The following is a 144,179-nucleotide window of genomic DNA, read 5'->3' as shown; positions in this document are numbered from 1 at the left end:
ATTTAACTTTCTATATTTAAGAAAGTATTTAATTTACAGGGGTCCACATCCTCCTGCCCCCAACAGGAGGTGGCAGCTGCCTCAGCAGAGCAGAGCATGGAGCCCATCTCCACCCCTGCTGCCTGCCTGCTGCCAGCTCAGGCAGTGGGGTCAGCTCCACACTGCAGCACGCACTCCCAGGGGGGGAAGGGGTACCTACATCCCCCAGATCTGTGCATGGGGCAGGGGCAGGTGCATACTGTGGGCTTGGGCTCCCACCCTGCTATCCTCCCCAGGAGCCTCTGCAGCTGTTAATTTTAGGGCTAGAATATGTAAGATACAAAGGACCACAAAAGTAATACAAGTTTATTAAGCAGACCAAAGTATAACCTGGTTATTCTTTATATCTTTAGTGTATGAGAGGTAAAGATAGTTTTAGCTAATATTTTACTTGTTATAGCTGGTGATGTGACACAGTTTCTTGCACTGTTTGTAAAGCTTTTTCTAATAGAGAGGAATTTTATTCAGAAAACAAAAAGAATAAAAACAAGACAAACTGGTAAACTGTGGAGGAAAGGCTCAGCCAGTAAAAGTTATTTTCTTTTTTCCTGTCAGTTTCCTGTTCCAGCTCTTTTTGATTTCCATCTCCCTTATACTGTTGTTCAGTCCTGCTCATATCCTCTTGAATACCATTGGTTTTGTGACTTTGCCCATTGTTCTTGTCCTTGTTCTTTGATATTTTATCTCTTCTGGGCTTAACAGTTTGCCATTTGATATTATGGTGTTCCTTGTTGATGTCTATCAAACAACCTAAATTTCCAGGCTGTTTTCTACTAAGTTCAGTTTCTCAAGGATGTTAAGGCCTTCCTTCTCTCTTTTAAAAGGTACTACTGTTCTTGAGGTGTGAAGAGAAGTTTAAAAGGAAAGTCCCATCTGTATCTTATATTTTTTTGTTCAGAGAGGCACTGTAATCTCTCTTGGTTCCTTCCTTTCTCTTAACATAGCCTGTGACAAGTCTTGAAACACTTGTACTCTACAGGTTTCCCTTGATTTATGTGGATTCTGTATATGCAAATTTGCTCTTATGCGATGACCCTTTTTATACCCCAAATTCATTATATGTGAGGTAAATTCACTCTTACGCTATTGACATAGGCGTCCCCCCAAGCAGGTAAGTCTGTGGGGGGACAGGAAAGGCCCGTGGCACCGGGGCCCCGCTCGCCCCAGCCCCTGCTGCAGCTGCTCTGGGAGCAGCCGACACCAGCTGCCTGCAGCGGTGGGCTGCACCGTGAATGCCCTGGTGCACCACTTGCCCCATTCACCACAGCTCCTGCCTCCTATGAGTTATGTGATGCCATCGTTCCTTCCCACCCTGCTGCCTAAGTCAAGGGACAAGGCATGGGTGATTTGGGACAGTTTGCCCAAGGGTGGAAGCGCCGTTCTGTCTGTGGACTGGAGCATTCAGAAACTATTGGACTACTCTGAGGATGTGTGACAATGATAGTCATCCTGCCCAGAGCCTTCCCCTTCCAGATCTTTTAGGAGGATCACCGCTCTGGGGACAAGAGTGTTGAGGGCTGAGATGCATCATTTGCAGGGGCCTCACCTGTCCATATTAGGGGCAGTGAAGGGGGCAATGGTTGCTGAAAACTATAGCGGTAGCCTCAGGATCATGCTCCTCAGACCTGGAGTGGAGAGCTGTACAATGAAAAGAAATACTTGTTAACTCCCCAGGCTCCTGGGCTGGACCTTCCAACAGACTGCACCCTGACTGCCAACTGCTACTTATGTGTATCTCCTTTTGGGACTGCTGGATGTGTATCCTACTACTCTTCTGGGAATGGAGATGGGGAAGGAAAGAAAGGGGCTCTGGGATCAGTGATGGATCATCTGGGACAGGGGTGGGCTGGTGGTATGTAGGAATGTGTCTGTGACTATGTGAAGCTCCAAGGCCTTGCTGCCCCAATTGCACCCTGTTCCTGTGCCCCATGCCCATGTAGGAAACCAAGGCAGAAGGCCATCTCCAGATCCTTACTATACCTACTTTGCCTCCTGGCTTTCCTCCTCAAGGCCCTGCCTAGCCAGCTGGCCTTCATCTTGGTTACTATAGAAGCTGCCAGATGCAGGTGGAGAGCCATATATCTGATGCAAACCTCTCAGCTGATACTCGTTGTTGGCCCCCTGAACATTGTGCAGGAGTTGGGTTTCTCTGCTTCTTTTAGATGGATTCACTTCATCTTGTGTGGCCCCCATAGCACTCATTTAATGGCTCTAAGCTCCTAAAAGGGCAATGCTGGAGTAGTGAGCAGGGATGCATGCCATGTATAGGTGCTGGTGTTTTCAGGCATGAATGTGTAACCACCCTCTTATACTTAATGCGGGGTTGGGGGGGGACCGCGTTAAAGAGGAGAATAGAATGCCTCTGACACTTTGGTCATCTACATGGCTTTTCTGGTACCTTTCTTTTTACAGGAAGACAGGGAGAATTGGAATTCCACCCTAAAGACTGAAATTATTGGCTGAGTGATTTGCTGTAGGAATCCTGTTGATCTGATATCCATCCTTTCTGTGGATTTGCTCTGCTCTCTTTGTGGGTGTTGGGTGAAAAAAACCTGAAAAAGAATATACCATCTTTTGGTAATATAGCAAGTAATAGAAAGGCTGATAATTTCTGTTCCAAGAAAAATGATTTCAAAAAGAAAAGTTGTTTAATTAAAGTTTCAGTGAAAAGTGGTCACAAGTAGTGATGACTACCTTCTATTTACATTTAGAAGGACCACTCCAAACAAACATTTCAGGATCTGCACATCATTCTGAATCCACAGTAGGCTACCTAAGGACTCTGTCATCCAAAGAGCCTTACAATATCATCAACCACAATGAAGTCCAAAACCCCTTCACATTCTTGTATCAAAATACATTTGTGTTGGAAATCATTAATAATTTACAAAGGGGGCTTGAATGGACAAACTCGTCCAAGCCACTCATGTTTAACTGTGGGAATTTATTTATTGAAATCAATTCAATCTGTCCTTTCATTGCTAATATCCCTTTAAAGAGTTTTGTTAATTCCCATTTACAGAACCAAATATCCAAATTTATATTTAATATTTGCTCTTAGCCTCAGTCAGAAAAATATGAAAAGTAAGGGCATAAACTTTGTAGGTCAAATCTTGTTTATTCCAATAATGACTAGATGAACACGGAGATTCCAATTGTAACCTGTAAACTGAAAATGGGAAGATGAAATAATCCTTGTCCACTCTTCTCAATTCTAAATATTCTTACAAAAGAACTTTCTCTGAATCATGATGAATTTTACACCCCATGTGAAATACATGGCACATCTGAAGGGATCTGTTTTCCATAGGCAGAAATAGCTTTGAGGCTACTCAACTAAAGCCAGTGCAAACCTATTGAATTCAATGAGAGAAAGATCAGACTACCAAGTTGGAAAGAAAGTATGGAGTTGACAAAAATTAGCACTGTATTAAGACAAAGCACTTGCTCCAGGTAAAATGCATGTATAGATTTTAAAAGTGACCAAGTAAGAAATATTAGTTTAAATTAAAGGAATCCAAAATATAAACTAAATGAATTTAGTCCCATATTGGGAATAGTGTTAAAAACACCTCATCTTAAATGTTTATTGATACCTTATGATAAACTACCAGTCCTGACAATCTGTATCATAGAATCATAGAAGTAGGGTCAGAAGGGACCTTGTAGATCTTCAAGTCTGACCCCCTGCATGGGCAGGAGGAAAACTGGGCTCAAATGGCCAGCCAGGTAGGCATCAAGCTACTTCTTAAAGACCCCCAGGGTAGGAGCCAGCACCACTTCCCTTGGAAGTTGGTTCCAGATCCTAGCCGCCCTGACTGTGAAGTAGTTCTTACGGATGTCTAATCTAAACCTACTCTCCAACAACTTGTGGCCATTATTCCTTGTTATCCTGGGGGGCGCTAGGGGAAACAAGGTCTCCTCCAAGCCCTTCTGGTCCACCCTAGTGAGTTTATAGATGATCACCAGGTCCCCCCTCAGCCTTCTCTTGTGAGGACTGAACAGGTTCAGGTCCCGTAACCTCTCATTGTAGGGTCTGCCCTGCTGTCCCCAGATCATGCGGGTGGCCCTCCTCTAGACCCTCTCAATGTTGTCCACATCCCTCTTGAAGTGGGGTGCCCAGAACTGAGCACAGTACTCCAGCTGTGGCCTGACCAGTGTCGTGTAGAGGGGGAGGATCACCTCCTTGGCCCTACTTGAGATGCACCTGTGGATGCATGATAAGGTCCGGTTAGCCCTGCCAACCATGACCTTGCATTGTCGGCCCATGTTCATCTTGGAGTCAATAATCTTGGAGTGTGCCCACCTCACCCCAAATTTTGGTATCATCAGCAAATTTAAACAGGTTGCTTTTCACCCCATCGTCCAAATCGCTGTTAAAGAAATTGAACAGTGTGGGCCCAAGGACCGAGCCCTGGGGGACTCCGCTGCCCACTTCCCCCCAGGTCAAATATGACCCGTCCACCACCACCCTCTGAGTATGACCCTTCAGCCAGTTTGCAGTCCATCTGACTGAGTAAGCATCGATGCCACAGTCGCCTAGTTTTTTAATGAGGATGGGGTGGTCGACAGTGTCAAAGGCCTTGCTGAAGTCCAGAAAGACTACATCCATGGCGACACCTGCATCCAATGCTTTTGTGACCTGATCGTAAAAGGCAATAAGGTTGGTCTGACATGACCTGCCTCTAATGAAACCATGCTGGTTGCCCTTGAGCATCATCCCTGATGCTGGCCCATCACAGATATGCTCTTTGATGATCTTCTCAAAGAGTTTCCCCAGGACTGAGGTAAGACTGACAGGCCTATAGTTGCCTGGGTCCTCCCTCCTCCCTTTTTTAAAGATGGGACCATATTGGCTATCTTCCAATCATCTGGCACCTGGCCTGAGCACCACGAGCGAAATGTTGGGACATTTTAAAACTGCTTTTTCAGTGTGTAAAGCATTACAAGTACAACAAAAAAAACCCCTATAGTTCTTGTCCTAACCCCTTTGCACAACTGTGCTGGCTGTCTGGCTAAAGGTTTCTTGGCACATGTACACAGCCATCAAAGTGGGGATTGCTCCTCTTCTGTGGAAAACAGCTGTAAGAAGGAATCAAATATACTTCTGCCTCTAAAGTATGAACATAAGCACAACCCCAGCAACAGAAAGAATGCTGTCTGTGAATTTGCCTTGTGATGTGGGGTTTTGAGTCATTTGTACCTGCTGTCTCTTTCCAATGGTTATTCTGGTTTATACAAGTCCATCAATTAATTGATTGTGAGGCTGCATATGCAAGTCCATCAATTAATTGATTGTGTATGCTGGGTCTGTTAATCTAAAAGTAAAAGTCACTCTAAGCGCTTTACTTTCTTTTGACCTTTCACTTCATGGGAATTAGTCTAAGTAACAGTACTGGAATGTGAGATATATTCCTGTTGCCCCGGGGGTATTGATTTTTAAAAAAGGGTATTTCCTTCACAAGCCAGACACCTGGAGGGAAGTCATGACTATTAACACTGTAACACTGTATTTGCTGTAATACTTGAATCCTATATTAAAGCAGCAAATTCACATTGATCTTAGACTCAAAATTTAACATCAAGATTTCCAAGAGCAAAAGAAACTGTCCTATAATTTCTTTAGAATTTTCAAGGAAACAGGTTTTTTTATAATTAAATGTTAATATCCCCTTGGGATATGGTAGTGACTACATTTAATGCACAGTATATTTAAACCATGAAGGTGTTGGTAGAACATATATACAAATTCAGTACTAGAAAATAAATGGAAGGCAACAGGTAAAACTGACTCGTAACAAACATAAAACTGTTTTACTTATTTATGTTGTCTGAGCCTCCTTCCGTCAAAAAAATGAAGTAGCATTAACAATTAAAAGTGACTTGGATTTAATTTTCTTCAGGTTGAATTAGAAATGCACTAAAACTGGATCCTCAAAGCTTAATGTGAAGGAGGCTGGTCCTACTTAACTATAACCAACCCCCTTTGTGGCAGTCTGAGCTGAGAAGCTAAGAACGGTTTGAGTATGGACTCTGTGGAGTCTTAATAACCCTCTAATAATACGTGGTGATGTCCTTTCCTACTCATCCCTGAAGAAGACTGGAAGGATTATATAGGAACAAGCTGATCTGTGAGTAGAGCCCTTTGCTCTCCAGTGCTTTCAATCTGCCATTGTACATATTTGTTAACACAAAATTTAAATGTTTTCTTTATAAGAAAACTAAGAGGCTAAAATTAGAGGCTAAAATTGTGTGTTTGACATCATTGATCTGCACCTGGGCCCACTGGAGTGTCATAATGGGGCTTAGGTCCATTATAGACTCAAGGCACCTATGTCCTGTTTTCAGTGCCTCAGGCCAAATGTATGACCCCCAAAACTCCTGGTCAGCTGCTGCCTAGCTCTGGAGGTGGATAAATCTTGAAGGCACTTTCCTATTTGACTGTAAAGTTCCCAGGTACCTTGAGTTCTGCTTCTGTACATGACCATGACTAGCCTAGACTGACCAGCTCTCTATGTAGCCCACACCCAAGCCTAATCTGTCTTTGTCTCTTGAGGGGTCTGTCTGGTACATGTTCTCAAACACATCTAACCCATGACATTATGGGGTCCCTCACAAAATGCCACTTATGGCCACTTTGTTTTAAAATGTTGGGGATGGGAAGGAATGCAATAGTGATGTGAAAGCAAAAGTGGTGCCAGTGCATCCTTTCTATGTGGTAGGCTACTAGTTGGACATCCAAGAAGTGGAAGAACTGGTTTATATTCCTTCCCACCCTGCAGCTGCCAACAACAGCACCCCAGCTCTGGCCCTGGCCTTGGCCCTGGCCAGTATGCACAGCTTCCCAGCAAGACTGATCTCACTGCTGCTGCAGCTGTCCAGGTACTGATTGGCTCCCCCCGCCTCCAGTGACTCCTCCTCTTCCTGACCCTACTGCTCCACCCTGGGCAGCAGGTAGTGTGGAAATCCTTGCTGGGCACCACATGCCCAGCCAGGTGGGGAGGAAGCTGCAACCAGGTGGCAGCATGTTGGGGATTCAGCTTCCACCCACTCGGCCACCTGCAGGTGACTGTTCATTGTACAAAGCAGGTGGAATGGGTGGAAGTTAGCTGGGAGCTGAAGCTAGAGCAAGTACAGGCAGGAGCACAGTGCAGGCTGCCCTGGGTGGGAGTGGGCAGGGCTCAGACCCATGTGGAGCACTGTGAAGGCAGCCATGGGCCAGATACAATCAATTGGAGGGCTGCATCCAGCCTGTGGGCTGCTTTTTCCCCACCCTTGCCCCAAAGTGTCTACAGTTCCACCCAGTTTGGTGTCATCTGCAAATGCAAGCAAGGCAAGTTTAAATGTCATAATGCTAGGGGGCAAGAGAGGTTAGGGATGCACCATGGAGGGTTGGTATACTGGCAAAATGAAGTTGGTTCAAATACATATGACCCAGATCCTATTCCACCTCTTAGATGGACTTAGATACCCAAGTGGGATCCTGTTCCATATGATTTGAGTCCCTGAAGAACAGTTAATGCAAAAAGTGTTTAAGTCCTCTTCTTCCTCATTGTATTTTTGTTATTTGAGGCTTGGATGATAGCATGTAACACAGTAGGTGTGATAATTTTTTTCAGGGACCTGAGCAGACTGGAATGAGATTGCACTCAGGTGCCTAAGTACACTTAGGTACCTAATAGGTAGAATGGAATCTCACTCTATGGACTCTAATTTGAATAAGTATGCTTCCCACCCTCCACTGTTTGAATGAGGGATATTTTGTCCCTAAAGAAATGGTCTGAAGAAAACCAAAGGAGAACGAGCTGCACTGACAATCAGAAGGTAGTAGAAAATGAATGTTAGGTTGTGATTATTTTACAGAGAATTTAATATTTTAGTGCTGGAAATGGTGAATGTCCTTTAAGAGGAATTAACTCCAATCACAACCTCTCTGGATGCTATGTAAATAAGTATCTGGAATGAGGTACATTTGTCAGATTCAAATATGGCTTGGTGCCTCACTGCAGAGATCAGAAACACAAGAGAAGCATCCAGTTTAAGTTCTGAATGAATCATTTCACTGATTAATAAATGGTGAATTGCTTGAGGTATTTGAACTGTGCCTTGAATAAAAATGAGGTTAGACTCCTACAGGGTGTATATCTACATGGGTACATGCCCTTCTGAAGATATAACCTCACTACTTTATTAATGCCTTAACATGAGGCTAAGGACAGCCAATGTGAGTCACTCTGACAGATCCATTCTTCACTGAATGTAGACCAAGTGTGACAGAGAGGTCAAACTGTAGGAGGTACAGAAGGTGTGATAATCAGTTGCTGACATTTTCTACCAATTTAAAATGTGAGCATTTCTTTTCTCAAAGACACTCAACTGAGTGAAAAAAAAAAATCTGGTATGTTTTATCACTCTGAAACAGCACAGCACGCTCCCCTACTGTGGAGATATCAAATTACTACACTATATGTCCAAACTACCTCAGTGCATGCAGTCTGAAGTATCTGACAGGTGTGTGGAGTATATGACAGGAGTGTGGAGAAACTTCTAATACATAGGCTGACTTCATAAGCTGGTGCACATGAGGCACTGGAAGGCTCAAGGGAACAGTGATGGGTAGCACACAGCTCATTCTTTTGCCATCCTGGGCACATCCAGATGTGCATGGACGCTTGGTTCCCTGGGGGTTTAGATTAGAGATCAGAAGGCAATATTTTACAGTTAGGGTGGCCAAAATCTGGAACCAACTTCCCAGGGAAAGTAGGGAAAAAATTTGCCCTACCTTGGGCAAATTCAAAAGGAGGTTGGATGATCACCTGTCTGGGGTCTTGTGAACCCAGCATTCATTCCTGCCTGTGGCAGGGGGTTGGGCTGGATGATCTGTTCAGGTCCCTCCTGACCCTAGCTACTATGAAACTATGATTTATCGAACTTCTGTCTCACATCCCCTCCAGATTCAAGTTAACTCACAGTCCCTCAGCATCTCAGGATGGTCTGCACCAAACCACCCCTCACAGGGTAGGTGAGCTAGCCTTGGCCCAGCCTGTCTGTTCCAGGTGAGCAGGGAGGTGATTCTGACATGCGGCTGCATTTCCAGAACCAAAAGAGAATGTCTGCTCACTTGCTTATCAGTTCAATCTACACAGTTGAGACTAACCTGCAGAAATTGAATTGATTCAGCCTCAGGCTTTTTCCCAGGGCCCCTCTGCTGTGATTGTAAGAATGTTGGCTGAATTCAGTCCTTTTTACCCTGTTCAGTTCTGGCTGCTCAGTTACCTGCCCACAAGACCACAACTAACATTTTCATGATGCTTTCTCCCCAGCACTGCATGCACCTCATGCTGGAGGCTATCTCCACCATATCCCTGCAGACCACCATCCTGTAGTCTGCACAGGGTCAGGTGGGGTAGGGGCAGCTGGGGCACCTAGGCGCCTCTTCCTGCAGGTCTGGGTGGGGGGAGGGAATCCACTTTGGGAGTGAGGGGCACCAGCAGGGCTAAGGGCATTGAGGGCTGTTGGCTAGGAATGAGGGGCACTGGCAGGGCCAGGGGGCTGCAGGTTGGGAAGGGCATCAGCAAGGATGGTGAGGCTACAGGTTGGGAGTGAGGGGCACCAGCATGGCCCAAGAGGGTAGGGGATTGTGGGTCACGAGTAGGGGGCACCAGCAGATATGGGGGAGGGGTGGCTGTGGCTGGGGAGTCAAGGGCACCAGCAGGGTCAACGGCTATGAGTCAGGAGTGAGGAGTACCAGTGGGGACAGTGGGGTGCAGATTGGGAGTGAAGGGGAACCAGCATGGCTGGGTGGGGCACAGCAGACTGTGTATCAGGAGTGAGGGGCACTGGAAGGGCTGGGGGAGCTGTGGCTTGGGAGTGAAGAGCAACAATATGTGCAGGGGCAGGGCACCAACATATAAGGGCTGCTCAGAGCCACAAAGCAGCAGGGGAGACAGCTGCAGCTGGACCTGCATCCTGGTGAGCACAGGGGGCAGCGGGAGCTCTGATTTTCTATGATAAAACAGCCCAAAATCAAAGGAGAAAATATATAGGTATTTAGAATTTATTTTATTACAATGACTGAGGCACTGATAGGCTTCCAAATCCCTTTAAAATGGTAAATATATCAACAAAACATTGTGCTCAACTGATACCAATATATATAGTGCCATTTCATTTTAATTGCAAAAAAATGCAAATATGAGGTGTTTTAATCAGAAAATTGGGGGGGGGGGGGCGTTAATCAGAGAATTTCCTATTTTTAAACAGAGAATTCCAGGACCCCTGGTGATTTGTCAAAGCTCACATGAGCAGACAGGAAATGAACTCAGATCTTAGGAGTAACAGCCCTTGGCCTTCACCTCAAGATCATTTCTGAATTCTGCTTAGTGTATTTATGAATCTTCAGAGATCACATTGTTGCCCTGTGGAGTCAGGCCAACTCTCAGGATCTCCATATTGTGCTGATAGACAGGAGGGTGTGACACAATTGCACACATACAAACACACAAATCAATTAGGTGTGTACACACACACACACTACCAACTCAGGCACATACACATCCAAACTAGCCTAGGCACATGCATACCTATCATCAATTCAAGCACATACACTATATAACCCAAAAGTTAGACAACAATCAATTGTCCATACCCGCACACTCAGTATACATACACAGATCACTAATTCATATATCATACATACACTGACATATATATACACACACACACACACTCACCAGTTCACACACACACAACCCACCTACACATAGGTAAGTTCCTAACTTGGATGGCACGGTATGTATGTGTGTGCTTGGGATACCTGGGATACTTGGGGGAAGGTTAAGGTGAGAGAGAGAGTTAAAGTATAGGGAGTGAAAATTGCCAGAACTGAGATTAGAACCGGTAGACAAAAGAGAAGCTGGCTGAGGAACTGAGGCTTGGGCTTACTTAAGGTAGACTGGGGCTGGAAACTGAGGCAAACAGCTGAGATTGGGGGGGTGGGGGCGCCAATAAGTGGTGGCAAGGAGGAAACAGTCAGGAAACAGACAAAAACCAAACTCAGGGTTTCAAAATAACAGGTTTATTAAAAAGACAATACACTACACAGCCCCATGAAGTTATTGTTTCACACACACACAGACACACAAACAAGCACTCACAATGGCAGCAGGAGAAAGAGACTCAGTGGAAGGGCTGGAGTCCAGGGGGGGAAGAGAAGCAGAGTCCAAGTCCTTGGTTGAAGAGGGGGTAGCAGGTGATGGTTACCTATCCAGGCTGGAAAGGGATCCTTGTCCAATAGGTGTTGTCCAGAGGGGGGTCGCCAGCAGGGACTCTGGGTGGATAGGTGGTGTGGCATGGTGCTGGTCCAGATGGAGAGGGCGTCCCAAGGAGTCAGTCTTCACTACCCCTTTTTAAGGGGCAGACTACCTCTAATCTCCTCTGGGGAGGGCCTGTCTAGGCAACGTCAGTCCTGTCCAAGAGCGTTCCAGGTATTCTTACTGAGCATGTGCAGCCTTGGCACAATGGTGGGTTGCCTCATCTTTTGTTTCTTGAATGCTGAGGGTGGTTCCAAGGGCAGGGTCATTGGTCCAGGTATTGGTGTTGATGGTTTGGTCATTCAGAGGGAGCTATTTTTAGACCTACTGTCATTGTCTCTCAAGCACCCTCATTCATCCCCATTCATTCAGGAACCAAGTTACATAGGAGGGGTAGGTGAGAGTCATGGGTTATACAACTGGGCCTGGGGACAGGATGGAGACTTGACAAACAAAATGGAAACTTGACATGACTTATGCTAACTTACATATGTAGGCCTAAATCATATAGTACAAGTAAAAAAGTAGTATAGAATAGCAAAAATCAATATAAACATAATAATTATACAATATAAAGAAGGAGAAAAAACAAAACAAATAGAACTTGCTACCAAAATAAAATGCTGAAGCTTATCCTATGTCTTAGCTCACTTATACTTATCTATAGGGAATAGAGAGGGAAAGAAAAAGTCAGAAATGGTTGGGAAAGGGGGGGAATGCACTTTAAAAGAAAAAAAAAAGAAAAACTGGGGGTTTTGCTACAAAATTGGTCTGAAATTCAGGTACTGCCTAGGTTCAAATGAAGACCTGCTACTTAGCAAAATGGCAGCTTTCTTATTTTTTATTTTTTTGTCCAGAAAATAGCATAAAAATTGTTTATATTTTGTGCTCATCTAGTTTTGAATATGAAATAAGCTTATATAGAGTAATTCTCTGACTGAAGTCCTGTCATTACTAAACTGATTAGAAATCCAAGAGCAACACAGCTGAGCTCTATTATAAGCTATCAGTAACAATCACTACTGGGAATTACTGTGCACTCCTGAAAGAGCAAAATCCATTTTAAATCAGAAAGAGAGATGTAGGGGAGTCAAAGAAGCTTGGAAGGCGACTCTGTAATTTTATCAACTAAATGGATTTTAAAAACATGAATTTCTCCAAGTTGTATTTATCAGCATGTTGTCAGACGTGGCCCTATGGGATTCCCATCTCCTTAGGGCCACCCTATGCAGGAAAGGAGAAAGTAATGATGTAAATCTATTCCTCTCTCAGTCCTGATGGATTTGACTTTCCAAAAAGCCAAACTCATGAAATGGCCTGACTTTTCAGTGCACTTGATCATGTAGTTGACAATCCCAAAAAGGGATCTTATAAGACTCCAAAGACATGCATTATAGATCATTGTGAAAAAGTGCTAGAAGTACAAAACCTCCACCATGAATCAAGGCTGCAAAGGTTATGTTCAGCTGACAAAGATGTCATTGAAGATGAAGGATATTATCTTCTCTCTTCCCACTGGTGTCTGACAACATCATTGCAATTCCCACTGCATTAGTATGCAAGCTAACAACGTACAGCATGCCAGCTTTAATACAAAAGAAGTTACAGGAATCTTAGCTGATTCCTGTATTTCCTGATGTGATGCTGTACAACACTACCGCAGGTCATTATGATCCAATGTGATGATGAAAGATGCAGGGGTGGCCAACCTGTGGCACAAGTGCCACAAATGGCATGGGCAGCCTCTGTGCATGGCCTGTGGCACATCAGGGAGAGGACAAGCAGCACAGTGACAGATGGGGCAGGAAGCAGAAAGCAAAGCACCAGATGGGAGGGAGCATATGAAAGTAGAAAGCAGAGTAGCAGATTGGGCAGGGGAAGGGAGTTAGAGTGATACTTGGTGAGGATGCAGGGCTAATTTGTGGGGCTATAAAAGGTTGGTCCCACCGATTTAGGAAGTGACATCAAAATACAGTCTTCAAACTTAATGTGAGGTGTGAACTTGACCAGTATCTGAAGAACAACAAAAATGACAATAAGGAAACTAATGCTTATGAAAGCAGAGGCAGTGCAGCTTCCCCAAACTGTCTCCTGCTCCCCCCACCTCCTATGTACTTCACTTCCTAACTTGAAGAAATCATTTATACTGCAGGAGAGAATACTAATTCAGTGTTGGTATTGTTCACGTGGACAATAAGGGCACTTTTAAACACGCTCTGTAGGTTGGGGGGTAGCGCTTTAATTAGAGCGCTCTGAGAGCTGCTCTAATTAAAGCGCTGCTGCATCTCCTGTATCAGCATCCCTGCACTAAAAAATGGTGGCAGGGACACTTGGCCCCCACAACTATTTTCAAGTGTAGGGATACTGATACACTTGCTATTGCCATTCTCCAGCGATGAATTAATCGAGTCTGCTCAGATGCACTGGATTTCCAGCGCATTAGAGCAGCCTCTGTGCTTGTGCATAGGTGCCCTAAGCCTACAATTAATGTGGAGTGTTTTGTGCTAAGATTATTTATGCAGTAGGACAGCAGTGAAAGTATGTTAATACTGCTCCTGCAGAATTCCTAAAAGCATCTCCAAGAAGCATGCCACACCCAGCCAATCCAATTCCATACACATCAGGCCTGGCAAGGAGTTGATGAAGCCACCATGAAGGCACCCACCACTGCCCCTCTCTTGATCTCTGTCTCTAGTATGTTTGAGAACAACAGCCAGCATATCAGCTTCACTGCCTTATTTCCAGATCTGGACATACAGAATAGGAACAGGTGAGTAGACCATGCTTCTTGGTGTATCTCTCAGGAGTGCTGTAAGAGCAGAGTAAACATATCCTGAGAAAACTCATTTATATTACAGAGACTATCAAAAAGCCTTCAAACTGAAACAATTTTTAGTCACTGGCAACACTGGCTAGTTTCTACATGTGACCAGGGATGGAATTTTCAACAGTAGCTAAGTGACTTAGGAACAGGAGTCCAGATCCCCAAAATATTTAGGCATCTTATTTTCATTAATTTCAATCACTTTCAGTGGGAGTTAAGTGCCTCCTAAATTAAGGATCTGGCCTATTAGTACTACTCCCATTATTTATAGGCCACTAATAAGCCTGTGCCCAGGAGCAGGATTTTTAATTTACTGGACATGTCTACACATGCAATTAGTGAGCATAAATAAACTTCAAAACTTATTTCTCTGGAGTTTTCTGCTCCCAGGTGTACTGTTTGAATGTGTGTCTAGGAGCAATTAACTCCAGACCAATCAGCTCCAGAATTTTTTCATGTGCAGTATGTGGAGCAGCCCTAGTTGGCAAGGGATCCCAGGGGTCAGCCTGCCAGCCTGGAGCTGCTCTAACTGGGCTCAATGTGCTGCAGAGGGGTGGGATGGGGCACAAGAGTGCTTTAGTGTGCGGTTATCTGGCAGGCAGCCTCTGCAGTGAAGCACCCTTGTGCCCCAGCCAGCTGGGTTAGCATCTACATGTGCACTGCTGCACACAAAAAAACTCTGCAGCAAGGTAGTACTTGTAAAAACAATACAATTACTACCCTGCTGCAGAGTTTATTAATTTCCTGCACCCTAATAGGGCCGCATATGTAAATGCCGATACATTCACCGCAGAGCTAATTAGCAGGGATCCTGGTTTTCTCTGACTGAAAAAAATCTCCAATTTTTGGTTAATAATAAGTAACCCCAAATACACATTTTTCCATGATTAAAACAAAACACCACTAATTTCTCTTTCTCTTTCCCTCTCAATCTCTCTCTCTCTCTCCCTCTCTAACTAAAACCAAACACCACTAATATATATCTATCTATATATTAGTGGTATTTCATTTAAATCATGGAAAGTGTGGATTTGGGGTTACTTTTTTTTAACCAAAAATTGGAGATTTTTTCAATCAGAGAAAACCAGGACCCCTACTAATTCATTAGCTCCACAGTAAACTTCTCATATTAGATGCACCCATTATCTCCTAAACTTATTTCAGGATCTGTGCAATGTTTTCTTTTGAAGGCAGAAACCCAAAACAAACATTGGCAATAGAATTATTATATTTTTGCACATATAATACACCCCAGAATATAATATACACCTTGTTTTTGAAAGGCAAAATGAAGGAAAGAAAGATTGTTACTTGTACTAACTGAGTAGCAGCAGCTAGGGGGCCAAGCCTGCCAACTGTTCCACTCTGTGGATATGCAGATTTTGTTTTTGGTTTCACCCAGTAAGCAACAAAACAGCTCTTACTGTATTTCTCCCATATAATGCATGCTCCAATTTCTAGCAGCTGCGTTTTTTGGGGGGAAAAAAGGCTCATGTTGTTTGTGAGACAATACATTCATTATTAAACAGCTTCTGAAACAAACTCTTGGTAAATTAAGTACTTTCCAAAATGATCTGCCTATTTATAATTTTAAAGAGACACTTTTCCTTTTAGGAATCCTTTTAGGCTTAGCAATCAAAAGACTTTAGATACTTGCAGTGGATTACTTCTTTGCTGCAAGAGAAATGAGCTGACACAGACGGATGTCACTGCATTCCTTGTCTAATACACTGAAAAGTATGTGCACTCTTAAACTGAGATAGTGGTGGAAAGATCAAAACTGAGCTTATGACCCATAATGGCAGCTCCACGTTCAGAATTCAGGCACAGAACTGTTTTTCTGGTACTCCACCCAATCAGTTTCTCTATCTCTGATGCTTCTGCCATATGCTATTCTGGTGGCCTTGTCTACAGTAGAGATTTCTCTGAAAATTCCCCCCATTGTTAGCACCAGTTCAGCAATGAAGGTAAGTACTAGGATAGACCAACCTACCTACGGCTGCCAATACTGTTTATGGAACAATGGCTATAGCTACAAGGTGCATTAATGCATATTAGCCTAATTATGTGTATTACAGGTGCATGTCCACATGTGCATGCCTTTAATGCACATTAAAAATGGTGAAATTAGGCTAATTTCACCTAAATTTGATACCTGAAAATGCAGGTATCAAATTTAGGCATGATTAATTGAAGTGCATTAATGCATGTGCAGATATGACTTAGCACTAACTTTAGTGCTGAGTCTGCCCAGCCACTAGAGGCACACAGCAGGGCTGCAGGGACTTGGCACTAACCGTAATGCCAATTGCACTAACTTTTGAGTCAAGTCCCTGCACATGTAGACACCTGCCAAAAATCGCTTAATGCGCATTAGCTTAATGCTCGTTAAATTTAATTGTGCTTAAATGCACGTGTAGACATGCCCTACGTGAACTAGCATAGGGTCATAAATGTAAAAGGCTTAATGATGGGTGCTAATTATCCACCTGTATCAGCCTACATGCTTTCAGTAGCTGCATATAGCAGGCTGATGGCACCAGAGGCTACAGCCTGGCTGCAGGCTGTGAGAAACATATTGCAGGCTGCCTAGGAGGACTGGTACAGTTTATACAGATAATTGGCTGACCAGAGAAAGTTAAAGCTCCAAGGAGAGGGAGCTAGCGGGAGACCTAGGAGCTAGGGGAACTGAGTGAGAGAGCACTACCAAACTAGTGGCTGCACCCAGAGATGACCTGAGCAAGATGCAGGTCCCAGGGCAAATCAGCTTGTGCGGGGCCCTGCCCCACCCTGATCCCATGCGCCCTGGATGCAAAGAAGCCACCACCACCATCACTGCCAGTGGGGGGGGGGGGGTAGCGAGTGGCCGGATGCAAAGCTGGTGGCACAGAGTCACCACGGCCACTCCGCCCAGCTCCACGGGGCCTCCCAAAGCGCAGGACCCAGGGCAGTCACTCCAATTCCCCCCCTTCCCCTCATGGGGATGGCCCTGGCTGCACTCTCAGGGCCTGGGAAAAGACCCAAGGACTGCAAGGCTGGAAGCGGCAGCACCAAGACAAGGGACTCACTCTAGAAAGGGAGCAGGAAGACTGCAGGGCTGAAAAAACAGCATGCAGCTGCAGTCTCCTTCTCTTCTCGTTGTCTGGGAAAAGACCCTAAAGTGTGACTTAACCCCTTATGAACTATGTTTATGTTTGTTTGCTGATTTGTGTGTATGGTGTTTCCTGTGAGGCAAGTGTGTCCATGGAAAATAAATTGTACTGAACTTTAAAGATTGTTTGAGCTGAACGGTCTGCTACACTACCTTCAATTGTTTTTATTTAAGTCCTTTCAAGCACTGGAGTGCCTGCCTGTCAGTGACCTGGTATATCTGCAGTAGCTGTTTGCAGAAAAGACAGACAAAGGATGTGCATGTCAAAAAGTAGTATGTATCTAGCTGCAGGCCTTTCATCTGCTAGAAGCAGGATTTATTTAGCAACTTTTTTTATTGGATCATTTTTATTTACATAATAGGGTTAAACAGAAGTAATTGTTCTACCTGGCATTCATCTGCTTCTATCCCAGACCTAAAGAAGGTCATTCAGTGCCCAAAAGTTTTTCTAACATATCTCCCAACTATATAGTAATCCTACTTGTCTCATATTCCTCGGATTATCATGGCTATGACCTAGGGCAAAGCAGTTTGTCTGCTATTCAGGAATCTGTAGTATAGTTACAAATGAGTCTTGAGCATTCATATAGAAGCCCCAGAAAAAACTATAAAGGAAGATGGGCTAAATGACCTAATAGTATAAGCAAATTCAGTATTGTTGTTTGTATTCATCTCATGTTTATTTAGCCCTAAGCCCCTCTGAATCAGTCCTTCAGTGAAAGGGCCAAGTTCTTTGACTTCAGCAGTCACACCCACAGAAAAATTGTGTGTTTTAATTGTTAGTTTATTTTGGAAGCCAGAAGGAGCAGATGGCAACGGTTCCAGAAACAACTGTATCCTTGTATTTCAACAAAACTTGAAATATTACAAATAAGTTTTTTCCACAAATAATTTTATTTATCAAATGAGCTTCAGAAGGACAGGCAGGGGGCTGGGGAGCTGGGTGCTGAAAACCAAACAATTTTTAAATCGCATTCACTTAGGGCTCAAGAAGCATCTGCAATACACTTTCATAGACTGAGTTTCAGGCTGACCAGTACATTAACTGTTTCCCTGTTACTCCTCTACTCCAATTTCTGACATATAAATAATGGTTCTCAAATATTCTACAACTACTGTTATGATTTCAATAACACATTTATTCTTAAAATGAGTCATTTTTTATGATTTATACAGCATAATTCTGTGATTAGTTCTTTAAAGCTATTTCTCTCAGAAGCCTGTTGTACATGAGGAATTGGACCTGATGACATTGGTTCTCCCCAAATTGGTCTAACAAGAGGCTCAATCAACTACAACTGAGGATGAAACATGATCATTCCTAACACCTTTACAGGTAGGTTTGTTGAAACTTATTTGGGACCTTCGTGGGGACACATGCTGATTACAATCTCAATGGAAACAAATCCATTTCCTGAGGTAGATGAAGTCTCTGAGGCAAGGACAGCACTATTAATGTCTGTAAAGAGGTCCTATCAGTGGTGCAGTTAACCACCAGCATCTCCTCTGCAAGACCATGGAAATGAAAAAAGACCTACAAGTTACAGAGCTGATACAACTCTGCCAACCCAGCAAAAACACAAGTATGTCCTTTCCACCTGAAAAACATGAGGCCAACCACCAGCTCAACATTACATGGCCTGGGACCCCAGTATCCCACTGTCCAAATCCAGTTTACTTTGGAGTCACCCTTGATCGAACCCTGTCATACGAGTAACACATAATAACGACAAAAGCAAAGGTGAGCACTCAGAACAACATACCACATAAGCTCATCAATTGAAAATGGGGAGCTAGCCCCTCAACCATCTGAACCACTGTTCTGGCTCTCAGCTTCTCTGCTGAGTATGCATGCCCTGTATGAGAGAGTTCTCTATATGCTAAGTGCCTTAACCCCATTCTGAAAGATAACTGAAGATGCATCACAGGATGCCTAAAGCTTACCAGCCTAAACAATGTTTACCTGCAGGCTGGCATTGCTCCACCTGACACAAGAAGAGCAGTGACCAGCAAGATAGAACAATTGAGACAAACTGAAGATGTGAGACACCCACTGTATGACCATCCCATAGAACAGAACACAAATGTCTGAAGTCACAGAGGAACTTCTTCACCAGCACCCAACCTCTTGATGCCACACCCAAGGAGACATGGCTACAGATGTGGAATGAGAGGCTGAAGAAAATACCTGATAGCAAAAAAATGTACATTCCAGCAGCCAAGTCCTACCACTAGGGGCTGATGAACCATGGCAAAGGCAGCAATGTCTCAACTGCCTACATACTGAAGTTGGACATTCCAAGGAACTAATGAAGTGGAGCTATTCCACTTCTGTTCAACCACCTGTGACTATTGCACAGAGCCTCAAACTATGCAACACGTGATGCTACTTTAAGGTGCACGTACAGTGAAAAATCTTGCAAAGTGCCATAAACAAGCACAAGCATGTGTAACAAAGTGGTCAAATGTGATGTAAAGACATGAGAAGAAGAAGAAGCAATCCTTTGTCAATAAAGAATTAATGCTTAGTCATAGATGTTATTAATGAGACTATTCCTTGAACTGCATTTGCTTGACCCAGAGAGAAGAATTCTGATTCATGTAGTAGATGACCAAAGTGTGGCTTGACACTAACCCTGAGTTGCCCAATTAAAGTGTAGGAGCAATGCACTGCTCTCTCTCAAGGGTGCAAGTGCCCCCATTATAGGAATTAGGGGATGTCTATGTGTCTCTGGAGAGAAATTCCATTGCTATAATGGAAGCACTTATGCCTCCAGAAGAAGGAATAAATTGCTTCTGTACGTTAGTTAAATCACTCGGCCACAAGCTACACTTTAGTCATCCCCCTGGCAAAATTGAATTCTACCCTGCTAACTGTTTTGCTGTTACTCTGCTAGGTTTGCATATTAGGCAGAAATAAGGCAGTTGGCTACACTATTTCTATGGTTCAGACTGCAATAAAACACAGTGAACTCTAAGGAATTGCTTTCATGATTAAAATGATTATACTTTTATTAACCTCAAGCTTTTCTTGTATATAAGTATAGTTCATTGCTTTCTCACATTTCAAAGGCCATGATCAGAGTGGCACTTCATAATTTGCCATGCTAGAAGGAGACCTATAGCTTGAGTTCATGGTTCTTAGCTGGGGATGGATCCCTAAGGAGCTTTTAATGACATGGCATGAAAACCGTGACACATGATGCAACCACTTTCTACCACTGGGAACTACTAGCTTAGAAGAATGATCCTTCAGCAATCAGAATTTTTTCATTTGGGAGAAAATACTTTGAATCAGCCAGGCTGCAATTTAATTACCAAGATCAAGCATGATCTCATTTTGATACAGTAAAAGGCTTTTGAATACTAACATCAATCCACTAGCTCAATGTTCTGCATACAGATTTGGTTGGAGTCAACACAAACACACACCACCATTAGGGAGGGCAAGCAGCAATGAACAGGAAGATATTTTTAAGAGATTCTACAACTTGGGCATGTAATTAGGTTTTGGATTTTGAGACCTGGCAAACAGAATTTTAAGCAGGAAAATTAATGTCAAATAACGGAGGAGTTAAATGAGATTGCACAGTACGTTACAGAGCTTTTGAGAGGCTCGAAAATTACAGAGTGATTGTTATTTGATGGGATTTTCTTACAAGTTCAGGGAGGGGCATTTTATGATAAGGTTGCCCTGTGCTGACAACAATAAATGAAAGAAAGTGGCCAAGGGAGATATAAATTATTTATAACTAGTGGTGGGTAAGCCTTAATATTTTCAGTAGGTGGTTCAAGTTGATTTAGTAAAGTATCAAGAAATCTGGATACTTCATCTAAAACTTAACTGAATTTTTCAGACCTTTAGATCCTGTTTACACAAGATATCAGAAATAGTGGTAGGTGAACTAGTAAGTTAGCAAACATGCAAGTAGTAATGGTAATGTTTGTTCACACTAGCCCTTTTGTTTCAAGTTTAGGCCCTGGATCCACTCTGTACTATTATACCCCTTTTGGGAGACTAAAAAGGGTTTATGTACTATACGTTGGAGAGATCCAGTGGAATGGTGTGAAAAAGGTTAAATGGCCATAACCCCCTGAAAAACTACCAACATCCACCAGTGGAAATCCTATAAAGCTCTTGGTCCCAAGACTAGCCTCTAGTGTCCTCCAAATAGAGACCTGTAGACTAAGATTTCACTCCTTGTACAACTAAAGATATCTGCCAGAGTTCTCAAAAGGAGTCATGAGGCATCTGAAGTGGCAGAGGAAGAAGAGTGATGGTTGTTGTATGGCCCTTGAAAGAACTAGAAATCAAATTGAGATGCTTATAAAGCTCATTGCCTTAAGTAGATGGCTGAATGCTATATACTGGATGATTTTTCTGTGGGTGGATTTTCTCCTGGGTGCTGTCTGTGCCCACAGACAGAGTTGTACTCAAGATACTGAATAAACAATTAGAGCTGCAGAGCTGTTAGTTGGGAATGGAAATTCTTCATTTCTTTCAGTAAGCCACCCCCAACTCTGCAACTACAAATTGCAAGAACTTTCCTCACCATGGCAAAGGAGGTAACACTCTGGGGCTAGTCACTCATTAATGGACTCCAGTTTGGAGATGGGAAGTATCTGATGGGTGCTTTTGCAGTGAAGGTTTTCAAGGCAATATATGGTGTGCTGCTGGAACATGAGATCAATGTGAACAAAGTTTTTAGGGTTCACTGTGAGATTTAACTAGTTGGGATCCTTGAATCGTTCAGGATTCATGAAAATAGTCCATGTACTCATCTTGTAGTCTCTCCTCTAATAATTACAGAAGTACAGTAACAGAAAGAGGTCTATCAACAGTGGGTCATTGTTGAAAACTCATAAATGTGCCCACTGGATGGGCAGGTAGGCTGCAAATCAGTAGACTTTAAAAGAAAAGCCTAATAAGACCTGGGCTCCCACTGAACCCTGTTGACCTCAAAGAAGTTTCTGCTGTAATTTTGCTTGTTACCAGGGCTCATTCCCTGAGGCCACAAACTCTCAGCAGGAACAGGTGATGACTTGCCTATTCTCTACATTCCCTTCTTTTTCTTACTTGGTGTCCTCCTGCGTTGCTTTTCTCTGAGACACATGTAAAAATATTTAATGATATCTTTTAACCTTCATCTGTTCTCATGAAACTGTAACTGTTGTTCTCATGGGGTAACTTGTTACCCCACACACATGAACAAAATGGAACCAGTAACAACAGTATAAATATACCAAAAACTATTTATTAAACATACAGATTGCTTGAAAGAGTATTTATGATGATTTGAACCCAAAATATTATTTAACTAGAACTGTGAACTTTAAACTTTTTTTTTTTACAGTTTCAACACATGAATGAACAATTTGCTAATTCTGCAGTTCATACTGTTTTCAAACTAACAATTACTTCCAAAAACATTTCCTAACTGTTTTAACTAAATATTGCATTCCTCACAAAGCAGCAGTGATGTACTGTGGTGCACACAAGCAAATTGCTTACAATCTTCTCATAGTGGCTGGGTTTTGCAGTCATCTGTCCTTGAACAAAAAGCACAACATCCACTCATGCTTGCAGAAGGTTCTACTGGGGTGCGTTGTGGCAATTTGTAATTTAGGGCAGTCATACCAGACTTTATGGACTTAAACAGATTACATGCATCCATCATTCTTCATTTTATTTGTCCATCAATCAACTGTTCTCCAAACTCCTGCAAAAAAAGCGCCATCTTCTTAAATCTGATCTTTGCTTCCAGTTTGTGTTGTGGTCTAGTCAAATGATGAGGTTGGCAATGGCAGCCGCATCCACCATATTGAAAAATAGCGTCATTGGTCAACTGTTGATTTTCCATATGTGGGTGGTCATACGGATTAAGTGGTCAAGGTTATACACCCCACCCTTGTTTTTATTGTAGTCATGGATGATGTTCGGCTTTCTTTGCTCTCCACCCACTGACAGGTCATGGTGCATGCTTGACAGCAACAGCACAAATTTGGACTTCTTTGGAACATAGGAAACTAGGATGAGTTCCCCATCAAAAGCAAAATTGGATGAAAAAGTTTCCCTTCTTCAATTTGCTTACATTTAGTTTGGGATATCGGCCTTGTTTTTCCAAATCGTACCCACATGGGTCAGGTCCTGCTGTAGCAGTCTTTCTGTCAGGTCAGTACTTGTGAAAAAATTGTCACCCACAATATTCCTTCCCATCTTGTACCAGGGATGAACCAGTTTTTCAATGACCTGGGTATCAAGATTACCTTGGCATGGAGCTTCTGGTTGCTTGCCCAGGTAGATGTCTCCAGACAGGAGGAATGATGTTCCTGCATAACAGCTCCACCAAATTTTCAAGCCATATTTGGCAGGCTTGGTGGGCATATACTGTCTGAAAGGACAGCAATCCCTAAATGAAATGAGCTGCTCATCAACCATCAGGTGTACTCCTGAAATATACCATTTCCTGAGTTGCTCCACAAATTGTGTCCAAATATCTCTGAAGGCAGCAAGCTTGTCCACAGCTCTCCTTTCCTCATGTGCCAGTTTGTTGTCAAATCTCAGGTAGTTGGTGATTTGACGGAATTATTTTAAACTCATGGTGGCATGCAAGCAAGGACGCCTGCTCCCACAACTCTTCCAGTGCCTCATGACCACCATGGTATAGACCACTCAGCAGTAAGAGGCCAATGTAGGTTTTCAGCTCTGTTTCATCCAGCTTTTTCCACTCCTTTCTATTTTCAGGATGCCTGTCATTCCACTCCCTGAATCTTCTTTCTGTCTCAGTTTGTATCTCTTATGATAACAGTCAGATTATCTTGTGAGAGAAACAGGAGGAATGTTTCCAGCGCTGGGTCTTTATTACTTTCTTTTGTTGGCCCAGCACTTTCATGGACTATGTTCTTAGCTGTTCTTCAATAATGTATTAGCTGTGGACTTTTTTCCCACACTCTGCCATTCCTTCCTGTAAAGGTATCATCATCTGCAATGTTTTCTGCATGGGGATCATAAGTAACTGGTGCCACCTTAGTCGGCGGGGCACATGCCACCCCTGCAACCAGTCTCACCAACTGGAGGGGGCGTCTCCCGTGAGCGATTCTGCAGTCCAGGGGTGGGACATCTCCTGCAGTCCCGGGGGGGGAGGGGGGGGCCACTGCGGGTGATCCTGCAACAGCCGATCGCCACAGGTGATCATTGCGCTCACAGCAGCTGCTTCCAAGAGTGGCTGCGGCCACTTCTGGGAGCAAGCACCGGCCAATTGCTGCAGTTGCTCCCAGAAGCGGCCACAGCCACTCCCAAAAGCTGCTGCAGCCAGTGCAGAGATCGGCTGGCGCTTGCAGGAGGGACACCGGCGTTCCCACCTGCACCCCCGCTCATCACTTAAGTGGCGAGTGTGGCCGTCAGGGGGTGCACTGGCATTCTCAGGGGGTGCACGTGCACCCCCGTGCACTCCCTGTGCGTTGCCACTGCTAGGGATGGTGGCAGTGGTTCTGATCCACATCCTGCTATAGCTCTCCTTGGTCTTGCACTGCAGCCTCGGGCTGGGCCTCTTCTCTTTCCCACTGGAAGTGTTGGCATCACTTCTGCTTGTGGCACTAACTCCTCCTCATCTGACCTGGATGAAGCTTCCATAGACACATAGTCTTCTTGCTCTGAACAATCTTCCATGTCTGGAATAAAGTCAGCATCCTCACTGGCTTGGGATAGATTTCATCAGTGGATGTGTCACTGTCATCCCTGGTTACCTGTGCAACACAGGCTTCAGCACTGAATATACACTGCCTTCTCATCCTGGACTGCAGAAAAAGGGAAAAAAATTATTACTTACTGCTTAATACATATGAATAACAGCCAAAGACAAGCCTGCCCACCTGTGCTGTCACAGAAGCAATTCTGCCCTGCCCTATGGCAGCGTAGGTAGCACCCTCTCCTCCTGGGCACAGAATCCAGAGACCAGCATCCACCCTTTGCAGGCAAGCCAAATGTGGGTGGATGCTGTTTGGAAACCACACATGCAGGGGCTTATTGAAAGCAGGTAAAAGGGGCATGGGGGGTGTCAAGCCCTTACCGTTGATGGGGGCTCCATAGTGTCTGCTGTATTGCAGTATGATGTTGTTCTATTTCTTTGCTGTTGTCCCTTTGCTCCTTGTCCTCACTTCCAACAAAGGCAGGGCAAACTAGCTTGCATGTTATGAAAGGGGCAGGTGAGGCAGAGTTTTGCCATGAGAAAAAAGAGCAAAGGTGGATTTGGGTGTGACAAAGGCGGTTATTTTTTGGCAAAGGGCAGGGTGTTTTCATGCCCTTGCATCCTGCAAACCAAGTGGTTAGCAATAAGGATTGCCACATCTTCTGCAAAAGCAGAGTGGAGGATGGCCATCCATTAGTTACCATAGATACCTGAAGTGGACATGAATGAGGTGTAAATGAATGCCAACCTTTCAGATGCATCCACGCAAAGTGGCCAAACAGGTCTAGGTCTGTAATTTATACAGAAATTGTATTGGGTAACAAGTTACCCCAATGCGTTAACATGGGCTTGGTGGAAGTTGTTACCCCATATGGAAAAACACATTCACGCCTGAGGTAACATGTTACCCTGGGCAGTTTTTCATCTACAAAGAGCAAATCATTCATGTACGCTAGCTGTTCTTTGGGGATATTGTGCACTGCAGTGCCAGTGACAATGTCCTAAAAAGAACAAGTTTTAGAATTCATTAACTTTAACATACTGTACAAAATATGTGTCTGGGGTAGGAAATTACCCCATGAGAATGTATGAAGGTTAAAATGCTTTAGCTTATTTTTTCTTATTATTCGGGTACCTAAGAATACCAATCAAGGATCAGGGTAACGTATGACACAGACAAATAATAAAAGAGGATAGTTCCTGTCCAAGGAAAAATTACAGTGTAGGTATTATACATGATATAACTGGTAGACAAACATACGAATAGTGTTTAGCAAAAAAACAGGAACGTTTTCTCCTCTTAACTTTTTATCCTCTATTTTCCCCTTCTCTGTCTAATTTAAGGGAATTTTTCTCCCTCTCTCTCTTGTCATTATCCCCCATCATTCTTTCTGCATCGCTATTATCTTCATTCCCAGTCTTTTAATGCAGGTCCTTTCTCTTCAATATTTCTCCTCTCCTGGAGCCTTTTGTTATGAAGCATAGATGGTGTCTCTTGCTTTGGAGGAGCATTTTGAGGATGAGAGGATAAGAGGTATTTGCAACTGTTGTTTTCCAGCCTGCTGACCTAAAGACTCCCAATATATGTTAGTGGGCTTTCCATAAGGCCACGAATACAGGTGAGTTGACAGCCTTGCTCTGTAGAGTCCTGCCTAGTCTTCCTAGGCTGGAATAAGCAAAGTAGGTCATTAAGAGTGAAAGCAGATCTTGAAGAACAGAAAACAAAGAAGCCTTAGGGCATTCAGGGGGTCATAGAAAGACTCTTCAGCAATAATCACAAGGAACATTAGGTCAAATAATTCAAGCCCTAAACCATTTTACAGCAGTATTTCTATTTATTAACACTAACGTTCTTATGGGGAAATGTCTATAGCCTGGCAGATTGCACTTGGCTTTAATCACCAACTTTGTACATTAGCTGGAATGACATTTACTCTGAAAGATAGGTAGACTCAAAGTTAAATTAATCCTTGGGAAATGTAGTTGATAAAACCTTTTTAAGGAAAACTGAAAGGGTAGGGTGTATAGTGCTATCCTGTTTTACGTAATGCTACTCAATATTGTACAGTGTTGAAAAACATCCTTTAAAAATTCTTCTTATGGAATTGTTCAATGGTATTTGAAAGCTTTTTGTATAATATGTTCTGAAAAAACCCCCGCATTGTGTTCCTCTTGCCATGGACAAGAGCTTTGGCAGAAGGCGAGGAAGATCTGTTTCCTAACTAAATTGAATATAGCATTTTGGTGACACATATTACAGTATTTGAAAGTGGCATATCTCTAAGGCAATTGGTTTTGCTCTAATAAGTGAGACTCCTCTTTGATGAATACTTGATGTCTAATTTAAAGTGTAGCAATGGTGTTGTTGTAAGCATTATGATAAAGGGATAAGAAAGAAGCAAGGTTTGGTTAGCGCAGTACTGTTTTATTGGAGCAACTTGTATAATTGGGAAAGAGAAGTGGTCCTACAAAAGTTACTATCTCGCCTCACATCTTGCATGTCTAATGGGTGTCACAGATAAAAGTGTGTGTACAATAAGTCAAATCAGGGGGGATTTTCAAACCGATAGTGATTATTGTATAAAGTCATGAACATATCTCGGCAGTACAATGGAAAAATCAGTGCCAGATAGGTAATGAGATCCTTAGCTGAGGAGGGTTTACAGTCAAACACATCGAAAAAGAAAAACATTACAAGCAAGACAAAGAACATAGGAACACAAAGCAAAGCCATTAGAGCTTGAATGCTTCATGGAAAAGGATAACACTTCAAAACTATCATCTAAAGAATTAATGGATTTAAACATGACTACTGATATGCCAGTTAGCAGGACTGCTTCACTGCTGCAGAAATAAGACTTACACCCCCAGAATGCCATTTATTTCAGCTGGGAGCCACACAATAGAAAGTTAAAGAGCTGTGGGTGAAAAGGACAAAGCTAAAAGCAGAGCAATGAATGTTGGAAGAAAGAAAAAGCATAAGCAATAACAAGGAAAGCTCCAGGACTAGAGAGCTGGGAGGGAGAGAGGTGTTCAATCAGCATAAGTATAAGCCTAAGCAATGGGCCTGTGCGAAGTGCCTAGTTTTAGCTTTGCATTTGGATTCAGCCAATTTGGGGGACAGTGATTCAACTCAGTGATTCTAATCACTGTCCCAAATCGATTCAGCTGAATGTGATTCAGAGACTCAGCCGCTGATGAATCAGCCAGATCTCCGAATCTAACAGGCCCCATCCCCCGCCCGCTCTCCCAGCCCTGTAAATGGCTGCCCCGTCTGGCCCCAGCATCCCAGCTCTTAAAAAAAAAAAACAACAAAAAAACCCTGCACTCACCTACCAGGTTGGGGGGGGGGGGCGGGTCCCTGCTGCTTCCCACTGCTCCGTACTGCGTGGGGGACTCTGTCATGAGCTCCCAGCCCCAGCCCGCTCTCCCAGCCCCAGCGTCCCAGCTCTTTAAAAAAAAAAAAAGCAGCACACTCACTGGATACTGCCAGGTGGGGGGGGAATGATCCCCACTGCCCCCCACTGTGTAGGGAGGCTCTGCCAGGAACCCCCAGAAGCCCTGATGGCTGCTGCAGCATCTGGTGAGTATGGGGCTTTTTTTTTTTAAGAACTGGGAGCTGGGACTGGGTGGAGCAGCTATCAATGGGGTTGAGAGAGCAGGCAGGGGATTGCAGCAGGAATCACAGCGCAGGGCAGTGGGAGGCAGCAGGAATCACCCCCCTGCCTGGCAGGAACCAGTGAGTGTGGGCCTTTTTCTTTTTTAAAGCACCGGGATGCTGGGGTTGGGTGGGGCAGTCATTGACATTGCTGAGAGAGCAGGCAGGGGTTGGGGGACACTCAGAACGGCTGGGGGAGCAGACAGGCGATGGGGCCTGGTAGGGATCCCCCCATGGTACCCTCTCCTCTCCTCCAGCTTCCCCCACCTCCTGCCCCCTACTTACTGGCACGAAGTCCGGGTCCAGCTCCCTGTGGCGGCTAGTGGGGACTGCCCAAATCTCTGAAGCTCTCCGCATCTTTTCCAAATTGATTCAAAGAGCCTGAAATTGATTTGGACCTTATTATTGCTCTCCTGATTCAATTCAGATTCAGAGGGTCAGCCGCTGAATCGGGCCGAATCTCCTCTGAATCTGATCAGCACTCAGAGCTTTGCACAGCCCTAACAAGCAACCAGGAAGAGAACGTGGGTTCAGCTTCTGCTTGTATTATTTGTGGAAAAACAGGTACTGTATGTTCGTGGCCACAACTCCCTCTGTTATCTAACTTTGGAACACATTCACTTTCTTCTACCCCATTCATCTCTCTGAAATGAATACAAAACTCAGTGACAGAGGGTGCATCTACACAAGACATACATTAATGCACATGAACCTAATTTAATGCACATTATGGGTGTGTATCTACATGTGCGCACCCTTAATGCACATTAACTTAGGCTAATCGCACCTAAATTTGATACCTGCAAATGCAGGTATCAAATATAGTCATGATTAGTTAATGCACAGTAATGCACATGTAGACATAACCCAGTGCTAACTGTAGTGCCAGATCTGCCCAGCCATTAGGGGTCAGCCTGAGCCCAGCCCCAGGGCTCCTGGCTGCCTCCCCCAGCTCTGGGCTGCTCTCTGGCAGCCCCTACCAGTCATTTTGTGCCCTGGGGCACACACACCAGGAGCCTGAACAAGACTGTTGTTCTGTGCAAGACCCCAGCAGGCCCCATGTGCCCCCCTGGATAGGCAACAGGTTGTCTCTGCCTGGCCTGTCCCCCTCCAGAACTTCTGCTTGGCCACAGGTGAGTAAGATCCCCCCCCCCCCGGGCTGCTGCCTGGCTGTTTCTGCTAGCAGAGCCAGCACCTGCTCTCTGCTGCTGCTCGCCCCAAGCTGTCTCCTACACTTGCAGGTACTGTGGTGAAGTGTCTGTCATGGCTTCCATTCCCTGGCCATGCCCCTGCACTGAGTGTTGCTGGCAGCGTCTAGGGATGACCATACAGGGACAGTTGCACAGGGGCCCAGAAAGCACTATTACAGCCAGAGGGGATTTCACTCCATGGTGCTCCAGGCCATCATGGACTGCCATGGGGCCTTCACACCTGCCCACAGTGCCCATGTCTTCTGGAACTCCAGTCTGCCAGGCCTGGTGGAGAGCAGCCACAACAGAGGCCTATAACCACCCAACCCACCCACCAACAATTAAAAACCTTCTTCCCCATGACAACTATTTACAATGTCCTTTGTGGGCCATCATGGAGTGGGGAGACATGGGGTGGGGTGGGGGGCAGAGCCCAGGGCGGGCAGCCAGCACCCTGGCCTCTGGCTGTTCCCCCACATATGTGGATGCCATGTCAAGTGCAGCAGGTAGGGGTCTCTCCCAGGGACAACAACGGCTGCTGGTCCCCTGGCATGGGCGGCTCCCTCTCTGGCAGCCAGTGGCCAGAGCCAGCATGTGGTCCTGGCACTACTGCAGCCACCTCTGGCCCTGTAACTTCATGAAGCTGGGGTGAGTGGCAGCACAGGGCCCAGATAGAGGCCTGGATGGTGCTGGACCCAGGGGAGGGTCCAGGGCAGGGGCCCTGGCTGCTGGAGCTGACACAGGGTCATCTCCCAGGCCCCAGCAGGGGCCTATTGCTGGGTGGTGGGCAGATGCCAGGGGGCAGGCCAGTGTCAGGGGCTGGGCAGCAGGTGACATGAAGGCAACTGCCAGGGCCAGAACAGTGTCCAGCACCTGGCGGTCATTGTGCTTGGCCTGCGCTGCCTGGGCCAGGATGGCATTCTGCTCCCATAGCAGGTTTAGCCACTTGTACTCCAGGGCCAGGAGCTGTACCCAGAACTCCCAGTCTTCTCAGTCTCATGCGTCCACACAGATGACATCCTCTGTGCGCCAGATCCATGAGTCCTTCAGCTGGTCCTCCAACGATACCACGCACTGCAGGAGGCCTTTCCCCCACATGCAGGTACAGGACCAGCAGAGTCGTGAAACAGAAGCTGTTTGTGAGAGTTTGGAATATTTCTCAGATAAGATGTTCTGTACCAGGGACTATATGCTGCCCGGCTTGTAAGAGGGAAACCGGGGCCAGGGGAGTGCAGCCTGGCCAGGCGGGGAAGGGGGACCATGGCCTGAGGCACAGGTGGGGAGGGTCCTTCTCCCAGTTTGGGCCTTACCACGTGGCCAGGGCTGCCATGGCTGGCAGCTCTGCTTGGCGCTGGCTGTTGGTAGCAGCATGCAGTTTCAGCCAGTGTCCTCAGATGGTGGGGTGTGGTGTGCAGGTGCCTAGCTGGGAACCTCCCCACTGGAGAGGAACAGGTGTTGCTGGTGGTGTCATGGTCACCCACATCTCATAGCTGACCCTGGGGCTGTGGAGCTGGTGAGACAGGCACTCGCCTAGGCTCCCTATGCTACTGGTGGAGACTGCTGCCGGGGGGCTCAGTGGGACAGGCTACTGGACACCCAGGGGCCCTCCTCCAGTGACATGTCACCAGGGGGGCCAGGTTGGGGCAGGGGCTCAGGCAGGCCACCTGTGCTATTGTAAACAGCACGGCTGCAGCCTGGGTCCCAGGGCACAAGGGTGGCACAGGGCACAGTTGCTGCATAAAGGGCATGGACTTATGGGCACTGTTGGACTGATGACTGTGGTTGGTCACAGTGACCCCCCTGTGCCCACAAGTCCTTGACCTTCATGCAGTACTGCTGCACTGACAGGTTGTGCCCATGCTCCCGCAGCCAACCTGACAGCACCTCAAAGATATGGGTGTTGGAGTACTCGCCCTGTTCAAACTAGTGCTGTACCTCTGCCTTGCCCCACAGTGCCATGAGGTCACCAATCTACACCTTGGATCAGTTGGGGCCCCAGACAGAGGGCATTGTCATGGGCATGGGTGTGAGTATGGGGGTGGGCAAGGAGGACACCACTGGGGATCCTGCGTTGGCTCTCTGGACCCCTGTGTGGTTGTTTCTGTGCTGCTGGGTCTGGGCAGCTGCCTGCAGTACCCAGGGCAGGGGCACAACATGGGACTGACACCTGGGCAACAGAGGCAATGCCCTGCAGCACCTGCAGGTTCTGGGCAGGCTGCTGGGGATGTACTGAGGACAAATGGAGCTGATCCTGCCAGCCAGAAGCTGCCTGCAGCTGGGCCTGGAGGCTGACAGGCCTGGCCAGAGGCTGCAGCAGACGAAGCACCCTACAGGCCTTGACAGTGCGGTCCTGGCAGCTGCATAGCAGTGCAGTTCCAGGCAGCAGCGCTGGGGTGCAGTCAGTCTGACACAGCTAGACTGCAGCCTGCCCAGGGGGACACAGAGCCTGGAGTGCTCTCAGACTCCCTGCATGTGTGCCCCAGGGCTCAAAATGCCTGCAGGCTTTTAAAGCCTAAGGCAGGGGCTGCCGTAGACGCAGCCCAGCCCTGAGACAGGAGAAGCTTCCAGCCCAGAGCTCTGAGGTAAGCCTCAGGCTGGCCCCCTAGTGGTAGGGCTGACCCAGGAACAAACTTGCTCCTGGGTCATGTCTACACGTATGTAACTGTGCAGTAACTAATCCCACGTAAATTTGCTACCTGCATTCATAGGTAACAAATTTACTTGGAATTAAAGGTTTTTACTGCACAGTAAGCATATGCACATGTAGCTGCACATGCTTACTGCACAGTTAGGTGTCTTGCGTAGATGCACCCACATTGTTGTAGGTTTAACCTCCCCAGATGAGAAGTGCACTGAAAATGAGGCAGCATAAGCAAATGCAATGAGTCCTCTCCTGCTTCTAGTTAGACAGAGAAGAGTATGGTTGTAGCCCATAGTACAGTTAGATAGTTGACTATCCATGACCACATTTACAGTCCCTTCATTGTGCTGCAGAAGAGTATGTGAGATGGCAGTAACTAGGGAAATTACTGCTACAAACTAAAATGTCCTTATTTGCTGTTTAATAAGGGAACTACATAGCTTTTAGCTTGTAGAGAACAGAGTCAGCTGCACAGATGCAGAGTAACCCTATATTGCTCCTCAGACCCTCTTCCCCAAGCATGTGCCCTGTGGCCATTTCTGCCCAAATCCATCTTGTAAAAGCATCACAATGCAGAGGAAGACATAATAGCTAATTGCAAGTAAGCCAGCATTCACCTGTTTAAGGAAGTCCTGGAATGTGAACATACTGAGTAATGCCTGGGGGGCCTTCCCATAATCTTGCCTCCTCCACAGTCCTAGAGCCCTGACTACTTTTCCCATCCTCCTCTCCACTGCTTTGGAGAATCTTTGGAGACTAGAGACAAAGGGGGAAACAGTCTGCAGAGGCAGTTTGCACCACATTTAACTACCCCACCTCATGTGAATGGAAAAGATTACAGGGCAGAGCTCTTTCCCCTTATAAAGCATCTAAGCAGTACTTAGGCATTCATAGATTCATAGATTGTAAGACCAGAAGGGACCTCAGCAGATCATTGTCTCCAGCCCCTGGCACCAAGCAGGAAAGATAACTGGGGGTCAGGTGACCCCAGCAAGGTGACTGGCTAGTCTCCTCTTGAAGATTTCCAGGGTAGGTGTTTGCACCACCTCTGAAAGGAACTTATTCCACAGTCTGGACACCCTGACTGTGAAGAAATTGTTCCTAATGTTGAGCCTGAATAGATCTTCCAGGCAGTGTTCCCTCTAAGGAGTAGTGGTCCATGAGGGCGCTGCTTTGGTCTATGAGCACACAGCTTCAGTCCATGAGCACGCCGCTTCGATCTATGAGCACGCCGCTTCGGTCCTGCCTCCCCCTTTCGGTGTGGCATAGGACACTTACTGAAGGTAAGCTACTCACTCCTCACCAAGGGCAGGCAGCGGGGGCTGGGGACTGGGAGGCTGGAGCCTGGGGGCTTGGGCAAGCTCCGGGAAACTGCTCCACTCCCCCACATCACATTGGGGAGCAAGGAGGCATGTGGCATCAGGGCTAGGGAGTGGAGCACTTCCTCAGACCCGGAAGAGCCTGCAGAGCAGTTCCCCGGAGCCAGCGGAGCCTGCGCCAGCCCCTGCCAGCCCCCATCCCTGCCTTGCCTCACCTCAGGGAGGAGCCGCTGCCTGCCCCAAGTGAGGCTCTGCCGGCTCTGAGGAACTGCTCCACAGGCTCTGGAGAAATGCTCCACTCCCCAGCCCTGACGCCACATGCCTCCTCGCTCCCTGAGGCGATGCAGGAGAGTGGAGCAGTTCCCCAGAGCCAGCACAGCCCATGCCAGGCCCCCACCTCTGCCTCACCTCAGGGAGGAGCTTACTTTTAGTAAGTGTCCCATGCTGCAGCCCAGCTCCTCTCCCGGTGGGTGTGCAGCCTGAAAAAGTTGGTGTGCGGCCAGACTTTTACTCGTGCGCGGCCACACACATGCACACCTTAGAGGGAACCTTGCTTCCAGGAGTCTGTGACCATTACCCTGGTTTTCTCCTCAGGTGTCCTGGTGAACAGTTGCTCACCGAGCCCTTGTTGTACTCCCTTAGTGTAGCAGTAAGCTGCTACCAAGTCCCCTCTCAGCCTTCTTTTCCTCAGGCTGAAGTGTCTCAGATCCCTTTCCTCATATGGCTTGCCATGTAAGATTCTGATAATAGGGGTGGCTCTTCTTTGGACTTTCTCAAGCTTGTCCATGTCCTTGTTAAAGTGTGGTGCCCAGAACTGGATGCAGTACTCCAGCTGCTGTCTCACCAGTGCTGAGTAGAGTGGAAGAATCACCTCCTTGGCTTTGCTGGAGATGCATCGATTGTTGCATGCCAGAGTATTATTTGCCCTACTGACTACAGCATTGCACTGCCAGCTCATATTCATATTGTGGTCTATTATTACCCCCAGGTCCTTTTTTTTCCATGGCATCTAAGCAGTACTTACCTAAAGAACTTTGCTTGCCTAAGCAGTACTTAGGCATCTAAAGGCGCAAATAGAAGTGGCAAGTTTTGCCTTATCTGGCCCCTGAAAAAGCACTACAGCCATAACCAAACACAAGCGCATAGCTGCAAAGTGCCTTAAAAGGGCCCGATCCCATGAAAATCTGAACCCTCATTACATGATGGTTCACATGAAGGAGTGCCCTTAGCAACTTCTGTCTGTGCTTGCCAGCAGCAGGGCTCCACTGACACAGCCCAGCACTGCTCCCAGCGCTGTCTTTAGAATGGAGGGGGAAGAGCAGAGGCAGCTCATTCTGTGGGGGTTGCTCAGCCAGTGTTGGAGGGTGGGGTGTGTGGATTGGAGCCCCCACAATGTGGGGGTGGTGGGGACTCCAGTCTACCCACTCACCGCACTCCAGTGCGGTTGGGGAAATCCCAGAATGGACCTCCCTCCCCTGCCTTCTCCCACTCCCATCCTAAGTCAGCATGGGAGCTGGGAGAGAAGGGGCAGAGCTAGGGGAAGAGGCTACAGGGATGCAGTTATTTCTCATTGACAGCTGCTTTTCAAGATCTGTAAAATAGCAAGTTCTTAATCTGCTTACCACCTGCTTTTGTATTACTGTACAGTACAAATATTCTAATCAGAATGCTATGCAGTATGAAACAATAGGCCTAATAAAAATCCAAGCATACTGTGTCTATAGTTCCTTCATCAACCAAATCTGTAATCTCATGAAAAACAAAATCAGATTTATTTGACTAGACGTATGCTCTCTAAAACCAGATTGATGGCATTCAATTGTATTCTTATTCTTTAATTCTTTATCAGTTGAATCCCATGTCTTCTTTCCCATGCCTCGGATTGCTATCTATCTGACTGCCCAATACTTATCTAGGTCATTCTCTTGCCCTTTTTGAAAACCAGAAGAGCAAAAACATTTCTTTAGCCTTTGGTATTTCCCTAGTTTTCCAAGATTAATTAATAAAATTAATATCAGTGGTTTAAAGCTCTCCTCAGACAACTACTTTAAGAGTTTCAGGTGTAAGTTATCCAGGTCTGCTGCTTTAAAAGTGTTTATCCATAATAGATGTTGTTTAACATCCTCTTTAGTTACTAATAAACTGGAAAATGCTTCAGTATCCTCATTTGATTTGAGTATATCATCCAACTTCTTTACAAATACAGAAAATAACTATTTTTTAACACTCTTCTGAGGCATTATTAATTATGTTAGCATCTCCATCCAGTCATGGCTTTTTACTAAAGCTAGGATTTCTTTGTATATTATAGTATATTGTTATATTATAGTATCTTATATTTAAGACCAGAAAGGACCACCTGGGTCACAATCCAGTCCACAAGAACATCCACACCAGCCTCTCTAGCATACTACAGCCCATAATGATCTAAAACACATTTAGGATCTTAACTTCAGCAAGAATCCTCAGGAACTTCAGCGGAGCACAGGAAGAAAGCAGGAGAAACCCAGAGTACCACCATTTCCTGGAACCGCTTCCATGGCAGAGAATTTGTTAAGTACGAACAGATCCTGACCAGATGGCCAAGCAGTCAAGCCTCCTTATATAACCAGACACTCTCCTTCATATACAAGCAGCCAACACCAGGTTCCAGTCTTCTTTTACATCCATCTTGTAAATACTAGCAATTAAAACACCCAAAACCTCATATCACAAACTTTATTACTAACCTCAAGCCCACCTCTTATCCTATCCATTCCATGAATCTGTCAGCTTGAAACAATTTAGCTTCCCTGCCCCAAATGCCTCAGTCAAACTTTTGATGGCCAAAAATATTCTTCTAATTTCTAGTCTAAATGTTTTCATAACCAATTTTAAGGATATAATCATTTCCAAAATATCTTTTAATTTAAATAGTTCTTCTCCCACCCTGATAATACTCCCCAACAATGTATTTGTACAGAGTAATCATATACCCTCTCCACCTTCATTTGACTAGGTTACACAAGCTAAGATCTTTATCTCCTTTCAGAAGATAAAGGCTAACATTGCCCTAACCAGTTTTATAGCCTTTCTTTACACTCTTCCACTTTAAATTCTTATTTAACATAGCTGACCGAAAACAACACTCTGAGGCCCTTCCAGTGCTTCGTACTGTGTTATTAATTGTCCCATGTTTTAACTAGAAGTACCTGCCTAATACACCCTAGCCCTTTTCACAGCTGCATTGGATTGCTTATCCTATAATTAACTAACACAAAGACTCCCCACCTCCTCTGTCACCTTCCTCTAACAAGCCCATTGCAGTGGTCCACCTTAAATTCAGTATTAATCTGCTTTTCTCCTTAGATAATCATTTCCTATGAGGCACAGCATCAAATATGTTGGTTAAATCTAGATGGATTAGCACCATTTCATTGCCGTTATCTGAATCAGTAATCCTGTCATAGAAATATATTAGATTAGTCTGATATGATTTACCTTAGATAAAACCATGTTACATTTTATCTCATTTACTGTTCAGATCCATGTCCTTGATTATTCTTCCCTTCCAAATCTGTTCTAAGACTTTCCATGGCATTGAGGCCAAATTAATGGGGTTGCCACTGCCTGGATCTCTTTTTTCCCCTTTTCAGAATACAGCCCCTACTTTTGCCATTTACCTGTACCATCCCCAAATTGACAGATTTCTTGGAAATCCTTACTGCCAGAGTTGCAGTTTTATATGCCTTTTTCTTTTCAATTATCAGCCTGCTCCTCAGTTTTGTCACAGCAAAACATCTAATTTTTGCTTCTACTGTGGCTATAGTTATTCTGTGTCCTTATTCCAATTCCTATTAGGTACCTTACCATTACCCTCACATACGTCTCATTCCCATCCTTCTTAAAGGCTAATGGAAAGTATTATCCTAGTACTTAGGCTATACTTGATTATTCTTAATTTATAGTGCATCCTCATTCTATATTGTTCCCACTTTTTCCCTTCTTTTCTTTTTATGTAGCTAAAGAACCTTGAAATATTTGTTTTAATTTTCTTTGCAAGTTCCAGTTCAACCAGGCCTGTCATCCTTCTCACCTTATTTCTTCAGTTCCTGATTTCTAAGAAATATCTCTCTTTGCTGATCAATCCATTTGCCATCCCTTGCAGGTTGTCTTAAATTCTTTTTTAGCTTTCTTTATCAATTTTCTATACTTCATAATGTCTAACATTTATATTAAATGTTATTTACTTCATTTCTGCCCACTCTCATCATGTTTTATATGTTGCCTTCTTATTCCTAAATGCTGCCTATCTGCCCATCTTGAATGTAAACAGGTTATGATACCTAATTCTTGGAAACCACCAACTTCCAATTTACTGGTGAATTCATTTTTACCCACACTGAAAAAGAGTCAAAATAGGATTACCTCAAGTTAGGTACAGTATCTTTTTATGTTTGAGAATTATCATATATAACTTTTAGAAACTTTAATTATGGTTCACTACTGGCTGCATGAGACCTCAACATATATCTCCATGGTCTTACTTCTTCCATGATGCCAGGATGAGTTATGTGTTATTGTACAGAAGTTAAAAGATCAAAAGCTATATGGACTTGCCCCAGTGGGCCATGCCTGAAAGATTATTATTTTAAGTATAATGAATTAATATAAATAATGTGGGAATGAGGAATCAGAAAAATTAGTAAGACTTGAAGATGGTTAAAATGCATCTACATTACTATATATCCCCAGCTGACTGCCAGCAACAAACTAAAGACATTGCATGCAGAGCAAGAATCTAAAGGCATTGTACACAAAGTCAAAACTGTGCTCCCAGCTGAAATAGGTCAAACACAGCATAATTGGTCATGTCAGTGAAGGTATCTGACATAGTTAGCCTTATCAGCAAGAGATGCATATTGTGGGAAAACTGGATGACCTTAATAGAATGGAATTAATTACTAACCTTTGGGGATGACACGGATGTAGAGTAGTTCCTGCTGCTGTTCTGTTTTTTCTAGAAGGATCTGTCAGACATTGTATGAATACTAAAGGCATCATGATCTTCTTTGACATAACTGCTTGATTCATTAATATGTGATGATTTTCCTCCCACAAATTTTCACCATATATAGACCCTTAGGATCAAACATTACCCTTATCAGATATCTGCACAACTACATTGAATCCAGTGAGGTGAGCTGCATCTCACTGACTTCTGCTTGACTACTCAGTATCTAATCCAGAGAAGAATTACTTGATTTGAGTGCATTTCTTCACATTTTATAGAAAATACCTGTATCTATATATAACCCAATCTGAAATCTTTATAGACAATATTTGTTAAATGAAAGATATTGCAGGAAGTAGTTGTAACAATTCACAAGTAGATTAATATGATTTCACACTAGAACGTATTAAAATAATGGATGCAATACTGGATCGGACATGCTACTTTGCTCAAAAATATATTTTCTCACAAAAGCTGGAGCACAGTGAACTAAACTCTCACTTGGTTGTTGTTTTGACTTTCTAGAATTCAGCATTTGTACTTTTCCTTCAGCACAACAAATCCCAAATCCACACCATATGTGCTATCTAGTTTCACCTGTTACTCAGTTAATATCCCATTAGGCTGCTCACTGGCAATAGCTTTATGCAGTGAACAATACACTGCTGCTTTTAACCCTCAACTACCCTCAACATATAAACACTAAGTGCTTTATACAAAATATTTAGATCCTTTTTCTGCTACCCCATGCAGTGCTACCTTGCAAAAAAGGGTACTGCTCAGAATAAAGGCTGGGTGCATAAGCAAAAGGGACAGCAAGGTATTGTGTAAATTGTGAGCTTTCAGGTTTTTAGATAATATTCTGCTATCTCATAATGGTTTCAGAGAAGCTGAGTGAAACTGGTGTTTATGAGCTAGCTACTAATTAGCGTTAATCAAATTTAGACTGTTAGTTGGATTACCAGAGGCTACATTTCAGTTCACGTAACAGCAGTGGTTTGTAAATGGGGAAACAAAGGGATCAATGCTAGAGTAGTGTGTTCTTCATACACAGTTGTTTGGGAAAGCGTTGTAATCTGATGAAGCATAGTAAAACTGGAGATATTTTCAAGAAAACTTGGGGAATAAACTGCCCTGAGTACCTCAACAACACTTCTGTGGGGAATAAAGCGGAGTTGCTGCTGTTTTCAGTGTGTTCAAGCTGGTCTTAAAATGCTTCCTCTCTGTGTTTTAAACAATTTAAAGCCAAAGGTTTCTCCACCATTCTGCACCTGTGTTGGTATGAAATCAGAGACTGAAAAAGAAAACAACCTTAGCAACATGCTGTCTCTTCTTCCCAATAACCCCACAACAGAAATGCACGTTTCAAATTGAAAGGATTTTAACTGTACTCAAGCTTGCTGTGTGGCTGCTTGCAAAATAAAGCAGAGAGCATGTGGAATGCAAACATTTTAATTAAGTTGCATGATTTCATAAATACATAGCTAGTAGGAGAGGGGTAGCCAAGTGGTTAAGATGCTGGCTTATCAAGCTATTGAAGCTTTTCACTGTTGAATTTGAATTCTGCTACAAAGCCTAAAGGGTAACTTTTGTCAAAGTTGGAGGTTCTTAAGAAGAGGATTGGAAAGCATCTGGTTGGAATGATTTAGGAATGGTAAATCCTCTATCTGTGCAGGGTTTAGCATAAATAATTGATTTCTGAGGTCCCTTCCAACCTTACACCTCTATGGCTAGGGGCAGACATTCAAAAAGCCTGAGTCTGAATTGATTCAATCTTTGCAGGTTAGTCTAACCTGCCTAGGTTGAATCAGTTTGCAACTTCACAGACATTCCTTCTGGACTGAAGAAATGCAGGCACATGCCTGCAGTGGCTCAGGTTAGAAGCCAGGGGTCACTAGAGCAGCCCTCCCTTCCCTTCCACAGTGATGAGCTGGTGGGGGGGAGGGCATAGCCAGGCCCCAGCAAGATGCTCTGATTAGGGAGTGGTGTAAACCCCCACCCTGCCTGCACCATCCCAGGCTTTTCCTTGCTCACTGCTCAAGGGGCAGGAGTGTTACCAGCCCCCAGCCCCTGGCTAGCACTTTGAGGCAGAGGAGGGTGTGCAGTGCATGCATCTGTTGATGATACTGAGCTTTTCAATCTCCCTCTCCCTGCTTCTTCATACTGTCTGCAAGCCTGACAGGTGAGGGAGCCAGCAAGAGGCTAATAACTGTTTATCAGCCCATCAATAAAAAAAAAGCCTCTCTCATTAGTTCAAGTTCTTTTTAAACAGCTTTTTCCAAGGAAGGTTCCAAGGAAGGAGGGATATTACCATCCGACTTGGTGATTAGCTCAAAAAACCCTAAGCAGGTGTAGCAGGCTCACCTTTCAGAACTTGGGTTGAGACCCAGGCTTGAGATCCTGCTGCTTTGATTGGTGGAGCCCATCCACCAATCAGGAGGCAGCAGGAGAAATAAAGTCACGCCCCGTTCCTGAGGGAAGGGGAGGGGGAGAAGAGCTCTCTTGGATTTGATTGAAGACTGGAAACTGTGAGGTCCGGAAGACTTTGGGGGGTGGAGCTCTGGAGCATATAAAATGAGCTGCGTGCCCAGCACAAGAGGAGATGAAATGAGGGACTCAAGAAGAGCGGAGCCAAGGAAAGCGGGGGAGCTCTCCTTCAGCAGGGAATAGGCCTAAGGCTCCTAAAGCTGCTACTGGAGGACCAGCCTTGGCAGCGGTGCGAGACTGCTCAGGCTGTTGATGGTGTGTGGAGACCCGGCCCTGGGAGCAGTGTGAGACTGCTTGGGCCCATCAAAGTGCATGGTTCGGTGCATGGAGCCCAGGCTTTGAGAGCTGCAAGCGGCAGCTTGAGCCTGCAACCCCGGCAGGGCCTTGGGGCCCACAGTGAGGCGGCTCAGGCCCCATCTTCCAGCAAGTGGCCAGGTCCCACGGTGTGCAGGGTGGTGCATAGGCCCAAGCCCTGGGAGCCAGGAAGCAGCGGAGGCTGCTGGGGTTAGCCACCCAGTGTGAGGACGGCTGGCCGGAGCCTGAAGGGCCTGGCCTGTACTAAGAGAGTCCTCAGTGCTGAGCCAGGGCATGGGGAAATGGTACTGCTGCAGCATGAGGCCCAGCACCCAGGAGCCAGCAGCGGTGGTGCAGCAGCTGAGAGGAGCTGAGCCCTTGGTGCCCAGAGCGGGGCACAGGGTGGGGAGGAACCCAGCAGTGGAAGAGAGGCCTAGAGAGGTGCTCCAGCAGAGGAGACCCCATCGAGCTGCACCCTGACCACCGCCACCTGAGGGATCATGAGTCATTGGGCCCATGTGTCCCACAGGGGAAAAACACTTGGGGCGGGCAAACCCAGAGAAGGGGCTAGGTAAGCGGCCCCCCGCCTAGTCAAGGCCCTAAGGAGAGGGACCCCTGGTGCTTCCTGGACACTCCCCAGGGGACCCCATTGGAAGGAGGACTATGTCTTGCCATGGGTCAGGGATTGTATTAAGGAATAGATGTTATTAAGATTATTCATGTTTACACCTTACATTTTGTAATTCAAATATTGTATTGTGATGTTGTAAATAGTGTTATTTAGGGTTTGACCTTGGTTAGTGTTCACTGTAAATATATGTATATGATATTTAGTTTTATGTTCATGTATATTGTAACTTAATAAATTGTATATAGTTAAGAACTTTGGGCTTGGGCTAACTCTATAGAGGAAAGAGGGATCTGTTTGAAATTCTGGCATCCCTCTCACAGCACCCCCTCCTGCCTACCCATCCCATCCTATTGAGGCTAGGGCACACCCTTGCGTGTACCTGGGTTACACAGACACTGCTCTCTCTGCCTGTCCCAGTGCAATTGGAGACACACAGAGACACCTCTCAGCATTAGCTAGCATAGTGCATGCCTAGGGCCTGTTGGGCAGGGGTCTGTGCTGTGGGAGATGGGAGGGCGGATCCCTGCTTGAGCAGCAAGGAGAGAGTGGGGTGGGGCAGGGGTAAGCCAGGCAGACCCTGCTGTGTCTGCAGTTTCTGCTGGAGCTCTGGCTAGGGAACAAAGGAGCAGAACCAGCCCTGCTCCCTGGAGCAGACAGCCCAGCCCAGGGCTGGAAAGCATCTGGGATGCTGTGGGACTCTGGTTTAACTTTAACCAGGAAGGGGTCTGAGATAGACATTGCATAAACTGGTTTGACCCAAATTAGTTAAGTCTCAACCAGGTTTATCTTAAAACAGTTTCAGCCATTTTAAAACAGATTTCTGTGCACTGATCTTATGTTCTGTTACAGGTTTAAACCTGTTTCTGATCACTTTAACCAGTTTTATGTGTGATGTCTGTCCCTAACTTATGGGAAAAACACACGCATAGATAGTAGAACAATAGTATACACCCTGCAGCATGGGTAACTGGTGCCTCCTGAGCCAGGGGGGCACTTGGTCTCCCCGTGGCCAATTGTGCCAACCTGGAAGTGCCAGTGGCACCCCCAGAAGTGCCAGGGGTGCACCTGGAAGTGCCAGCAGCACTTCTCCTAGTGCCCCCACTTCCCGGCTGGTGCACCAGCACTCCCGCCTGCCCCCCCGCCTGTTGCCTAAGTGGGGAACCTGGATCCAGCTTCAGTGATGATGGAGTTTCTTGCTATTTGCCTGTATTGAGCCTGTAAATCAGCTGTGCAGAAACACTCACTTCCAGGCTCATTAGTTTTGTACAGGGAGCAGCAGGCCACAGTAACATCCAAATCGTTTTGTAGACAGCGCCATCTTGCCTTCAGCCTGGCAAACACACACTGCAACACCCTTCTGCAAAGTGGAACCTTCTTTTGCCCGGCCCTCTGACATCAGGGTACAGTTCCAAGAGCCATGACAGAAATGAAGAAAAGGTCCTACAGAACAGCAGTATGCATTGATATCCCATTCACAGCACTGTCATCCCCAGGAGGGAACTTCTTCCAGCTGGTATAAAGCAGATCTTCTTATAACCCTGGTATCCTACATCTTCCTCACACCTTCTACATTGGTTTTCATGAGTCTGTCTCTATTATCATACTAAGGCTTGGTATAAGAGGGAATTATACCTTTTGGAGTTAACATACTCTCTTGCTCCTTTTGGCAGGCAATCTGCATGCACATAATGTGCCATTTGCAACCCCCCCCCCCCTTCCCTCCCACTCTCTGAAAGCCTCAGATTGTATTTAGTGTATACAAGTCAAGGTACATCACTGAAGAGTAAGTCAAAGCAGTAATTGCCTGTCTAACCACAACTGAAACAACCAAAGATTTGATGTGCTGGCGCCAAACTGGCTTGCAAAGGACTTGTACCTATCTGAGAAAGCCAGCTTCCAAAAGCCATTCCTGTACCAGTGTGGCCTCCCTCAGTCAATTATTTTGGCCCTAGAAGTAAGGGTGAGCTCCTCAAACAGCTCTGCTTGCTCCTTCAGAAATCTTGCACTTGCTTCTAGTCTTCCCAGGCCTGGGTGACAGTGCTTCTACAGCACTATGTTAGTTATATTATGATCAGGGGCTGCAACAAGCAGCCCAGTTGACTAAATCAATTGCCCAGTTGGTTAAACCTGCCAAAGGCTCCAACTGGCATGCCCACCATGGCTGATGAACCAACTGGCCATTGTTAGGGCCTCCTGACAATTGGCTGCTGGGGATAGCAACCTCCCCATTTAACTCTACCAGTGGCAGCAAACTGCAGGCCAGTCAGCAGTTCTTTTTAAAGGTTTACTACTATAAGTCTCTTTGGAGCCTATGCCCCTGCCTCTGGAGTTCCTCTGAATTTGGTAATTTGGTCTCTGACTAAAACCCTGTAACTTGGACTCTACTCCTGGAACTCCACTGCTGCATCCAGATGAGCATGGATGTTTGGATCCCTGGTGGTTTCCCTCCCTGGTAGTTCCCCTTGTGCTGCCATTAGTTGTCCCCGGGAAATGCCCATGCCACCTGCGCTCTGGTCAGCGGCAGGCTGCCCCTGTATATGCCACTCTGGTGTTTTCTTTTTCTTTGGATGGGTTTTTTTGACCCCTGGATATCCAGGGGCAACCCCCACCCGCTCTGCTCCCTTGCAGTGCAGAGAACAGCTGAACATGTGGTATGTGACGCCACAGATGTGCCTGCAGTGCCACAAAGCGCATGGCTGTGCTTGTCTGGACACAGCCCACCTCCGGCTCCTGCTCTCCCTTGTTAGGCTAACCAGTATGCCAGACTGTTTATAACCTTGTTCTTATACTTGCATTAAAAGTCCTGCTCAACACAAAAGGAATCAGTGGCAATAACCGTGTTCATCATAACTGTCAAGCCTGCCATGAATGAAGTGTCCTCTGAGTTGTGCCATTCTGTACATTAGCAGCTGCTGATGAAATGGCATCTAGAACCTCAATGAACTTAGCCTCATAAGACATTCACCCACAAGCAGGAGCAGCTCATCCAGTAGATCCATGGATTATCTTGCTGACTGGAATGGCCAGAAATGGGGAGGAAAAACCACCAAAAGTTCCTCTACTTAAAAGACTGCCATGTGGGAGAGGACAGGAAAGTTCTCACACAATACACTAAGAATTGCTTCCTAGAGTAGTGTAGCAGGCTTACCTTTTCGGGGCTCAGGTTGAGTCCCAGGCTCAAGGGTCTGCTGTTTGATTGGTGGAGCCCACCCACCAATCTGGAGCCAGCAAAAGGAAAGCAATGCCCCGCTCTTTTCCAAAGGGAGGGGGCAAGCAGCAGCTGGACCTGAATCGGAACTGCGCCAGCCAGGTCTGGAGAACTTTGGGGGTGGAGCCCCTGAAGAGTATAAAAGGGGAGTGTGCATAGCACGCTGGAGAGAGATGATGAGGGACAGCAAGGAGAGAGGAGCTCCAGAGATGGCCATCCTCGGGACCCTGCTTGAGCTTCAGTGGCACTCAAATCGGCACACGGGGATCAGGCTCTAGGAGTTGCTCAAGGCAGCTTGAACCTGTGAACCTGGCAAGTGGCTGGGTAGTTGGTTTGCAGATCGGCACACAGAGAGCTGGCCCTGGGAGCAGCTCGAGGCTGCTTGGGCCCCACACAGTGTGCAGATCAGCACACGGAGAATCCACCCTGGGAGCAGCTTGAGGCTGCTTGGGCCTCACCCGGTGTGCGGGCTGGCACACGGAGGACCCGCCTGGAAGCAGCTCGCAGCTGCTCAAGTTAGCCCCAGCCCTAGGCTGCGTGACCAGAGCCCCGCAGTGCGGCTCCACCTTTAACTAAAAGAGCCCTGGTGTCCAGAGCAGGGCCCAGGAAAGGGAGGACCCCCAGTGTGAGACAGGGGCACTGGAGCCTGTAAGGCTTCGGCTCCATGAGAGAGAGAAAGCCCTGGGCCGCCCATTGCGGGGCGCCAGGCCATTGAGGAGAGCCAAAGGTGCTGCTGGGGAAAGGCTCTCGCGGGATCAACCTCCAGGGGATGAGCCTTGGCTGCTTCAGAGAGGAAGCATGAGTTGCTGGGGAAGCAGGCCCCGCAGGGAAGGCAGTCATGGAACAGGAGGGTCTGCCGCTTCCACCCTCCATAGTGGGAGGGGCATGTCCACACCTCAGGACCCTAAAGGGGAGGGGCTCCAAGGACACCCCTCAGGGAGGTGCTGAGTGCACTTCCTATTTCGGGTGATTGTTGTTGTGTCAAGGTCTATATAGCTATGGGTATTCTTTAAGGGAGTTTATATGGTTTATATGTTCTTAATGTGTTAATATGTATATTTGTATTGTTAGTAGGTCTAGGAAATATTATTAACTTATTTGGGTTATATAAGTTGATTCCCCATATGTGTTTATCATGTTGTAACCTTAAGTATCTTGTTCAATGTATTAATTATTATATATGTTGTAAGTTATAGAGTTTCTGTGAATTATGGGATATTATATGTAGTGTCATATGCTAAGCTTTATTGTAAATATTTCATGTTTTATCTTAAGTATTTATTATAGTAATAAATTGTATATAGTTAAGCTCTCTGTCTTGGCCTGGTTCCACAGAGAGGAGAGGGAACTGATCTAGTAGCCGGCCCCTCCATCAGCACCCTGCCTGATCCCCACCAGTGTCATTGGAGGATAGGGCACACCCCCAATAGATGTACCCGGGCTACATGAGCTATAGTAAAATGAAAGAACACTGGGATATGCCACCAGAATTTCTTGCAGATATATAGCTACTACAGAAGAGTGGAAAGTGTCATAAAGGATATGAGGTATGTATGACACAGCAATGTGGAGTCTTAAGGTAGACTTTACTAGTATGTGCATGAGCCAAGACACAGGCACGTTATAGTGTAGACATACTCACGGGTGCCAAGATGGAAGACAGAGTAAGGAATAATACATATTGATATGAGTCTGTTTCTCCTTGAATATGTAATTCCTACTCATTTTGAAAGAAAATACAAGTCATGTAGCATCAGCCTAAGAAAAGTGTTGAGGCAGGGGACTGTTTGCAGCAGTTTTATCAACCAATGTTACATTCTAAGAAGCAAATAGTGATTCAGTTCTGTGAACAGTGTAACTCCTTCCCTCTCCCTTGCTGTTCTTCCCCTTCTGTGATACTCTGAACTTGATCCCTTGAAGTCAATTTTCAGCATTCACATCATGGGAGCAGAAGTAGGATCCTGAACAGCTTGCAATAAAGAATGTTTGAAAGCCTGGTTTCTGTTCCTTTTCCTTGGTCTCTCACACAGAAGAGCAACTGGCTAGCAAAACAGATTAATGAAAGACTTATAAATCTTAGTGAAAGCAATGGAATATCAATAAGGGTCTGCATAAATCAATGAGTCTCATCTTTCAGATATTGGCAGCCCCTTTTTTTCATACCAAGATCACCTCCCTCCCCCACCCCCAACAGGCTGCTTTCCATCTACCTGGAATCTGTCTAGGAACCCTTGCCCATATAATGATATGGAAAGAATGATGTGGCAGTGATCCCCTGTTTCATTCATGATCATTAATTTAAACAAATTAATTTAAAGTTTCCTATATAAAAAAAAATAACTGAAATTTAGGTACCTGCATATAAGAATTTGGTAAAGTCTTATTTCATCACTTGCACAAGACAGTAGAAAGATATGAAGCAATGTAACTCCAGTCCAAGAAAAAAAGTCTGTACATTGCTTGGACCAATCTACACCCACAAAGGCAAATCTTCAGTACTAACAAAAACATCTGTGAAAAATCTGACCCTTTTTGAGGAAAAAACCTGCATGTGTGAAATGCTTAGGCAAGGCAAGACAGCAGAGAAAATACAGTTGCTGAGATAAACCAGGAAGCAGAAATAAATTAAAAAAAATTTTTTTTTAAAGTAATTGTGTGGGCCTCTCAATAGTGCTGGTTACAAGGTGCTAATCTACTCTGCCTTCTGCCTGGTATATGACAGTCATAGATATTAGAAATGGAAAGATCTACCGGACAACACAGGCCATCCTCTTCCTACCAGTACAGGATTGCTTTCTTATTGTTCTCTAAATGCCAATCCAAGAAACTGTAATAATCAAAATCAGTGGACAGTGACCTTTGGCACAGCTGCACAACATGTATGGAAACAGCACAATGGTATCATAACCAAACAAAAAAAAAGACATTTCAGAGAAACCAAGGATAGCACCTGTTGAGGACAATCAGAACGCTGCCAACAAGGCTCATCTGCTTAAAGAAATAGCAAATGAGTAATAGCAAGCAGCTTTATTAATGACAATAAAATAAATGCCAGGAGCAAGAAAGGTGGACTTCAGGTATCAGAAGTTGGACTTCAGGCAAATTCTGTCTCACTGTTGTGAGTGCTGCAGTAAAATGAGCAATAGGATTAAAGGACAAGAAGACCTTTCTCTGGCAGCAACATTTTAATGTTTCAAAAAGAAGTGTTGGTAAGAGACGTGATTAAGTGTTGTTAAAAAGATGAGAATAGTTCAGTTTCACCTGGCAGACTGTTTCCTTGTATCTCTCAAGTATCTTTCAAGGCTCTGTTTTAAGATCCCAAACATTCTTTGACTTGACCTTTTCCTTTGATAATGTTGTAATAAGTTTACAAGTTAATTTGCATTTAGATTGTTTTGTCTCATCTCACATGTTGGATGAATGAACTTCATATTTTTACTTTCCACTGAAGTTCTTAATGTGGCATGAGATACGCACATCAAGATAAGAGAGAAAAGCAAACAGACTTTTGTGCATAATATGCATAGAAGGCAACAAACAAGCAGACCTGACATCTGTCTTTCTGTCTTAATAAACAGATGCAGAAATAACCTCCATGGTTTGAAAATTCTCATGTACATAGGTGCCATTCTACTCAATAACTACCCCCACTCAAGTTCCTTTTTTGTCTGTTTTTTTTTTTGTGGGGGAGGGGAGTTAAGTTTAATAACAATCCAAATTTACTTGCCAAAGTCAATTAGATGCCAAATTCAAATACCTAAATCTCAGTGCACACAGTCAGCAGTATCCATTTCTTACCAGTTTAATTCAGCTGGGATCTATACAGATGCCCCCACAAGCTTTCCGGTGCTCAGGGTATCAAGTGCCCCAGTGATTGCATATGGACAGCTGAAGATACGTTTTCTGAACCTTAGTGTACACCCACAGGCGGCGGACGGCAGGGGCTAATGGGGCTTAGGCCCCCCCTCCAAACTTGGGGTAGCAGCGGCAGTGCAAAGGGCTGCAGAAGGCCCAGGTGCAGGCTTTAGGCAGCTGCAGGAGGGGACGTGTACAGACACAGACATGCCTCCACATCCTGCATGCAGCCAGGATTGCAGCCCAGCGGCATGTGGAGCACTACCCACCATAGCAGGCAAGTCTGTGAAGGGGAAGGGGGTGGGGGGGAAGATTGAGGCCACCACAGTGAGGGAGGGAGGGAGTGAGGCAGAGGCAGGGGTAGGGGCTGGAGTGAATGGGGCTCTGCACCCCACTGCTGCTGCCTCAGGAATCGCACGATGCTATGTGCCTGCCATCACCAGGCTGCGCTGCATCTCCGGCCTGCCCGGCGGCAGCAGACACATGGCATCTTGCAGCTCCCAAGGCAGTGGCAGTTGGGCACAGAGCCCCAGACCACAGCAGCAGCCCACCTCTGCCCCAGCACAAATCCGAGGGGCTTCCTGTGCCTCCCCCAGGGTGTGTGCAGCGACAGGAGTCTTCCCTGGATGAGCTGCCCGGGCTCTGAGCATCCCACAACCCACCCTGAGGGCCCATTCACCCCAACCCATTCCTGCCTCTGCCCTACTCCTTCCCTCACTGTTGGTGCCTCAATCTGCCCCCTCCCACACCCCTTCCCCTCCACAGACTTACCTGCTGGGCGGTGTGTGCATGTGTGCATGCATGAGTGTGTCTGTGTGTCTGTGTACTCGGCCCCCCCCCAATAAAATTTTCTTCCTCTGTGTGTACATCCGTCTGTCAATATATTACTAGTTGATTCCAGTCAGGACTGGCTACCCTGGATTTTATTTATCAGGACCGTCTCAAATTCTGTTTCTGATTACTGCTTTTTTAATGCATACATCTTCCCTGGATAGAGGACTAGACATTAAAATTGGATTGGCACAGAAACTCTAGTATATCAAAATGATCCACTCCATAAGCATGAATGATGCAGATAGCAGAAAAAAGTGCAGCCTATTCAAGGAGTAGTCACCCTGAGCACAGATGAATAACTAAGCTTTAAGTATGCTATGTTTAGCTTCTGCTTGCTGTTAGATGCACTGCGGAAAAGGGCAAGTGCTGGTGTTCTCAGCTGAGTAGCTAAAAGGTCAAAAATTACTTACTCCCTGAAAGCGAGGCTGACACATATCAGAGTTGGAGGGAGAGGGGGTTAGCTTTTTTCCCCCTAGGCTATCCAGAGGCAGAACCAGGATTTGGCAACAAGTGGTGCAGGAGCAGCCGCACGTATTGTAGAGGTGGTTGCACTCAACTCCCAGCTTCCTTCCCCTCAATGCTGGAGCTTCTGGCTACTTTTAAAGTCCCCAAAGCAGGTAAGAATTTCCCCCTTCCCTTTCATGCTCAGAGCCAGGTTCCCTTCTCTCTCCTTTCCTTTGCCTCCCCACCTTGTGTGCTCCTACTGCTTTCCCAGCTGTCTCTGGCTGAGGATGCTTCAAAGCCCCTCTGGCTCACTCCCTCTGGGCTATGAGGGGGCCGGACACAACTGGAACAGGGACAGAGGTTAGAGGTTGCAGCAGAGATCAGTGGGGATGCATTCCCCCACCCTGCCTGGTCCCCCCAGGAGCAGGCATGGGAATGGGGAACCCCCTGCCCTCACCTCTGCTGCTTCCACTATTCCCAGCTGAGCGCCCCCCTGCACAGCCTGGCTGGAGGAGGCAGGACTATCTTTGAAGCTTCCCCAGTCCCAGAAAGCTGGAAAAGCAGTAGCAGGTGAGGGAGGGGGAAAAGGGGTAGGGAGGATGTTGCCTAAAGTTTTGTTTTAGGTAGTGGGTGAAGGAGATTCATGATACAGGCACAGACACTCAGTCTGCTCAGGGCATTGACTTTAATGAATACATAAGCAAGCAGCACAGTCTACTAAAAGAAAAAATTGTGCTTATGTAGCTTTGGTGCCAGAGGAGGTCCCAACAGTCGATCCGGCTCTGAGGATGTTCTGGGATTCACACACACTGAACTGTTGTCTTGGCAGCAAGTCTGGCCGGTGTCTCATCTTCATACTTTGTTGGCGTGTCTACACAAGATGCTGACTGCCCTGAAGCCTGATACTACTGCGGAGTAGCGTTGCGTAGCAAAAACTGTACTACTGCACAGTAGTGTCAGGCTACTGTACAGTAGTCTTGTTTAAAAGGCATTCACCGGTGCTACTGCACAGTAATTCCAGTTACTGTGCATGTATTTAGTATTTGTATAAGGAAGTATTTGTATAAGCAAGTACTAAATAAATGCGCAGTAATCGTTGCACAGTAGCATGTCATGTAGCTGTGCCCTGTCTTTCCATATTGTAACAGGGTGGCCTGTGGCCTTAAGGATAGGCAGCTAGTTAGTCTGAAGGGCTGCAGCTGTGGGTGACCCACTGGGAACCAAAAACCTCAGCAGGTAAAACCAGTAGGGGGAGATGGAGACCTCTGGACTTCGAAGAGGGCAAGCCTGGGACAGGAGGACTGAGGCCACAGCAGACCACCCCAGGGTCCAGTGCAGTCAGGTGGTTCTTTGCTTGTGTGATGAACAACTGTGTAGGACTGGGGCAGGCTGGAAGGTGCTCCAGACAACAGACCAGCAGGTTTTAAGCAAAGACTAGCAGCAGCATACTACTGAGGCACCCTGAAGCTGCTCAGAGAAGGAGCAAAAGCCTGGCTGAAAAGGCTGAGGCAGCCACCTGCTACACTCACTCTCTCCCCGTTCTTTGCTGTTTGTGTTTCTGCAGTACTTTTCCACTTCTTTTCTTCTCAACCTCACTCGGGACTTTTCCTCTTCATTTTGTCACACTCGTGCTCACAGCTCACGAGTGGCTAAAGATGGGTCTCCGCACAGATGATATTTTCCAATGTGGTATTCAGCTTGGCCCACGCAGCGGTCACCGTGACCTGACATGCAGTCGCCACACGCTTCATACAGCTGTTGGGCCATGAGGGGACCTGCCTCTGAGCATGGAGAGGAATTATCAAGTCCTTTAGGGGCTTTAAAAAAACCCTTAGGGGCACCTGGTGCGCGAACCCACCTGGAAAGGGAGCAGACCCAGCTACACCACTGCACCCCCTGGATCCATCCCTGGGCGTGTCAAGGCGGGGGGTGAATGCTGTTTGATTGCAAGTTTTATCCCATAATATTCCGCTGAGTTCATAAGAGGGGGGGGTCACTGGGATCAGCATGGCTTGGTAACTGGGACCAGTACGGGTGGATTGGTGACAGGAGGGAAGAACGCAAGCCAGGCACCACCCCTGCTTCCCCAGCCCCACGTGACCACCTCGGCACCCACACAGCAAGACTACGCCCATTGCCTCGCCTAGGCTGCGCCTGCGCAGTATATCGCTCGGCCGCCGCCGCGCTCTCGCAGTCGCTCCTTGCCCCTCCCCTCCCAGACGCTAGGGCGCATGCTCCCTCGGGAGCCTCTCCGCATGCGCACCGAAGCCCCTCGCCCCGCCAGCGGAGCGCGTCTGCGCGTGGAGGCGCAGCACGGACTGGGCGCTGTGGCGGCGCGGCCTGCAGCGCCCCTAAGAGCCGGGACGGAGGCGCGAGGCGGCGGCCGCGGCCCGCGGGCCAGTCCCGCCGCCGCCCCCCCCCCCTCCTCCTCCTCCTCCTCGCCGCCCCAGCTGACGCTGCTGGTGATGCAGCCGTGCGGCGGGGGGGAGGAGGTGGCTGCGGCTGGCAGGGTCTTGCCGCAAGCGGCGGAGCCCCCGGGCGGCGGCCTCATGTTCCTCTACGAGGTGGCGCCGGGCGAGGCGGAGGAGGGCGAGGCCGAGGGCGAGGCGGCGGGCGAGGGTGCGGCCAGCCCGGAGGAGCTGGAGGACGAGGAGGCGGCGGGCGGCAGCTGCAAGAGCTGCACGTGGGCGGGCTGCAGCGAGACCACGACGCAGGTGGCGAAGCAGCGCAAGCCCTGGATGTGCAAGCGGCACCGCAACAAGATGTACAAGGACAAGTACAAGCGCAAGAAGAGCGACCAGGCGCTGGGCGGCAGCGGGGCGGGCGCCGCGCAGGGCGGGGCGGCCACGCCGGGGGGCAGCGCCCGGGCCGAGGTGAGCGACGGCGGCGGGGCTTCGGCCCTCTAGCCCCTCTCCCCTCATGGGGGTCGGCTCTGCTTCCTGCAGCCGGGCTTGTTCCCGGGGGAGCCCAGCTCAGTTGCGGCAGGTCGAGGGAAGTGAGTCTTCCCTTCTCTTCTGCACTGGTGAGGCCACATCTGCAGTACTGTGTCCAGTTCTGGGCTCTGTGCTTCAGCAAGGATGTGGACAAATTGGAGAGAGTCCAGCGGAGGGCAACAAAAATAGCAAGGGGGGTGGGGGGATGTGACTTCTGATGGGTGAACTAGGCTTATTTAGCCTAGAGGAGAGAAGACTGACGGGGGGGAGGTGGTACAGTAACATCTGTTAACTATCTGAAGCGGGGTGTGAAAGAGGATGGAGCTGGACTGTCCTCCGAGGCAGCGGATGACAGAACGAGGAGCAACAGTCTCAAGTTGCTGCAAGGGAAGTTTAGGTTACTATTAAGAAAAACTTTCTCACGAGGAGGGTGAGCAGGTCACCCAGAGAGGTTGTGGATTCACCAGCCTTGGAGGTTTTTAACACCCAGCTTCTGTACCAATCCAGTTTTAATGTCTAGTTCTCAGTAACTAACCAGGGGAGATGTATGCATGAGAAAAGCAGGGAGTGTGCTTCCCTGCCTCTGCCATCCAAGCTTACATTCACTTAAAAACAAAAACAAACAATCCCCTCCGCCCTTCCCAGCTCTCTGGCCTGCATGCTCCAGGGGGCCCTGGCAGCCCAGCCTCTGCACTGCAAGCTCTTTGCTCCTCTATCTGAACTTCTGTGCAGGTCATTTTTTTTCTCTTGGGAGAGCAAAGTTGAACATGTATATGCAGTCATAGTGACTTTGCAGAGCTTGTTGCCCTGGGTGAAGAGAGAGGCAGAGCTGGACACAGATCCTCCCTAGACCTTGTTGGGGCGGATAGATCTGTTAATGACAGTTGGACAAAACAGGCAAAGATGCCTCCCTTGGTATTTGTAAGTAAGCAGTAGATGCTGGGGAGGAGGACAGTGGGCATAGATCAGTCTAGAGGTATATGGTTCAGTGCTGTCCTTCTAAAGCGGTGATTCTCAACCAGGCAGCTGGGACACCCTGGGGGGTTACTGGAACTTTTGAGGGGTGCCATGAGATGTGAGGAGACAAGTTAAGCAGAAAATCCAGGCTCAGGGTATTGGGCAGTGCAGCCTGTGGTAGTTGCTCACAATTCTTGAGAGGTATTTTTGGGTAGCTTTTGAATATTGTGCGGGCACTACATTTGAAAAGAAATTGAGAAAGGGGAAGCAGGTTTTCTTCTACTGATGAAGGATGGTGCTGGTAAAAACTTATGCTGTGAGGAGGATGGATGTAAAGAGGATTATCAGGACAAAAGTAAGTGATTAATCTGTTGGAAAGGACAGGGCTTTGCTTCTCCATCTGCACAGCTATGTAATGCATTTACTCTAGTGGCTGGTATGCTCTTTAGGACTGGTGCCTCTGAAAGGCCTGGCTATTTGATACTAAAATGTAGACTGATTTCTAGGACAGTAGACACTTCTCATTGTTTGGGGGCTTGAGCTAGGTTTCTTAGACTGTTTCTTTTAGTTTCATAAATAACCAATTGGCAGATGTTAGGCTAGCTATTTACTAGATCCTTTTCAAGGTGCGATATGGGAGGGAGTACTGCTTAACAAACTTAGCAAGGTGGAAAGTCTTGGGCTCCCAAAGTACCAGCGTGAGAAACTCGCAGCATGTGGAGAAGGTGGCATGGGTAAGGTGCAGAAATGTCACTAGAACTACCCCAATTCTGAATGTGGCCTGACTGGTCTGCTTTTGTCAGAGACTCTGACCACATTATAAGGAAATGCATTTGATAACTGTAGAGGGGGATGAAGCTTATAACTGTAAAGCAGGGAGTTTTGTAGTTGTTACTTGTCCTTGGCTGTGGTGCTGAAATAAATTGAGATGTGGTAGCTTGGTATCAGTGTGTCTTGCTATTTTCATTTGACTCCCTGTACACTTCTGCCCCCAACTTTATTATTTATACAAAAAGTAATTCCTTCCTGCAAATTTAAAAATTGAGCTATTGAATGGATTCAACTTGGTTATCTAACTGGTAAATTGGTTAATTTCTGCAATTTTAAGACTAATTCACTTGTTTCTGCAGTTATACTCATTATGGTTGGTAAAGCCAGAAACTACAGGCAAACCCCACTTAGCGCTCTTAATTGGTTCCAGAAAAACTGAGCGTTAAGCGGAACTGCATTAAGCAAAATCCATTTCCCCAAAGAAATGAATGTAAATAGAGATTAATTGGTTATTGCCTGCCCCTCCACTGCCTTTCCCCACTCCACTGCCTACCTGCCAGCGCTCCAGTGCCACGTGCTAGCCCGGGCCTGTGCTCCTGCTGTCCTGCTCGGGGCCCCCACTGGTCCTGACCCTGAGCACTGGCGTGGGTCCTGCGCTCATGCCCGCCTGCACCCCACCCCACCGCTTCTCACTGCCACTGCCTCTCCCCACCCCCCTTGCCTGCCTGTCAGCCTCTCTAGCCCCATTGCCAGCTTGGGCACTGGTGCTCCTGCCACCCTGCTCTGGGTATCGGCCCCTGTTGCCTCAGGCACCAGTGCAGGACCTGCACTCCTGTCACCCCACTCTGGGCACAGGCCCCCACTGGCCCTGGGCACCAATGTGGGCCCCATGTTCCTTGCATCTGTTGCCGCCACTTCTCCCCACCCCCTGCCCACTCCGGCACCAGCCTGGGCACCAGTGCTCCTGCCACCCTGCTCTGGATGTGGGCTCCCACTGGTCCTGGTCCTAGGCCTCAGCAGGGGCCCCACACAGCAGCGCACACCCCACACTCCTGCCCCATGCCCTGGGTGTGTGCCCCTGCCGGCCCTGGCCCTGGGCACCAGCTTGGGCCCTGTGCTCCTCCCCTCTGTTGCTGTTGCTTCTCCCCACCCCACTGCCCGCTCTGGAACCACATGCCAGCTTGGGCCCACTCTCCTGCCACCCTGACCTGGTGTTACTTTAAAATACCAATTGCCAAATTAAGAGCAAGACCTTATAAAGGGGGAGAAGGCAAAATGCCACATTTATTAATTACATGAATTAGACATAGGGGTTTGGAGACACCACTCATATAGACACGCACACAAACACAAAACAACCATTCTATTCAGACATTATAGTTACCAGCAGCAGTTGTTCAATAATGGCACTGGGTGGCTGGCCCCGGCCTTATTGAGAGAGAGAGAGAGAGAGAGAGATTCTGTAGATAGCAGCTTTAGAGCAGGGTCAAACAGATGCGTCTGTTCTCTGACAAAACAGCAGTAGAGAGAGAGACTCGCCCAACTTGGCATTTTTGAAGTTGGCTTTTATATATCCTTTGTTTCAGCACTTCAGGGTTTTTCCATACCCAACTTCTGTTTTTTGCGGTTGTTCTTCATTCGTCTTCAGCTTATCTCAGCCTGAGGTCAGTTTGGTGGTCAAAGTTGGTATTTCAGCCTTGGAGTGTTCTTGCTGCCCACCTGGCAGGATGTTTGCTTCTCTCCTTCTCATTATCTCTCTCATGCTTGGACTCAAAGAGATTCTTCAGCCATTCATTAATTAGTTTACTGACTGGTAACTTACATTTGCTGCCTTGTTGCTTACATAAACAGTTAAATCTTCTCTGGTTTCTATGCCGGTCTCTCACCATTCACCCTTTTACACACACTCCTACATAAGGGCTATGCAGAGTTCATTCACTTATGTCAAGCAGAAGGATACAAAATGGAATTTTCAAGTTGCTTACAGGACAAGACTAACATGGTTACATTTCATTATTATTACACTCTGTTAACATCAGCTATGTTAGTTCAGTTCCTGCTACACTGGACCCTCATGCCTGCCTCCCCCACACTCACTGCCAGTCACACCCCTCACTTGCTGCTACTGCTGCTTCTGCCCGCCTGCCCGCCTGCCAAAACTCTTTGATTCTGCTGAGCACTATAGTGAAACTGGCTGAGCACCTGGTGAAACTGGGTATCAATTTTAAACGAGTGCTATAGCAAAAAAGCACTAAGCACTAACGTGAAACCACGTTAAGTGGGGGGTGCCTGTATTATGGAAACCAAGAGCAAAAACTGGTCCAGAACAGGGGGAGACACTTTTAAAAACATTGGTGCTATGGTGGGCCAGACCAATAGTCCACCTAGCCCAGTGTCCTATCTCTGACAGTGGCAGGAGTGGCTGCTCTAGAGTAGGGTAGGGTGGCAACCTTTTCTGGCTGAGAGCTGGTATGACCTGCCCCAGGTCAGAAGTGGGTGGGTGCTAGGACCCAGCTGCTATAGGCCCTTGTCCCTGTGGCAACACTGGAAGAGCACCTGCAGCTGGCACTCATCCCCACTGCTGAATGCCAGCAATGCTTCATCCAGGTCTACGGGCTGGATCCAGTGATGACACGAGCCAACCCGTGTTTTAGCAAGAGAACATTCCCCTCTGGCACTCCTTATTTCCTTCTATGAGTAGGAAGAGGAAACATGTCCATTTATTCTGAGTGTTTTCCCTTTCATGGTGCTAAATGAATTTTAATGCTAGGATTTATAACACCCGTCCTTATTCTTATATAGTCTCTCTTCTACCTAGGATTGTGTGGAAGGCTCAGTTTCTGTTACCAAACGAACAGGATCTATTGGAGATCGTCCAGCCAGACCTACTCTTCTAGAACAAGTGCTAAATCAAAAGAGGCTGGTAAGTTCTATTGCTTGGCAGATTTTAAATTCCAGCCAATGCAAAATGTGTGCACTTGAATGCTAGCTCATGATTCCCTGGAAGTAGAAAGTCAGATTGTTGTTGTACATTGTAACCTTACATAAGCAAGCGTTCAAAGCTAGAATGTATGACCACAAATTTATAAATAGTAGTTATGTTAACTACATTGGGCTATTCCTCTGCTATTAAGAAGAAGTGTATCCCCCTTTCTTTTGAGCAGACATCATCCAAAACTTAACTTGGATGGATGCTTTAAACTTGTTAACCCAACTTTTCGGTAAAGTCTGCAGTCCAACGTAAATGGGGCCCAATTTTGTAGCCCCATGAAGTGACCTGTAAGAAGTACAGCTATTTGCAGAGAGAGAATGCACCTGCCTATTTGAAAGTGTTTTAGTTGTGACTATTCACCTAATACCTTCATTAATTATGACTAACCAGTGCTCTACCTTGTGATGCTACAGGTCTCATTAATCAGCTGTATATGTTATTTATATCAAGGACTCCTAGAAATTTTGAAAATGAAATTCTATCTAAATGTAGGATTTCTGTGTCTTTTAAGTTTTAATTATAGATTATTTTTTCTCCTGGTAATATGTGGCATTTAGTGTGCCCCTCTGCAAAGTGTAGATCTAAAGTGTGTGTGTGTGTGTGTGTGTGTGTGTGTGTGTTCCCTTTCTTGCCTGTCTACCCATAGAGCTCTTAATTGGCCTTGGAAAGTTTGGATTGTTTGTTTGTTTCAGTTTTGAGTGACGCGGTGTTTCCTGGGAAACAGCAACTGGGAGCTTTTAAAGTAAATAGCCCTTTAAGGGCCTGGGCACAAGAACATGCCCCTCTGGAGATGAGGCTTTTGCCCATGAGTCAGGAACCATGGGATACAGGTTTTCGGGAGAACTGCAGGTAGGAGAAAGATGGAGACTCATTTATTTATAAAGGACAGGCAATCTAGTATTTTTTTTATATATCATTTAATCCAGGAATGTCAGAGGACTTTATGAAATACTCATCCTATGAAATAATTATTCCCATAGTATATATGGGAAGACTCAGATGCATAGACTGTGATTTGACCAAGATACATAGCAAGACATCAGTACTGTGAGGATCAGAATGCATACCTCCTGACTTCTCTTCCCCACCTCCCATCCCCTTTATATCACAGAACAGCACCTTGTTTCACACTTTCTTATAATTTTTGGTCTGTTTGTCTGGTTTGAACTTTTTTTTTTAAAAGTAGATGTTTAAATTACCTGTTCATCAGCAACTTAGTGTTAAATATCTAGTATATGATAGTAAGGAGTGTTGTGTGCCTTTTCATCCTAATTCAGTTATCTGGACCTAGCATTAAGACTTAGCACTAGCGTTGATTCCATCCATCTACCTAGAGGTCATGCAGTGATGAAGGGTCTTCCCGTCTGATCTATGATTGTTTTATAACATTTTATAATGTTTTAGAGTTTTAATGAGCTCCCAATTATAAGGTATTTTTAAATGCTGCTGTAATGCTTTGTCTAGAACTTGTGGGATTTCTGTGTTTAAAATTCTGGTGTTTTAATTTAAAATCTACTTTTTTTTTTCTTTAAGTCATTATTAAGAAGTCCGGAAGTGGTACAGTTTCTGCAGAAACAGCAGCAAATGCTAAGTCAACAAGCTTTGGAACAAAGACAACAACAGTTTCAAGGAGCACCTATTTGATTTGTCCCAGTCATATATCTACAGTTAAATCTCATCTTGAAATGGGAAGTGGGACATGGATACATCCTTAACATTCTTAAAAAGGAATACTAGTGGTGTTAAGAAGGAAAATTTAAATTGTTGCTACTACTGCTTTGCTATACTTGTTTTGTGGTTGCACTTTTGGATTTCTGAGCTGTTCAGAAATCCACAAACTTGTGAGTAAATCTGGAGGAATCTGGTTCCCTATGTCAGCATCGTTGTTTACCTTTCATATTTTGTATAGAAATGTATTGATATTGTTAATATTTACATATACATCCCCTTCCCACCAAATTCTTCCATTAAATTAACTAAACATTTTGCTGTATGAGATGTTTAATATCTTAAATGAAGCCACTCTTTAATGACAGTCATTTGAAGAAGAAAAGGCAATTACTTTCTGTGGAAGTTGAGAAATAAAAGTATTGACTTGGAGCTAACCTAGTGGTATGACATAATGACCTAATGCTCAGGGATATATACAGGACTTGAGTCGATTAGATTCTGTTGCACTAATGTTTAAAGACAAAATGTCATGTAATAGATGCAGTAGTGACTGACAGAAGTGGAAACATCCTGTTGCTACTTGTCCATATCTGCATTGAAATGTATTATTATTCTATGTAAAAACTTGTAGAAGATAACCACCAAAATCAAGGGCAAACTTGAAGAAGTTGAAATGCAGAAAAGCCCTAGAGCGTAGAGAAGAAAGAAGAGCTATGGGAAAGAGTTTAAAGCTGAAACAAAGTTAATCTAAGCTTGTTCATTGTTTACATAAACTTTTACTATAACAGGTTTTTATTATTATTACTAAATGTTACTCCTTACAGAACTGGTGTCAACAGCTTGCTTAAGTGATAGTAGAATAATTTGTTGTCTTTGGGGTGAACTAATATAAGGGTAGAAATAGATGATGTCTGATTTCTTATTTGTGCTGCCTTAAAAATGTTAAGGCAGCACAAATGCAGAGCAAAGAGATGTCCTTACCCTATGTTATGCCACATGATAGGAAAATCAGTGTAGCAGCAATGGCTAATAATAGACTCTATTGCTATTATACTCTGTTTATTGTGTGCCCTGTGGGGCTGGTTGGGTGGGGGAAATCCCAGCTTTCTCCACTGCTCTGGATCTGTGCCGTAGGTCTGGGGTAATGGAGGAAAAGTGCTTTCCCACTTAGCCCTGTGCAGCTAGCTGGGCAGGGGAACGCCTGGCATTCTCCACTGCCCCAGACCCGTGCTGGGCTGGGGAATGCCAGTTGTTCCTGCACCTAGCCAGTGGGGCTGGCTGAGCAGGGAAGCACTTTTCCCTGCTGTCCTAGACCCATAGCCCAGGTCTGGGTAAGTGAGATCACGTCGCACCTTGTCTTACCCCATCAAAAGTGGGACAAAGGGTGGTGTGTGTGTTTTATACAGTGAAGTGAATCAGCTGTGTGATAACATGTCATAGTACAGCTGAATTGCTCGGTTTGGTGATGTTTCTAGCCGAGAATATCATTTATTTGTCATTGTGTTAAAACCCATGAGTAACATTTTTATTCCTAAACAAAAAATGATTAAAGCTTTCAATTTTAGAATAGCAGTTGTGTCCAAAGAATTAAAATTTAATTTCCTTTTTGCTCCTTAACGGTAGTCTGTCTTCTCAAGAAAGATACCTTTTTCATGAACTTCCTACAAGACAGCTAGCATTTAATTCACTCAAAACAATATTGGACACTTGATTTATAGTAAGTGTTACATTTTAGGTTACTTGCCTAGGAATCCATATGTTGCATCACGTGAGGATGCAGCCCAAGTTTCGATTCGTATTAAAAATTGTTCCTAAGAAAAGGGTGTTGTAGTAGTGAAGATTCCTGTTAAAAGTGTGAGTGGTACATACTCCATTGATCTGATCATTGATGAGTATCTGTTCAAGAATGTGTGTGACACGCACGTAGGTGTTTCTATATGTAATGTATTTATGTGTAGAAACTGTTCATTAGGAATTTGTTAATTGTGTGTCTAGAATGATGCAGCTCTCTCTCTCTCGCTTGTACTCGTGCTCACTCGCTCTCTGCCATTTAAGATCCTTTGTATCAACAATATTGGACCAGTATTTTGAGCAAACCCTTTTGTAAAAATCAGCTATATTTTTAAATTTCCATTGCAATCGTGTGTTAATCTTATGTTCTTTTTTATATTAAAATAGCCCTGATTAAATGGCCTGAAACTTGGTTGCATTCCCTGATTGTTTTGTTCTTTGGGGGTAAAGTATAACTGCTGCTTTAAAGTCGGTCATCATTTGCTGCATGTAAATAGTAGTTAAATGAGAGTTTTATAAGTGGATACTAATTTTCTAAATAATTACACTTTGATTTAAATATAAAAGAAAGTAGTATTTCCTCTTTGTCTTTAATTTCATCAAGATTGTTTGTAGTGATATTTACCCCAGTGGTTCCCAAGGGGTGCTGCAACATTGGCATCGCAACTGCCATGAGGTGAAACTTCCATGTGCCTTTGTTCATTTGAGCTGTGTTGGGAGCCAAAACTGAGAAGCTGTGCACCTGCCCACATAATGTAGTGCAAGTAAGCATGGCTTTCTTTTGTAGCCGCTTCTCAGTTTGGCTCTGGCATGCCTCCTAAAAACAGGTGCACAAAACTGTTCCACCTGTCCCATGCACCTCTATTTCCAAGAGGCACTTTGTGGAATTGAACCAGGAAGGGCTGCAGCGAGACTGCCCGCTCCTGCCACAGCCACTTCCTGATCAGTCTCTGGAGGAGGCGAGTGGTACAGTTCCACCTGTCTCTGGCAGTGGGGTGAATATAATCAGTTAATTATGTGTTAATTAGCAATATAGTATGAAGGTTATATGAACATTATACTAGTTTTTTTTAACTAGTGAGGTGGCCAGGTTTGCAGATTGGAAAAAAATATTCAGTGATAAAGACCAGGTGAGAGAGCTACAGAAAAATTGTGTAAAATTGAGTGAATTGATGACAAAAGAGTAAATGAAATTCAATGTTAAGTGCAAAGTGATGCACATAGGGGAGGTGGGGAAACAACGCAAAGTATGCACACGCAACAAAAGGGTCTACGTTTCCTGTTACTACACAGAAAGGAGATCTTGGGAGTCGTCATGGACAGTTTGCTAAGAAAACAACAAATACGCATCTATAGTGCATCCATATGAATACTATGTAACTTTAGTCCCCCCAACTCAAAAAGGATATAGACGAAGTAGCAAAGGTACAAAAGGAACAAGGATGATCACAGTTATGGAAAGGCTTCCATAGGCAGAAGCTAAATTGCCTCAGACTTTTCAGTGTAGAAAATAAATGCTTGAGCGGGTATATGATAGTGGTTTACAAAGTGGTGTCGAGAAAGTAAATGGTGATTTATTGACTGGTCTTGCACAATACAAGGACTATTGGGTAATAGGTTTAAACAAAAGGTTCCTTTTTGCACTGTAAATAACTTGTGGAATTCATTGTACAGACATTCAAGAAGCCTGTGGTAGAATCAATCTAAGTTGCACAGTTTTCTGTAAGTGGAGAAGGTTATGTAGGTAGCAAACAGAACACACATTCACCCTTTTTTTTGGGTGGGGGCAGGGAGCAAATCTTATACTAGGTTCTGCCATTTTTAAACCAGTGTATGTATGCCAAACTTCTGTTACAGCTATAGACCGGTTTTGTGCGCTGAACTTCTGTTACTGGTATAGACTGGTTTCCAATCACTTATACCAGTAAAAGTATAATATCTGGCCAAGAAGTTGTGGAAGCTGGTAGCTTAACCCAGTTCAGAAGGGGATTGAATCAATTCTTGGATGAAAAGTCCATCACTAGGTATTGAATGTGGTCGAGTGGGCCCAAGGCTCAGAATCAGAATTTCCTAAACCTCTGAATGCAAGAAGCTTTAATGGGAGCAGAGCAGGGAGTGGCAAGTTCTGGATAAGCCCTGTTTACATGGCAGTTCTTGTGTACCTGATTGAGGATTTCTATACAACGTTTTGTGTCCAACTTTTCTAGTTTAATCCTTTTTGCTGGCATACTCACTATTTGCCAGGATTACACAAACAAGGAAAACCAACTAGAAGAAGTAAAGAACGAAATGAGCTACACTAAGTACTTCAAATGGAAAAATAAACTATAAAGTGATTTCCCCCTTAATCTTTTAGTAATACTGAAAAAATAGAACGCTATTCTCTCCCTCTCCTACATAGTAGCTATAAATTCATTGTTCAAGGACTGTAGGTTGCCTGAGCTCACCAAATATGTTCTACTATTGTGCTTATTTTACTGAGTCAATCTTTTACCAACAGTTTCACTGAGAACATTTTTCAAATCAAATTATTCAGTGTAGTGCTTCCCCTTTCACTGGAACTGAGGCAGGAAAGGGTGGTCACAGCATGTGTAAGTGGTAATTATCCCAAGCATAATAAGAAAGATCAGACCTGGTTCTTCAGCTCATGATGGTGCAGATGGCCAACCTGTATGTGCAAGAATTAATTAGCTCTTTTTTGTTCCTGTCTTATAAAGTGACAGGAAGGGTAGGTGTGCCTAAAAGTAAATCTGAATATCTTTAGTAACAGGAAAATAAAGGCACAAGAATTAATTTTTGCTGTGAGTAAGGCATAGACCTGAAAAAAGACTTGGGCATTCCAATATCTAACCTAAGGGCACCTATATTTTGATGTCTGCCCCCCAAGTTGAAATCCAGAGGACACTCAACTGGGAGATGGGAGGTATGCATTTTAATCCCTACTCTGCTGGAAGGTATCTTTGCCTCTTAGCTATTAAAGTAATCACTCTCTCTGGCCCAGTAAATACTCACATAGATGAAATAGCTTCAATAAGAAGCTTCACCTACTGCAAAACTTATTCTTCCTTGTTTGTTGTGTGGGGCTTCATTTAGTAGGCATAACCTGCAAATGCTTATGGGACAGTTTGGCAGCTGGGGGAGTGCCAGGGACTGAGAAATCAGGGGGTGACACCTAGTTTAAGGATCTTTCTGGGGTTTGGGGTATGAATTAGGGCTTCAAGCTGCTCAGTAGTGTCTTGGCTTGCAGTTCAGTGAATGCCCAGTGGCAGAAATATTGGGGTCTGTAGGGTTAGGTATCAATAGAGGAGAACTCAGAACTTCACTGGCACCCAAATGTTGGATTTAGGCACCTAAAGTACCAGAAAAAAATATAAGGGCCTTTGTGCGTTTGGCCTTGAACTCACTTGAATGATTTGGATACTCTGAAGCGGAATCATTTATATTGAGCAGGAGGTTCTTGCTCTTCCTCCCTAACTGATTTTAATAGACTAAAATGAGCTAGAAGTAAAGAAGTGGTTTATTTTTTGTATAATTTGCAAATTGCTATGTTTGTAAATCCTGTTAGGAGGCTCTGGGATGAAAGATGCCACAGAAATGTCACATACAGTCTCAGAAGGGCTATGGTCCTGCTTGGAACATAACAACAAAAGCACATAGGAGGAAAATAAAATGAGAGAAAGCAGAAACAACAGTCATGTTGGGACTAGTAGTTTTTTGGTGAGATTTGTTATCTTCAGATTAATACCTTGTTATTCTGTTGTCCACCCAGGCACATTGCAACCACAGCTGGTGTTAATGAGATTTCACATGGCTTGCCTTTGACTGTCTACTATAGAAACTCTGTTTTCACAGGTCTGCCTTAAACGGTGTGAGAGAGAGAGAGAAGAGCATGTGACAATTACACTTTCAATTCAGTGTCTGAACAAGCTACTTTTTGTACATATTAAGTTATCAGTTACATAGGCCCATTTTTGTGAACACTTTATACAACTCATTATCTACTATACTCAGATGTTTTGAGGTTAGAACATATCTATCCTGTTTTAGTAGTACTCTTTAGCTTTGTTTTCTCAAGTAGGAAGCAACCCACACAGTGTCTTGCCACTTCTGTCTTTCGGGGTGTGGACAAGACTTTGTAGTGCCACAAAAATAGAGTCAATGAGAGGCAAACCAGTATTCCAGCTGGCTGGCTGGAAAGCTTTGAAAGCAAGCTCTCCAACTGGGGGTGAGACACAAGAGGGGCTGCTTCTTGGGACCCTCCCTATCCCCAGAGGAACTGCTGTCCTCACCCCTGCTGTCCCTGATCGGAAGGAAACTTTCTGAAAACTCTAGTCAAACACCAGTTGTGCTTAACTTAAGAGTAGCTGGATGAAAGTTTTGTGTTTTGGGGGGTTGGGTTTTTTTTTTAAACTTCACAGGAAGCTAGACTAAATGAGTTATCTATTCCTTCTAGCCCAAAGTACTTGGGATAAGTTCTCTAAAAGTAACCTGTACAGAAACCATCTTTGCTATAACATTTGGGTACTGTGGAATAAGAAAAAAAAAAAGATAGCTTTCTAATTTTGGTTATGCAATCATATGAAAATCATATGAAAAACCAACAGCTCTGTCTAAAATTATTAATTTGTGCTTCTTTGCCAGAACACACATTCTGGGTTATTTCATAGGGAAAGGAATTAGACACGATAAAATTGTTTAAAGAATCAGTGGAATTGAATAGCTTGGTGACACTTCTCAAAAGTATCTTGTCCAAGATGACCACATTTGTTTTGTTTTCTGTGTTGGAGATTCAGAGTTGATTCCCGCAGCTGTTATTTTTATGTGGATTGGGACTTGCAAAATGTACTTCATGTGTGTTGGTGTCCTGCTCATTGTCATAGTCTCTTACCATGGGTAGACAAGGAGTATTTATTTGCCCTCTCCACTTCAAGGACTGCCCATGGACCCGGAGGATCATCGAGTCCAGCCCCCTGCCCCAGGGGCAGGAAGTCAGCAGGGGTCATAGGATCCCAGCAAGATAAGCATCCAAATGTGTCTTGAAGGCGTTCTAAGTGGGTTCTTGAACCGCCTCCAGCAGCAGTCTATTCCAAACCTTGGGGGCTCGGACAGCAAAGAAGTTGTTATGTCCATCCTGAATCAGTCATGGCGGAGTTTGTGACCGTTTGATCTGGTCATCCCTTGGGGTACTCTGGTGAACAAACGGTCCCCCAAATACTGGTGGTCACCCCTGATAAACTTATAGGTGGCCATCAGATCACCCCTGAGCCTGCGCTTTTCCAGGCTGAAGAGTCCCATGGCTCTCAGCCTCTCATTTAAAAACTTCCAGTGACAAAGATCCCTGCACCTAAGTAATTTGTTCCAGTATTTAACCATTTTATAATTAGAATATCCAGCCTAAATCTCCCTTGTTGCAATTTAAACTCAACTCTTCTTGCCCTGTCACCTATACACAAACACACACAGAACAAATGATTGCCTGCCTTGTTATAACCTTTTTGTATTTGAAGATGTATCACATCATATACCTAGTCTTTTCCAGATTAAGTAGTCTCAGTTCTTCCAACCTTCCTCATATGTCATGTTTTCTAGACCTGTAATCATTTATTTGTTGCTCTTCTCTGGACTCACTCCAGTTTTGTTTGTGTGATGCCAAAACAGGACATACTACTCCAGATGAGCCTCACCAGTCCAGTGCTGAGTGGAAGAGTAGCTTCCTGTGACCTGCATATGATGTGTCTGTTAATACCCAATAGCCTATTAGTTTTTTTACAACAGTATTACACTGTTATTTGCAAGTCAAGTTGCCCCCCCCCCCATTTCTTTAACAGGCCAAGGTGGACAGGGTGATTGAGGTGGCTTGCTCTGTTTTGACAGGTATGAATTCAAGCCCTACTCTTGACTCATACTGATGGTTGCCTCCAGTGGTGAATTAATACATGGCCATTCAAGCTGGGCAGTCAAAGATCCAGCCAGACATGATGCTGGCTGTATCACTTCTTTGTGGGCTGTTGACTAAAACTGGAGTGCCTTAACCTAATGGGACATTAGGCTTAGATTGACCCTCCAGGTTTTTTTCTACAGTACTTCAGTTGTTGCCTATTGTGTATTTATGCCTTTCCCTACTCTGGGCTGATTATCTGTCTTGTCCTTTTGCGAACTGTTTGTCATGTGATAGTGACTTCCAGTGGACACTGAAGTAAAAAAAGGCATTAAACACTTCAGACTTCTCTGCATCATCCCTTATTAGCTTCCTCTCCCCATTCAGTAAAAAACCTATACATCCCTTGGTCTTCCTCTTACCTCTAATGTATTTCTAGCATACTTTCTTGTTGGCCTGTATGCCCTGCGGCAATTCCTGAGACCTTGTTTCTCCTAGCGCCCCTAGGATAACAAGGAATAATGGCCACAAGTTGTTGGAGAGTAGGTTCAGATTAGACATCCGTAAGAACTACTTCACAGTCAGGGCGGCTAGGATCTGGAACCAACTTCCAAGGGAAGTGGTGCTGGCTCCTACTCTGGGGGTCTTTAAGAAGCAGCTTGATGCCTACCTGGTTGGGGTTATTTGAGCCCAGTTTCCCTCCTGCCCAGGCAGGGGGTCGGACTTGAAGATCTACAAGGTCCCTTCCAACCCTACTTCTATGATTCTATCTCTATTTGGGGTCTGGCCTTCTCATTTTTGTCCTGCATGCTTGTTCTCTTAGACTCATCCTTAGTAACCTGGTAAAGTTTCCACATTTTGTAAGATTCTTTTTTAAGTTTTAAGTCACTGAAGGTCTTGTTGTTTAGCCCAAGGGTGGCCAGCCTGCAGCACATGTGCTGCAAGTGGCACAGGCAGCCTCTCTTTGTGGCACATGGCAAATCAGGAAGGGGAGAGACAGTACAGTGGCGGATAGGGTAGGGCAGCAAATTAGGTAGGGAGCACAGGGAAGAGAGTAGAAAGCAAAGCAACATATCAGGCAGAGGAAGGGGATCAGAGGGGCACATAAGGATTGTGCAGGGGCTGATTTGTGGTACAACTGTCAAAAAGGGTCCAAGTTTCTTGCTATATACTTCCTATTTTTTCCTTTATATTGGGATAGCCTGCTCTTGTTCTATACTTGCATTACACAGCTTCTCAGGATACTTCATTTAATGGTATCCCTTCTGACTGGAACAGTATTGGATCCTATAACCCTTTGCTTCCTGGGTAAAACCATCAATTCCCACTTGTATAAGAACTACTTAGGTGAGTATTTTCTGGGAAAAGGGGTGTGTGCCTGCAAGAATGAGTCAGCCCTAGCTTTTTCAAGAAGGTTTAATTTGTGATCTCTTCCATATAGGAAAGGAGGAAATAAAGTAATAAAAACCCCAACCAAACAAAATGCTCTCAATTGGTAAGTGACTTTATTAGTGGTAAGCACAAGACATGAATCGCTTTTACAGTAGGATAATTCCAGCCAAAGAAAGTAAGAGTTTGATAGAGTTCATTAAAAAGTGTATTATTCAAATGTGAGACTAAATACTCAGGGAGCCTCAGCAGGCCCAACAAGACAAATACTTTGGAAAATGTCTACTTGACTGCATACAAGCTTAACATGTTTCCTGATGAGATGGCAAGCCCGAATTGACATGTTGTAGTGCTCTGTGTTGCTGGTTGGAGGATGTAGAGCTGCTCTGGGCTCTCAGACTCATAAGAGGGTGTCTAAGATGTTTTAGTCTCAAGAGGCAAGAGTACACGTGGCACTATGAAATGCCAATAGTGTCTGCCTAAGAACAACACTTAATCCTTTTTCCTGGATGAAGCAGCAATTTAGCCTTGGCTGTACCAGGCTGTGATGGTGGAAGAAAACACAGAAGTTGACATGGAAAGCAATGGTGTATTTTACTATTGTACACTTTTATATCTATTCCATTTGGTACCTGTTTTTCCCCTCAGCTGGAACAAGGGACATGGTAGCTTATAGGTGAACAAACAAACAGAATTCGAACCTTTGCAATCTGCACCTGGGCCTCTGAGGAACCTAAATCTTTGCAAGATCAGGCCTTCATTCATATGCATGCTTTACAACCCACACGATATATGTCTTCCCCAACTTTGGCCCAATTTAAATGGTGGAGATGGTGCTGTTATGAGGTCTTGAATGGCTATCCTTGAGTTATCCTTATAATATAGCACGGTGTACTTCCATGGTCTTTAGAAAATCTTGTAAGTAATTAAAACTGAACAATTGCTAAGAGAAACAAAGAAAGAGCTTTGTTGAGTGATGTTTTATCCTTGCTCTTCATTATGTTTGTTCCCTTGCTTGCTAATTTGCAATGTGTCTTGATGAGATTCTACCACACACTCTAACATCGAAACATCTTGATATCAATAACACGATAATTTCTTTGCAAGGGTCAGGCTCAATAAAACTTCTATGAGTTTCAAGTTATGCGAGTTGAATATGTAAAGCTATTTAACTGATGGGTTTATTTTTCTTGTGCTATTCTTATGTCTCATTGTTTCAGGACTAACTCAGAATATAAAACAGCAGCAGACTGAAAACTAAGACTGCTCATCAGAAAACTGTTCACAATTAGCTACAAGTATTCAGTTTGGCTACAATGGAAGCACAATGATTCCAAGGGAGACAGTGTGATTAAAAAAAAAACACACAACCAACCACTGGAGAAAGAACTGGACCTTACTTACATAGATGATTAGTTCTAAAATAAAAGTTGTATTTTATTCTGTTCAGAAGCAAGGCGAGGGAGGAAACAGTACGTCTCTATCAGTGGTGCTGGGGCTGAGCTGATCCCTAGTGAACAGGGAGTTATTGCTACTCAGGCTTTTCTCCTTATAGTGGGACTCAGAGGGAAGGGCTAGGACAGTGATTCTCAACCAGAGGGCCCACAGCACCCTGGGGTGCCTGGAGATCCTTTCAAGGGTATTGGAGGGGGCCACAAAGTTAGCACTGTTGGTGTGCAAACATGATTCACAGGATAAACCCAGAGATTTCAAAAGGAAATTCATAGTGTTAAAGACATTTTGACCTATTGTGGTCCAAGTCCTTTACAACAGCAAACTGCTCTATTATTTTTCTGTAGTCAGAAAGTGAAAACTAAGAGCTACCATTTTCTGAGGGGTACCTCAAGTATAATAATTAGGACCCTACCAAATTCATGGCAGAAGTGGACTGCGCTGCAGATCCTTTAATCATGCAGATTCCCTCACGTGCCCTCCCTGCTGCTGATTGGTGGGGGCAGCCCTGTTTGTGGCTCACTCCTGATTGGCAGGGAAGTGAAAACCATGGTTTTAAACATGGCACTGTTTTTGCCTTCCCACCGCTGACTGGCCACTGGGCCCCGGTGGCTCTTCTGCTTGCTGCTGGCCAGCAGGGAGGCAAAAATGATTAAAACCATGGAGATGGCTGCCTTTTATGTGGTCCTGCCCCTCACCACTGATTGGCGGAGATGACCTACCTTCATGTGTCCTCGCCCCTCACCGCTGATTGGTGGAGAGGGGCAGAGCCACACAAAAGGCAACCCTCTTGGCCAATCAGCAGTAGAGGGAGGAGGGGCGGTCACCATCTTTACTATTCTTCTTTGTGCCTGTGGCTTTCCCCCCAACCCTTGGTGGCTGCATGGCTGGGCTGCAACGGCTCCTGGCTTCCACTGGGGACCAGCATTTTATTTTTAGGAAGTTTTTTTTGGTGATTCCATGCACAATCACTAGTTTTCACAGTGCTCATAGAAACTGCTTTTCACGGTTTCTGTGAAAATTGTGAAATTACAAACTGAGTAGATTCCTAGCTATGATGCTTTTTGAAGCTCAGGCTGGGGAGGACATATGTTCATGTTAACATTTTTATTTCTTGCTATGAATGTGAACCCTCTAGAGCAGTGGTGTCCAGCCTTATGTCCCCAGAGCTGGATGAGTGCCACAGAGTTGATTCATGGACTGGATCCTGCATGAGGTCAGTCTGCAAGTGTGATCCTGCACACCGGCCCTGCCCTGCACATGTTGGATCCAGCCTTGAAGCAACCCTGTGCACTGGCCCAGGACCGGCATGGTCTGGAATACAAAGCCTCAATATCCAGTCTGTCGGGCTCCCCACAGGTGAGGAAATTTGGCAGCAGGGGAGTGGAAATTAACACTGCTGCTGCTCTCCTGCTGCCGTATTTTCACACTTATGGGGAACCCCATGCACCAGGTGACAACTTCACAGGCCAGATCTGGCTTGTGGGCCAGAGATTGAACCTGCTGGTCTAGAGAAGCCCTTGCTAATTTTGCCAATTTACTAGATTAAAGGCAGTGCAGGGATGTCCCATGATACCCCATAAGGAAGGAATTGGGCTGTACGCTGCCTGACACAACTCCCAAAAAGCAAGGGGTTTGCTCCAGTACAGGCTATAGGTCATGATTTTGTAGTGGTCAGCCAGATTGGCCAGAATACATGAAGAATCCTGCCCAGCATGTATGCCACCCTTGGTGCCCCTGGAGTTGTCCTTGAAATGCCTCTGTTCCTCGACTACAGCTCTACTCTCTGTACCTCTTAGCAGACTTCTGGCCACAGAAGCCAACTATGAATTTGAGAAAGCTGTGGCTCTCCATGGACCCCTGTCATGTCCCTCACATCACCTCCCAGAATGGTCTACTTGAAGTGAAGTCTGTCTCAGAACCTCCCCTGCCCAGAGGACATGGGAGATGTTATCTTGGATGGACTCCCAGGCAATGGCAACAGTATACATTTCTCAACTTTGAAAATGACACTATAATGACAGCTCTATTATGAATTTACCCTAGGACTCCACAATTTTTATTCTACTTCTGCTTTTACCAGGATGGATAATGGGAGACAGAAATAAGTAGGACAAAAAGATGCAACACGTAAGCATTCCTGAAGGCCACTGCTACCTAATCATGAGTCAAGAGCATGACTTATACTCATAAGAGCTACTCAAAGTTCAGTAAATATGGCCAGGTTTCAGCCAAGAAACAAACACTGAGCATGTCTACATGTTCATTAATGCACTACAGGTAAACTTCCATTGTGAGGTACTAGAAAAAGGCACATTAGCCTATTTTAATGCACATTAGCTAAAGACCACAGTTTTTGTGACCTTTTAACAAGCATTAAAAACAGGATAATACACATTAAAGTGCACATGAAGATGTGCCCACATTGTCGTCACTATAAATCCAAGGGGTTCTCCATCCCTCCAGGCTGTAAATAGTGGTGCTTCCTGATGATCATAGCTTTAGAAACAGAAGGTGACTGCTGTAAACCAGGATGAGCAGGGTCACAGTAGACAAAGGTACAATCGCAAATACCTCCCTTGCCATCCAGAAGTAGTGGCAGCCCACTGATGCTAATGTGGTGTTTATGCTCTAGTGCCAAATGCTGTAGAAAACAAACTACCTCATATTAAAAGAAAGAGATGTCTCTGATAATGTATCAGCTGTCATTTTAATCATCACCAGGGGAGTGAAACTGCAGAGCTAAATGCACAAATCCTTACAGCTGGGGAATATGGTGAAAAATCTCATTGATGACAGTGGGTAGTCGGCTGTTAATCCCCTGTCTGTTGCAGACACATATCTTATGTGATCCAGGCACAGAAGGGGACACATAGCAACTTGTGAACATGGAGATCTCCCCTTTTATAGCAGCCCTCCCTTCCCTTTCTATTTAAAATGAAACGTCTTAGCTTCCTCAACAAACATACATGATGTACTATAGATGCTCCTCTAATGTGACATGAGACTGGGCTAAGGGATATTAAGAATCAAAGGAAGTTATACAATGGAACTTTAGCCTTGCAGCTGGGAGGAAAGAGACAACTGAAGTGGTCTCATGGTGTCAGCCAGGTTTGCCACAATAAGCTCTGAATGGAGATGACATATTAATACTGGCAGTGCTGATGTACTGGTAGCAATTAAACAATCATAAAACTATAACAATCTTCTTACCCAGATGTCTTAATAGGAAAATAAGTGGTCTGAGCACCATGATGAATGTTCTTTATGCTACAGGCTAATAAAACTCTCATAACTCTCTTCTAATACATGGTGCTACTTCTCTATGGCAACCTTTAAGCATAGTTTGATGGAGAGGCTTAAAAAGCATCAGAAAAATCTGTCTTCACTAAGTAGTAGCCTCATAAGTGGCTTTTAAATCTCTTGGGCAGGCCATCTCGAAAGCTGGAGTATTTATGAATACATTTAAAGGCACTAAATTGAATACTGGCTGATAGCTTTGAGCAGAAAATGCCACCTTTTAAAATGGATATACAATACAGTGAGATACAGAATTATCTTGTCCTAAATTATGTAAAACCTGTAAATCCTTAAATGAGGCTGAGTCACATAGTAATAAGACCTGCAGCAGAGGCATTATTCTAAATGGTTTATTCATCTTTCATACCTGTCATCCTATTTAAGCACTGATGAGCCTATGATTTGTTTGTTTCCCTCAGCCACCTGTTGCTACTTTTTACATTGTAAGCATTTGGGAGGAAGGGCCTATCATCCTCTGTATGCTTGATCTGTTGTGGTCTTTTTGAGCTCTCTGCAACAGAAGAATTTCTATAGTATGTTTCTGTAGTAAAAAAAACAAGTATAAAGGGTAAGTGTACATGTGTTTGTTATCCCAGCAGAAACTCTACCAAACTGTTAGGGCTTCTACTGTGAGAACTGCAGGATTCTCCCAATAGAAATGTAACACTTGTACACACCTGAAGAGCGGGCATTTTTCAAGGGGTGCCTTAAGTCTAACATGGATACCTTGAGTCTTTAAAAGGTTGAGGGTCACTGATCTAGACTCACAGCAAATGTTAACCCAGCTGTAAGTGAGGACTTGGCCATTCAGGTTTGGAAGTCAAAGATGGCTGAGAGTCGCATGGCTCATTTGTGTGCCACTGGCTACATAAAATGGTGCATCTGAGCCAATGTCTTCCTTTCGGGCTGTTAGGGTCAGTAGGACTTTTGGCCTTGCTTAATAGACGTTCCACACAAAACCCCTACAGAACAGGACATGCTTTAGAAAAGGACTGGGCAGCCCTGTTGTCTTTCTGTTGTACCATCATCAGAAGACTGGGCACTGGAGCTGACCAAGACCAAGCATACATTGGAAGAGACATGTTTGATCTCTGAGTAAAAGAGGAAGCAGCTGAGGACATTCATAAGCAGTCCCTGCTGTTTACTTATGCAAGCATGGAGAAGGGTAGGAAGAAGTCAAAATGCCTGTCTCCTTATCTGGAGGGTGCAAAAAGATCTAGTATTAAAAAATGCTACTTGCAAGGAATGAAAGAGTCCTGATACAGAGTGTAAGAAACTACCTAGATCCTGGGAAGATGGGCTTGGCAACCTCAGTTCTCAACTGCCAGGAAGACAGAGACAAGTGCCATCAGAAAAACACAGAAAAACTGGAATAGAATCTGAGCAATAAGCATGTTAAAAGCCACATCTCAACTGCCCTGGTAAAGTGACGTTGATGACACAGGGAATAGTATGCATGGAGGAAGATTAGAGAACTGAGGAAAATGTCTTTTCAAACCAAATTCCCTCAAGCCTGAAGAACAGTGGGTGCATACATGAATCCCTACACTGCCATAGCGATGAGCTACAGCAATGTAGCTCATTGCTACGGCGAGGTTGCATCGGCGGGCATGAACCATGATGCTGCCACTACAGCACAGTAACAAAGAGCTACTGTGCAGTAGCATCGGAAACGACCTGTGCTGTGCCAGGACCGTGCACTAACGATTGCACAGTCAGGCACACATGTAGACGCGCCCAGTAAATAGCAGTTTAGAGTTTTGGTGTAACAATATTTCCTGATTTCATTGCTGTGTAAAACTGTAAAGCCTTTCCTATCTGATGACATTGCTGATGCTAAGTGGTAACAGAATAAGGATCAGAATATATGGGAATAACTTCCCCTATACACATCTCCCATAAAACTTGCCAACCTTGTTATGATTTAATGATTGTTTATCATTCTGTGCACTAACAACGTTGGAAACTGTTGAAGCTATATTCAGAGGAAGTCACCCTGCTGGTTTACTGACATTTTTTTCTGGTACATCCATAATTATCACTTTGTAATAGGTACTGCACTTTTAGAAGGTGTACACACAGTTTAATGGTTGTTGTGTTTGGCTTTTATATGTAAGGTACCCAAAGGCTTCAGAAATCTTCTCTTTTTTATAATTAGACATTGAAGTGCTTAACTCTAGATACTGTGTCACAAGACAGGGATAGTGATCTGTTTAAAAGTTTCCGTTCTGTCAGAATAAATACCAGGAGCTATGAAGTTATTGCTCTTTTGTCCCATTAAGCAGTACGGTTCAAGGTAGCTTGCAGTTCTTATAGCCAAACATACACATATATCCACAGTCCTTTAAGTATGCTGTGGAGAATAATGAAAATGTGATGCTGTCTTACTTGTTCATTAGAAAAAGTTAATCACCCTAGGGTAGTTCCATATATATATATATCTGAATGTTGGCTTTGGTTTGTCCCATCTGCATAGACAGCATGTGGACAGGAAGCTTATAAAAAGAGCTTGCCCAGTGCTTCATTCTTAGAAGTGTGGGCTACAGGTAAGATCAATTCCATCTAATCCATCCCTGACAAATATTTGTCTAAACTCTACTAGAGGTCTTCTAATCTAAGTAATACATTCTAGAGAATAACACCCCTCCTAGGGGTCTTCCTCTTATCAGCTGAAATTCCATAACTTCAAAGTAGGGCTTTGGTTGCAAATGTATCAGCAAGAAAGTACCATTTCACCCCAGATGGGACCTCAAATCCATACTCCCTGGTTTAGGAAGCTAGGGTGCTGACAGAAGTGACATTTTGTCATGCTATCGCCCCCCTGAAAGTGCTCTGTAGCTGTGCCCTTACAGAGGTGCATGGCTGCAGAGCACTTTTAAAGTACTCCTTCTGAGCACTAGTTGAATAATGTTTACTGGTCCCAATTTTGCTATGTACCTACACTCCCAAGGTGAATGGTAAGCTAGTTATGCAATTCTTCAATTTATATTTCATTTCCCTTCTCTGAATCACAGTTCAAGTCCTTTTAAGTTGTACCATTGATACCAGCACAGTACTCTTACTACAGATAGTTCTAACTTAAAAACAAAAATACATCAATCCTGTATAATGGATAGGATTCAGTTTACATGCCGGATATGCACTTATTTATTTTGTAAAAAGTACTGGAAGCTAGCTCCTTTTTAAATATATATGCATAGATTCTGATTTTCTTTTTTAAATGAGTTGTTTTTTGTTTCTCAGTGCATCAGTACCATATGCTACTGTGTCACCAGCATCAGAATACTTGGATTAGTTTAGAATACTATGATAGGGCTCCAGTGCTGAATGCATCAACTGAAAACATCAACTCCCACTGAAATCAAAGGGCGATGGAGACAAATCAGCTGCTGTCTAGGGAGACAGACTGGATTGGTGTTTATTCTTTAATTCACTGGATGAAACATCCATGTGCATGAGTCCTGGGTACCATTTTGGGTACCATTTTAAGGTCCCCCTTAAGCCTTTGGAACTGCAGTTACAATGGACTTAAGCAGTGCAGAAATCTGGTTTTGGTCCTGTGCACAGGGGTGAATTTCACCTGCTATGAACAGCTAAAGTCAGGTGTTTTATCCATTTTAAAAGAATTCTCACCCCTCAGTGATTTGTGTGGATCGTCAAGAGGCTCACCAGGAAATGTATGACACTTTGCAGGGATTTGGCTTATTTTGTACTAAAGAACTGACATGCTAAGGCTGAAGTTCTAACCATGTCATACTGACATCATACAACTAGAAACCACAAAACATCTCATGAAAAAAATAGGGGTGGTAGACTTAAGTGTGTGTGTGTGTGTGTGTGTATATATATATTTACATCTAGGTATAGAAACTTCTCTTCATTGCAAACTGGAAATTCTATAAGCCACTGCCTGCAATAGCATCCATCCTAAAGGTAACTCGAGAGATGACTCTTAAGAGACTGAGGAGATAGGGTTATGAGGTGAGCCCATCTGTGTTAGCACCTTATCCAGCCATTGCAATGGTCCATGCAGATGGATCTCAATCCAGCAGGGAGTGCTTGTAACATCCTGGCGATGATATTCTGCTCCCCAGCCCTAAAAACATATCAAAGGATCACATGTGAGTCTTTTTTGAAATATCAGTTCTAGCACTGAAGGATTGATCCCTCCCCACCCCTGACTGCAGTCACTGCGAAAGGGCCCCTGACTTTAACCAAGTGGCCAGCATTTAATAAATTTTTTTAGGAACAATTTTTGAAAGAAGCTGGAGATCTTGGATCTCTCTGGGCTACAGGCTGTAGCTGTCTGTGCGTCCTGGGGAATTTAAGAATATTAGTGACATGACTAACAGTCCCATGACTCAAACACGTGAATCCTACGAGGCTCCAAGGGCCTTCTTTGATTTAAATTCAATACATTTATGCTCTTTCCTATGGCCTTTCCCACCTCAAACAACCCCCATTTCTCCAAAGGAAATAACCCCTCTAGTGGGAAGACTTAGTGGCTTTTTATTCTGGGAACTTCAAAGTAATCTCTGCATCTTTTTCCAGCACATAAGGATATGGTGCTTCTGGCTCCTCTGCTTTTCTGTGAGGTCAGAGGCTTTCTCTACTCTTTGCCTCTCTGCTAGGGAGGGGAATACTTTGGGCTTCCCCATGTTGTTACATTCCCCCTCCCTTCACCTTCTGCTTTGCATCACTGTTTCATTGCATTATATATTTTCCATTCCCTTCTGTCTCCTCCACCCCTGCACATTCACCCTGAAAGGAGAGTGATGGTACACATGCACCACTACTCCGTTTTCCGAGACTGCATCAGAAAGCAGAGGCACGGCTGAGTGGGGAGAGGAGACACACTTGAAATCAGAGGTGCACCGATACATCAGTCCCATATTGTATCAGCACCAATATAAGGAAAATTGACATTATCAGCAATCAGCTTTTTTTGGCTGATGTGGCTGATAATGTCACCTATAAATGCCTCATGCATGCACACAGCTGCAGCACAGCATGCAGGCGGCCAGTAGCGCAGCCCGGCAGCATGGACAGCAGCATCCGGCTGGTAAGTCTGTTGTGGGGGAAGAGGCGGGGGAGGGAAGGGATATGCGGGGGGTCCAGATTGAAGCACCTGTGGTGAGGGAGGGGCAGGGGCAGGCACTGCTCAGCTGAGGTGGGGTGCAGGACAAAGCCGCAAGCAGCTCATCCGAGGGGCGTAGGGGGGGGGGGGGGGTTTCCATCACTGCACGTACCCTGAGAGGGCATGGGGGGGGGTGCCCCCGGATCTGTGCGCGTGGTGAGGGAGGGCTGCCCACTGTGAGGTGGAACCAGGGCTGTGCAGAGCTCTTTTTAGTGGAGGGCTTGGGCCAGGGCAGGTAGCGGTGGCGCAGGGAGGGGAACTACAGCCATCCCAAAATTCGATGTAGCCCCTGCTTCCAGCGCTGCTGCCCACTCCTAGCACAGCCCTGGCCCAACCCCCGCATTGGGAAGAGCCTGACACCAGCCCTGGCCCCAGGCCACAGAGGCAGCCTGCCCTCACCCCATGCACAGATCCAGGGGGCACACAGCCCCCATACTCTCCTAGGGTGCATGCAATGGTGGGACCCACCCCCTCTCCATGCCCCCTAGGTGAGCTGTGACTCAGTCCTGCACCCAGCCCCAAGCGCCTGCCACTGCCCCTGCCCCAGCCCCACTCCCTCCCTCACTGCAGGGACCTCAATCTGCTCCCCCCATGCTCCTTCCCTCCTCCCCACCCTTTTCCCCACAACAGACTTACCAGCCAGACACTGCTCTCCAAGCTGCTGGGCCACATATCAGTAGTTGACCAATATGGCTTGTTAAAAATCAGTTATTGGTATCGGCCCTAAAAATCTCTATTGGTACACCACTACTAGAAATCTTAGGCCCCCTACCAGCTCTTCGAAGTGGACCCTTTTAGCACACGGCCATTCTGTCAACTGTCCAGTATTCTGGCTGAGACTGACAGAAGTTGGTAATGCACAGTACTATTGTACCAACCAGGACACTTGGCACCTATGTTTCAAAGGGTGCAGAAATGTACCATTATTGTGTAACTAACTGAAATAAACCACAATATTCACCACGAAATTCAAGACAGTTAGTGCTACCCTTAACTCAGCCCAATCACAGTACACTCAACTCCATCATCCTGAGTGGGTTATATTACATCTGACTCTGCAAGTGAGCTCCTGATTTCATAGATGTTAAATGGCTTGAAGGTTTCAACCATCCTTCTAGGCATTATCAGGGCCAGGAGCAGCACTCAGTTGTCCATGAGGCCGAGCACCAAGTAAGGTACTTCTCAGAACAGTACAGCTGACAGATTAGTTCCTTAGTTAGTAGGTTTCTGAGCAGAGAAGCTGACGTCTTACCTCTGTTCTTTCTGATCAGGCAAGCTAATAAATTAGCCATTGCCAAAGAGATTTTCTTGTAATAGTGGGTAGTTTTTACAGGCAGAGGTATAAGACAGTGGGCTGCCTTGTAATCAGTCTGACTTCTAAAGAAGTTTGACCAACCTCAGATATGTACATTAGTGCCAGACAGCTTATGTTTAATGTTCTGAAAAGTTGTCATGAAGACACTGCTCTTTATGAGTTGCAATTTTTTTTCTAAGGCTTTGGCATTTGTAATAATGGTATATTTTATACCTCTGTACTAGTCATATGTTGTATACCTGTAAAATCAAGAGATGCACAAACAGTAGGGACATGCCACAAGTGTTGGAGCTTCTTGTTTTATTGACAGCACTGACAATCTGAGGGGAAAGAATCCAAGGTTGTAAATGTCACCTGTGGGCCCAATTAACCTGGTGCATGGAAGGGTCACTAACAATGCAGTTAATTGTCAGGCCTCATTCAGCGGCTACACATTGCCCTCTGCTGGTAGCTCCAAGACAGGTTCAGGTTCCCACCAGTTGTTTTGAGCTGACATGGTTGTAGGTGCTGTAGACTGGAGCCCACAGAGGCTGAATGGACAAGTATCGGTGACTCTGGCTGTCTCCTTATCAAAGTTACCCACTCTCTGCTGCTGCTATTAAATCAGCCCTTCTGGGGCAGCAGACAAGTCCTTGATTCTTGTTAAGGAGGAGCTCTCTGTAGTGATTAGAAAGGCAATAGACTCAGCATTAGGGGAACATTCTGTCCTTTTTATTCCATGTCATCCAGCTGTGTTGGGGCTACCAGTAATCTATGCAGGGCCCTCAGGCCAATATTCCAGTACAGGAATCTGCAGACAAGGAACACAACAAGGCTCCTTACTGGTGCTGCACAAAGGTGTAAAGCAGCAGTCCCTCCCTGCACCTGCTGACAATAGCAGCCTGCATGAAGGGAGCCAGGGGCGTGGCTAAGCTTCCAGATCAGCCAGCTATATAGCTCCTGCAAGCTATGAAGCACCCATAAGAGTATGGCCAATAAGCACGCCCAAGACAGGGAGCTTTAGGCACTCTCCCAGCACCGCTCTGATGGCATCTCCATTACACCCTTTTGGCATGTAACGCACACAGAGTAGGTGCACTGTGCTTAACTACTGTGTTCCCTAATGCAGTCCTCTGATTGTCATCCTGTCCTATGTGTGTCTCCCTAGCCCTGCAATTGAACAGGAGATCAGAAAATCCGGGTTCTGTTTCTGCTCAAAGACCCTGATGTGCTTTGGGATCTTGGGCATGTCACTAAATTGCGCTCTGTTGCCATCAGCACAACAATACTGTTTACACACTGTGGTAAGCATTATAGGACTGGTGGATGAAAAGCGGCTGCTATAATTAGTGATTATTTCAGGGCACCAGAGGTTGGGATCCACCCTAGAACAGGGGCAGAGAGGTTCCTTTCATCCTCTGCTAAGTCCTCTACCCCTGTGGAAGACAGGCAAAGGTTTTCCCTACTGTAGGCAAAAATGACCCAATGAGACTTGCAGGGCAACTTGTCAATGATCAGTTACAAAAAAAAGTATTGAGGTTTATCGATTTGAAAAGATTGGCAAAGAAGCCCTCTCACACTGGAGATAGAGAACTAAAATTGTGACTGAGTTTGCAATTGTTTCAACAAAGCAAGAAGATAACATAGTAGCAGTTTGGTTCAGATGTCAACACAACAGCTTTCCTGGTCATTCTGTCTTCAACTAAAGATAAGACATCAAAGAGGGCCACTGAGTTACTGGGATAATGCGGGTGCTGTATAACTAGCTACACTTCCTTTAGAAACAACATGTCCATTCATGTCTTCCATTAAAAGGAACACTGTGTTTTCTACTATTGTTTGCATTGAACAAGACGTTAATTCCTTCCTCAACTAGATCAAAGCACAGCAGTGCAGGGCATTGGTTGGGAGACTTTGGCATGGACTCTTGGGAAAAGTCATGTGAGATTTTTAATGTCCACAAAGAGCAGACGTGGCTTTGCTTCTCAAGGTCTTGTGGGAATGATTAACATAGTGAGTTCCTTGCAACTCAGTGTGTGTGTTTACATGTGCAATTAATTTGAAGCAAAAAACTCTGGAGCAGTTTGAGCCAGAGCTACACATGCGCTACACATGCGCTACACATGTGCCCCGGATGGCAGCAGTTTGAAGCAGGGCAAAGCAGTTTATGCCAGGGCTACTCCTGCCCCACTCTTCATAGACAGCATGTGGCTCCAGGCTCTGGTTGGTGGCATCAGGGCTAGCAGGAGCATGAGAATGCTGAAAGTGCAGAGCCATGTGGCTAGGCAGTAGGCAGGAGTCAGGCCCCCTGCTGTCTGGGCTGACTGGGCACAATTTATGCACGCAGTCAGTGTCTAACCATGTGTTTAATCACAATTAATTATTCCACCATAACACAGTACTTTTGGGTACAGTGCTATCTTACAGCAGTGTTAATTAGTTTACTATGGCCTAATACTGTCACACATGTAGATGGTGAAACTTTACTCCGCAGTTAATTAATCTGTTCTGCAATAAAGCATATGTGTAGATGTGGCCAAGGTGTTTATATTGGGCCTGTCAAGATTCAAAGCTGTGATGTGGGAACATTTAGGCTTTTTATGCCTGATTCTTGGCCATAAAAACCTCACTCCCTTTGGAATAAATAGAGTCAGCTTGTTTCAGTCATTTGTACAGAATATTTTCTGATATAAGTCTGCAAGGAGCTGTGTATCCAGTGGGTGCATCTACATGTGCAAGTGCTGCAGGGTGGGTTTACTCTAGAGCAGGGGTAGGCAATTATTTGGGAGGAGGACCCCTTACTGAGTTTTGGCAAGCCATCGAGGGCCACGTGATAGGCAGCCAGGGACATATAAATATAATTTTCTAAATTTTGTAGGGGCCCCGCGGACCGGATAGAATGGCCTGGCAGGCCGCATTTTGCCCACCCCCGCTCTAGAGTAAATAACTCTAGAGTAAACCCATCCAGGGAGTCTTCTACACATGTGGGGATTGGGGAAAAAATTTGCTGCTCCTGGCTGAAGTCTGCTCCTGACCCCTCTGACCCTACACCAGCCCTCTGCAGCATCCAGGGGGAGCTCTAGGCTCCCCCTGGGTGCTAGTCCAGGGGCTGGCAGGGAGCATGTGGCCAGGACACAGCTGTATCCTGGTGGTGGCTGGGAGATTGTTCCCTGCCCCTGGAAGCTGCATGCTGCTGGAGCAGGCTCCAGTTCGGTGGAGCCTGGGTGGGGACAATGTCTCCCTGCCCTGGCAGTAGGAAGCTCCCCACCCAATTGGATGATTGAGGCATGGGGCTTGGACAGAGCTGCATGGGAGGGGGAGATCCCAGTCCCCTGCTCCAATCCACTGGTGGGGCAGCTACCAGCAAACCCCTAGCTGGGCAGGGATTCCAATGAGGAATTCCTCGCCCATCCAAGGGCTTGGTGCTAGCTGCCCAACTGAGGCAGGGGCTGGACCTGCCCCTGCCCCTCCTATGCAGCTCTTTCCAAGCCCTGCACTTCAGTCGCCTGACTGGGGCACAGGACTGGGACCTATCCCTGACTGGGAGAATCCCCAGCTAGCCCTGGGCTACATGGGGAAGTCTGCATGTGCAGTCTGGAGCTGGCTGGGGACTACCTGAAATCAGACAGTTCCCAGCCACCTCCAGGCTGCATGTGCAGACTTCCCTGTGCAACCTGGAGCTGGCCAAGAACTTTTATGGTCAGGGGCAGATCCCAGCCAGCTCCAGCCTGGGCGGGGAACTCTCCCCAGGCAGTAAAATCCCAGCCCCTGCTCTGTAATTGCAGAGTTGGGGCTGAGAACAAGCTTCCAGCCTGTTCCCAGCCCCTGCTCCACAATCACGGAGCTCCCAGCCCCTGCTCCAAGCCCCCACTCTACGATCATGGAGCAGGGGCTGGGATCTCCCTGCTGCCAGGGCAGGGGGACATTGTCCCTGCCTAGGCTTTTGTGCTGGAGCCCACCCCAGCAGCAAACAGCTCCTGGGGTCAGAGAGCAATCTCTTGCCCTCTACTGCCTGGCTGACCGGGAGCAAATTTGCTCTGGCCAACCATCTACACATGCTGTACTGTACCGTAATTACTCAGCACATAATTTTTTACTTGCATTTGCAGGTAGCAAATTAACTGCCAAGTAGAGGAAATTACCATGCAGTATGGGTCAGCATGTGTAAACAGTGATGCTTACTATGCAGTAATTAGCTCTACTGTGTAGTAAAGTATCTTGTGTAGATGTGCCCAGTGGACCAGGGGAGTCTCTTAAAGTTAGAGCAGCAGAGAGAAAAATTGCCAGTCCTCTCTGATTAGCTTTCATCCACATCTAGTCAGATGATCTAGAGCTAATGGGGAAGGTTTATTTTAATGCCCATAAGCACCCTACTCCTCTCAGCTAGTAAAGTCAATGGAAAAGGTTACAAACAGACACTGTAAATTGTACAGTGGGAAGGTCAGTTGCTAGCAGCTCTTGACGGTTCTGTGTTCTGTCCCTTATATGAATTTTTGTCAGTTTTCACTTAGACTCCTGGAAGCCTGAACTCTAGAACTCAAACCCCTTATTTAGGCATCTAAATAAAATTTCTCAGAGGTCCTAAGCAATTACATCTCTGAGAGAATTTTGGCACTTACTGACTTAGAAAACAAAATGGCCCACTTTTGCTTAAGTGCCTCATTATGGGTTGTGGAGTCTGACTTTGGGTATCCAGTATCCTATTGCTAGGAGAAGAGTACTGAGAAGTTGGAAGACAATCAGATCTAGCAGAATCATGCAGGATAGCAGTCAGCCTCAAACCTAGCTAGTCATAGTATTCATTTTAGTAGTCAACAATCTCAAGTCAGTAGGTAATGATCAGTTATCAGGAGCTGCTGACTTATCTATTGGATGTTGGCAGTCTGGATGAATTGTTCAGAAGAGAGCCTCTTCATTTCTTGTGGACAGAGAGCTCACCACCTTCTATACTTAACAATTTCAATGAGAGTTGAGGACGCCAGACACCTCAGATCAGGGACCACCACTTTCAATTTGTAGTAATATTAGAGCCTTGTTACACATTACACCGTAAGACACACAAGTGTTGATCAGCGTTATTGCTAGCTCAAGTTTTGAGCAGTCACACTTCAGGCCACCAGGGGCCTGGAAGACTGAATGGTAAGAATCCCCCCTGCCGCCACCTCCCATTCTGGGCTTCTCCCCTGCCCCCAAGCTCCTCCATTGCCCTTTGAGGTTCCCCCTGTACTCCCCCACCCCACACTTACTTGTGGCTGACTGCACTGTCTGTCCCAGGGGAGCAGGCAGAGAAGGGTTAACCTGCCTGCCTGACCCCTGCCACACCTGCTGCTGGGCTGCTGCTCTTCACTCCAGGCCAAACCCAGCCCAGGGAGTAGCAGTGGCAGCAGTGTGGTGGGGGAGGTGCAGTCAGGCAGGTTAACCCTTCCCTGCCTGTTCTCCCAGGACAGCCAGCACAGGCAACCACAAGTAAGAGGATGGGGGGTGGGGAGCAGCAAGCAAAGATCTGGGGTGCTGGGGGGGGAAGGGTATGGTGGGCCCAATCCAGGCCAGTGGGGGAGGAGAAGCAGATGGGGTGTTTACACTAACATACAGGCTAGAGTGGATACAACTTAGTGTAATATGAGCTGGAGATCACAAATCAGAGAGAACCCTGAAGTGGTGTGGCATAACTTTGAATGCCTAACAAGTCCTTAAAATTAGTTTTAGGTGTTAATGTGCAGACAATCCAGGTGTTACGAGCTCCAGGAGCTACCCAAAATTACTGTGTAACAAGGCCCTTAGACTGAATTTAATATTAAGACTTCATTTTCAGGCTAATGGCTGCAAAATACTCATTTGGAAAACTGGCAGAGTTAACAAATTAAGAGGCCTTTTCCCTTCTTGTTTTTCCAGAAATGCAACAGAAGAAATTGTATCCTTACTTTAACAAAGCTCATCCGGATAGTGCACATCTTGGTCAGCTCATACACCACCTCAAAGCCATGGTTGACTGACTGGGCAAGCAACTGAGCAAAGAGCTGGTTGTTGAAAATCTTGAGGCTGCAGCCACTGGGGATCTTGCACACAGTAGCTGGGTGGAATCCATGCTGATAGTTACAGTTGCGGCTCTGTACAAAAATGCTACTGTCGCTCACGCATTCTGCATAAACCTCCCCGCCAACATAATAGAGGTGGACACCTTGAAAAGACAACAAACATTATTTCAGGACTGGACCCTTTGACTACTTTACTGGTGTACATGTACCAGCCTTATCATGCCTTCTACACAATTCTTACACTTCATCCTGATGTAAAGATGCATATGTTTCTTTTATAAAGGAGTAAAGCAGGCAGAGCTGGTAGCACAATCTGCGGAACCATACAGCTGAAATGTTAGAGAAAATCACCTGCAGCACTGAGTTGGCAGTGGGGAGGGGAGAGGCATGCTCAAAACAGGTAAACTCTTTCGAGTCCCTAGTTGTAAAACTCCAGCAAGTTTCAAGCATGTGCTTATTCAAAAGCTTCTGGCTTGGCTATCTTTGATACATCCTTGACACTAAGGAGAACACCACCTCATCAAATTACAAGTTCCTGCTACCAATTATGGGTAGCACAAGAGTTTCTCCAAAAAAAAAGGATGGGGGAGGAAATCAACATTTTTACTATGGGCAAAATAATGGATTTTCCCTAAAAAAATGAATAATTTTGACTATTTTTTCCCAGATATAAACTTAGCCTGAAGCAGATACCTTGCATGGAAAAATTCAGCTCATAGACTTGAAGTTTGGCAATGGTATATGAAACTGAAAACAATCTTAATGGGAAGTGTTGGGCATTCATAATAGGTGTGCTACCAGTTCTGTCTATAATAATTGTACTCTTGAATGCCTAAAGTTAGGTGCCTAACTCCATATTTAGCCATGTAAATAAACGGCCTAATGTTCAGAGAAGCACAGCATACTCTGCTCTCGTTTCATTCTATGATTTCATAGAGTGACTTAAAGGCTGAATACCCCTGAAAATTAGCCAATTCCTCTGAAAATGCCCATATTCTAAATCTAGATATAAGTAGCTAACTTTTTAGGCAAAGCAGGGTGCAAATGCAGACTTTAATAATGTAATGTTTATTCTCAGGCTGGTAGCTTTGCAGTTGCTGTTCAAAGGGATGGAAATTTTTGAATGAAGAGTAATAAGAAATAGAAATGCATCCACATGGTCTGATTGTGTTGAAGCATTGGAACGATTACTGTATGTTGGACTTGATGAGAATGTTCTATTTCCACTAAAATGCACATAAGCAATGAGCTAAATCTAGTAAAGTAGTTAAGTACCTAAAAGCATAGACCCTGAGCGCCTAATTTTAAGATGCCTGATCAGCAGAGTGGAGCCCAGGCTCCCTGTACACTGTGTGGAGAGAGACAGTTGCCTGAGAATAGGATCCACAGACTGAGCTGGGAGGCAACAAGAGTGAGCCAAAAGGAAATGCTGAAGACTTAAAGAACAAGAGAGGCAGTGTCCACCATCTCTATGACAACCAAGAGCACTTCCTTAGGAATACCAGGGTTCAAATCTATATTTCCTACCTCCCAGGAAAGGGTCTAACCACTAGATAGAACAGACCCTTGTCAAAGCTTGATTACTGTTTCTGTGTATTAAATATATGGTGACAGGCCTAAGAAAAGGAGATAGAAACCTCCTTCCCATATGAGTTCCCTTGCTAGAGTTGTGCTTGCTTTCTGTCTCTGGATTGATGAATGTTCTACTTCTTTTCTGTCATGATTTAAAAGGAGTGGAGAGTGCTTTTCCAATAAGCCTGGATAATAACCTGGTGGTTAGGGTACTGTCCCTGAAAAGTAGAAAAAGTGAGTTTGAACCCTTTCTGGAAGAGGTGGTAATTGACTGGGGCTCTGATTTCCTGTGCAAATGCTCTCTGACCACTAGGATGTTATCTTGGAACTAGTTTAACCCATACTTTGCTGCAGAAGATTCATTTGATTTTTTTATTTTTTATAACCGTTTGTCATCATCATTATCATCAATTTATGGTTTATGCATCATTGCCGGTTCCAGCTTCAAAAGCTTTCAGAATACCATTTCCATCTGGTTTCTTCTTCTCTTGTAGACTGTAATAGAAATGTTTGACATGTGTGAGCTACCAACCCCCTGCACTATCCCCAACCTGGAGGACCAGAGGACCAAACCAGAGCCCCGTTAGTTGACATTTTCACAGTTCCCTGGAGACCTTCATAGCACTGTAACAACAAAGCGAATATTATTAGATGCACTGTAACTGGTATCTAGGCAACACTGACACTTGAGCAAAGCATTTACTGAATGGCCCTTCACTGTTATATAACTATGAATTGTGCGTAGACCAGAGGTGGGCAAAATAAGGCCCATGGGCTGGATTCAACCTGCCAAGCACTTTCATCCGGCCTGCAGGGCCCCCCAACAAACTCTTCCCTTCCTAGTCCAGCCCTTCTGCCCATGAGAGTGAGAGCTAGGCACCCATGTGTACAAGCAGTCCCCCAAATATACCCTACTGAATGTCCGCTACCCTCATCGGCAGAAGGGCCTGGCTGGCCAGCATGCAGCTTCTGTGCAGGGCTGCTGCTGCTGCAAGCCCCGGGACCTGCTCACTTTCCCAGTCTCCTGCTGGCTCTGGGCAGCAGGTAGGGAAGCAAAAGGGGTGGGGCTGCAGCCAAGAGGGAGACTGGAGCATGGGGATGGTGGCAGCACAGAGCCTGCACCTATGAGGACAGGGGGCGGCAGCATGTGGGTGAGGGAAAGTGGGGGATGTGGGGACCCCCCCACACACTCCCCATTGCATGCAGCCCCAGCAGGCAGTGGCAGCCACATCAACAGGCAGGGCGCTCAGGGGGCAGGTGCCTGGCAGAGTGCAGCTATGGCCAGAGCTGCATATTGCAGTAAGGGGCACAGGCTCTGTGAGGTTGCCTGTATTGCTGGTGCTCCCTGCCACTCACATGCAGCCCCCGCCGCTTCAGTACGCCACTGCTGCGCAGCACCAGGGAGAAACTTCAGGCTCCAGAGCTAGCTGCCTTCCCTGCCTGGAGCTTCCCTCCCCTGCAGCATAGCCCCTGCGGGGAAGGCAGCCAGCTCCAGCACCTGAAGCTTCTCTCTGGTGCTGCACAGCCCTGACAGCGAAGGCACCTGGCTTCAGCACATGGGACTTCCCTCTCTGCTGTGTGAATGCAGGTGCTGCATGTGGGTAGCAGGGAGCACCGGCGATATAGGTAGCCGTGCAGAGGCTGCGCCCCTCACTGAGATGTGCAGCACTGGCCGGAGCTACGCCCTGCTGGCCGCCTGCACCCTGAGCACCCTGCCTGCTGCTGCACCATGGGGGGGAGTGTGTGGGGTCCCCACATCGCCCAGCCTCCCTCACACCTACACCCACACCCTGCCTTACAACCCCCCCACATATACATAATCCTCAACATACCCTATGCTCTCCCCACACAACCAAATCCCCTCACAAACCCTCCCACACCGCCCCCCACATCCTACCATACACACCCACCATACACACAACACACACCCTGTGGCAGGCCAGCAGGAAGCGATCCTGTGCTGAGCCACCCACCTCACTGTGCCCGACCACCTACCAGGCTCCAAGTGCCTCCCTGGGGTGCCTCATGTTCGGCCAACCTCCTTCCCAGAGCATACCCATGAGCCTGGGGTCATCGCTGCCACCACCCAGGGTTCTATCTGTTCTTAGTCCTGTGCCCCCTGGGAAACACAGGCCTTGTAGTCCTGGAGGGTGCTCGACCCACTGCTAGGACTTGGGGTGCTTCCTTTAGCCTGAAGCTCAAATAGTGGTCTCCCTTAGTCAGCCGGACCAAGGGGACACAAAGGCACGGCCCTCTCCCTCTCCCAGCCAGTTCACCATGCTTAGAACAATGGAGAACTTTATTGGTTACACCAAGTAGGTTTGGAGTAGGGTACAGGATAGAAATGTATCACAGAATAACTTTAGAGCAAACAGCGTGGCTAGGTATCTGCTGATTACACAACTGCTGTACTGCAAGCTATATATCTAGATAGAGCTTAAGTAGCTTACTCACAAGTATCATCCAGAGGCCGGTTGCTTTCCTATGGAGACAGGCATTTTATTGTGTGTCCAGTTTCAAGAGACAAAGGGAGAGGGCTTGAGTGTTCTGCTTCCCCAGGAGCTTTAGGGCTCCAGCATGAAAGCTCTCTCCCAACTTTACAGCATGGCTCTCTCCAGCATGGCTCTGCCAAAAATGTCTCTCTAAGATGGCTCTCCCCTCCTTCCTGGGGATCTCTTTTATCCCCTATCATGACCTCATCACTAAGGTCCCACCAGGAGCATCCCCACTGGCTGCTGACTGGTGCTTTCAGATGATCTAGGATTGAGCAGGCAAGGAAGCTAGTCATCTGACCCACAGTGGCAGAAAACTTGAGACAAAGAAGAACAGGTCCTACCCCAACCCGGAATGTCTCCAGCGCTGTTATCATGGAGACCAAGTGCATCCAGAGTTTTTGACCAGAGGGTGACAGGCAGGCAGAGAGGTTGATTCCTCCACACACCCATACCACACACAACACACACATATCATGCATATCACACATACCACGCACACATACCATGCACCCCCCACACACGGTGCACACACCACACGCACAAGCCCTCCCCCCACAATATACAAAACTAAGAATTTATTTTTTAATTATTATGCAATCTCCTCTATATTAGGCCTATGCGAAGTGGCTAGTATTTGCTTCAGGTTCAGATTTTATCGATGCAGGGGACAGGGATTCAATTCAGTGATTCGAATCACTGTCCCGAACTGATTTGGCTGAATCTGATTCAGAGATCTGGCCACCGTCAAATTGGCCAAATCTCCAAATCAAACAGGTCCCATCCAGTGCCCACTCTTCCAACCCCATCAATGGCTACCTCGCCCATCCCCAGTGTCCCGGCTCATTAAAAAGAAAAAAGAAAAGCCCTGCATTCATCGGCTCTTGCCAGGCGGGGGTCAATCCCTCCTGCCTCCACACTGCCACATGCTGTGTCGGGGGCTCTGCCATGAACTCCCATCCCCTACCTGATCTCCCAGCCCCATCAATGGCTGCCCCACCAGGCCCCAGAGTCCTGGCTCTTTAAAAAAAAGCCCTGCACTCACCAGATGCTGTCAGGCCGGAGGGAGGCGATCTCCATTGCACCCCACTGCCCCATGCTGCATGGAGGGCTCTGTAACAAGCCCCCATCCCCCGCCCACTCTCCCAGCCCAGTCAATGGCTGCCTCACCTGGCCCCAGCATCCTGGCACTTTTTTTTTTTAAGGCCACGCACTCACTGGCTGCTGCCAGGCAGGGGGGCAATCCCCATTGCCCCCCACTGCCTCATGCTGCATGGGGAGGCTCTGCCATGAGCCCCCAGAAGCCTCAACAGCCACTGCTGCAGCCAGTGGGTGCAGGGCATTTTTTTTTTTAAGAGCCAGGATGCTGTGGCCACTTGGGGCAGCCATTGACGGGGCTGGGAGATCGGGTGTGGGATGGGGGCTCGTGGCAGAGCCCCCCATGTAATGCAGGGCAGTGGAGGCAGCAGGGATCACCTCCCCAGGCCTGGCAGGAGCCGGTGAGCGCAGGGCTTTAAAAAAACATTTTTTTTAAGAGTCAGGGTGCTTGGGCCAAGCGGGGCAACCACTGACGGGGCTGGGAGAGTAGGCAAGGGTCACAGGGTGCTCAGGGGGTCTGGGGGAGCAGGCAGGGGATGGGGCCTCGTGGGGGTACCCCCAGGGTCCCCTCCCCCTTCTCCAGCCTGCCCTCCCCCCACTTACTGGCATGGAGTCTGGGTCCAGCTCCCTGTAGCAGCGAGCGGGGACAGCCCGAATCTCTGAATCTCTCCAAAGCTCTCTGAATCTTTTCTGAATTGATTCGGAGAGCTTTGAATCAATTCAGACCTTTCTATTGGTGTCCTGATTTGATTCAGATTTGGAATCCGAATTGGGCTGAATCTCCTCCGAATCAAATCGGCACCTGAAGCTTCACACAGTCCTACTCTATATATGCTATGCAAACACGAATCATGACAAAAATATTTTTGGTAATAAAATTAAAATATGTTATAGTACGTGTTTGACTTTTAATGTATGACTTGACTTTTTTCTGGTTCTAAGATGGCAACCCTCCTTCCAAAAGGAGTATTTTTAGGGTGCAAGAGGAAGGACTTTTGGTGGTAAAAGTCAGGGGTTAGGGGTATAACTTCCAATCCCAAGACGGCGACAAGGGGGCGAGGCAACTGTCAAGTGGTGGGACTACCCATGCGGCTCTTGACAGCTCACCAAAACTAGTTAAGCAGCCCTCCACCCGAAATAATAGCCCACCCCTGAAGTAGGCCAACAGATCTGGCATCTGAAATAAGAGATTTAATTTTTTTAAATATATATATAAAATCCCCTGCATTGCAAGTTCTCTTTCGTATCTTAACTTACCCATTTTCCAAATGCCAAGGAAGAAATACAAGGATTTCTTAGGCTGATGTTTTTTAATGGACCGATTGCATAGTTTGGATAGAGTTAGACAAGCTTTTGAATGAAAGCTATTCCCCTTCAGGTTAATGTCTTGCATTTGAAATCTTGTTTAATGCTATCCCAACTATACAGTTGGTCTAATAAAAAGTATTACATAAAGAACTCCTTGCATCTTGTATAATTCCTGCACCATTATCTCTACAACATCATTCTAACATTACCAAGGAAGAGATGGGCTTTATTTTATTTTTTAAGGTGCATTGATCAGTGCAAGACACCATTGGTCTTTCACCAATGGAATCTGCATTGTCTAGCTCACAGTTTTCATTGGGTACAAGTACTTTTCTGAAAGTGTTAGTACCTGCCTTTGAAAAATCACCCCTGAGTACCTACCCCTTTCAAGGTGTTTGAAACTGGACACTCAAAACAGATGCACATTAAGTCATGAGTTGCTTCTGAAAATTAAAATAATTTTTTGTGGTATTTCCACAAAAGCAGCTCAATGCTGGTATGCTGCCTGGCAATTCTACTGCATTATCCTAGTGACCTAACCTTGTTTACTCACTGGGGTGTTTCTGCTAACAGAAGTGAAAATGGTTTACAGCTTCTATCTGTCTGTCCAACATACTTTGAGATCTATAAATACTCTGGACCTTCCCTGTACTAAACCCATTTTGTTCCTCCTGGGCATTTTCCTTTTGAGTTGAATGAGGAGGGAAATGCAGATAAATTAAGGGTCTCCACAGGATCAGTATCCAGAAAAATGCCTTCCTTCTTCTGAGCAAACTCCTAGTGTAAGGCTTGTAAACATATTAACACAAGTCTTTGTATCTAAACAGATGAGAAACATTCATGTTTACTGCATTTTCTTCTTGCTCTGGAGAGGACCTGCCTTTTTCCCCTCTAAGCAACAATTTATAGGAACCAGCTTCTTCAAATGACAATTCTGACTGCAAGAGCTTGTTTCCCCTGTGTCAGCCACTCACTCGGGGCCTGCCCTGCCCACTCACTCTGATTCTGCATGCGCTACCTGCCAAAATTTGTCAAGCAGCTGCTTTCTGGCATATGCTGGTGCTGCTCTAAGGTACAGAGTGGGAGCATGTGGGAATGTCATGTTTTCATGGTGGCACACCCTAGCCTAGACTGACAGAATACAAACATGCCCTGAAGCCTAGTAATTGCTGTTTATGAATCTATACCACCTTTTCAGAAAACATTTTTAGGTTTTCTTCATTTCTTTTTCCACCAGAACCTGGTGACTGGCTCATTTCCAATGTTCAAGAGCAGCGGTGACATGTAGGGGGTGCATAGGGGTGCACGTGCACCCCTGAGAGCACTGGTGCACCCTCTGACAGCCAGTGCTTCCCGCTTAGGTGACGGGCAGGGGGGCAGGTGGGAGCACTGGTGACCCTCCTGCAAGCGCTGGCTGGGGAGTGGGGGCACCAGGAAAAGTGCCGCTGGCACCTCTGACCCTCCTCCCCCTGTCAGCGAGATTGGCTGTGGGGGACCCCGCCCCCTCGGTCGCTCACTGGCCACTTGGGGGGGGGGGTACATGCCCCCCTAACTCAGGAGGCACCAGTCATCCATGTTCAGGAGGAAACTGCTTTGTGACTGGTGCATTCATGATCCTGGGTAGACAATACTGGAAAACAGCAGATCCAGGTACAGCATCCCTGCATTGGGCCTTCTGATTTACTATTATTTATATAAAGCATATCAAATTCGATATTTGGCTCAGGCCCTCCCACTATTTAATCAGTTCAGCCTGGAAACTGACTATCTAGAGCCAATTAAATTATTGCTTTGGGCCTGGGAAATAAGTGGGGCTGCTGGGAGTTGAGATCTTTTGGGCCCTCATTAAAAAGGAGATGAGATTTAGTGTAGCTTATCATTGCCTAATGAAAGCTGCTGATAGAGACTTATTACTGCAGCTAATTAAATTAGAACCTGAAAAATCTGGAGCATTTTTCCTGGAGGGAATGGTAGGCTGCTTTATTTCCCCCAGGAAAAGGCATTTTAATGGCAGGGGGAGACAATAAACTGAAGGCTCCAGAACTTTAAGAGCACAAAAACTGCTCAACAGAAAGATGAGGCTTTAACAAGAAAGCCACTCCAATTCTAGATCCTAATCCCCAAACATCTCTATTTCTGGTGACACCGCTGGTTTCTGTTATATCTGGGAAATGTTCACTTCAGACAGGAGAAAGGCTTAGTAGAAGCAGAAGCGCCCCCATTCTCCTTTCGTTTATGCCAGTGACATTCCATGAATGTCAACTGAGTTGCACGAATTTTACAGCACTTCACATGAATGGAGAATCAGAGCAGAACTCCAAAACAAAATACTTCTAGCTATGTCAGCTCCCCAAAGAGAAGTACAACCTAGGATCTGCCCTGTCTAGCCCAGTTTTCATCAGGCATCAGACTTCTTCAGGTCTTCAGACCGACTCTTCTTTCTCTTTAGAACAGCATGAATTCATGTTCAACCCCATCTTCTTTTACATCCATACTTGTTACTTTTTTGGAAAATTCCATTATCCCTGTCTTTAGGAATGGTGAGTCTCATAATGGCTTCTACATGAACCAACTCACAAATCAGCTTCTCCCAGTTTTCTCTTCTTTTTTCCATTTTTCTCTCCTCTCAGTATTTTTCTGAACTGGTATGGTGCTACTTTAACATAACACTGAATAAATAATAATTATTTTCTTTGTTTTCTTGATTTTTTCTCTTTCATTCCTTTTTCACTCCTTATCCAGTCCCTTCTTTCCTGGGACTGACTAGCTCTTCCTCCTGGCCAGCTCTTTCCCAATTTAGCCACCTTCTCCCTATTTGGCTCAGTTTGCTTTCCATTCTGCTCCATGGTGATTCCTTCCTGAACTCAAATATGGTGATTGGTGACAGAGGAGCAAGACACTCTAGCCAGGAGCCTCTGGCTTTAATTCCCAACAGGAGCACTGGCAAAATCCCCAGCTTTGGCTGCAGTCAACAACAGATGACTATATAGGCAGTGGAAGGCCAGGGCTAATGGGGCTTAGACCCTCCAAACGCAGGGCAGCAGTGGCAGCACAGAGGGCTTCAGGGCATCCCAGGCATGGGCTCTGGGCGGCTGCAGCAGGGGATGCGTGCAGACACAGACACACAGCTGCAGCCTGCATGCAGCCAGGATTGCAGCCTGGTGGGGTGTGGAGCACTGCCCACCACAGCAGGCAAGTCTGTGAAGGGGAAGAGGTATGTGGGGGGAGGGGCAGCTTGAGGCCCCCACAGCGCCCCACTGCTGCTGCCTCGGGAACCACGTGACGCCATGTGCCTGCTACTGGCAGGCTGTGCCACATCCCGTCTGCCCGGCAGCAGCAGGCACATGGTATCTCATGGCTCCCGAAGCAGTGGCAGTGGGAGGCAGAGCTCCAGCCCGCAGAGGCAGCCCAGCTCTGTCTCACACACAGATCTGAGAGGCACATACTCCCCTGCCTCCCCCAGGGTGCACACCATGGCAGGAACACCCTCTCCCACCCCCGCACCCCTAGACAAGCTACCCAGGCTCCAAGCATCCCACAGCCTGCCTGGGGGCCCCACTCACCTCAGCCTTGCTCCTGCCTCTGCCCCACTCCCTAGGTCTGAACTTGCCATGGGAATCATTCTGCTTCCTACATCTTTCTGGTGACTATGGGAAAAGGAATTTAGCTACTTTGCTGGATTTGGCCATTGTAAATTTTAATGTTTTCAATTGAGAATGACCTCAGGAGCTTCAAGTTCACTTCAACTCTCATGAGCACTAACTGACAATGCCTGTTCAGGCCTAGAACTGGGGAATCTCTAACAGTAAGAATAAAATTAAAGCCAAAGGGCATAATAAGTACACTAATTATGACAAAATAAGAGTAGGGAAAGCTAAATAGTGCACAGACAAGTGGACTCAATAGACCTTCTGTTTTGATACCATGGGCAGAAAGAAGTAACTAAAATATGGTTGGACCTACCATGTCCCCTATTTCCTTGGGGGAGGGGTATGTGTGTTTGCATGCCTGTAAGGCAGGGGTGGGCAATTATTTTCGGCGAAGGGCCGCTAACCCAGTTTTGGCAGGCTGCTGAGGGCCTCATGGGTAGCCCCACCCCTTGACAGGTGCCCTGCCCCCTGGTCATCATCTTGGGACCAATGTCCCAGGGCCAGCACCAGTAGGGCCCAGAGCAGGGCACAGGCCGGCAGGGGTCTGTGCAGCCGGGCTGGGCTGCACCAGCAGGGAGGGGCGGAAGCTGGCCTGGCTCCATAGAGCCCCTGCCAGCTGGGACCCTGCGCTCCTGCTGCCCTGCTCTGGGCCCCACCGGCACTGGCCCCGAGACACCGGTGCATGCCCTGTGCTCCCACTGGCTCCCCACTGCAGGAGCTCACAGCCCACGTGGGGCTGTCCGGAGCAGGCACAGGCAGCCCCAGGCAGGCTGCTGATGGCTGCAGCACGGGACACTGGCCATGGGGCGGGCGATGGGCCACTTTTCCCTGCACTCAGCAGCAGCTTGTAATCCGTGCCACTGCCAGCCTGGCAGTGGGGCTGGGTTACAAGGTGCTGCTGAGTGTAGTGGGGTGGGGAAAGCAGCCCCTCCCCGCCCCATGCCCAGTACCCCACGCTGCAGCCACCAGCAGCCTGCCTGGGGCTGTTCTGGACAGCCCCGCGTGGGCTATGAGCTCCTGCAGTGGGGAGCACCGGCCATGGGGCAGTTGAGGGGCCGCTTTTCTCTGCACTGGGAAAGAGCCCAGGGAAAAGCTGAGCATGGGGGGGAAGCAGCCCCTCCCCCACCCCACGCCTGGTGCCCCGTGCTGCAGGTGCTCACAGCCCACATGGGGCTGGCTGGAGCGGGCATAGGCAGCTCCATGCACGCTGCAAGGAGCTGCAGCGTGGAGCACCGGGCGTGGGGAGGGGAGGGGCCGGGCTGCTTCCCCCCCCCCCCCCGTGCTCCTTCCCTGCCTGGGGTCCCCCGCCACTTACCCGAGCTTCCCATGCTGGGGCAGCCATGTACTCCCAGGCCAGAAACCCCGGCTGGGGCTTCTAGCTGTTGTTGGAGCCCTCCGGGCTTCCCCTGGGTCCCACTGCCCTTGCTTCCTGTCACTTTTGACAGGAACCAAGGGCAGAGAAATATTAATTATCTACATTTTTTTAGGGGTCCCACAGGCCAGATAGAATGGCCTCGCAGGCCAGATCCGGCCCGCAGGCCGTATTTTGCCCACCCATGATGTAAGGGTATCCAGGGTTTTGGTGTTCCCCAACAGATGTTACTGGCCAAAAACATTTAGATCCTGTGTGCACATAGCACACATGCAGCAAAAGCAGAATACATATAGACAACCACTTGAAGAATCTAAGACGTCTAGCTTAACAAATAAAAGCTAACAGAAATAGCCTATTAGTTTGGACAGGTTTTCTTAACCTGCCAGGGGAGAAAAAAAACTATAGAGAAAACTTTAGGAGAGCTCCTAAATGTAATGGCTTAGCTACTTACCGGGGGCATCTACACTAGATGCTATGTTGCTGTAGCACTGGCAGGCACAAACCGTGATGTCGATGCTACTGCGCAGTAGCAACAAGCAGTAAGGACCTGAACAATGTCTGGACTGCGCAGTAATGTTGGTTACTACACAGTCATTTAGTACTTGTTTAAGCAAGTACTAAATGCGCAGTAACAACTGTGCAGTCTGGCATACATGTAGATGCACCCATTGTGTGACAGGTGGCTGGAAAACCAAAAGCAAGACTCCAGTAGTTAACATGCTAGTGATGTTGCAATAGCAATATTCTTTGTTGCGGTAAATATAAATACACACAAGTAAAAATACATGCAGTGAACTTAGAAAGCATGATTATAAACAAGATTTCACTCTATATTGGCCAACAAGGGCACTACTCTCTGCTACCTGTTACCCAGTGAGCAAAAAATAGTGTCTTTTCTGAAGTAATCCCAAGCAGGCAGCTTTGGTTTTAAGAAACATGTGTCATAAGGCCTGACAGATAAGCAAGGTATTTTAACTTATGCTGTCATTGACACTCTTTCCCAGCACTGTTGGAAGCTTGCTCTTACCCTTTCCTATGTGTCTCCTGGTGTTTTCTATTGTAGAGTTCCGGTTTACATTAGAGAGCAGTCCCAGACAGAATCTGTTTCTGTTATTTGAAGGGTCTGTGAATCCATCAATAAGAATGCTCCGAGAGGAAGCCTGGAAAGTCTCTCCTACTCGGTTGTTGAGTTCATAGTAGGCAACTGAGCACCAGTGCTGGGGTTCCTCATAGCATACAGGCCGGAAGTCTGTAAGAAATAAAATCAGTGAGATCACAGTCACGTTTGCTTTATACCCCAACTTGCTCTTGTAATGAGCCCCATCTCAATCAGTGTCAACTTTGTCAGACTGGATGTCTCAGTAGTAGGTTCTATTTCTTCATAATTTCCTGGCCCTGATTCAACAAAGAACCTCAGTCTGGGCTTACCTTTAAGTGTGTAAGTAGACCTACTGATTCTCCTGTGCACTAAGTTAAACACAAAATTAAATTCTTTACTGAATTAGGGTCCAAGCACTCCACTGGAAACTTTACAAGTTGTGTTTGTGCTGCAGGGCCTGTGCAACTATGTGCATGTGGCACCACTGAACACGAGGAGCAAAGTAGTTTACAGGAAATGAAAACTAAGCTCACCCTTCCTCCAGAACATGATTTACTCTAATCCCAAAACATGAGGTTTAAAAAGAAGCATTCCCCCCCTTTACTATTTTCTTTTCACACATTACAGGACATTCTGCTTCCAACTGGGACTACAAACAGAAATACTAAAATGCCACAAGAAAGACCATTTCTACTGGAAGCCCTAATCCCTCAGGCTCAGAATAAGGACAGCTGCCCTTTTGAACTTAACCTCTGAGCCTTATTTGTCTCATTAATGAAGAACCATATCCTGACCACCCACCAAGGGCATATGAGACCCAAAAAGTAGTGGAACCTAGCTAGAATGTATTTCTAAGTGAGAGGGACTAGGCAGGTGTTGTAAATGTCTCTGGGATATTTGTTCTGAAAAAAGGGTGTCTAGGAATGTGGTTGTTGTCACATGGCTATTATGCATGTCCACATATCCTGTTACCATCGTCCTCTCTCCTCCAGCTGTCTACTACACACATTTATATCTTCTTGTCCTAATTTAGGATGCAAGCACTTAAAGAGGTTGTCTTTTAACAGGTGTGTGCAAGGGACGCCCTAGACCTGAATGGGCATCTGAGTAGGATCACAGTGCTATAAATAACAAAACCAACTGTGATTATCCTGCATTTGAAGCAGACCACAGAAATCGTGTGCAGAGAGATTCTACATGCCATAAACGCCATGGATTAATGTTCTGTGGAGACAGGTGAATGACAGATGAGCCTGGGGGTCTTCCAGCTTTGAGGTTCAGAGATACTACTGCAGAAATAGCCGCACACTGGATATGAGGCTGCTCCATCCTGTGGCTCCAGGAAGGGAATGAGACAATTCCAGGCATCCTGAATTTTACCATGTCTCCCACAAAAAGCCTTCTGTATAGCTCTTTCTAGGGGCATGATGGCAAAGCATTTAAGGTTTCTTATTACAGCTCCACAGGTATGTATTTAAGGCTCACTTGCCCAAAGCTGCCCCCACATGACCTACCTATAAAATAGGTAGCTGGTTATTTGGGTTGAAGAGTCAAAGGCAACCAGACATGACACCAGCCACATCACCCTATAGGTGCCATTGCCTACAGGAAGTGGTGTGTTTTAAACCTTAGGGCATTAGGATTAGGCTGACCTTTAACAGATCTTCTTGCACTTGATGGTAATATGCTGCTGTGATATGGACTTTAACTGGCTAAACAGTAAGTAATACAAGACAGAAATAAAGATGGAAATAATAAAGCTTCTAATACAGTGTTTAAAGATGAATAAACACTGTACTCCAGAACTGAAGGTGATAAAGAAATCAGTCCTGATTTTGATATAGTTCTTGTTGCAGTACATAATCGCCCCACCCCTTTTTTGATAACTTTGTCCCTACAACCCAGATAATCATGTTTGCTTTCATGAATATTTCTTTTAACTTTTGTGAACACAAAGAAGCAAGTAAAATCAGAACCCTCTGTGTCAGAAATGCAATAACTAAGTTTCTATATCACTCCCACACTGTTTCTGAATGACAAGTCTGGGCTGTGTCCTTAATCTTACAGGTGGCTGAAAGCTCAATGTTAAGGATCTGTGAACCTTTCTACTCAAAAGCCAATGTAATAACTCCTTGTCTACTAAGTTTTCTTTGGAGAGTAATATAAATAGTTATTTACTTTCAGTTTCTTCATCGGCAGATTTACCTCCATTGGGCAACGACAGCATTAGCTGACTGTTGGTTGCTGGATCCATTGATCGTCCATTTTGGTTTGCCATTTCTCTTGCATGGTAAGGGGGAGGTGGTGTTTCAACTAAAATAAAAGATAAAGATATAGAGATCAACAAGCTGGAAAATTATAACCAACTCTGCCTGGTAAATATTCAATATACTTCAGTACTGTTCAACAGGAAAAGGGTCCAAAACCAGACTGTAAGTGTGAATTCATCTTCTTCAAGTTCCAGTTCAGGACTGGTTCAGATTCAGCTGCCTGGAGTTCAATATGCTCTTATAATTTTAGCTTTGGATTTTGGTTCAAAATGTCTGACTTTCCATATGCAGTTTGGATGCTGCCCAAAGTGATACAAATCCTATGTTTAATTTCAGTTGTTGTGACCCAGAACTCTGGTCTCAATCTAGTCTCAAACTCAAGCACCATGGAAGGAGACCAGCATTCATCTTTAAGTAAGGAGTTCCATAAATGTGAACCAAAACCCTGTTTGTGTGGGAGGACAGAGAGGAAGACAACCTGGTTAACTTCAAGTGCCTTGAAAGGGGAAGGAAAGAGTCCCAAAAATACTTCAGGTCTAAATTAGCATCTTGTCAACAAGCCCTTGATGTGATTGACAGGCAGGAAGTGGAAGATAGGTACTTAGTGGAAGAAGTGCCTTACCCAGGCATCAAGGAGCAAATAAGGTTCTGTACTCTGGAACCCCTGCAGCCTCTGTATCAGATGCAAGCAAAAAATAATGAGGAATAAATTACAACAGTCTAGCCTGGAGGTAGCAAAAATATGTATAACCACAATGAGCTATACATGAGACAGAAAAGTGCTAGTGGAGGCCACTGTGATGTACTGTGATAAAATATGAGCTTCTAGGCTAAGAAAACAATGCAGAAGGTCCCTAAATTCCTGGGCTGCCTCACCTGTGGTGGCCTCTCTCCTGTATACCAGTGGTGCATCCAGATGAGAGTGCATCTGTAGGGGCATGCATTTGCTATGGCACAAATAGCAGTAGCACATATTTGTGCAGTTGCTTTGTGTTTCAGGTTATGCCCCTGCATGTGTGCTCTGGCAGACGTCAAATTATCCTGGATGGGGTAGGGGAGGCTAGTGCCAAAACCTGTGCTAGCAGCTTTACCTGGGGTCCTGGAGACCTCCTGGGGCAGCAGCTGCACTGATCCGGCTGCATGGAGCCTGACTGGCAGCCACAACATAGCTCTGGATAGCCAGGCTCTGCACTGCACCGCTTCTTTTGGAGATTTTTTTTTTACACCAGGATCTCCCAGTCTCAAATTCTGGCACTGTGCTGCAAATTAGCAGCACGGTGAATGGACATATGTGAGCCACATGCAGTATGCAGTGCCTCAAACAGCTTTGAGGCATCACAAACCACACTTGTGTACTCATCTAGATGTGTCCCCGAGGTGCAAAAGGTACTTACAGACAATTCAATATGGGAGGTGCCAAAAGCATTACTTATCAGGATTGAACTTTAGCCCATCTTCCACCCAAACACATCTTTCTGTGAAACAATGAAAATGCAGTTCCAAGAGACCAGCAGGATGGGAGGCATAAGAGGCAGGTTCCAACAACATGACTTCCCAGTCCATATCCTAACATAATGTCTTTCATTGGATCAAACACATCAAAGGAGCACTAAACTTGCAAAGAAACTGGGCAATGATGAACTTTTGAGAACTTCCTTTATGAGGAGCTCAATCCCTGAAGTGTTGCTGTAGCACCCACACCTGCAAGGAGCACCACTGGGCTGGTGACAGAAAGCTGATATATGTGATCTATCAGCAGGTATCAGTCTCCTTTCCTTCTTCCAGAAAATCAGCCACCATGTTAAGCACAACTGTCTGAGTCCAGGACTATTTTGATTTGTTAAAATAAGAACAATTGAATACACATGGGATTAGCCCAGTTTCCACTCTCTCAATAGCTTGTTTCAAAAAAGGAGAAAGTACAAGGTAGGCAGTAATCATTAGCATCGAAAGATTTTAAAAGGGAAGCTACTTTTTTCAAATCTGGGTGCATCTAGATGAGACGCTTACTGAACACTACTGCACAGTAAGTTAATACTACTGCGCAGTAGCATTGCTGGACATGAACCATGATGTGACACTACTGCATAGTAGTAACAAGTTACTAACAGGCAACCGTGCCAGGATGCTACTGTTCAGCACCGCCTACTTTTTACTCTTATTTTACCTACTCTCAACAACTTCACAATGGGTGTCTCATGTAGATGCACCCTCTGACTACTTTCACTAAGATCAAGATAAACTCCTTCCTTTTAGCTGTCACCTCATTAGCCACAAGCTAGTCCAGACCAGTGGCAACTGACCAACAATAGCCTGACACACAGAAAAAGAAACAGCCTGGCAAACACCCAGAATAGCTGAGGTATTTATCTCCCTCACACTCTGTGCTGCAGGGCTTAGCTAACCCTGCTTCTGATTTAGTCAATATTCTTGTCAAAGAACAATAGACACCAAAAGAAAATATACCACACATCATCTACCAGAGGGTTTTCTGATTACCAATTGGTGTCATTTACAGAATAGTAGATTAGGATGAGGGCTCCATTCTATCACATCCCAGGAAGGAACAGAAGGCTTTGGAAAACTAAAAAAGACACCATCTCTCAGACACGTTTCCACATTAGAAAAACCCGACATACACCTCAATCCTGAAAGCAGACCTGTGTGTAACCCTCCTCAGAGGGGTAAAATGCAACTGGAATGCAAAAATAGTTACAAATGTGCATGCAACAGTGGGATCCTACTTAGGAAGTCCAGATACTAGTACAGAAAGCAAAGCTGACATTTTCCCCTGTTTGGAGAGATCTAGCTAGGCCTGTGTATCACTCAAACTCTATCTTGGAGGCTTAAGTGGGCCTTTAATGGTCTGTGCATGTTGGCTGGCTCTGTACCTGGCTGGATTCAGCAACCGTGGATACACACCGATTCATGAAATGACCATGGAACCTACAGAAGAACAAGTATTGTACTCTCCAGATTAATGACTATTATTTGTTTCAGTAGTGCCCAGAATTGGGGCTCCAATGTTGTAGGCATCATACAGATACTAAGAAGAGATGGCCTTTCTAAGAAACGTACAGCCTAACTTGTGGAGATGCAACAGACAGACGTGACAAAAAAAGGAGAGAAGCAGACAAGGAAGATCAGGGTAATGAAAAGAATATTATCTGCCATATTGGTGACAGAGGTAGTTACAACACAGACAGAAGATACCAAAAGCTATGACAGCCTTTCTAAAAATACATAACATCAGCTACCCCTCCCTGATGTACATATCTTGCCAAACCAGAATGATATAAGCTCTGATGTATTGAAAATGGAAGCATTTCAAGTGGTTTTGCACAGCTCCACTCCAGTTGAATTAAGTTAAATCAGGCTGTCCCCACAAAGCAACTTACAGGTGGCCTGACTCAACTGTTACACTGGTGTAAATCAGGTCAGCTCTACTGAAGTCAGAGGAACTACAAAGGTGTGTAAGCAGACTAGAAAGAGAATTAAGAGAGATCTGTGCGCCCCAGAATGTCAGGATATATCTGCTAAGGTGCTGAACATGAGCTAACATGATTAATGACAAGGAATCCTGGTTTTCTCTGTTTAAAAATCAGGAATTCTTTGGGGAAAAAAAACCCCAAATTGTCTGATTAAAAAACCCAAATCCGTGTTTTTCCACAATCAAAATGAAACGCCACTATATATATAGGTATCAGTTGAACACAATGTTTTATTGATTTATTTACAATTTTAAAGCAATTTGGAAGCCTACCAGTGCCTCAATCATTATAATAAAATGCGATCTAAATACCTACATATTTTGGTGCTTGATTTTGTTATTTTTATCATGGAAAATCAGAGCTCCTCCTGCCCCTTTTGTTACCAGGACACGGGTCCAGCTGCAGCTGTCTCCCTGCATTGCTTAGTGGTGCTGAGCAGCCCTGATATGCCAGTGCTCTGCTCCTGCCCCTCACTCCCAAGCCACAGCCCTCAGTCCTGCCAGTGTCCCTCACTCCTGACTCACAGCCCCCTTCTCCCTGCCAGTGCCCCTCTCTCTCAGACCCCTGGCTCTGCTGGTGCTTCTCACTCCTGACCCACAGCCCTCGCAGCCATGCTGGAGTGGTGCCCCTCCCTCCAGACCTGCTGCACCCCACCCCTAAGCCCCAGCCACCAGAGTGTATAGTCCAGAGGATGTGGGTACAGGCATGGGCGACTGGTGCCTCCTAAGTCAGCGGGGACACCTGCCTGCCCCAGTGGCCAATCAGCAACCAGGGTCAGTATGATCGTGGATTGCTTCTCCTGGTGCCCCCACATCCTGGGTGGTGTTTTCAGGGGGGGCACCAGTGCTCTCGCCTGCCCCCCCCGTCTGTCACCTAAGCGGGGAACACTGCTGTCAGGGGGTGCACCAGCGCTCTCAGGTAAGGTTCCTTCTAAGATGCGCGCATGCACACCTGCACACGATAAAAAATCTTGCTGTGCAGTGACTTTTTAATGCCGCGCACCTGCCCAGAGAGGAGCTGGGCTGCGACTTCCTGTAAACTTTGGGCATGGAGCGTGGTGGAGGCACCAGAACCAGTGTAGGACACTTACCAGCAGTAAGTTACTGTTTGGCTGCATGGGGGCTGCTCTGCTCCACTCCTCACTCCTCACCACACTGGCATCCCTGCCAGGAGGGAGAGCAGCACGGGGCAAGCAGCAGCTCCTCCCCAGGCAAGGTGGGGGTGGGGATGGGGGCTAGGGCAGAGCCAGGCACCACACGGGCTTCTCTGGCTCTAGGGAACTACTCCGCTCCCCAGCCCCTTTGGGTGAGCTTCGCCCCGAGCCCCGACACCATGTGCCTCCCCGGCCCAGGGCAGTTGGGAGAATGGAGAACCTGCCTTGTGAGAGGAGATTGGTGGGTCGCAGCTCCAGGCTTCAGGGCTTCTGCTGGTCACATGAAGGAGCAAGGAAAAGGTTACCCCTCTCAGCTTTAAGCCCTGGACATTGGCCACAGCCAGAAGTGGGAGATGGGCTGGGAGAGGGGGTGCTGGTGCCCCTGGAAGTAGTGAGACACCTCCCAGGTGCAAGGACTGTGGGGGTTTTGCCAGCATCTAGCATGGGGCATGATTCAGCTGTCTAGGTTTGTTTGAACACATCTTGCCTAAGAAACATCCTGCCATTGCCATGGCAAAGGTCTTGGCGCTCCCGCTGTGTCCCGCGCCCAACACAGTGGGATTGTGGGGCAGGGGCTGCCTCGGATCTACGGTGTGTGAAAGGGGCTGGAGTGGATGTTGTGGACCCCATTGCAGTTGTCTGCCAGCATGTGCAGGAGCCCCGCCTGGGATTTCCCAGAAGGTCCCCTCTAGTCTAATGCTCCTGAATGCAAGCATTCCCCTGGTCCAGCTTCCAAAGAGGAGCCACTGAGAACTGAAGAGCTGGGAGCCTCATAACTGTACCAGCAAACTCGGACAGGCTTAAGAGTAGACGCTCTGACCCACTGGGAAGCTTTGGCCGAGCTACTGGGGCAGAGCGAAGTGGCGTATGCGGAAAGGGGGAGGCAGGACCAATTCAGGAACAGACAGAAGTGGCGCACTCATGGACCAAAACAGCATGCTCACAATCGCTACACCTTAGAGGGAACATTGCTCTCAGGGGGTGCACATGCACCCCCATGCACCCACTACATGTTGCCACTGGGCACAGGTCATGCACTGGGGGAGTGGGGAGGGCATGTCCCCCCCCAGATTTCTATGCCCACAGTGGGGTTCAGGGCTGCAGCCAGGCTGGACCAGCTCTGGACAGAAGCCACCTCCACAGCCCAGCCAGAGGGACCTGACATGGGAGGGAGACAGCACTGCACCACCATTGCCACTAAGGTGAGGCACAGCAGTGGTGACACAGAGTTGTGTCCCCAATGCTGCTGGGCAGGCAGGGGGTGCCTCACCATGGCAGCATGGTACTCCCTCCCATGCCAGGCCCCACCCACTGGGCCACAGAGGCAGCTCATGCCTGCAGCTGGTCCACCCCAGCTGGCTGTAGCTTCATGCTACACTGTGGGCACAGAAATCTGGGGAGGCACATGCCCCTGCCACCCCCACCCCCATGCATTGCCTGTGCCCCCCCACCCCTCTCCTGATATGTCTCCTGTGCCCCTCCACCCCCTCTCACACCTCACCTGTGTCCCTCTCCCCACCCCCATAGACTTACCTGGAGAGAGGTATGGGAACTGCTCTTCACCACTGCCTAGCTGCCACGTACATGTGTGTGCACATACATGCACATAGTGCCCCCTGAGTCCCACTTCCCACAGCCCCAAACATCCCCTTGCAGGCTGGAACTCTGCCAGCCCACAAGACAAAACCCACAGTTTCCTGCATTTTTCTCCTTCAAAGGGAAAAATGTGTTGAAGGAGAAAATCTCAGTTTTTCCACAGCAAACAGAAAACCTGAATCCCTGTTAATGATACTAGAAAGAAATCATAAAAAAGCCAGTGAGACAAAAAGGAAGAACAAAAAGAAATCTTACAGTGTTCACAACATCCAAGTCAAGTGGATGTTTAAGAATTAAAAATACAGTTTCTCTACTCCATATAAAACTGAAAATTATAATATTAAAGACAAGACTTAAATTCTCAATACTCAACATATTAAAGTTAAGCTACAAGATTCAAATGTGAACTCATCCATGCAAAAAAACAGAAGTGTAAATCAGGAGAGTTGTTTTAGTCGCCTAAGCAGGATTCAAGCCAAGACTTCCACACTTATGTTAACTTGGCCTTGCCTCACACTGTATTTACCTGAATCCAAGATGACATTGAATTTAAGATTACCCCCCCAATAATTAGAGCCTATACATGGAAAAGTATAAATTTGTTATAATTTTAACAGAAGACTGTTTTAAATTCCCACCCCCTACACTGCTGTGCTAGGGGGCAAGAGTTCAGACCCCTGCCACTTGCTCCCTTGATCCTTGTTCCCCGTGCCTGTGTCTATCCCACTTTTGCCTGACTACTATATACCTCTCCATGCCTGTGCCTGCCCCCCAAATGCTGCCTCCTGTGCCTGCTCCCCTCTGCAGCCTGCTTCCCCCACCCCCTGCTCCTCGTGCAGCCTGCCCCCCCAACCCAATGACTACCCCCTAAAGCTTGGCTCCTCTGGCCTGGCTCCTCCCTACCCTCCAATCCCTGCATGCATTCTCCTGAAGCTCTGCTCCTCTTGGGCAGTCAGTGGCAGTACGGCCCTGGCCCCAACCCAGTCCAGCCAAGAAGAACTGGCAGCAGCTCTTGGCTGGACTGGGTCAGGGCTGGAAGGATCAGAGCTGAAGCAAAAGGTTAGTGGAGATGGGGTAGCTGGGGGAAGGGGAGCAGGGGTGTCAGAGGCAGGGGGTTGGGGGGTAGACACAGACACAAAGGCCAGGGGGTGGGAGATTAGGGTACTTGGTACCCCCCACATACCCCACAGTCTCCCCAGTGCTCTCCCAGCTATGTGCCTCCTCCCCACCAAATAAGCCATTCCAGATGGTGGGGCAGATGGTAGCTCAGCTTTGGCTTTGGCCCCAGGCTTGTACTCAAATCCAAGATGAGGCTTTCTTTTTCCTAAATGTGCACTGATACATCATTCCGATATCAGATTAGCACCGATATAAAGAAAATTTTCTGTATAAGAAATTGGCCTGATTCAGCTGATAATTTGTCCAATAAATGCCTGTGTGTGCGCACAGCTGCAGTCCTGCACATAGGCAGTGAGCAGAGCCAACAGTGTGGAGAACTGTGTGCAGCTGGTAAGTCTGGTGTGGTGGAAGGGGAGGGGAAAGGGGTCAAAGCGCAGATAAAGGCCCCTGTTGAGAGAGGGTGTGGGGTTGGGGTTGGGGCAGGGGCTGTCCAACTGGGGGCATGGCTCATAGGGGAGGCATGGGAAGTGGGGGGCGGCTCTTGCCACTGTGCGTGGTTCATCTAGGAGGGCATGGGGAGGGAGCATGTGCCCCCAGATCTGCATGGGGCAGGGTGGGGCGTGCTGAGGCCAGGCTCTTCCCAGTCGGGCAGATTTGGGGGCACCCCCAGCCATGCCCTCCTGGACAAGTGGTGGGAGCAGCAGCAGGAGCCACCAGACGAGCACCGGATGAGCTGTGTACAGAGGTGGGAGCTGCACCCCAACAAGCATCCCCTCCGATGAGCCGCACCTCCATCCTGCACCTGCTCAGAACCACTTGTGGCTCGGTCCCATGCCCCTCCCCGCCCTGGCTGGTAAGTGACTGCTCCTGCCCCAGTCCCATTCCCTCTCTCACTGCAGGGGCCTTAATCTGCCCCCCTCCCCCTGGCACCCCATCCCTCCCCTTCCACCACACCAGACTTACCAGCTGGATGCAGATCTTCAAACTGAAGAGCTGTGTATTGGAAATCAGATCAGTATTGGCCAATATGCCTCCTTAAAAATTGGCTATAGGTATCAGCTCCCAAAATCTCTATCGGTGCACCCCTACTTTTTCCCCATGCCTACTGGGGAAAAAAACCTCATCTTGAATTTGAATAAAGACAGCAATACAAATTTCATCCATTCTATTGAATAACACAAGCATCAACATATCCCTGACATGTTAAAACAATGTAAAAGTGTAAGAGGTTCAAAATATGGACCATGAATTATATTAACTTTACTGTAGTAGAAATCAGGGAGCTGACCCAAAATCCACAGGCATATCAATCAACGGGCATCTTTCAACCATCATCAACTGGCAATGTATCAGACCTATACCCTTTTTAAAATTTTTTGGGGGGATCCACAAGGGGTGATGATCCCAACAAGAAGCAAGGGGGGAAAGAGGGCCCGAAAGCCTCCCTGGCTCACCAAGGAAGTCCGGGAATGCCTGGTTGCCAAAAAGGTGGCGTACACCTGGCGGAAGGGGGGGGATATCTCCAAAGAAGAGTATACCTCCACTGGTCGGGCCTGTAGGGGGGCTGTTAGGAAAGCTAAGGCAGAAATAGAGCTAGGACTAGTGTCCAAGATCAAAGATAATAAAAAGTCCTTTTTCAAATATATAGGGAGGATGAAGAAGGCACCAGGAAATGTGGGGCCCCTGCAAGATGCGCTGGGCAATCTGGTGGTTGTGCCAGAGGAGAAGGCAGACATCTTTAACAAATTCTTCACCTTTGTTTTCTTGTGCAGGGACCGGGACTCCCCCACCGTGTTTCAAGACAGACTCGAGGGGAACGCCTCAAGACCTAAGGTTGAGGAGGACCGGGTTAGAGTGCTTCTGGAGGGGCTGGACATGTTCAAGTCAGCAGGTCCAGATGCTCTCCACCCCAGGGTGCTGAGAGATCTAGCAGGGGTTATTGCTGGGCCTTTGGCACAGCTTTACGAGCGCTTGTGGTGCTTGGGCCAGGTGCCAGATGATTGGAAGACAGCCAATGTGGTCCCCATCTTTAAGAAAGGGAGGAAGGAGGACCCGGGCAACTATAGGCCCATCAGTCTTACCTCAATCCTGGGGAAACTCTTTGAGAAGATCATCAAGGAGCACATCTGTGATGGGCCGGCATCGGGGATGATGCTCAGGGGCAACCAGCACGGTTTCATTAGGGGCAGGTCATGTCAGACCAACCTGATTGCCTTTTACGATCAGGTCACAAAAGCATTGGATGCAGGTGTCGCCGTGGATGTAGTCTTTCTGGACTTCAGCAAGGCCTTTTACACTGTCTCCCGCCCCATCCTCATTAAAAAACTAGGCGACTGTGGCGTCGATGCCTACATGGTCAGATGGATTGCTAATTGGCTGAAGGGTCATACTCAGAGGGTGGTGGTGGACGGGTCATATTCGACCTGGGGGGAAGTGGGCAGCGGAGTCCCCCAGGGCTCGGTCCTTGGGCCCACACTGTTCAATTTCTTTATCAGCAATTTGGACGATGGGGTGAAAAGCAACCTGTTCAAATTTGCTGATGATACCAAAATTTGGGGTGAGGTGGGCACGCTAGTAGGGAGGGAAAGACTGCAGAAAGACCTAGATAGGTTGCAAGGGTGGGCTAAGAAAAACAGGATGCGTTTCAATACGGACAAGTGCTGCACTTGGACAGCAGTAACCAGCAGCACACTTATAAGCTGGGAAACTCCCTTCTTGAGAGCACGGAGGCAGAAAGAGATCCTGGAGTCATCACTGACTCCAAGATGAACATGGGCCGACAATGCGAGGTCACAGTCGGCAGGGCTAACCGGACCCTATCGTGCATCCACAGGTGCATCTCAAGTAGGGCCAAGGAGGTGATCCTCCCCCTCTACGCGACACTGGTCAGGCCGCAGCTGGAGTACTGTGTCCAGTTCTGGGCACCCTACTTCAAGAGGGATGTGGACAACGTTGAGAGGGTCCAGAGGAGGGCCACCCGCATGATCCGGAGACAGCAGGGCACACCCTACAATGACAGGCTACGGGACCTGAACCTGTTCAGCCTTCACAAGAGAAAGCTGAGGGGGGACCTTGTGACCGTCTATAAACTCACTAGGGGGGACCAGAAGGGCTTGGGGGAGACCTTGTTTCCCCTAGCCCCGCCCCGGGATAACAAGGAATAATGGCCACAAGTTGTTGGAGAGTAGGTTTAGATTAGACATCCATAGGAACTACTTCACAGTTAGGGCGGCTAGGATCTGGAACCAACTTCCAAGGGAAGTGGTGCTGGCTCCTACCCTGGGGGTCTTTAAGAAGCAGCTCAATGCCTACCTGGCTGGGGTCACTTAAGCCCAGCTTCCCTCCTGCCCAGGCAGGGGGTGGACTTGAAGATCTACAAGGTCCCTTCCGACCCTACTTCTATGATCCTATGATTTCCCTGAATTAGGTTCACAAAATCCATATTGCATTAACATATATTTTTGCATTTTAATTTCTCTTTTTTTTTCCCACGAGGAAGAGCCTATTAATGCCTATTACACCTGGAGAATTCAGAAGCACCACTGAACTTCCTGCTTAAGTTTTTAAATTATTGGGCTTCCCCAGAGTCCTTGGGTGATAAAACAGATTTAATAAACAGATCCATCAAATCCCTTTCTGTAACTCTCTACCTCCAATCATAGCATATTCACCCTTTTCCTTCAGCCTCTGAAGAACAAGCAAGATCAAATCCTACACAGAAGCCCTTTAACACTCATTGGCCATGATTACACAAGATGCTGATTGCGCAGTAGCATCACGTGGCAGGAAGCATGATGTGATGCTACTGAGCAGTAGTCATGAGCTACTGTGCTGTCAGCATCATGAAACCGTTCCTTGGTACAACTGCACAGTAACTCTGATTACTGCCCAGTCAGGGTCTTGTGTAGATGTGGCCATTGGGTGTTTCTATATGTGCAATTAGAAGCAATAAGCTCTGGAGCAGTTTAAGTCAAAATAAACTACTTCTGGGCACATTGTCTACACGTGTATCTGGGACAACAGCAATTTGAGCCAGGGTGGAGTAGTTTCCACCAGGTGGTGGTGTTTATGCCAGGCGGCAGTGTCTGGCTGTGGAGGGGCTGGCTGGAGCACAAGGATGCTGAAAGTGTAGGGTCATGTGGCTAGGCAACAGGCAGGAGTCTGGCTCCCAGCTGGCTGGGCTGACTGGGCACAATTTACGCCTGTGGGCAGCATCTACACATGCGTTTAATTACAGTAAATTACACTGGCATACAGTACTGTCCCCGACAGTATTATCTTATTGCAGCATTAGTTTACTGAGGCCTAATACCATTGCATGCGTAGACAGTGATGCTTTATTCCACAGCTAATTAGTCTATGCTGCAGTTAAGTGCACGTGTAGATATGGCCACTGATAGAAAGAACATCTGAAGTCCATCTTTTCCTCTTACCTGTGATCTGATATGGACTTCCAGGTCCAGAAGAACTTCCTGGGGAATTAGGGTAGCTGATGCTGCTAGGTGACTGAGAGAAGATGTTGCTAGGTGATGATGGATAAGGGGTGCAGGGAGGATGCTGGAAAGAATCAGGGTAAGTGGCATTATGTGGCATCAGGGGCTCGCTGTGGAGGGAAGCATTTCGGAACTTGGCAAGGAGGCTGAGATGCGGGTTAAACTCACTGTGCCTTGGAACAAGTACTGGAGGCAACACTGTAAATAAAGGAATAATGGACATATTTTAGTAAAAATCTCATTCTAGCACATTATACCTCTTTTAGTCACACGTACAACCCCACCAAAATGTCATTCTTTTGTTCTATTCTTTGAATGCTGATATAAACATGCTGTAAATTTTTAAATACTATTTAAGAGGATTTGTTTTTGGTTAGAACAGGTAACAGCTCAATTTATCCATTATCCTTCATTGAAACTAGGGAATAATAAACTTGCTCAACAACCAATCTTTCTTCTGGGACAGCATTGGACACACACAGAGCTATTAAACAGCCATTTACATGTATTAAAAGAGTACTGTGGCACCATAAGCCTAATGACCTCTGATTTCAGTTTATATACACTAAAGCATGTGCTGCATACACACACACCAAAAATGGAAGTGCTGTATTTACCTTCTTCGTGATTACAGACCTTGCTGGGTAAGTCAAAGATTTCCAAGATCCTCTTGAGGAACAGTTGTTGTCAAATTCAGAGCCCAGTTTAATAGTAAATAATACTATCTAACATATTTCTTCTGTATATTTCAAAGGTTGAAGGGGTCAATATATATATTAACTGCACGTTATAGACCTGAACACTGAGGCACAAGAAGAAAAGAGGCCAGATTTTAAAAGCTGCTTATGCACCTGATAATGTAGATAGGCATTTATTGGTATTTTCTAAAGCAGGAGTAGCCAATCTGTGGCACAGAAGGAGACAGATGTTACAATACCAGATATGGCAGGAAGCAGAAAGCAAAACAGCAAATTGGGCAGGGGAAGGGGATTTAAGTGGCACTTGGAGAGGGTACAGGACTAATTCGTGGCATGCCTGACAAAAACATTAGCTTCCACTGTTCTAAAGGAAACTCAGATACAAGTTCAACTAGAACATATACATGATAGAAATATGTACAGCTTGTGTGTGTGTGTGTGTGTGTGTGTGTGTGTGTGTGTAAACAAAATATAGCATTACAACATGAATTTAAATGCCAAATAGTCAGGACAGTAAAAAGTTAAGCTGTAAGATTCAGATCTGAATTCAGTTATGTAAAAAATTCAAGGTTGAAATCATCAGAATTACTATGGATTAGCACGAGTGTAACAAGATCAGGACCTGAACCAAGGAACTTTTGAAGATCCCACTGGGTGCCCTATCCATTAAGCTGCCTCTCTCAGTTAGGAATTCAAAGGAAGTGCTAGTTTATAAACCAAAAAGCCAACAGAAGACAAGTCAGCAGCTTTGTTCTTGGACTGAAGATAAATTGTCTCAATAATGGGAAAACAACATAACCAGTTCAAAAGGCTTATTCAGTTTCCCTAGCCTGAAACCTAGTATTGTACTATGGGTCTAGGTATATTGTCACTTTGCTGATGCAGGGAAGCACAAAGCAATGAACAGGTCTGTTATAAATGACAATATGAATTGTAAATCCATCATCTGTCTGCTCTATTCCACAGTAAGTGTGATTACAGTTTGGTTTTCCACTTCGTAGAGGCGAAATCTACTAACCAGCGTAGTAATTATTTGTACTATAGAGTGGCCCCATGGTCAAACCCTGTAATTTAGAAGAAAAGAGCTGTTTGCTGTATTTAATTATGGTATATTTTCTAATCCATTCCCTGTTTCAGAAAACAGGGAAACCTCAACTCCCTGTTGAGTCTCACTTTTTGAGAACTTTCCACTCATGCTTTCACTTCATCTCCTCTCTTTTCTTTTCTATTGCAGATGAAGGTGTAACTTTTTCTGCATTCATTATTTCCCTGCTGGATTTTCTCTCTCTCCTGTCGTTTTCCACTTTTTCACACCCAAAAATCATCCTTTTGGTAATTTATTCCTCTTCCATCAATGCTTTCCTGTCTCTCTCACCTTCCCCAGTCACAATTCTATACCCACAGGCACATACAACACTTGAAATTTCCCAAAAACCTTAAAACCTGAGGATCCAGTGCTAAGGACCAGGAGAAAAGCCTGGGGTCAGACAGGAAGTGAAAAGGGGATTCACTGTCTTGGAGCAATGGCCAAAAGAGAAGCCGTCTTCTCAAGCACTAGGAAGCAGAAGTCAGTGGGGGCAGGTTCTTTTCAAGGGGCTAACTAGGGGCCCTACCATTGGTCTTTATCTTTCTAATAAGCCTCCAATGTACCTAATAAACTGGATCCACCTACCTGACGAGTACCTCCCTCTGGCTGTTTGAAGACAGAAGGAACATTTCACTGCCGCCTCCTCCTGACCAGGCTGCAAGTGGATACCCAGTGCTGGGCTGGGAAGTTAGAAGAGGGCATAAAGCAGGGTAGATTTGCACCTTATAGACTAGCTATCATATTTACCTGAATATAAGATGACAATGAATATCAGATGAATCCCCAATAATTAGATTCTACACATGGAAAATTTATAAATTTATAAAAATGTTCCATGTATGGAATCTAATTGTTGGATTATAATCTTATTATAGGCAGTGAAAGTAAAGGTTCTGATGACTATATAATCCCATTACAGGCAAAGCTAAAGTGGAGGTTCTGATTCATAGATTCATAGATGTTAGGGTCGGAAGGGACCTCAATAGATCATCGAGTCCGACCCCCTGCATAGGCAGGAAAGAGTGCTGGGTCTAGATGACCCCAGCTAGATGCTTATCTAACCTTCTCTTGAAGACCCCAGGGTAGGGGAGAGTCTGATGTTTGTGGCTAATGAATCTCCCACAGTTCTTTGTTCTCCTTGCTTCTTTGCATGGAGTTGCCACTCTCTTGACCCTAAGATGCAACAATGCTGGAGAAAGGGTGACTACAGGAAAGATAATGAAATATTGTATGACTCCCATATACCCAACCTGCAGCAGCCTTGACTGCTTCCACTCCTGGCTGCCCCTTTCCTCCAATTTTTACCCAGATCATAGTTGGCTCTTTGAGGAGAAATCCCTCTTCCTGACCACACTAGTGGTTACAGTGTTGGCTAATACACTGATTGTGAGGCCTGTGGCTGCTGCTCTTGGATTTCTTGCTTGCCCAGTACTTTCTTCCCTCATCTACCTTGGTGGATCTTGCTGAAAACCTGTCTATGCATCAGATGCAAATACCTATGGCATTTATGTGACCATCTTGTGCCTTTGACTGCAGTTATTAGTGAGCATGACATTTGCTACCTATTTGTATCCTCCCTAGTTGTTGGTTAAAAATAATGGGTACAATAGCATGCCTGCAGATTCAGACTGTGCATATACTGCTACAGAACCTTCTACTTTTGGACACTTAGCCCTAGATGAAATTCACCCAGCTCCTGGCTATTCCCTCTGCCCTTGATCAGGAGTAATGCTACAGTAACATAATAGCTAGCACGTGGAACAAAGAGGAAAAATGATAAAGAGACAGATTTCAGTTTTAAGCTTCATCAGGATTAAAATACCTTCCTGGTGTCCTTTTAACTCTTGGAACACAGCCATTTTTCCATTTTAACAGCCATAGAAATGTGGTAGGATAGATCTGTAGGCAGCCTTCTTGCTAGGGAGTTACCACACCTTCATTTTTACAGAGCTGTTCTTGACGACAAGACTCATTTAGAACAAGTCAAAAGTTCACTTAGGCTTTTGCTGTCTACAGCAACAATGCACATTAGAAGCTTCATTATCTACAATTGAGTGATCTCATTTAAAAATTATAGGACAAATGCTTAGGCAGCTTTTACATTATTTTAAAACTGCAGCTTCAGTTGACAGTTACCCATTTCTAATTCAGACTTATGACCTGGAGGAAAGACAGGAAAAAAAGACATAAGCCATCCAGGGTGCACCATCTAGGGAGCATTATGCTCAACCTCCAACTCTCAGTCTTGGGAATAAAGGAGATGTTTAAAAATTAGGGAAAGCTAATGTGTTCTGGGCACTATCTGGGTCCCATCGACAGCTACAAGCTGAGAGTTGTTGGCTCCACATACCTACATTTTAATGGTTGGCACAGTTTACAAACCTGAGGTAACCTGTGAGCTTAAGTCAATACATCTCCTGATTCTCAGATGAGAATTTAAGCTTAATGGAGGTCTGTGACATTACTGCTATCTTTCCCTGTCTGCTAATGGGTGAGTTGCCCACCTCTTTGGCACAGGAGGAATGCAGGAAGTTAATCAAACAACAAGGTTTTGATACAAGGTGAAGGATCTAAGTATAGAATAGGCCATCAGGAAGAGGACCAACACAGCAAATGTCATAGAATTCATGGGAAGAGCAAGTTAGAGAATACAGGACATTTGTGAAGAAAATTAATACAGTGGAGCATTTCTGTGATTAGGATAGGATTTATTACCAAGCAATCCAATGGACAATTTATTAAACTCTTAAGGCCGAGAACTTCACGCCAGGCTATGGAATGATAACCTAGATATGGAGGATTTGCATTTTGCTTTCAGCAAGCCAGAATTGTCACATGAATTAGAAAAACTGGAATCTCTCCTGTTTTGTTCAAAGGAGATCTCACTGAACAAATGCCCACCACTAGATTTCCAGAAGAACAGAATAAGCTTCCAAACTAGACAGCAGCATCAAGAACAGACACAGATTGACAGCTATCAACAGACATCAAAGAGGACAAAATTCTGTGTTTAAAAGTTTGCACTGTTTTTAACAAATATGCTGGTGTAACTATTTTGACTTCAGTGGAGTAATTCCTGGGTTACATTGGTAAACAAAAAGACATCAAAGTCTACAACTTGAAAAGAAAAAATTTTAAAATGGTTTCATTCTTTAGCATCTTTGCTAAGATTTTTAGATAGCTTATTTTCATAAATCATAGAATGAAGCCTTCCACTTTTAACTGCTGACAACATGTAATTATCAATTTATCTGTATGATTTTAGAAAAGATAATATTTACAGACAGGCATAGTCCACTGTGAGAGCTCAATGTTAATGTAAGGAACACAGGAAAGAGGAGCAGACCCAACTGTTCAAAAATCTTAAATGTCTTTTTCTCACTTAATAAGCATGAAATTACAAGAAAAAGCAAAAGCCCATTGTTCATTTATCTGATTGCAGTGTCACCTTACAGCTGCGGTGTTCAACCTTCAGGAACAGTCCACAGGCCATATTCAGCACAGGGTTGGTCTCCAGGAGTGGTCCAGTGCACCAGCTCACCCCTGCATACCAGATGTGTCCATGTGCCCACCTGGCCCCATCCACTAGGAGTGGCTATGGAATGACCTCTCCATGCTGGTGTGATTGAGCACACAGGACCACATCATCCAACCCATGAGGCTCCCCAGACGTCCAAAAATATGGCAGCAAGAGAGGCAATTAACACTGCCACCACTCCACCACTCCCAAATTTCCAGACTCAGGAGGAGACCCACAGGTCAGACGACATGGCTTTTCAGACTGAATCTTGCCTGCAGACTGGAGATTGAGCATCACTGCTTTACAGTGATGTTCTTGATCAAGTATCTTCAGTGGCAGAGTTATTAATCATATCCGCTAACAAATTAAATTTCTGGAACATGGGCTATATTTTCAGTATTGGACTGAGTAATTTTATAATCATTGTTCAGCAGTTTCATTGCAATAGAAGTCCAAATGAAGTAATCTCATAGTGGAGTAATGGATTCATTCAAAGCTGATGAAGTCTACCCTGCAGAGGATCATCAGCAGAAAAATTTCAAGTGGCATGAGGAATTTGTGGCACAAACATACAAGTGTGCATTCAATTAAACAAACCCCAACAAATGCCATATATCAGGAATTTTGATGGTAGGGATAGATGAAAAATTATACCAAGCTAAAAGGGGAAGCAGATTTCCATGTGTCACCTGGTGACAGCTTCATGTTCCTGTAATGGAAACTAAAACTGTAGAGTTTTATTTTCATTCAATACTGACCTGTTCCAGTTTAGCTTCTACTTATTGTGGGGTAGGAGTGGACAGACATATGAGCTTCCCTGAATAGTTACCCTCCCCTGCTTTTTAACTTGCTATGTGTTTATACCATGAGAAGACTTGGCTGACCATTCATGACAATGAATCCACCCTATGGACCAGTGAGGGCCAAACTTTTGGCAGGCATGTCACAAATAAACTCTGCACCCACCCCAAGTACCACTCCAATTCCTTTCCCCTGCCTGATCTGCTGCTATTTCTAATCCCTACTCTGTGCTCCATGCCCAATCTCCTGTTCTGCCTTCTGCTTCCTGCCCTGTGCTGTTGTGCTGCTTGTCCCCTCCCTGATCTACCACATGACAGACACAGAGGCTACTAATGCTACAGGTTGGCCACCCCTCACCAACCTTAATTTTTTTAATAGAAATGGTAAGACATTAGCTCACTGTGGATTACAGAGTGGATCGGGCCATTCTGAATCAAAGCTACAATATTTGTGCAAAAACTCATTTACACCTAAATTTCATGCTAATGAGCAAAACAGAAACAACAGATTGTATTGAGAGATTTGCAAGAGTAGGTAGCACCCAAATATATTAAGGAAGAAAAACTTTCAGCACCCTGGACAAGTTCCTGCTGCTTTCAGTGGGATTTAGTTGTATCAAGAAGTAGGGCCTCTTGTTAAAAATGGTTTGCTGATGAATTATCAGCATGCATCAGCATCTGGTCAGCATGATTCTATGAAAGATCAGCCAGATCTTTCCAAATGAACAGAGCCTCTTTCACAATAAGAAATGTTATGATTCACCAAGTACAGATACACCACCACAAATGTCAATATACAGCTGAATCATTTTGAAATAATATAATTACCTGGGGTTTCCACCCGTCGGTAATGGTATGGGTTAATGCACACTTCTTTCTGTTTTGAGCCAAATGGGAACTCACAACATTCCAGTGGTTTCAACTCATGGTGAGACTGTAAATCAGGCCAACGCCACACTCTGCAGTAAATAACGTGGGGCAGCCCCTTACGATGTGACACTTGCAGCCTCCCATCCAAGGAGCGTGGAATTGTGACACACTTACTAGGCTGGCCAGGACAGCTCAGTGCCCTCTCAAGTTCTTCCATGGCACCTTTTTTCTTCTTTAATTTCTTCACTAAGGAATCCACAGCCTTTTCTGCCCACTTCTCTTCTTCATCTCCTTGCTTCCAGCCCAGCAGTCTCTTTACTGCTGGGCTGGTGAAGGAGAACAGAGAACTAATAGGGGTGCTGGAGTGCATAAGAAACAGAGGGTGTATGAAAGAGTAAACAGAAGTTCCAATCTCTCTGCTGCTTACAAGGCCTGGGTGAAGTTCTCACACTATTCAGCTATTGTCTTCAAAACCAGTTTCTTCCACACATTTGAAACTTTGTGATCTTGAATCCAGCTTAGGTGTATTCCAACTGGGAGGCTCTCAGACCTCTTTAAATACCAGGAAAATACTGATCCAGCCTGGAACAATAACATAAACCATAGTTAGGCTGCACACACATCCTTATCCATATTTTAATAAAAGTATGTGGAGAAGTCATTTTAAAAGTGTATTTACATTTCACTTTTTAGGCTGCTTATTTGGGGCCCAGTCTTGTCCTCGTTACTCACTTTGAGGCTGGGCCCTTTTCATCTCTTTTTAAGTTAAACAGAATACAAAACAGCTATTGACTTTCACAAGTGGTTGGAGTCAGTTTCTAGCTAATGTCACTTACAAGTTCTCCAGCACTTGCAGAGTGCTGCAATGCTGGGGATGCAATCACTGCAAAGGAAAAGTTATTTGTTATAAAGGCAATCTTCACTAGCATTCTTAACAAAATCTCAAAGTATTGGGAGCTGCTGAAGTATATTACACAAAAATTAAACCTAGGCACCAAATCTCATCTGTCAGAAACCTAAATGAGGCAGCACCTTTCTGAACTGAAATCCCTCCATGAATTTAAAATAATGAGGTTAAAAGGTGTGAAACAATCACTGCATATTTCACTTTAATTGCCTTATTCTCAATTTTCAATAAAGAGATCACAAAGCTATTTTCTAAACACATGTCCTCCTTCTCTACCATGTAAGAGGAAGGCTAATGTTCATGTTCAGTTTGTGTAGTTGCCTCCAATTATTCAAAGCTATTGGATAAAAAACACGGACTTTCTGACAGGATAGGTTGTGTGGGATAGATCCTGTTTGTTGTTGTGTCTCCGGTAGTAATAGAAAAGGCTTGGGCCTTGAGTTTTTTCTGTAGTTGGAGCCACAGTCATTTTAATAGGAATGTGTATTTCTACTGACTGGAGCCTCTGTAGCCATCTTTCCATGCAAAGTAGCTGAGCTTTGCATAAGGCATGTGAATAAGATTAGGGTGGAATAGTTCTTTTTTCCTTACTAAACCTGGACATTCAAGGATACGCGGCTCTGTGCGTGCTTGCCCGTGTAGCCTACAAGTTGGGCCCTCCACAAATTTACAGGCTTTACACTTGTGGGGACCACTCAGTAGCAGATTACCTGGCCGTTCCTATCTCTTCCCTATATCCATAACACCCACAGATTGTGTGCAGCCGTCAAAGGAGATAAGCTGCAGAGCCTTCTGGGTAGGGACAAAAGAAAGCAATTTTCACACCTTGGTTGCAGCCTGAAGAGCTGATTCTGCGGTCATCTCACGGTGGCCCTGCCCCTTGGCACTGATAGGCAGAGAGGTCCCACCTCTCGGCACTGCTTGGCAGAGAGACACAAGGGGGCAGCCTCATTTTGGCTGCTGCCCTGCATGCTGCTCTGCCAGCTAGTGCCGTCTCTTTCTGGGCAGGTTGCTGGGGGCTGCTGGCTGCCACTGGAAAACCAGCATTTTATTTTTTTATTTTAGTTTAAGTTGATTTCCTTGGAAATTGCAGCTGATGCCATTTTTCACAGCAACTGCAGAGATCGCCATTTTTCACGGTTTCCACAAAAATTGCAAAACCATGATTTCAGTAGGTCCCTACCTCTGGGGTGTAGAGCATACAGTCTCCTTTTGTGAATTCTTATACCCATGTGCACAGGAACTGAGCAAGTTCAGGTTCCTAATGGACTTCCATGAGCCATGGGAGGTTGGATAGCACTTAGCCCAATCATGGAAGGAGGACAAACTATGGAATTGAACTATTTGGCATGCAGCTCCAAATCGCAATGGTCTTTGCTGCTGTCAACATGTTGTTGTTTGCCCAGAGGATGCACATTATGAGCCCTGGGGAAAAGGGCAATAGGAATTTAGCCCTCTCAGAAAGCACTGTATACCTTCAACTCCCATTAGATAAATCTTTCCATCTCTTAGGAACAGATGGTAGGGCCTGGGTGCAGGGAAGAGGCCCAGCACACAATGTAATATGTACACAAGCATGCACCGTTGTACATAATAGATACCGGGCTGCTCCAGACCCTGGTATCACAAGAGTAAATGAAAAACAGAACAAGAGGGGAACACAGATGGAGCACTAGTGGACTAGACCCTACAGCTGGAATGGGAAGCCTAGAGCACTAGTGATGAAAGCTCCCAGTATCATTACCAGTTCTAAGTACCTGCTTTAGGCTGACAGAGAAAATGGGTCACATTTCTTATCTGAGGGTCCCCCCAGGCATTAGTGTATGTAAACAGTCATTCGTGATAAGTTAATATAACACTACAATCATCAGATCTGAAAACACATATGTCCACGTAAGAGCATTGTCCTGGGATTTTTTTTCCATTTTGAACAGGGTTTTAAATAAACACATTAATCTCTCTCAGTCAAATTAAATAACTCAACAGTGACATCAGTATGAGTCTGAACACTATTGTTGTTAGTGGGAGAGAGGCCAAGGGTATGTGGAGAGAAGCAAAAGCAGTGCACTGCAGATCATGTGATGCAGTCTAAGATAAGTATATTGTGCAATTTCCTTTCATGCTTCTCAACTTTTTTTTTAAATTATACTTTTAAATCTAACTGATCATATAAAGATAATTTGTATTATATGCCACCTGGTGATATACATACAATATACTGCTATTGAATAACTGTAGTTATTCACTGACTGTATATATAATACAATATAGAAATATATTCTATGTGATATACAGTTACTTAATAAATGCAGTTATATAGCACTCCTTCAGTACCATTACTGATTATAGATTACTGGGCGCATCTACACAAGATGCTAACTGAGCAGTAGCCTAATAACACTGCACAGTAGCGTGCCAGGCAAAACCTGTGCTAATACGCTACTGTGCAGTCCAGACTACTGCGTAGTTAGCATCTGAAAAAAAAATTTGCTGGCGCTACTGTGTAGTATCACCAGTTACTACGGTATGCAGTAATTAATGTGCACAGTAACTACAGTGCATTAATGAACATGTAGATACACCCACAGTGTATTATTAAGCAGAGAAAGGCATGTGTTCCTTATGTTTCAGTGTGACATACCTCGGCAGGTTTTTTTGCTCTCCTGTTGTTGAGACAAATACAAGTCACAATTAATTGAATGTAATGATTTTTTTTAGGGTGGTATTTCTTTAAAACAAATGTTTCATATCAAGCAATACACACTTGGTTGGAGCACAGGAAAAGTTAAACATCTGAAAGACTTTAAACAGCACTTGACTCTGACAAGTTTCCATTTCTGATCATCTGACACGTTCTCCTATGTTGATGACTTGAGACCACTGAAAAAAAGTGTCCCGGCTCTGATCCCCAAATTCCATGGTTTTGTTGACATGAGTACTGTATTACCATTTGAGATGCAACTATTATTGCCAGTTCCAGGTTCATTGTTTCTGGATGTCAAGATCTGTGTTGTTATCATATGCAACACATGTAGGTACTTAAATTATTCAGTCAACAGTTACTTCTCTAGCACTCCACAATTCCTTGAGACTGTGTGGAATGCTTGCTTAGTCTGTGGGTCCACAAATGAAGGCTGGGAAAGAGGGATAGACTGCCCCATCAACCAGTCTCACAGAACTCAGCTCCGGAGCCCAAAGCAACAGGACTGTTTCTTTCTGCAGTAGGAACACCCCATAAGCCTGTGAGAGTTACTGCCAACTACAAGCAAATCATAATGATGTTGGTGAAACTCATGTCTGGGGAACAAACCAGAACAAGACTGATGCACCACTACAGTCTCCTCTAAAACCAATTTTACCAACTTAAGTGGTGAACTTGGGTTGTCTTCAGCACAGAAATTAATTTCAACTGAAGGGCATTACTCTGAAGCCAAGAGGAAGAATTTGATTGACAGTGATGCAAAAAGGACTGGGCTCAAAACAGACTGCTATATAGAAGCAGGGAAGCTAATTTTGCCAAATGCTATGCACATATATATGTATGCACACATGTACATGCATGCAGGTGTACACATACACCTGCATGCACTTGCACACACACACACGTGCAAATATTAGGATTAAGCCCTGCCGTACATCCCCAGGACTCAGTATTAGGTCATTTTTTGGTCTAACTATAGACCTCTGCTGACAGAGACATGAGTATCTGTCTAGAAAAGGCTGCTGTCATCAGTCTCAATATCACTGAAACAGCTAAATAAGTCCATAGAACAGATATATTCAGATACTAGACACATGCTACATAGTACTTTGGAACTACACGCTCGTGGATGTTGGAATACTGTCAATATCATAACTAGAAACTTCAGAATACCACCACAAAATGAGAAGAAAAAGAAGCCATCTTCAGAGAAAATCATCCCAGTTTAAAAGATTGCAAATTTAAAGGGGGAAACATCTGGACATATATCTATTATATTCATTGTTAAGAGAGAACACCTTAGATTACTGGGAAAGAAATTACAGGGAAAGAGTGTAATTTTCTTCCCACAGGTCTTTTCTTTAATGTGTGCATTAGACAGCACATGGTGGCTGAAGAAAACCAAATTTGAAAAATAACAAAAGATGGGAAACTCGCAAACACGTGGGCCCCAAATGAGCAAAGAACCTATAACAACAACAACAATAGACCCTTGTTAAGAACGCATTACTCCAGTCCACACAAACCTGTCACTATCTCATTGTTTATTCCAATGGATTTAAATTATTGCAAAATCCTCAAACTAACCATGCTCATTTTTCCCATCCCTCTTCTGAAAGCCTTTTTACACATGCTTTAGAAAACTATCTTAACTCAAAAGGAAAGCCATGCATTTCATTCTTTCTGGTGCCACTCTTATACTGTGTATTTCATTTGGAGTTTTATTCAGTGGCTTACAGGATGAGGTCAGGACAAAATGTAGTGTCCTGTGTAAAATCATGTAAGTCTTCTAAATATTTTCAAACTCCGGGCTTATGGAATCACGCCAGTTGTACCACAGTCCCTCCAAGTTATCCAGATTCTTTCACCAGAAGTTATACACTCCTGTTTGACCTAAAATATTATCAAGCCAGAAATCTAAGATGCATTTGACACAACCCAATGAATACACACCACTGAGCAATATACTGGCTAACAGGTATAAATGTACACACAAAGGGCAATTAGGCCACAGTGCAAATTGGTTTACGCCCCATCAAGTGTAAGCATATTAAATTGCAATACTTGCGTGCTAACCACTTGTCTTTTAGTAGCTGTACTACTAATGTTTTGATTCTGATTTATGTACCAATATTGTTCTCTACCAGTTGCTCAGACCCTTAGGAGAACTGTATACAATGCCAAAATCAAAACTGACCTAAGATCATACAAGGAAAACACACAAGTGGTCCAATTAACCCAAAGCATATCTCTCTGATTGCATTTATCTTCTCGGTATCAATTAGAGAAACTGGTGGCCAAATTTTTTGTATATAATGAACTACTCTGAGATCCCCAACTTAGTTACACTTAATTTCTAGGATACTACTCTCACTGGGGTACAGTTGGGACTTAACTGTCCTACTAAATCTCATATATTCCTTTTTGTACATGAATAATAGCTCACTTCATGAATAACAGTCCAATGATATTGTCCTTGTTCAATCAAAACTTCCATTTGAAATTAATAAGAGAGTTTCCTTGTATAAGGACTGTTGGGTTGGACCCCAAAGAACATGCTAGAAATGGCTGCTTAACCAATGACGACTCTTATTTATTAGTGTCTACAATCTCTAGATGACAGTAGGGCCACATTATGCAAGCCATTGTGAAGACATATTGCAAGAGATAGTCCCCTCTCCAAACAAAAGCTTACAGTGAAAATAAATGAGAATGATAAAGGAGTGAAAGAAATATTATTATACCCATGTTACAGATGGGGGGAGTCCTACATTCTCTGCCTACCCAGCATTGCCATAGAAATTACAGCAATGAACAACAGTGTTTCTAAAAATGGAATGGTTAAAAACACTAAAAAAATATATCCAGAGTTCATGCATTTAAAATAAACACTGACTATTCTCCAGTAAATCCTTCCTTCAAGTGCCTCCAGGACAACCACTTAACAAAGGAAGAAGGAAACTGTAAAAGAACTCCACTTTCACTGCTAGACTAGAGTTTATTTCCACACTAATTGGCTTCTGTAATCCTTGTTATCAATCACTGGCATTCTTGGAGATTTTCCCAATGAACATTTTAGAAAAAGGAATTACTTGGAGTTAGATGTTCAAAATATTGTAAAGGAGACAGATGTACAGAACTGTTACCCAGTCTAATACTTTGAGCTGAATATGTTAAAGGCTATTTTACTTGGAAATTTAGCACCTCATGTCCATAGAACAAACTGCTTATTGATCTAATAAAAATAAAAGGTAAAGGATAAAGCCAGTAGCATTTTCTCTTCATAATTATAAGACTGTGCAATGATTAAAAAATAGATTTGGGGCTGAATTCAGTGAGGTTCTACACAGCAGCTCCCAATCTTGTGGTCTCTGACACTCATCACAGTTCACCTACATTACCTAAGTATCTGTGGGGATCCTTACACCACTTGTAAGTAACAATATCCCCTATAATGGGGACCATTGTTATACAGCGTATTACAGCCCCCCAATTTCCCTTGAAATCAGTGGAAACTCAGGTGTTAGGCACCTCTCAGTACGTAACCCTATTGTATTATGTTAATCAGCCCAGAAGGATGTATGATGTGTTTGATGTATGATGTGGAACAGACTGCCTAGGGAAGTTGTGGACTCTCCATCAATGGAGGTGTTCAAGAAGAGGTCAGACAGCCACTGGTCAGAGATGATCTAGGCTTACGTTCCCCTATAGGTATTTCCTATGTTGTGGGCTTTGCTGGTTGCTCCCCCCACCCTTTTCTGCTACGTGTGTCAGGGTGTTTTTTAAGCCTTCTTCAGAGGCATTGGTTGTCAGCTACAGCCAAGGCTGGGGACTTTGATTGGGTGACCTGAATCTCAGACATGCCAATGCTCCTGCTGGGACCAAAGCCAGACATTCTTGCCCCTCTGCTCAGGGTCAGATTAATCCCCATTTTTGGAGTCAGGAAGGAATTTTACCCATGGTCAGATTTTGCCTTCCTCTCCAGTATGGGATGTGGCCCTCTACCCAGCATCTCTTGAGCTTATATAGACAACATTTCATAGAAGCAGGAGGTTGGAGGCCATGGTTCCCGTTTATTTGCGGCAGGTTAGAGTGTTAAGTCTGTGTTGTGTCAGGGTTGACAGTAGTCTTATGTAGGGTTTAGATTATGGATTGTATAGGATGTTTCGGATAGGGATGATCTTGCCTCAGGCAGCGGGTTGGACTAGAGCAGCGGGTTGGACAGAGCAGGTTTTCAACCTTTTTTTCATCTGCAGACCACTAAAAAAATTTGAATGGAGGTGCAGACCCCTTTGGAAATTTCAAATGGAGGTGTGGATGCTTTTGAATTGTAAGTGTAGGTATTCACATACTTTTGACTGATCATAGTCATTTTTCGTGGACCCCTTAGACACAGTTTACAGGCCACTGGGGGTCTGCAGACCACAGGTTGAAAACCACAGGGCTAGAAGACCTTGGAAAGTCCCTTCCAGCCCTACTTCTCTATTATTCTATGATTCTATGAAGATGACATCATTTGGGGTAGCTGAAAGTAAAACAGTGCACAGCAAACAAAATTAAGATGTTTCTAAGTAAAGGTCTAGAAGAAAGAACTTCCAATCTGATCAATGGCAAGTAGAGGTAAACCAGATGTAATGCAGCATATTCAAATCTTTTTTCTGAAATGGCTTTCTCTGTGTATGACTGGAAAATGGCTGATGTTGTAAGGCTCACATGCAGGCTTTTCTTCCTGAACCCCACCAATGCTCTGCATTAACTGAGCCCACCATAGCATGGAACCTCACGATACAGATCTGGAGCAACTGGTGTTGGGTGTCTACAAGCCCAGCCTGTACGTGATCTGGCACCCCATATTCCAGGGAAAAGGAGAACGTTGAGGGCCGGGATGATCCTGCTATTACTGGAGTTGCCTGTGGCTGGATGCAGCAGCAGGGATTCTTTCACAGAATCATAGAATCGATAGACCAGAAGGGACCTGTAAGATCATTAAGTCCGGTCCCCTGCTGTGGGCAGGACATTATTGAGCTCAGACAAGCTCAACAAAGTGCTTGTTCAGCCTCATCTTGAACACCTTCAAGGATGGTGACTGCACCACCTCTGCTGGGAGTGTGTTCCAGAATGGTGACCCTTACGGAGAAAAAGTTTTTTCTTATATCCAGCCTGAATTTACCCTCTATTAGCTTATGCCCATTGGTCCTCATCCTCCCTTGAGGTGCCTTCCTGAAAAGATGGTCCCCTAGATCTTGATGCTCACCCCTGACATACTTGTAGGTGGCTATCAAGTTACCTCTCAGCCTTCTCTTACTCAGACTGGACAGGCCCAGTTCCCGGAGTTTCTCCCCATAGGGCCTATCCTCCATACCCTTAATAATATGGGTGGCCCTTCTCTGTATCCTCTTGAGCTTATCCACATCCTTCTTGAAGTGCGGTGCCCAGACCTGGACACAGTACTCCAGCTCTGGCCTCACCAATGCCGAATAGAGAGGGAGAAACACCTCCCTGGATCTATTGGCAACACATCAGTTGATGCACGCAAGAGCCCTACTGGCAACCTCATCGTACTGTTGGCTCATGTTCATTTTCCTGTCGATCGTGACCCCCAGGTCTCGCTCAGATGCTGTGCCAGCCAGTGGACCACCACACATTGTGTAGTTATGGTGAAAGCTCTTCCTACCCGGATGAAGAACCTTACACTTCTTCCTGTTAAACCTCACCTGATTCCGTTCCACCCATAAATCCAGTCTGTCAAGGTCATCCTGGATCCTTACCCCATCCTCTGAAGTACCCACATTTTCCCACAAACTTAATCACTGAGCTTTCCACCCCCTCATCCAATAAACCTATTAAAGAGCATGGATCCAAGCAGCGTTCCTGCTAAGCACAGGTGTGCTCATGCCACACTTCCAGGTGTGCCTGTATGGCTTAGAGGGAACGTGTCTTAGAGGGAACGCTGGATTCAAGTACTGATCCCTGGGGGACACCACTGGAGATGGCCCTCCAGGATGACACCATCCTGTCAGTTACAACTCTCTGGGAGTGACCTCTAAGCCACTTTTCCACTCACCTCACTGTAGACTGGTCCAGCCCAGTACCCTCCAGTTTGGTTGAGAGAATCCCTTAGAAAACAGAATCAAAGGCTTTACTGAAGTCTAAGTAAATGACATCAATCTCATGTCCCTCATACAGATGACTAGTTACTGGGTCATAGAAGGCCACTAGGTTTGTCAGGCACGATCTACCCTCAACAAAGCCATGCTGGTTGCTTTTTAATACCCCATCAGTTACCAGCTTGTAATTGATGGCCTCCTTAACAAACTTTTCAAATATTTTACCCAGGACCGAAGTCAGACTTTAGTTTGCAGGGTCATCCATCTTCCCTTTCTTAAAGATGGCCACTACGTTGGTCCTCTTCCAGTTGTCCGGGACCACTCCCAAGTTCCATGACTGCTCAAACAACTTTATCAGTGGTGCTGCTATAAGGTCAGCCAGTTCTTTCAGGACTCTTGGATGCAGGTCATCTGGCCCAACAGACTTGAAAACGTCCAGGTGTTGTAGGAAATCCCTCACTTGTTTGGTACTGATTTCACGTAGTCTGTTGTCTTCCCTATGTTCCCTGGGCCTCTGGTCAGGTAAATAGCCCCTGTTTGATTTCAGGAACACCAACAGGAAGTATGAATTTAGGAGTTCTGCCTTTTCGCAGAAGGTATGAAGCGCAGCTGCTGATGGTGGACTGGGCATTTCCACCCAGTTCCTGCACAGGGACAATTGAACAAGACCAGGCTTTACATGGAATTTGATTATTTCATTATAATGTAAGAAAAGATGGAAGATTCTATCAGTAGGAGACTGACAGCTCTCAATGACTTCACTTGGAGTTGTAGGATTTTCCCCCTTTGAAAATCAAGGAACTTTTATGAGTTTAGGTACCTGAATTTAACCAAATGTACATGAAAATGCAGACCTATAATTGCTGCTTAGGACAGCATGGCCAGTGACTACAGCACTAGACTCAGGAGACTGAGATTTCCATTGCCAGTTCTGCCACTGGCCTGTGGCTTTGGGCAGATCAATTTCTCTCTCTGTTCCCTAGTTTGCCCATCAGTAAAATGGGATAATAATCCTGGCTTTTCCTGTGAATGGCCAGTTGTGAACACCCTCTCCATGCTGTTATAGGGAGAAGTACTGGGTGTGGATGCTTTCTCAGCGCCACAATGGGGAGAAGCGCTGGCTATGGGCAGGTTCCAGCACTTGTCTTCCTGACCTGAGACAGGTCATTCTGGCCCACAACCAGGAAAGGCGATCTGCTGATCTAGAAAATTAAATGTATAAAGAATCGACTTTGTTGAATATTGCAAACTTTCTAATCTTGAGCCCTGTGGTCATATTATTGTCATTAACCTATAAACTCCACTTCTGTTCCTGCTTTATCATTTGCTGTCCCAAGAATTTATAGTTGTTATCCATTTAATGGCTTCCCTCTAGCCACTACTATAACTTGTCATTCCTGGTGGGCCTAGGCCCACCATCACTGAATAATACAGTGGTAGCCAACTTTTGTAGGTGTGCCACAAACTCAGTCCCATTCTCTCCCTATGTGCTGCTCTAATAGAGTTTGTGCCCTGGAGCACCACAATGCAGGCAGGGAAGCTTAAGTCTCAGAGTCAGGGCAAGACACTGCTGCAAGAGGAGGTACCACCCCAAAAGACAGGTTAACCTTCTCTGGCTCTGCAACAACCAGAGTTTTATATAGCTAGGGACCTACCAAAATTGTGATTTTGCAAAAATCACGAAATCCAGCATTTCTTGTGAAATACGGCAATTCCTGCAAAATCTGCGGGGGAAAAAATACTTACTGAAAATAAAATGCTGGCAGTCCTCAAAGAACTATAGCCTGGCCACACACCCTGCCTGGGGTGAAAATGGGAGGGAGGCTATCAGCACAAATGGGAGACCAAGATGGCTGCTGCCCCCCCATCCCTTGCCACTATTGGCTGACAGGGCTGTCTGTCATGTGGCCCTACCGCTCTCCACCAATTGGTGGCAAGGGGTGAGGCCACATGAAAGACAGCCCTTGCAACCAATCAGTGGTGAGAAGCAAGGCTGTATCACTAATCAGTAGGGAGGGGTGGGGGCACTGGGGCCTCTCAGCCAATCAGAGGCATTGGGGGAGAGGGCACGTGCCACAATCAGACCGTAAAAATTGTGGCCAACTGGAGGATCACCCCATGGAATCAGCCAGCCGCTTCCTTGAGTTGGGTAGGCCTCTATATATACAGCGCAGCTATAAAGCCCTGAATTTGGCAGTGGCTGCAGGGCCAGGAAAAAGTTAACTTGGCTTTTGATACTGACATCTCTTCTCTCTCACAGCAGTGTCCTGCCACAACTTACTTCACATGGCTGGAGCCTCCCTGCCTCCATTTGGGCACCTTCCTTTAGTGAGTGCCTGGGGCTTACATGCTACATTTAGTAGTTGCTCATGGCACATGTGCCATGGACTGGCCATCCCTGGTATAACAAATAGTTCCGCTGCCCCAGAAATGTCACAAGACTCCATACTATGGAAGGCTCAGTTAGTGCATAGGGGTTGGACTAAGATGACCTCTTAATGTTCCTTCCAGCCCTGTTTTTCTATGATTCTATCACTAGCACAATTATTTGCATTTGAAAGTGTTATTGACACGGTACAGTACAATCAGCAAACACTGCATTGTAGAATGGTAAATCAGACCAAACAAACAACAGCTCCCTGCCTACTGCTGCTTAGTCTATATGCATGGCCAAGTACAATACAACACAGAACAAACACTGAGTACTAGCTAATCAAGACAGACCTGATCTTGCTCCTTCTGAAGCCTGGTAATGAGGGTGAGGGGAAGCCTGAGGTAGAACAACATGTAATGATCCATAGTTTCTTTCTTTAATGTACCACACTTTTGAAGCTAATGGGAAGCTCTTATTTGGAGAGCTCTGAAAGGAGTGGGTTAAAAACTTAACACAAAGTCACAAAGGCAGCGTATATAGAGATTCTGGGGGGGGGGGGTGAGAGAGAGAGAGAGAACTGAAGCAAAGAAGACAGGAACAGGATTTTGGCAGCAGTAATTCTGACAAGGAGCAAAGAGGGCTGAGAGAAATAAGGTTGCTGGAAAGTAGAAGGTTGCAGTATCAAGATGGAAAGTTGCCAATGTGGACTAATGCTTTGGCGACAGCAAAGGGAGGGAAGGGATGAACCTAGGAAGTACTGTAAAGAAAGAAGTGACAAGAGCTGGCTGGGAATGTGGGGAACCAAAAGAGCCAAGATGCTAGACAGGGTTGGATAAAGGGAGAATGGCAGTAATATTAAAATGACAGAAAGATGCTGGAAGAATCGAGGTTGTTGGGACAGAGACACATGAAATGCATTCCAGCTTTCTGTGAATCCTGAGGTACTCCTAATTAGTGAGAGGAGCACAGGGTTAATTTTGCAACATGGACCTTAATACCAGCTTCCAGGATAAGAAGGGATTAAGTAAACTCAAGAGTTTTTGTTTGCGTTTCTAAGTAGATAGGAGAGAGAAAACAATAGGGATGTCTATGTCTTCTGCTCACCTGCTGAACTGCAGAGGAGTCCTAATTTATATAGTGACACCTCTTCACCTTATTTACTATTCTGATTCAGAACTCAAATAAAATGCTACATCATACCTTTGTAAGAGGCACTGCTACAATTCTTCCAGACACCTCAGCTTAATTTCAACTCAAATACTTTCATTAAACAGAATCCCCAAGAGTTTTGATTCCAGTCCTTGTAACCCTTCATGGCTACTTAAGAAAGGGTTTTCTGAAATTTTTAGGCCATATAAAAAAATATGCATTTTCCATTGCCATTTCAGAGTAGCCCCACACTCCTTAATGTAAGTTCCTTTTCAGTTGTATAAATCCTAATGCCATTATCATTTGAACATAATACAAAAATCTAGGATTGGAAATGATTTACAGTACCTTTGAAAAAGCTCATTTTATTATAGTCAACACCAGTCCTAAATTTTTCTTATGGCAAGTGCTCTCAGAGACAGTCTTTAAAAAGTGCTTTCTTAATGCCCTTAATGTAATTATTATTTTTTGCTGTTAACATACACAAATACCAACCAGCAGCAGGAAATCACACAGTTAAGAATAACAAACACTCATGGAATCAAAACTCATGGCAAAGGTGATAACTTTTATTGGACCAACTAGATATTTGCAAAAAAAAATTATTTGCTGTATTCTTTTTAGATCAAATATTTATACTGTTTTCTTCCCCTTCTCTGTTTATTTCCAAGTATCAAATTATACTATACAGATTCTCATTAGTAAATATAACTTTGTATTATTTGCAATTAGTAAACTACCCAAAGCACTTTTTCTTCTCTTTTTGGCTTCCTTTATTCTGTTAACTTAATTTAGATTAGAAGCCACAGCACAACTGATTCTGGAATTACTGCCTTGGTCCTCTGGTTAGTGGTCACTTGTAATTAACAGCTGACATTCTTTCAATTAAACAATGGAAAAATAAAACTTTATCAAGATCGGATAGATTAACCATCAAAATTACACCACTTAAGTATTCCACAGAGAAAACTGTGGGACATGCTATCTCCCTAACTGATAACAGCAGACACTTAAGAATTCAAACATGAGATGCAAAAAAACTTGCAAAGAAAAGGAGAAAAGGGGGAATTAACTATCTGACTTCATCTCCTGGGATTTCAGGGTTTCAGGCCCAAGTGTGCTTCTATTAAAATAAAACTACTACTGAGCTCAACAGAAGGAATATAAAGGCTTTGGGGATATTTGATTCCTTTAAATGTAAATGTGTATTTTGGGCATACATGTACTTGTCATTTGGGTTTGGACAAGTTTGTGTATCAAACAATACTTAATACTTTGCAGGGGTCCTATGAAGATGAGTGTCTGTTAAGCGTTTATGTACCTACTTATTTTAGTTTATGTACAAACAAAAGTGTCTATGCCAAGCTCTAGGGCTATCTTAAAACTTTAACACCCCCATTACCATAATCATTATTAATAAAATACCCTTGCTTCACAGATTCATACTATAGTCATTCATGCAAAACTACAGCTTGTCTGGAGATTTTACCAATGCCAATAACAAAGCAAAGAAGAAAATGTTTACATCTCCAGCTCCCAGTACAACCAGACAGTCGGGAATCTGAAACCATTTTAGAACTGAGTAATGGTTATACACACCTCTTGATAAATTTCACTAGTAAAACATCAAGAGCTAGCTGCTTATTTTAAGTGGAGTAATAAATGAAATGTTAAAAGAACTGGGATTAAAAAAAATATTTCCCTCCTTAACAATGAATACGAAACAGACATGAGCCAGCCAAATGCTGGTACCTATCAAATCTGAAAGAAGGGAGTTGTCTGGGTAGATTAAAAAGAATGAAGTTTCTTTGAGTGATGACAGTTGTTCCAGCCATTGCTCTGGGGATTTATTGCTCAGAGGAGAATTTTACAGTAATTCATTTAGTTTATCCTATAGGAGATGGGAAGATAATGTATTCCTAACGCAAAAGATGCTTTCTTTATAAGCATGTTTTTACATGTATTTCAGTTATAAAGCACTGAATTTGGTCTTATCTGCAGCATCCTTCCTGGACAGCCACAGACTTGAATACATTCCAAGAACTCGCACATCATTTCCTATTGCAACGGGATTAGGGCAAAACTCATTCATTAAGAAGCTATCTTTGGTGGAGAATGATTTCTTTTCTTCCATCACCTCTATTTACTATAAACATTTAATTATGGAAGTTTTCTCCTTTTTTTTCAGCTCACATGAATGAGAATTCTTTAAAGCAAGCATGATTGATTAGTAGCAAATGGGAGACATTTAGAGGGAAAAAGATAAACTAACACTGCACCCATTAATTCATTTGTACGGTGCTACATTTGTAAAGTCCCTTTTCAGATGCTCCTAAATGATAGTAACAATAATAACAACAATAATGAGGATGACGATAATAATGATGATGATGATAAAATAATGGTAATAATCACAATGGTGACCATAAAGGTAATGATAGTGATAATAATGATGATGAAATTATTATGATAATGATGATGACATCATCCGTGATGATAATGAAATCATAATGATGGTGATGATCATGATGATGATAATGAAATAATCATGATAATGATGATGGTGGTTGGTGATAATGAAATGAGGACAACGATAATTATAATGATGATGACAATGGTGATACAATAATTCTGATGATGAGGATAACAAAAATAATAGGAATAACAAAACCAGAGCCATCCAAAGGTAATTGGCGCCCTAGGCAGACTGGGTACCTTGGCACCTCCACCACTTCCAGTACAGAGGAAAATTAGGATAACGTTGCCAGCGGTATGCTCTTGTCATAAGTCCGCTCAAAAGTTGGAAAGGTAGGAGTCGCGATACTAGTGATCTTTTCCGAGATCGGTTCCGAGGTCTTTCCCCCCTTCCCCAACCAAAGGTCTTAGAGCAAGGTGGAGCCGGAGCTGGCCAGGGCTGTCACTTAGAATGGTGTTCCTGTTAGTTTGTTCTGCATATAATTTTGGCGCCCCCCCCCCTCAATTTTGGCGACCACCTAGGTCGCCTCATGGTTGGCCCGGCCCTGAACCAAAGAACTATCAATCGAACAAGAACAATGACAACTACAGCGATCATCACCGTAACAATTACTAGTTTAACAACTAAAGTAGCAATCACCAAGCAGCAGCACCAAGAACGGGGGAGGAGGAGGATCTCCCAGAGCTTTCTCCCTCTCCGGGACTAGCGCTCCGGGCACCCTGCTCCCCCGCCGGTGTCACTGACCTGCCGCCCGATCTGCCCCGTGGCGGCCGCAGGGGCGGGCGCGGGTCCCGGAGCAGCCGTGTCCGCGCAGCCCCGGCGTCCCCCCGCGCCTCCTTCCCCCGCACCCTGGCGTCGCTGTGTCTCCTCCGTGCGCCGCCGCCGCCCTCCTCCCCCTGCAGCCGCGTGCGGGAGCGGCCGGGACCCGCGCCCGGGAAGGAGGGAGCGAGGGAGGGAGGGGACGGGAGGGACGGGGCTTGGGGCGGGCCGCGCCCCCGAGCACAGCCTGGCCTGGCCCGGACCACCACCCCCCCCCCCCCTCCGTGCGGCCGCGGCGCGGGAATGCCTCCACTGCCCCCCGCACGGGGATGCTGCCCCGCCACCTGCCCGCCGGCTGGAGGGTGGAGGCGGTCCCGCCACGCCGGGAGCGGGTCCGCGGCTCTTACCTGCCTGGTCCCGCCTGCCCCGCCGCGCCCCGCGCCGCGCCGCGGCCCCGAGCCCCCCACAGCGCCTGCGAGCGGCTGCAGGAACCCGGCGGCGGCAGGGGCCAGAGCGGCTGCGGCAGCAGCAGCCCCGGCCGGCGTCAGTCAGGCTGGAGCCTGCGAGCCTGTATTAGTGCGCCGGGCTGGAGCGCGGCCAGGCAGCGCGGCTGGCTCCGGCCCGCCCCTGCCTCCCCCCGCACCCCTCCCCTCGCTCACACACACACACACACACACACACAGCCCTCCACCCCCCACATGCACACTATCCCTCCACATGCAACCCCCACATAGCTCCCCACCCCCCACACGCACCCCCCCACTCACACGCTCCCCTTCACACACACACACACACACACACACACTCCCCCTCCACATACAACCCCCACACACACTCCCCACAGCCCCCTACACACAGACCTCCACACACACTGTCCCTCATCTCTCTCTCACACACACACACACATTCCCCTCTGCACACATGCTCCCTCTCCACATGCAACCCCCACACCTGCCCCCCACTCCCCCAAACACGCTCCCTCTCCACACACCCCCACACCCTCCACACCTCCCACACATCTACACACACTCCTCCCCAGATACACGCTCCCCCAACACACACACACACCTCCTACTTGGACCCTCCCCAGATACATACTCCCCCTCCACGCACACGCACGCACGCACACAAGTGCTCCCCACCCAGGCACAGAGGGAAGCAAGGGGGCAGGCCAGGCACCTGGCCACCCCTCTTGCCTGCCCCACCTGGGGCCCCCATTCACGGATTCCCACCAGAAACTCTGACTTGTGGAAGCCAAGGATGAGACTGGGGGGGTTAGAGCTGGGGCTCCTCTTCCCTGCCCATCCAGCCCTTTGCCTGGCTGCCTGGAAGGGCCTGACTGGACAGGTGCAGACCAGCGATTCTCAGTGTGAGGAGTGGGGAGCATGGGACCCTGAGGTGCCTTGAGAGCCTATCAAGTGTGCCCCCAGGGTGCTACTTGAAAAAACGAGAACTCTTGGCTCCAAAATGATACCTTTTATTAAACCAGCTGGGAAATAGCAAGAAAATCGTCCTTTTCTGCAAGCTTTCGGGATCAAAGTCGCTTCAGCAGGCTCTGGGAAAAGTATAGATGGTACAAGGTGGTAAAAAGTCCCCATAAGTAAGAAATAAACTTCATTCTTGCACAGAGGGAGCTGAAAATGGAAGGCTGTCCCTCTGGGTCCAAGAGAGTGCCTTTGTGGGCTGTGCTGAGTGGCTCTTTGATGTGTAGATCAGGTTGAATTCCTTCCCTGGAAGTGTCAGATGGCAGGCAGGGGGGGTAAAAAAATCTTTCTTGTTCTGCAATGAAATTTAAAATCCAAAACCAGCTAAAATTCGGCATCTTCCATGTTTCAGGGGTGTACTTGGTAGCTGTGTTGGTCTTGGACAAGAAGATATACAAAAAAACAAAAATCTTGGTTCCAAAATGATACCCAGGGTGCTACACAGCCTTAGCACTGGGGCAAACAGGAGTCACCAGATAAAGGGGAGATTTTGAATAGGAACCTGTAGGGTTAAAAGCATCCTGCCCTGCTGGGGGCTTTCTGAGTTGTTTGCAACAGAACAACAGCACTGATACTTTTCCAGAGTCAAAAAATGAACCAAAGCCAGGAGCCAGCATTTTCTTAAGTGTGCCTCCAGTGTGAAAAGGTTGAGAACCACTGATCCAGATCTTCCCCACATCTACAGCTGGCCAGGCTCAGGGCCTGGGTTCTAGTCCATCCCTGTTGGGGAGTTTCATAGTTTAATAAGTGTCATAGTAGCTAGGGTCAGGAGGGACCTGAACAGATCATCTAGCCTGACCCCTGCCACAGGCAGCAAGGAATGCTGGGTTCACAAGACCCCAGACGGGTGATCATCCAACCTCCTTTTGAATTTGCCCAAGGTAGGGGCGAGGACCACTTCCCTGGGAAGTTGGTTCCAGATTTTGGCCACCCTCACTGTAAAATATTGCCTTCTGATATCTAAGCTAAACTTATTCTCCATCAGCTTATTACCATTGTTCCTCGTCACCCCAGGTGGTGCTGGGGAGAAAAGGGCTCTACCTATTTGCTGTTGATCTCCCCTGATAAGCTTGTAGGCAGCCACTAGGTCTCCCCTCAGCCTCCTCTTGCTGAGGCTGAACAGGTTTAGGTCCCTCAGTCTCTCCTCTTAGGGCCTGTCCTGCTGCCCTCTCACCAAGTGGGTGGCCCTCCTCTGAACCCTCTCCAGGCTGGCCACATCCCTTTTGAAGTGCAGTGCCCAGTACTGGACGCAGTACTCCAAATTCGGCCTGACCAAAATCGCATAGAGGGGCGGGTATCACCTCTCTGGACCGGCTTGAGATGCACCTTTGGATGCAAGGTCTGGCTGGCCTTGCTGGCTGCGGTCTGGCATTGGCGGCTCATGTTCATCTTGCAGTCAATAATGACTCCAAGATCCCTTTTCTCCTCTGTGCTTTCAAGAAGGGAACTCCCCAGCCTGTATGTATGCTGTGGATTCCTTCTCCCAAGGTGCAGCACCCTGCATTTGTCTATGTTGAACCCCATCCTATTCTCATCTGCCCACTTTTGTAGTCTGTCTAAAGCCCACTTTTGTAGTCTGTTGATTTGGATCCACAGTTCTCAGACCCATCTGGATCACCTACCCCTTTCAAGGTGTGCCATGTGGATACACACCCCCATGGCTACATGTTACACATAACACATTTTGTCACTACCACTGCACTGCGTAACCTCTCTGACAATGTCAGAGGTGATGTAGAAGCTTTCCTCTTTCCTTTCTACTTTCCCACCGCTTCCTCTCATGTACCCTCCTAGAATTTTGCTACATATCCCCAGGGATATAGGATGTAGGAGAGAGTTAGCTGGTCACCCAGTTCTGTTCTCTTGCTGAAGGCAGTATTGTTCCTTGAGAATATTTCCTAATGCCTTACCTGGTCTTTTGGGTGTCACAGGCATTGGAGTTCCTTTGGGAGGCTTTTCTGCTCCCAAAGAAATCTCGCTGCCAAGCAGCCCTTTACATTGAGGGTACATATATAATGAGTATGTGAATAATGCATCCACAATTAATAAACACCACTCCATTTGTCAGCATGTTGCAACAGAATGTTATAATTGTTCTTGTTAATAAAAGGGCTTTTATGACTTCATCCTTAACCTGCATGACACAATGTTATGCGAATCCATATGCTGCATTAATATGCAATGGGACAAATTATGGCCGGGTTAAAAGAAGTGTGCTGAATGCGGGGGAGGGGTTTTCAAGAGCTCCTTTGAAAGCCTTGTCTAGGAAGCAGCCAGTCAAAGGGACAGGGGTTAAGAGCCAGCTGGTATTGACTGCAGGGCTGCCCCTCCTCCACCCAGGACTCCTGGAGCCCTATGTTTTATTCAGGCACAAATACTGCCCTACTGCATGAAAAATCCTTCCTGTACCCCATAGGCACAAAGTTCACATCCAACCTTTCATCCAACCTTTTCCTTTTCTTGATAAAAAGGTGGTTTGTAAATAACATCAGTAGCTTTTGTAGGGGAGTTTTGGACTGTTTGAGAAACTGACCATAAAGCCATAATTGCAATCATAACTTGTAACAATAGTGGATCTATTTCCTATCTTTAATACTTAGTATCAAGCAATTATTAGCAATACCAAAATAACCATTTATGCATTGCATAACAATCTGTAACGAGGCATTTATATCAGTTGTTGTATATACAGAAGTAAAGAGAAATGACAGGTATCAGGGATCTCTTGGTCTAATGACATGAGTAGTAGAAGTCACTAGAAATAAGAGGCACTCTAACTTCATGAGCTTTAAGATACTGACTCTAGGGCTACAACTGAACTAATCAGCTCATGTAATGTCATGTTATGTCTAAAAATCCATCAGAAGTGTGATCAAAGATGTCACTAAATATGGAGCCCTGACATCTCATGACAAACTTTATCAATTATAAAACATGGCAGAAAAACTACTGTAATTTGCATAGAGAGTATAAGCCCACAATTAACTTATAGTTTAATAATAAATATTATGTTCTGTAAAACAAGGAATCTGACTCTGTGAATAACAAGTAATAATAAGGGATCTTCCACTGTGGGTGCATTTACACATGCAATTAATGCAAAGCAATACATTCTGGAACAATTTGAGCCATAGCATCTACATGTGTGCCCAGGACAGCAGCAATCTGACCTGGGGTGGAGCAGGCCCAGGCTGGCAGGGGGCACGTGAGGTCAGCCCCAGGTGGTAGTGTCAGAGGGGCTGGCCAGGGCCCAAGGGTGCTAAAAGTTCAGAGCCATGTGGCTAGGTAGTGGGCAGGAGTCTGGCCCTGGGCTGGCTGGGGTGACTGGGCACAATTCATACCTGTGGTCAGCATCTACACATGTGTTTAATCACAGTAAATTACCCTGGCATGAGATAGTACTATCTTGTAGTGGTGTTAATTAGTTTATTGAGGCCTAATACCATGATGTATACAGATGGTGACACTTTACTCCACAGCTAATTAGTCTACTCTGCAGTAAAGTGCATATGTAGATGCAGCCTGTAACAGTTTAGGCTTCCCACCGAGGTCCTAAACATCACAAATGTGTCAGCTGCTTTTCCATTACTGCTGTGTTCCTTCATCTGAATGAGACTTTCGAGAAATGAGTGACAAGTGAGACACTTATTTATTAATCTGTCATAAACATTTATGAAGCACCTACTACTACTGTATCTTGATGATGGTACATGAGACTTTGTATCTGTAATGATGTTAACATTTTAAGAAAACGGTAAAGAAATCATACACATAAAAAGTAAATCAATAATAGTAGGATTGTTTACTTAAATATGGTACTGACTTCAAGTTAAATTGATACAAGCCATTTGATAAACAATCAAAATGCAACCACACAGTCTTAATACCACTTTAACTAAATTGACTTAAAATGGATTTACTTAACACAGTGCAAATTGTGTGTGTGTCAACAAGTAGACTTTGGGATACCACCAGATTGCACAGAAGAGAAGCATGTTTCTTGCAGATAAAGTTTAGCTGCTTTACTTTTAGTACAGAAACTAAATGAAATGCATGTACAAAAATGATAATTCATATTTCCCACTTCAAATTGCCTGTAAACTATGTCTGCATTGCATACTTATAACAGGGATGCAGTCAGATAAAAAGTAAGGGCAATATTGCAATGATAAATAAGGAAGTAAAGAAAATATTGTAATAGATTAATTATAGAGTATTAGAGTAATTAATATTACCAATTTGTACCTAGCAACCTTCTTCAGGAGCACTCCCCCTTCCAAAATTGTCATAAGATAACACTTGCTTCCAACACAACCTTTTTGACCTCTGCACATCAATCTGATATTTTTCTTTGTGACTCAAGACACTTATTTCCCAAAACCTCCTCCAGAAAAATACCTATCATCTTATTGCAGTATCTCAATAGGCTCAGCACCATGGGAATCGCATCACCTGACTGAATTCTGTTGTCTCGTGTGAGACAAATCGCACGTTTCACTGTTGTATGCAGCAGGTTTTAAAAGCTGAAATATGAAGTGAAAGAGACAAGGATGGAAAGCAACAGTATAGGTTCAGTGCTGAGTGAGTTAAGGAAAGAAGGACAAAAGGAGGTTATCAGGGAAATAGGATGATGAAAAAAGATCTTAAAAGCCTATTCAAGAATAGTCCAGAGATATGAGGAGACCTGAAAAAGTACTATAGAGAAAGTTACAACTTAAGCAGCAAAAAACAAGGCATAACCCAACAGCTGAGGAATTACTATAAATTACATAGATGTAAATGGTGACCAGACTGGTAGTTAATGACAGAATGTGGAACCTGCCTTCTTTGAGTCAGCAGCTGATTCAAACCAGTGCGAAGGGTAATTCATGTTCTGAGGCATTTTCCTTGGCAGACTCAGAAAAGGCATCAAGCATTGTATGACCACAATATGAGGTGGAGAATGACAATAAATCACCAACCATTTTTACAAAGACACTGGATTTCTGAGTTGGTAGGTTTTCTACAGTTCAAGACTCGACATTTTTCTACATATACTGCTATTTATTAAACAAATTCTGCTGTGAGTTGCAATGGTATAAATCTGAAGTAACTTAGGATCATATTAGGAACTTAATTGAAATCTGTTGTGATCATATTTTTATCAGGATTCCGAAACCCCTTTTGTTTCTCTGTTTATTTCTGATTCAAATTCAGAACCTTCCCTAAGGGCAGATGCAAACGAAAAAATAAGAATAAGATTCTTAGGACACCTATACACGTGCCCAACAAGTGCTCAAATGCATTCTAATTAGAATGCATCAGAGCAGACTTGATTAAGTCTACTGGAGCTTGTTAATTAGTACACTCCAGCAGCCTTGGTGTCACCTGTATTCAGTATCCCCACAGTGGGAGAGTTTTCAAGCTCATAGAACAGGCTTTAGTTAAAGCACCTCCACTGCCATTTTGAAGTGCAAGGATTCTGAATACATGTGATGCTGTGAGCACTTTAATTACAGCAGTTCTGGAGAGCCACTCTAATGAAAGCGTTCCCTTCCCCCCCGCCAATCCCAGAGAACATGTAAAGACACCTAAAATGGTAAAGTCAGTATATTCTTGGTGGCATCCCACTGTAAAGCCACTTGTCCCAGGAGATTTAAGAGCACCAAAAATTGAGTGAATTCAGAGTGAAATGTTAGATCTTCTGATTTGATTAAGTCTTGCCTTTACTGCATCCCCTTCAAAACTAAACTGACCCCCAGTCCTGAAGCTGTAGGTGTTGGAGAGAGGAGCACTGCTTACGTTTGGACTTTTTGTGCTTTTTACACAATAGTGGTTGTAGCTTAGCAAACATTAGAAACACCTTGGGTAGGACAGATGAAAGTAATATTTTGTAATGATCCTGTTTCAATTTCTTTTAGCCAGAGCTAGCCGAAGCGTAGAACAAGCAGAGTCAGCCTTAGGGAAAATGGCACCCTGGATGAACGTGTATTTTGGTGCCTTTCTTTAAGAATGTAGTAATTTTAGTGAAAGTTTCAGAAATAAAAGCCCGGGGTGGGGGGGGGGGGGGGTAGCAGTTGGACTGGATCAGGAGACTTGCTTCCCTGTGGCGTCTCTCAGTATTGGCCAAGTAGGTCAAGGGGAGAAACTGGGGGTTGGAGGGGGAGCAAAGGGGAGGCTTGTCTGTTACCAAGGTGAAGATGACAGTGAGCAGTGCCAGGCAGGCACCCATAGTGATGAGTAGCAGAAACACAAGGACTCATAGTGCCAGTCGTGGACATGGGGTGGCAGGCACTGCTTGCAGCCCATCTGCTCTGCCCTGTCCTGCAGATAGCAGTGCTGCCTCATCATTCCCAAGCCCTGAAGCCAGCCAACTTCCACTTC

General features: G+C 45.6%; 2 protein-coding genes across 5 annotated transcripts; one reads left to right on the top strand and one right to left on the bottom strand.

Moving 5' to 3' along the window:
• Positions 1–52,774: 52,774 nt before the first annotated feature.
• On the top strand, positions 52,775–62,095 carry RFXAP (regulatory factor X associated protein). Its single transcript, XM_006267438.4, has 3 exons — positions 52,775–53,441; positions 58,048–58,152; positions 59,755–62,095. Exons 1-3 carry the CDS (start codon positions 52,800–52,802, stop codon positions 59,863–59,865), a joined length of 858 nt encoding a protein of 285 aa, XP_006267500.4. The 5' UTR covers positions 52,775–52,799; the 3' UTR covers positions 59,866–62,095.
• A 6,949-nt stretch (positions 62,096–69,044) lies between these two features.
• On the bottom strand, positions 69,045–136,865 carry SMAD9 (SMAD family member 9). Of its 4 annotated transcripts, none has more exons than XM_019498296.2 (7): positions 136,740–136,864; positions 119,818–120,441; positions 112,825–113,082; positions 100,941–101,075; positions 98,691–98,912; positions 86,055–86,311; positions 69,045–77,798 (listed from the first exon to the last, which is right to left on the bottom strand). In XM_019498296.2, exons 2-7 carry the CDS (start codon positions 120,227–120,229, stop codon positions 77,655–77,657), a joined length of 1,428 nt encoding a protein of 475 aa, XP_019353841.1. In that variant the 5' UTR covers positions 120,230–120,441; positions 136,740–136,864; the 3' UTR covers positions 69,045–77,654. The 4 variants fall into 4 exon arrangements, with proteins under 4 accessions (XP_019353841.1, XP_059571141.1, XP_014458899.1 ...); XM_059715158.1 differs by having other exon boundaries at positions 100,968–101,075; positions 136,740–136,863; XM_014603413.3 differs by lacking the exon at positions 136,740–136,864 and adding an exon at positions 136,318–136,422.
• Between the last annotated feature and the right edge of the window lie 7,314 nt (positions 136,866–144,179).

The sequence above is a fragment of the Alligator mississippiensis genome, chromosome 1 (genome assembly GCF_030867095.1).
Source record: "Alligator mississippiensis isolate rAllMis1 chromosome 1, rAllMis1, whole genome shotgun sequence".
Classification (NCBI taxonomy): domain Eukaryota; kingdom Metazoa; phylum Chordata; order Crocodylia; family Alligatoridae; genus Alligator; species Alligator mississippiensis.
Note: the sequence above shows the minus strand (reverse complement) of the source record. Positions and strands in the feature narration are given on the sequence as shown.

Coding starts and splice junctions, on each gene's coding strand:
- RFXAP (XM_006267438.4), top strand. CDS start 52,800: ATGCTCCCTCGGGAGCCTCTCCGCATGCGCACCGAAGCCCCTCGCCCC. Junction 53,442..58,047: donor GGGGCAGCGCCCGGGCCGAG/GTGAGCGACGGC, acceptor TCTTCTACCTAG/GATTGTGTGGAAGGCTCAGT. Junction 58,153..59,754: donor TGCTAAATCAAAAGAGGCTG/GTAAGTTCTATT, acceptor TTTTTCTTTAAG/TCATTATTAAGAAGTCCGGA.
- SMAD9 (XM_019498296.2), bottom strand. CDS start 120,229: ATGCACTCCAGCACCCCTATTAGTTCTCTGTTCTCCTTCACCAGCCCA. Junction 86,312..98,690: donor CAGGAGACACATAGGAAAGG/GTAAGAGCAAGC, acceptor TGTCTTTTCAAG/GTGTCCACCTCTATTATGTT. Junction 77,799..86,054: donor TCCGGATGAGCTTTGTTAAA/GTAAGGATACAA, acceptor ATATGTTTTTAG/GGCTGGGGAGCAGAATATCA.